Source organism: Micropterus salmoides, unplaced genomic scaffold (assembly GCF_014851395.1).
Source record: "Micropterus salmoides isolate LMB-PRFRI ecotype aquatic unplaced genomic scaffold, ASM1485139v1 Ms_hic_scaffold_22, whole genome shotgun sequence".
NCBI classification, from domain to species: Eukaryota; Metazoa; Chordata; class Actinopteri; order Centrarchiformes; family Centrarchidae; genus Micropterus; species Micropterus salmoides.
The window spans coordinates 19,297,935-19,442,113 of record NW_024041373.1 but is presented as its reverse complement, the minus strand read 5'-3'; the positions used below and the strand labels follow the sequence as shown (position 1 = coordinate 19,442,113).

Sequence of the window (144,179 nt, the reverse complement as noted above, 5' to 3'; positions counted from 1 at the left end):
TAATAGAGGCAAATGTGTCTGTTCCTCTAGATGTTGTGTCAATACACCAATGTACTGTACAAGTGATTTAACAAGATACTGGTAAGTGAACATGTGAAGTCAGTCATTAAGTTGCAATAAATATCAGGTTTCACAATGAATTTCCCATGTCAGAGCAATGCTCATCAAAATAAATCCAAATAAGCAACTGTAAGATCAATGCGACTTTCTCTATTTTTAGCAGTATCCTCAAAGCAAGGTGGCATATAAATACTCAGTACTATCAGTTTCTCAATGCTATCAATTACGTTGCCCGCCAGACGGGTGGGTTGTCCACTGTAGGAATAGTCAAGCATACAGAACTTTACATGAAACAAGTTTTTAACAAGTTTGCCTCCAAGATCAATGTAGGCAAATTCCTCTCAGCCAAACTTCAGTTTTCTTTTTCTACTTCTCTCTGTGACCAGATCTACTTCCTGGACATGTTTCCTATGAAAATATACACATGTAGGGTGAGAGTGGAAGCCTACCAACTAACTAAGCCTACCAACTGGAATGAAGCCCAAGTTTTCCAGTAGTAACCTCTGGACTAGTAACAGTAACAGCTAGGGCGTTTGATCACATGCAGGCTTCATTTTCACTCACTGGAAAGAAGAGGCCGAATGTCGGCCAAAGAGGCACTAGCCTTCCAGACAGCAAGTGTGTGCGACCGGCTCTTGGTAATGGAAATGTAGCACTACTACGCTTAGCTCATTGCATTTCACGTATTAGCGTTGCCAAAAGGTCAAAAGGCTATCTGATATGTTATCTGGAAATTAAAGAACATGGAAAGATTACAGATAGAAGTTTGTTGAAATTTTAATTGGATGCAAATCAGCTAATTGCATTTGCACAGTTAAAGCTGAGCAGCAAACACTGTAAACTACATGTGCAAGCATACATACTGTACATACAAACAAAATCTGGGTCACACGCATCCAATAACCTCATCTTTCTCACACCTTAGCAATGGTCACCATGCAAAAACGTACGCACACACTCACTGGATGGTTTAAATCCTAGGCACAGTGTAGGGCAAGATAGAGGTGGTTTAAATGTCAAGTCCTCTCACTAACCACACTACAGATTTAAAGACTGTTCCATCCCATGCCTTCTACCATGCACACATGTAAAAAAGAGATTTCTATCTATCAAAATGTATGAGGTCAAGTAGAAATAAGTAAATAATAATTTATACTGAGTTTTTAAAATATTACATTGCTTGAAATGTTCAGAAAGATTCAAACAATAAACAATATATTCTGAATTGCTGGTACAACCACTTGGAGTACATGAACACAAACAAACTCTTCTGACTATGTTCTATGCACTGATGTGGTTTCATAAATGTGGAACTGAAAGCATCATTTATCTCATCTTAGGTTGCTCAGAAAACAAAACCAAAGTCATTCTGCGAGATAAGTCTTATGCTGCCAATGTCACAGAGAGGCTATCATTCACTCTATCGCCGAAAGCAATAAGGCACAGAGACAGAGACAGAAAGGAATAGAGAGAACTTATCAGTGTTCTCCCCCATAAGCCATAAAGCTGCAAGATCTTGCCAAGTCTGATAAGCAACGTCCAACTCTCACTCTCTCTCTCTCTCTCTCTCCCCCCTACTCATTTCACCTCACCCAAACCCTCCCTGCTGCTCTGTCTTGACAGCTGGGGCCCCAGTCCCACATCAGTGGAAATTTCCTGAAATGTCACTCCAGTAGACGGCCAGAGTGATTGGATAGCGTGGGGAGTATTGCTGAAAAGGCCATATACAGACATACATACAACTCTCCCTCAGCTCATTGTCCCCACACGATGACTGTCAGTCCAGCTGCAGCACTCGGAGGCAAAATTTCTCTGCCCATGCGTGTATCTTTCTATCTCAAACCCCACTGTGACTCACCTCTCTCAACCCCCTCATATGGTGTCCTCACCTTCTCATCCTTAGAGTTCAACCTGTCATCGTAGCTTAGCCAGGGGCTAGAATGAAAAGGTGATGGGTTAAAGGTGAAGCAGGACGTCCTCTGGGCCAGGGGGATCCTTTATCAATCTACGCTTTAAAGGTTAATATAACCTAACATTAAGAAATTGGCTTACAAAATTGCAATTCAATCAGACTAACCACTTATAAATACTGATTAGGAAGGAGGGTTACGTACATATTTGAAGACTTTAACTACACTGTCAGTATGTTGCTTAATGATTTTAGCAGGCATAATGTTCACTGTCAAAAATGTTATCATGTTTGCATGCTAATATTTGCTAATTAACACTAAGCACAAAGTAGAGCTGAGGCCGATGGGAATGTAATTTTTTTAATGTAAATTTTTTTATTTTAGTTGTAAACCAAAGTACTGGACAAATTAAAATTTGGACCTGATGACGGTTCTAGAAAGGTCAGATGATCAATACATTGATTACAATTCATACTCAGGGGGACATGAAAGTCTATACCAAATTTTGTGGCAATCCATCCAACAGTTGATGAGACATTTCAACAACAAATGTGAATTTCATCATCAAAGTCAATAGCATTTATCCTGAGGAGAGCATGAATATATATTTACACAATATTTCATGGCAATACATCCAGTAGCTGTTGAGATATTTCAGTCTCAACCAAAGCATTGGACAGAATAGGCCAACAGACCAACACTGCCATCTCAGAGACATGCTGCTAAAATTGCTAAAAATCAAAGCGCAACAATGTGACTGTCTGTGACAACACACACAGATTGAGGGCTATCTTAAACAAATACACATTGTGGTAAACTAGATCACGTATTGCGGTAGCGTTTCCCCTCATTAGCTATCGAGACAATCACATGGATCTTGCCTAAGTAGACCTCCCCTTTACTTAAATCCACACTGACTTATTAGCAGATAAATAGGTTACCAGTATGTTCTAATTAGCAAAACCACAGCCCTGATAGCCTAGCATTAGCAACTCTGTGGGAAGTTGCACTGTTAAGTAGGTCTTCATATAGAAAATCACTAACATGTAAAAAATAAAATAAAAAAAAACATTCAAGTTCATGTGACTGTGCTTTGAGGTGAAACTCACCCTTTCAACTCTTCGCATCTTCAGTTAATCCTGACCGTCTCTGACATTGTCCGCAAGTGCACCAGGTGCAAAAAAGGGAAAGTGTATCGAAGGCCGTGAACCAACTAAAGCTAGGGCAGCGAGAGTGTGCATAAACCCTGCTCAACCCAGTTGAGTGACATGTAGCAACAGGGGTTACAGGCAGTTAATCAGACAAGCAGTAATCTAGTTAGGAGATCAACAAATGAGCCTGTCAGTGCTGAAAAGGAGGACACAACCCCACGGACAATAGAGCGGGCCAATGCCATTGTGTAAGTGAACAACAGGAGGGATGGAAAGGGAGCATTACTGTCATTAATTAGATCAAAATTAGGTAAGAGTGCAGAGCAGGAGCATTAAAGTGTGCCTGCTGGTAGGAATTTCTACTGGAATAATTTGTATTGGACTAATTATTGAAGTCTGTCTCAAAGCAACACATTTGAAGTTCTCTGAAAGTGAAAAATTGTGACTGTGTTCATTTGTATGGGTTAAAGCATAGTATTTGCTATTTTAGATGTGGTCTAGTACAACCACCTGTTCTTTCCAAAAATTGTGCCTTTGCAATGCGCCCGACTGTGAAGGGCTATTAAAGGTAAGTGCTTGCGGCTGGCAGCACGTAAGACAAAGCCGGTGACCACAGAAGGGCTTCTGGATTCTCCACACCTCTTTTGGTCTCCATGGAAACAAGGACAGGAACATTCAGGCACACGGGAGCCATGAATAGACCATCACAAGGGAAAAACATGCGCCCTGCTACTGGCTTTTCACAGACTCCAGTCCAGATGTTTTAAAACCCCCTGGAATCAAAGTGTTGTTTATACGCTACAAATTCAGAATAGGCCATCTCAGTGCACACCTGATGCCTCCTGCCTTTGTCTTCTATACAAGCCTACAGCCAGATAAAAAATATGTCAGACACAACTGCGTCTGGCATATTTAAATACTTTAGGGCTGTGCTGCCAATCATTGTAATACATTTTTAAGCCAACACAGATTCCTCTTAAAAGGACAGTTCTTATTATTGCATGTTTAAGCACATTTTGGCCTCAGCTGGGAAAATAAAATAAGACTGTTTGATTTTTTTTCAAAATCAGGATATATAGACACAGTCTGGTGATGATTCTGTGCTTATAACTGTTATCGTACCCATAAAGAAAACTGTTAAGCCTCCACAAACAGCATCTGTAAACTGTTATAAACACACAAAGACAGTGTTTGTTAAACTTTGCGGTCACAAAAGTGGGAAATGGCTATTGCTGTCAAGCACATGCAAACAGTGGCTGGTATGCAAAAAAACAAGCGAACCAAGTGGTTTATGCAAAAAATCAAGCGCCTGACCCTGGATTAAAGGACAATGCATTAGATTAAATGTGCAGTTTTAAATCTCTTTTAAGGAAACAGCTGGCCATGCTGATAAAGTATTTTTTATACCACATCTTGTGCAAACAGCTAATTTGTTCAGTTTTAAGCTTTGTTTCCTGTGCTGTTGCAGACACATACTGTCAAAGTTTGCCTCTCTGTCCTTTCCTCTAGTCTCATTCCAACTTCTCAACACATTTATTGTCATTCTCCACTAATCCACCAGATGCCCTCAGACTTTTCCTCCTTTCCCCATCACCTAACTGCCACACCCAACTACACTCGTCTTCCCTCATCTGCTCTGTAGTTACCTTGCCTGACCAGATCTGTTTGGACTCATTTCTCTGGTTTTGCCTGCCTCACTGACAAGCTTTTTACCTTTTTTTTGTATAATAAATCACTGAACTGCACCAGATCTGCCTCAACTGTCTGCATGTGGGCCCTGCCCCTGTATTCCTGCTACCCTGCTTGCACCAACCGTATCACACACTAATGAGGGAAGGGAAGGGAACAGATGATAAAGTATCACTGGCTGACCCAGACAGAGGAGGTGAGTGCCTGAGACAGGGCACAGACGGAGAGAGAGCGATTTAGAGAGGTCTTTCCTCGTCAACAGCAGGAAACACCATCCTCTCCATCTGACCTGTATCTTTGCTAATGCTATCCACTGCACTTTACAACCAACATACAGCAATGCAACTGTAGCTTTAGAAATGCACATTTGCAGCCCAGATGGACACACATTTTCTCATCTTATCATACACAGTGACAAACACGTGTACACACACACATACACGCACACACTCTTCAGGCCTTGTAAGAGTGTGCTTGCAGGCAGGTTCCAGATGCCACATGCTGGGCTGAGTGGCTGCTGGCTGTGCCAAGACAGGAAATAGACATAGGACTCGGTCTAACGCACACACACACACACATACACTACAGCTTTGGGAAGCACAGGCAATCGCATACTCAATGATGCCCAGATACACAAAGAACATTGATCTGTCTGTTTTACATTCAGTCTCCAACCTCTTCTCTCTCACACCTCGTCTTCTTCTTCTCTCTCTATCCTCGGTTGCCCAGTGATCTAGCTTGTCGGCAGGCAGAGAATGACAGGAGCTTTGATGTCGAGACTGTGTGTGTGTGTGTGTGTGTGTGAGACTAGGCTTCTTAGTCGAAAATTCTACCATTTTCACAGTTCCTTCCACTCTGAGGCAGCTGCGAGAAAACAAGCAGGCTGACAAGAGAGGGACGAAACTGAAGAGAAAAGAAAGAAGACAGGGAGAGAAAAGTTAAGTGACTGTGAGGAGAAAAGAAGGTCAGATAGTGGATATTGTTTTATTGCGCTAAGCCAGAGTGTGAACGCCGGAAGGTTTTAGTTTGAGAGGCAGATGAATATGGATGGACAGATGGATGAATGGATGGATACACTGACTGAAGGAAGTTGGTGTCACAAAGTCACGTGTGTTGAAGATGCTTGCTCAAAATAGATCATTTCAAACTACTTCTACTTAAAGACATTAACAACATCACGAGAATATTGCTATTGTTTGGGCTCTGGAGCCACAGGCGGTCATCAAGTCCTGACGTTTTTCTTTATGCAGAAAAATTGAAGCCATCAAAAGTGTTCAAAGACAGAAAGAAAAAGCAGAGGAGAATTCTTGAATATCCAATCTACTTCATTACATTTTCTGTCAGACAAACGACTGTTGGGTTCAGCCTTTTTTACTCAGCTGCATGATTTAAAAAAAAAAATCTTTCAGCCTCACACACACACACACATACTCTAATCATCTCTCTTAGAAATGTTGAGGTTGTGCTGTGCCATTTCGAATGGCACACTCTCATACAGATTATCAGCAGTTTGACAGCTCCAATTAGCTAGTATTATAGATAATACAATAAGGTAAAGCCCTACTGTAAGGCGAAGATCATTCCTCCTCTCCAATCTCATCCACGGTGACACTGTAGAAAATCCCTTCAGAGTTTCATATGATACACTCACTACAAAATTATATGGGTATTTCATCCAAGAGAGCCAATGAAAATGGCAACTCTCTGTCTTGGCCTCAAATGCTTCAGGGTTTCTTTTCCCTCATTTGCTGTGATTTATCAAACCAAACAGTTAAACTGCTCTTGAGTGTAAACCAAGTTAGGTCCTGATTTCAAAAGTGGAGCAGAAGTCACGTTAACTTCATTTGCCATTGTCAGCCGCATCTCTTCAGCTCTCAGCACATTACTCAGGCACAGGCCTGTGTAGGGTCAATACTAATGCTGTCTTTCCAATTGTGACTGTGACTGTGCTGGTAAAGCAGACAATTAGAAGCCAGTTTCAGTTGGGAAATAATATTTTCTCTGAAATGTATTGGAAGTTTTAGCACACGCAGAGGGCCGGGTGCCGGGCCATTATTACAGTGACGCTAATCAGAAAACAATCTGGCCTGAAATTACTGAATTAAATACCAGATTAAGAATTAAATAAAGAATTTGATTCAATTAAATTCCAGCAGTGCAGTCTTGTAGCCGATAGTAATATGGAGGGCGGCACTTCTCTGAGATCACAGATGAGATGTGGATTATTAAAATGTGCAGCTTGAAATGCCTTTCTGGCCATGCTTGTTTTGGTAAGTAATACATTTTTTTTTTAATTTTTTGCCATCTGGACGACTGAACTAGGGCATAAGGGGAACCCTGGAGATGCTTCAGTAGTCAGTTGCTCAAGAGGATCCCTTAAACTTCATATCGTACATACAGGGATGTAATGGAGTACGGTGAGTCAAGTCAAAGACAAGTTCATGACTGAGCACAGTTGAGTAATGGCACCAATTGATGATGTGTTTTAACGATCGTACAAGTTCACTATCCAAAGAAGGTTAAAGTCGGAGGGCAACTGGATAACTATGACCTGGATGACTGAGAATCTTCACAGACTACAAGTTCACCATGTATCGCACTGTGCGAAATGGGTCTAAGAAGTCCTCCATTTCTTGTGCTTTGAAAATGTAGCAAAGTGATAAACAAACTTTGACCACAGCGCTGACACTTGCACCAAAAAGTTCAAGAGAGGAAAACAAAATGTATCATATCACAAGGAAACAGGAGTCCTGCTCAATGATACTGACCAGTATTAAATGCTTTTTAGCGCAGTATCCTAAAAAAGTAAGATGGCTGGTTGAGACACACTTTGGAAAATTGCCACTAGAACAGAAGAAATATTAAAAAGATTTGTATCTTTGACTTGACAAATTGTACTCATGATAACTTTACGGCAGAACGACAGAAGAAATCTCATGGCGCTCGTTGAGCTGTGGTCACTGATTCAGTAGACAATCAAATGTAACAGAGGACTCAAGAGGTTTGATACGTATGTGAGTGCTTCTGAATTACATGTTTATATTACATTCTGACTCGTGAAAGTCCAGGATGTTGTTAATTACTATTGATGGATGCTTTTTTCTGGCTCTCAATTGTCCTTTGTACTATTGTACTTTCTGTCTCCCTTCTTTGTTTCTGTGCCTTTTTCCATGCCTCTGCAATAAAGAAAGATACAGAAGCACACACAGACACATGCAAGCCATGACGAATAACATTATCAATCACCGCCATAGAGAAACGCAGGTCTTTCCAGAACCACTCAATCCCCCTCTGTCCAGGCCACCGAGGAGGATGTCTCCATTGTTTAGCGACACTGAGGGAGGAAATGGTTTCTCTTTGTTCCCTTGCATTACACTTCATTACTGTCTGTATGGGTGTGGAATACTGTACCGAGCTGACAAGAGCACATCATTTAGTAATTTTTGACTCAACATTTTTTTTGGAGCTGATCTTGTCTTCCCACTTGCTTTTATATAACACCCTCCTCTGCAACTGTATTTAAGAGGGCAGTGATTTTTTAGATAACTTGGCTTCCCTCTGCCTTTTTAATATTGTTTTTCTGTTGTTCATGCAGGTAATATTCAATTCCGGGGGTGTCCACGTTGTTAAATTTCTCCTGCTTACTTTAGAAGTGTTTGAATTCGGGTTGAGCTGGGTAATTGATGATGGATATAGCGATCATACAGAGTTCCCAGCTGGTAAATTATGGCTTGGCTTATTCTCTGAGGGTAAACTAGGCCATCTGGGATGAGCTAGAACTATGAGAGCATCCTGGTCCATGCTGGGATAGACAGCAAGGAGATCTCAGCAGTGATTTATTTATGACACAAGTGGGAGACTCAGCCGTCCTCTCTCCTCCCTGCTTCCTCAGTTCCCTCTTTCCCCAGCTGCCTCCTGGACGCCATCACATCATCCTCACATCCTCTGTATCCCAGCATACTGCCCACATGCCCCCCTCCCTCCCTTAATTTTCTACCTACTCATATTAATCACATCAAATCACCTAGAGCCAGGAGCAATTCATTTTCACTTCCCCTGCATGTACCAAATATGTATGTAGAGACCATTTTAACTGCATGATCACATAAACTGTTTTTGGCATCATTATGAAAATTGTTATAACAGCTGATGACAGAATGAACTTTATACAACCTCTTTTAAGATGTCCAGGTTGTTTCATGACAAACGAATGCACACGCATACAGGTCCAGAGGGAATCTCATTAACAGACTCATATCCTCATAGCAGGAGGTTGTCACATTGTGCGTGTACTGTCACTGAGCACAGGGCAGGAGAAACCCTGTAACTGTGAGAAGAAACCAACCCACACCCCCGCCCTCTGCAGAACCACTGGGACATTCCACAACATGCAAACACACCGTGCATGCAATATATAAAACAGTGAAAATCACCATGCCATCCTTCCTCCCACATGCCAATGCTACTTTCACTCCTTAGCTTATTCATAACCCAGTAAACACAGCGTGAAGTAAGTGGCTAGAAAGCACTCTGCACTGGGGCCATGATCAATTTCAATAATAATTCTCACTGTTTCAGGTTACCATCCATACTGAACTGATACTCCGACGCAGAAAATTGAGCTTTTAAAAAATACTCTCCAGAGTTCTACAGAAAATGCCAGTGTCATGTAGTGTTGATGGAGAAAGCAGAGCTTGTCAAAAACGCTGATATGATTGTCAGCCTTCACAGACAAAATTGAGCACTCCCACGTAGCAGCTACGATTTGAAGCCAACTTTCTGTCAAGGTTCTCAACACAGCTTCTCAGGAAGCATGTGTCAGCATTTATCAGCTTCAGTCAAATCACTATGTAATGCTCATGCCCACAACAATAACAAAGACGCCAACATCCCCTTTATTCTGCGTTTAGCCTTACTGAGACACAAAATAAGTGATAGCTTGGGAAAAGATAGTTGCATCCCAAACTATCCTCTGGAATCTGAAACAGAATAGTAAAAGCTGTCCCAGTGGCATGCAGCTTTTTCATTTAATGGGCCATTACATCACTGTTGTTTGTACAATGGACATCATCAGTGAAGTATTTGGTTGAACAGAAATAATATCTTGGGATGTGTGTTGCTGAGCGAAGCAGGTGTTTTGGAAAATGACTGAGCACATATAACCACTGCCGGCTCCTCATTAAAGTAAATGATGTGGGGAATAGATGGTGTGCTGGGGAGAGGAGAGGAAGCACTAAGAGGTACACTGAAGGTTTTCAATAATGACCGAGACTGTCTGATCAAAGTTAGCTTGTAGCAGCATTAGACAAAGAAACCGTCTCAAAAGGTTTAGGGTTAAAAATGTTTCTGGGCAAATGGAGAGCCAGATTAATAGCAAGAAGACAGGCAACTTTTACTCCATACCCGAGCAGCACGGAATATCATCAAATCAAAACCACATTGGCCTGCCTGCAACAGAAATTGAGGTATCAATATCAATATCAAGCAAATCCCATCCGTCTGGCTCCTCTACTCTTTGGCTGTGAGAGGAAAGGAGAGAGGAAGGCAGAGAGTGTTAAAGAAAAGATGAGGTGAACATTTTTGTTCATACACTGAAACCTGACAAATGTCACAGTTTCTCTACAGCAGCAAGGAGATGATTTCTTGAGTTATCTAATGGTGTGGTAGAAAAAACTGCACTGTACTGAATGGCACCATCATTGTCACTGAAGCCCCTGGGACTAGGGATCTCATGCATGCCTGTAGGGGTTTATTTTAGGTGTACATGTGAGCGTTCACTTGCAGACATTCATATACTCACCCACTTCTCCACTCTACTCCAAGTCTTTGATTTGCTTAACATCTCACAATCCCCCGTGGTTTCACCTGTCACGAATCCCTACGCTTTTCGCTCTCTTTTAAAGACATGGTTCTTCCAGTCTTCTCCTGTCTCTCATCCATCATTTTCCTCTGACTTGCTTCCTACTTACTGATTCCTTCCAATCCTCTCCCACGATGCTACTGTACCATCTGGCTCAGGTGATGTTGCCTTGGGGCTCACATTACGCTACTGTCATCCCTGAACTGAAATCTAAAAAGGGGAACATTGAACATGGTCCTCCCAGTCGGCATATTTCCTTCCACCCCCGCACCTCTTCCCTGTGCTGTTTTGAGAGCCCCACTGATAGGGTTGCCCTTGCCACCAGACAGCCTGGGAAAATCCATAAAACATGAATTAGGTGTGCGGAATTTACATATTTTGCAAGTCACAATATACTACGTATCAGTGAAATGATCAGTGACACCAGATTTAATTTGTTTCCCTACAATTTCCACTCTTGCAATACAATATCTGCTCATAGCATACTTTTACTTTTTGTAGTTATGTTTAGGTACTCAAAGCATCTGGTTAAGGTTAGGGAAAGATCATGATCTTGGTTTAATATTGAAAAAGTCAACAGTGATTTTACTGACACAAAACACACTTTATAAACATGTAGCTAAAACCGTGATCTTTCCTTAGCCTCTCCAAAGTGTTTTTTTTTACCTAAACCTGACCAAACACGGGACTCAGAACCTGTGCCCCGTTCTTGTAAGGGAAAGTGATGCACCTTCTATGCCCATCATCCATCCAACTACTGACACTTTTACTGTCAGTAAAAACGCAACTGGCAAAAGAAACAAGTAGTATTAAAAAAAAAATATTTTTTTTACACTATATCAACCATCGATGAATTACCCTGAAAAAATTTTGTATAGCACAGCATGTCTTCAGGATGTCTCCGTCACCTGGTTTTCCGGCCACCTTTTAGCATGAATAGTGCTAAATTGGCAATCGGATCTACATTTCAAAACACAGCCTCAGTTCTGTGGCTATCTGTGAGACGATCTGAATGTCAGAGGAAGCCAGGTCCTGCTGTTAAGTGCATCTTCCAGCTGAGAGCCAGCAGAAGGGTCTTAACACATGGACTTTTTGAGAGAGACTGCAGCTATCTCCTCTGCCTGGGATTACACAGTTCATCTTTCATGTAATTTACCGATTTTATTCACTAGCAAGCTTTCATTCTTCATCCCACAGAGGAAGCAGGGGTGAGCCATCTGGTTTTCCTCTACCGTGGATGTATTCCTGATCTCACGGCACATCATCTGACATAAATAAACAACACCTGTGAATCAAAGGAACAGTGAGGGATGTAGACAAATGTTCCTCCTTTAATAAGCTATTCTAATTACAAAAAACATTGGGCTTTGACATTTTCTGTCACTGGCATCATTCAGGTTCTGGTGGTGCCACTGCTCTGAAATCTGAAACTAAAATCTAGACTATTTTCACCCACCACAGCTTGCTATGTGCATTTCTTGTGAATAAACACAATAAGGCTGCACATCAAACACAATAAAAAGGAATTTACATCACGTGACAAGATGTCTTTTCCTTGCTGGTTTACTGTGGGAATAGTGTGATCTTTGTCAGTTCTCACACATGGCTGGAATATTTTGTGCATTGTGACCTGAGCCTTATTAAATAACTAACTACATCAAAACTTTATTGTTTTTTTACAATTTATAGCCAGTGCATCTGTGACTCAATTCATTTAAGTATGGACTATGAATAAACCAGTTTTCATACATTCACACAAGCCATAGTAAAATAGAGAAATAGGGTGAGACAATGCTGCGGTCAAAACAAGGTCGGCAGACAACACAGTGAGCATATACCACCGTTATTGCTTTTGGTACAGAACAAAAGCTTTTGTTATCCTGCTCTGTTGCATTTAACAGTTGCCATGACGACACTGCGCCAGGAGAGGCTTAAGGAGGATCCCAAACTTGATAAAAGGGGTTTCTAAATCTGACAGTGTAAGTCTCTGTATGTCTTTTTCTCTCTTGTTTTCCATTACTGACTCTCACTGTGGAGTCTTTTGAAGAAGAGAGGAAAAGAGGAGAAGAGAAATAGAAAGAGCACAACAGAGAGAGATGTAAAGAGCCTTCCGGACAGAGCTGTGGGAAACGGAAGAGGCTGCGGGGTTCAGGCAGCAGCGACTGCCAGCAGAGAGAAATACCAGTAGAGTGGATATGAAGGCACACATTATTACATTTTAGACGCCTCAAAGCAACTCCAGTCTGGGTCATCAAGCAGCCCAGGTTGAAAATGTTGGGTCTTTGTGCATTCAAATTTGGTAGCGATTCAGCAATTTTCTTCATATTAAATGGCTTTTTTTATTAATATCACATGCCCAAAATATTTTTCAGCACTCCGGAAGTTTAATTTTCAGACTGAGGCATGACCTTTTTTTAATTACATGTGAATACTAGACCGAAGCATTCTGATACCAGATAACAGCCCAACGCTGGCTTTAGCCTTTTCTTACAGGGAGAAGAACTCATTTTAAGTTGAGCTGAGCTCTTACAGGTATTGATTCATCTTCCTGTGAGAAAAAAAAAAAACTTACCAAGGCATTTCTTCAAATTGCTTGCTTTTGTTGATGGGGTGTTGGGGGTGGATGGATAGAGCGAAGAGTACAGAGCCCTTGTTAGGTTTTTTAGTTGATTAGTTCTGGTTTAACAGCCTTGTTAGTTAGCCAAGCCTGCTCTCTTTCTATCCCTGGTCTCTGTGTGCATGTGGGTTTCTGTCTGCGAGTACTGTATACTTGTATTCATACTAAAGACTGCTTAAACGTATGTGTCTTTGTCTGACAACAACAGGTGCCTCAGGCTAAATAACAGCAGTCAGTCAGCAAGAGAAAATGGAGGACTCATAGGCTGGTTTATGCTTACAAAGTTCATAACACAGAAGGCAAAAATGTTCATTGCTGTTCCAAAAGGCTACACTCGATGGTGTAGTGAAAAGCAGGTCATCAGAGAGAGGGGCGAAACACGGAAAATCATTTAAATATGGGGCACACATTTTCGGTTTGCTCCTCAAACACATTCACAGTGTTGTAGTCGTTTGTATACACAAAAGTGGAATTGCTGTGTAAAAAATGTAAAAAGCAAGCTTAAGGGAGATGTTCCAGTCCTTTTAACTTTCGCAATCCTCCACACATGGCCAACGGCTATGTATAGGGGACGGGACCGTCAGCTTGTTGGTTCTGGAAAGGTAATGCTGGAGTGCAGGACTTTTCCATATAGATTAACATCCGTTACATTCAAACTATTGCCAAAAAAGATCACACAATGCTGATAATGCCTATTACCGGCAGGTAAATCTCTCTGTACTCACAGTATAGCATAGTTTTAAAATCTTTTGTCTGTGGCAACATTCTTGTGATGTGTTTTATGCCAACCAGTAATGATTGGTTTGCCAGAGCAGAAAGGGGGGAGGAACCCTATTGGCAGCAGCAGCTCTATATATCATAAACACGTGTCAACAGTGTTGTGTATTTACTCTCACTGTCAGAAGGGGGAGACAAAAGTTCCACATTGCAGGTTTTAAGACACACAGACACAGCCCTTTCAATTGAGACAACGGAAGAATGTGAGGGGATGGGGTTTCTGAAGCTGTTTCACCATCGACAAGCTGATGAAGCCTAGCGGCCCCTTAAACCTCCCCTACAGCAGATTGAAGATCAAGGGAGAGCTACAGAGTGACCGAGAAAGAAACACTCCTCCTTCACACTTCCTCCTCCCCTTCCTTTCCATCCACTCCTCTGTCACTCCCCGGCTCACACCTCACTCGCACTTGTCTATCTTCCATCAGCCTTTTCAGCCCTCTCTATTTCACCTCCTTCATCCCCCTCTCCCCTGGCTCCTCATCTTCTTTTTTCACCTCATTCCCTTCTCCCTCCCTTCTTCAGTGAAACGAGAGATACAGTTAGTTAATCGGAGAGTGATGGAGCCCTGACAGGCTGACCCCTCTGCCCTCTCCCCAGGGCGTGCAGCTGTGCCCGGATGCCTACCTCCCCAAACACACACCCACACAGAGACGGCAGGAATACAGCCACCTACACACATGCATGCATACATTTATAGAGCTACTGAGGGAGCACACATGTGCACTTACTCCCACCTCCACACTGAAGTGATACAGCACATGTGCATGCATACACGTGTGTAAAGCTTTATATAAGTAACCACATTTCTAAGCGGCACCAAGGATATGCTGCAGATACAAGTAATGTCAAGGAGGTGATGTGATGGGGAATCACAGGTTACAGCATTTGTTTGGCCTGATACCAATATCAATATTCAGGTTCAATTGATTTTTATGGTCTTTTGTGTTTGTGTGTGTAGTACTGCAAAAGGTTGCAGAACACGCTTGAGATCTACCAAAAACAAGTTTTGTAGAGTAAAATATAATTCTACGTTCAATCCTATCCAGGTTTGACATTTGAAGAGCTTTCTGTTTTTTGCTTTTTGTGAACCATGTTTCTGTTCCGTCTTATAATATCATCACACTTAAATGCATTAGTGACAAGTATTAAACATATTAGCCCCCCACTGTCGGTGGGGGGGTGTTTTGGGGTGTGGTGTTGCCAGAACTTTAGCTTGAAGAGGACTTAAAAGAGTGATTCTCAAAATATTTGCTGATCAACTAAATCGATTTGTTTCAGCTGTATTTATTTTACGGTATTGACTGTATTTTCCCCTAAAGCAGACACACTTTCTCCACATGCTCTCTCCCAAATCCCTTAAAGCATAACTTACCCCTCCTAAGGATTTGATCTGTGCCAAGTCCATTAGCCTAATCTGAAAAACAAAAGCAGCACTTAGTTTGCTCTCTCTCTTAGTCTCTCCCCGCACACATGCACACATACACGCACACGCTTCACATCTTCCATCAGCACATTCACCAGTGCCCTGCTGTTATCTGGGGGATGTGATGTGCCATTTCTCTTTGAAAGCACTGTCACAGAACGGCTTATTTCACCAGTCCTCCAGACGCGGGGCTCTCTGTCTCTGGCAGGGTTTTTCCATCCAAGACAAAGAACAGAGCTACCCAAGCCTTGATGCCTGGCTGTCTCATTAGGAACAAGACAACAGAGGTAACACAAAAGAGAGATCTATACAGTCCAGTGAAAAGTGCAAGGGTGGGGAAAATGAGCATCATCTGACCTTTTTATTTTGATCTTTGTTCATTTTTGCTGCTGATGTATCTATAGTATAAAAACATTGTCACATGAAAAGTTCAGTTGGTGAGCAGCTTTTTTGGGGGCAGGCTTATAAAAGATTGCATGTCACTTACAGCAAAAATACATCAACAAGTAAATGCACTCTGAATTGCCTTGTTGTTGTTTTGTGAGTGTCAAATATACCGTGAGGAGTCGAGGCAGAATATATTGACTGGCAAAATATGATCAGCAGCAGCAGCTTGTTTGTGACAGAATTTCTGTGTTTCAGTGAAACCACATGCCTCCATCCATCAGCATGTTGAGCAAAAACACTAAAAACAGCTCTGCTTAGGTTTTTCTGACAGAAATACTGCCGTTCCTCACACAATCCCTACACAGCCACCTGAAGAGTAAACATACAGCACATCTTGCAGTTAAGGGCAGTTTATAGAGTAGATACAAACCTGGTAAAACTATGGTGTTTCCAAAGCATCCCTAAGCACCTCTTATATAACAATATGTTTACTTTGCTGAGAACATTTATTTGGAAAAGCCAATGATGTGGGCAAACTGTACAGTTATACATAGCACTACTCCTTCTGTCCATCATCTAAGTTTCCATTTCATTTTAAATTTAATTCACAAACTCACACCCGACCCTTTAATAATCTGCAAACTCTCTGTTAACTCTGTGTCTGCTCTTCATTGGGCGTAGCCTATTGTATAGAAACTAATGGAACGGTTATGTAAGTCTAGATCTGGTTAAATAAATTGTTGTTGTTTTTTACTGTCCTGATAATATAAGCAATTCCTTTCTTCCTTCAGACAAGCAGCTGAATTTTGTTGAGCTTAGTTATAGTAATTAGGATTCTGGAAGTGAGATATGTCTATGAAAGTCCCCTGGGGTCTTTTTATCTTGCAGGCACATTTTTCTCTTATTGCTTCTTCTTTTGCGCAAGAAAACTGTTCCATGTCAAATTGAAGCAGCTAAACTAACTACACAAACACCCGTCAGAGCACAGCAAACCAGATGTCCAGTCACAAGTGGGTACACATGCAATTTTTTCACATGACCCAACAGCAGCTTCTGTGTGGTGGGAATATATGCAACTGAATTCCTGTTAATACTGTGTGTGTTTGTGTGTGTGTGTTATGTAAACCTCATTATCTCTATCACTACATCAAATTCTTATCATTAAGCCTCTCTGAGATCATGAAGCATTTGAAGAAACATCAAAGTACCACACCAACTCACAAACACACACACAGCAGCCACATAAAGGCCAACACAATATTGTGTTTGGTGTTGATTTACGACCCCCTGTCTTAATAGGGATAAGTCTGGGACCTTGACTAAAAGATGTTTGATTGTATCCTTGAGCTTCCCCCGTCACAGCAGCTGCCTCATGAAAAATATATTTCTGTTCTGGCCACCAAGTTCACCAGTCCACCCCCTCTTTCACTCCCTCTCTTTCGCTCTCTCCCGCCTGATCTCACCCTCGACATCTTTCGCTCAGAACAGAAACTAGTTGCCATGGCTACAATCATTAACACATCTGGCATAGTTATCCGGCATTCACACAGAGCAAAAAAAAAACAACACACACACACACGGACACAGATGGACACACATTTGCACATGTACACACACAACAAACAAACAAACAACGCATATATGTGAGAAACATTAATATGCATCATTTTGCTGGGCTGTTTTCAGTTTCATGGCTGCATATCTGGAGCTTGTGTGGGAGAGATAACGGGCCGTGCCTCATTGGGGAAAATGCATTAACAGAGAACTTTGGGCCTCAGCGATAATCCTATTGGTGAACTTAACCCAACCTCCTTCATTTTAATCCGTTGGGAAATGGAGTTGATGTTCAGAAGAACTGAATGTTCATAACATTTTCTAAACTGATATTTAAAACTCTTGAATTAGAGTTTTAAATATCAGTTTAGAAAATGACCAATATCTGAATGACCATCACTGCCTCTGCAACGAAGAGCCTGAGCAATACTGGATTTCTGAGGCTGATACCAATATTAAGTTTTTTGCATAAATTCATTACATAAACAAACATTTGGATTAAGATCCCTTAACTGTTAACAGAATATGTAATGAGTGGGACATTTTATCAACTTTAATTTCAACTTGTCCCTGCTCTCTGCTGAACAAACTATATAGTGGAGATTTACTGGACCATTTCTATATTATATCTTAAAACGTATGTATCATATGTCTGTACTGCAATTTTCTTGTTACTTATTGACTGACATTTATACTAATATGCTAAAATCATTGATAATATCAAATGTGCTGGTCTGGCTGCCTTTTACATATTTTGGTTCCATAATGTCAAAGAAATAAACATCATGAAATATCTCTAAGATATTTTTCACATACAGCATTTTTCAAACAATTTATTTTTTATTCATACTGTTCAACTGCTTCATCTTGAAGTAAACAAGGATCAGTTTGCTCACATTTAAAAATTTTCAACAGCCCCTACACCACTAAATGTGTGACATTCCTTTGTGTCAACATTTCATTACTGAAGTCAGTAGTTTGAACATTTTGTCTCTGGCTGTCATTGAGGAACGCGACTGACAGCTTTACCACTGGGGGTGGCACATATCACAGCAGCCATCAATTATTTAATGGGAAAAGAATGAATTTCCTTCCCAATAACAGGTTCTCTCAGCCTTGTAAAACATATAGTGGCTATCTGTTATAACTGTGCTTGCTTTGCTTTGGTCTTCCCCTGTCCAACAAAATCCCTGATCTCAAGGGCCACCTCGAAATGTATCTTCAGAATCAGAATTGCCAAGTAGTGTTTTACACATCATCACTACATCACTACACGTAGACAAACATACAGTTGACATACATAAAATCTAGAAATATATAAATATGGAATAAACAATGCAAGTTATATAAGAATAATAAAAAGAATGGAGAAAATTAATATAACTATTTTTAGAGAAAGAACAACATCGTGTGTGCATTATTCCAGGTTTGTGTTTTGTAGACATATTGCAGCGGAAGAGAATATTGTGTACATAAATATATAAATTGACAATGTAAAAATATAGAACAACAGCGATTAACATTTAACAACAAATATGTGCAAGCCCCATCCAGGCGCAAATGATCTGGAAAATACTCTTTGTGTATGTGTGAAAGTGTGTTTTTTTGTGACACTATTTGCGTATGATCAGTGGTTTTCATCACAAAAACACATTCATCATAAGAAAGCCACACTGACACGACAGCATGGGAGGCAAAGGAGGCCAGAGACCTGTTTTAATAACGCTTATACCACAGGCATGTTCAAGGTGCTTAACCACAACCTGAAATTCCATTATAAGTATACACATTAGCACAAGCACCCACACAAACCAACATTTCACTTCATAAGTTAAAACATGTTTCTGTGTCTCCAAACACCATCAATTAAAAGCCATAATAACAACTCCTGAGGAAAACAACAGGAAAGCTATGCACACATTACATACATTGCATGTGTCTCAAATACACACACACGCACACACACACAGCTATAGAGGAGTTTGACAGCACACCAGATGTCTGCGAGGTGCGTGCATTCTGCTGCCCCCACCCCAACACCTGAGGACATCCCCTTGCCTCCCATTATACACATACTCCCTCTCGACTTTACATACCACTGCTCCCCCAGTCAATCACCCAGAGCAAAACAACCAGACCGACCAGTTGGATTGTAATAACTGATGACAGACAGACAGCATTTCAATGGGCTTTAGTAGCGCTTCAGGTGAGGCTAAACAAATATTTCTCCCGTGTGTCAGAGCTACATGCTGGCTTGTCAATGACAGACAAAAATGTTTAAACATTTGACAGTAAGATTCACAGACAAACAACCAGGTATACAGGCTGCACTTTAAATAAGTGAGTGCTAAAAAATCAAAACTTCAGAATCAGAATAAATGACTAAATAAATAAATTAAAAAACAATAAAAAACATGGTCAAACACACCTTCAGTCACTTTCCAAAGGATTCATCAACCTCACCCATTAATCTCACCTCATCCAGGAACCTCTCACTTCCCATACAAACACATAAAACATCTTTCGCTGAGCCTAAGCAGCAACTGAGCGAAACGAAACACACCAAGACAAAGAAAGTGCTTCCTGTCTCATACCTTTTTGCCTTTCTTCTTGCGATGGGCTGCTTTCCCGCTGCCTGCTTTCTCCTTAGCTTCCTCACTCATGTTCAGAGATCTCCCCCTGTTCCACTCCTCTCCTCACTTTGTTCTTTATAAATCCAGCATGTATGAGCTTGCAGAGTGGAGCGGCAGCAGCTGCTGTCTTTACTGGTGAAACGCTGCCACAGAAATGTCCATTTAGAAGCAGTGAAGGAAGGATTGTTCCATGCAGAGTGGGAGTGCGCGTGAAGAGAGGAGAGACTGGGAGGACTGTGCTGATGCTCTCTCCCTCCTCCTCCTCCTTCTTTTCTCCTCTTCCTCTCCACGTTCACAAATGCACACACTTGAAAGCACGCTTGCCGAGGTCCACTCCCACTTGCTGCCTTTGCCGTGCGCAATTGGCGACTCTCTCCGGCGCACTCAGAGTCAGGGTGTGGAGGCAGGAGCAGAGTTAAGAGACAGAGGCGGAGGAGGAAGATGAGGAGGTGGAGGAGGAGGATGTGTATAATGAAGGAAAGGAAGAATAAACAGAGAGAAGTAGACTGAAGGAGTGTACTTCTGGCTGGATGTGGTGCTGCCTACCTGAGGCTGGAGACTGGAGACACAGAGAAAGGAGGACAGAAGTCAGAAAAGACAGAACATTTTTGGGTCAGACACAAGGAAAGAGAAAGAGAGAAGAAAGAAGGGAAAGCATGTTAAATGGTGTTGGTGAAAGAGAGAAAGAGTGTAAGGCTGAAACAGATGAGGGGGGCGTGATCCACACAGTCTCTTCACTCTGCCGGCTGGGTGATTTCTGCTGTTGCTCCCTGCACAGACGTTGTGATATGAAATGAGACTCTTGACTCCTCTGACAGGCCAGTAGAGAGGCAGAGAAAGGGAGAGAGAGAGAGAGAGAGGGGATCATTAACACGATGCATCAGGTCCTTCCAGAAAAGGAAGTCTCCCCACAAGCCTTTGCCAGCAGGATCAGCTTACTGGAAACTGGAACAGAACTGCACCCGGCACTGACTGACTGTCTGGCGGACTGGGTTGATCGAGGTCTGTAAAAAGTGTGTGTGTGAGACAGAGAGACAGGCAGGGGTAGGGTGAGAAGGAGACATGCACAAAAAGATTGATAATATTCAAGCAATATCCAACCAATAACCATTAAAATGCATGTGTGATGACTCAACAGACAGAGAGAGACTTCGAAAAAGACAGGAAGACCACGCCTTCCCAGCTTCAACAAGCTATAGCTCTCCTCCAATGAAGCATCTAGCTAATGAGGCAGGAGGAGAGCAAGTGAATCAGGGAGAGGGGGAGAAAATGGGAACAAAAAGCCCTGGGTGACACAGAGGGAGAGATCAGAAGGAGGGGAGGGGTGAGTGGAGAGTGAGAAACAGACAGGAGAGAGAAAATGACAGAGGGTGATGGGGAGGGGTGAGGAAGGCAGGGCGAAAAAAAACCCAACAATGTGATATCAGTGAAACAGACAAACCAAGGAGGCATGGCGAGGATGAAAGAACAAATGAAAAAACAAATGAGGCAGAGGCACAGAGAGGCAGGGTTTGTTGTGATTACCCTCGAAACAACAGGTCCTTTATTCTGGGGATATACTGCTGTTAACCATCTCTCCCTCCCTCCTGCTCCTGACGAGCTGTATGCCATCTCCACCATGCTGTTTGGTGTCAATTAGGCTTTGACCTCCCAACAGAGAGATTTAGACCAGTAGCTGCAGAATTTTCTATTTTTCCAATGGAAAGACACAATGGACACACGCTGCATCCGCTCAATTTTTAAGTGGCCTCATCTGAAGCTGTAATATTTGAATTCCGACAACAACAATGAAACAAATATATTCCTGGTATGTGCTGAGCTGTATCAAACACAGCTACAGAAACACTCCACACACAGACACCCAAACACACATATACAAAATATGTGCCGTTAGCTAGTTAGAGAAAACATCTGCATCTCGTCCATTTGCTGGTTATGGCCAATAAAAACTGACAAACAAAAAAACAAAAAAAACTCCAGCAGTCAAACTGATAACGTACAGGCCAGAGCTGATGTCAGATTAAGGTGTTTTGATGTGAAGCAGATATGATTCACAATAAAAAGTAAAAGGTAGTTTCAGTGATGTCAATCTGAGTAAATGTAGTTTAGCTGGAAATCAGTTTAACTTGGTACTTTAATGGGAACAGTCGTCACTGGCAGGTCAGTTTCAAAATGAAATCAAATTAGAGACAATACAGTATGTTACCACACACCCTGGCCAAAAGACACAACCAGACTTATTCCATGAGATAACTGGGTAAATGTTTGTAGGCTTTCTGGTAGCAAACAGGAAACATCTCATTAGTGAAGGAAAATGGAGGGAGAGTGTGATGAATTTACTTCAATTTAGTTTACTTTCCCATCACCACTGGCTTTGCTGCTGTTTATGTACAGAAGCACTGCTCTGCGTCAGTTGCTCTGCAGTCATTCTAGTACATAATTTCAAACCATTGAATGAAATCACACTGAACGATTACATAATAAATGAATCAAACTAATACATAAATCAAACTAGTTAAACTGCTGTGATTGGGGCTTATTTATGATAATTATAAGCATAATGCACTTAAGACAATTAGAATACAGCATCACCTTACAGGGGTATTGCCTGAATTTGATTATAATCGAGTTATTACAGTGCATGTGATTACACTTAAATACAAGTCACCATATCAGAGAATCAAATGAGGGAGAGAGGAGGGAGGAGCTGTGCCACAGACCTGTTGATGCTGTAAACTGTACTTGTCTGCAACAAAAGCTGATATTGAATAAAATGCCATAGTAAAGAAGATTAGGGTGATTCAAAGATTCCTCCAAGTGTAGTATATGCACACATTAAATCAAAATATTGTATCAAAGTTGTCAAAGCTACCAATCTACTTGACCCTTCATAACAGGAGTAGGGCTGGGCAATAAAAAAATAACGCTAATTATCGTAATATAACTTTCCTCAATAACAATATAGCAAATATTTTTTCTATTAAGATGTTTATTTTGTTGAGGAAAGGGACAAAAGAGTTACTAATCATATTTTTTGAAAAAAGATGCTATCGTAATTGTTTTGAATGACACCTATACACACCACACACATATATATTATATATATATATATATACACACACACATATACATATATAGACATACATACATACCTATATATATATATATAGGTAGCATAAATGAGAAATCAGAGCTTGCAAAAGGTACCCTAGGTACATACTGAATATACACAGGCATTGAGAGAATTCATCCATCCATCCATCCATCGTCAACTGCTTGTCCTGCATACAGGGTCGCAGGGAGGCTGGAGCCAATCTCAGCTGACATCGGGCGAAAAGCAGGGTACACCCTGGACAGGTCACCAGTCGCAGGGCCACACATAGACAAATAACCACTCACGCTCATACTCACACCTAAGGACAATTTAGGGTCACCAATTAACCTAGTCCGCATGTCTTTGGACGGTGGAATAAAGCCAGAGCACCCGGAGAGAACCCACGCAGACACGGGGAGAACATGGAAACTCCACACAGAAAGGCCGGGGCAACCGCGACCTTCTTGCTGTGAGGTGACAATGCTAACCACTGCACCACCGTGCTGCCCTGGGGCAATTCACACAAATTCTAATTCAAATTAGCTTTATTGGTATGAATGTATAGCAACAATATTGCCAAAGCTACATAGTACATAAGGATAAGGAATTCATTTCGTACATTTCAATAGATAAGGAAATAAAACAGCAAAAGTTGTGTTTGTGTGTGTTAATACAAAATAAAATAATAAAAAATATATTAAATATAAAAATTCTAACGTAAAACAATAAGCATGTGTGTGTTAGAAAATGAAAATAATATATTAAATTAAAATAAATAAATAAAACAGTAAGCGTGTATGTGTGTTATAAATAATATAAAAATACATTTGGTACCAGTGACATATCATGTCCTCCAGTCAAGACCATCATCCTCCTCTCTGTCATCTCTTCACGCCACCTTCCCCAAACTACAACACCAAGTTCTCATAGTGAGGAGAGAAAGATTACACACTGCTTCACACATTAATCTGCAGCTGGAAATGTTCTCTTCACTCCCATTTTTTGTGACAGCTAGTGTGTATGTACAGTAAAGGTGATGGGGATGTGGTTGCTAACAGCTGATGTTCACTGTGCATACTATCAGTCACTGTAGTCCACCATGATTTACAATTCATAATAAAGGGTTTACGGTTACCATGTCATTTTTAATTACTTGGAGAAGGTCTAATGAGTTGATAGTAATTACAGTCATGAAAATTGCCATAATAGTACAGATAGTATGGATAATGATAACAATACTATTTAGCATAGTGAGGAATACAGTATTAATAATTTGATAATATAAAAAGAATGATAATATGGGCTTATTATTGTTTCCAGTCTGCATAAACATTTCCCAGGTAATTATTTGAAAATATGGGTTTGTTCATAAATTATATAGTACATAGCAACTTTACAGACTCCAGATCTATCATTATTTGAGTGTTGTCCTTGTAGCAATGACCAGACAATGTCATGGCATCAGACTGTGATCTTTTGGCTGCAGTAACATTTGCCATTAGTGTGACTTTGATCATCCAAATAAAGTCAGACACATAAAAGGATGCTCAGAAATCTAATTTTGCTCACATTGCTTTCAGACCTCCAAAACCAGAGATGGAAGTGGTCACAGATGAACAAAGTTGAGGACATTCACAGTTTATAAGCAATGAAAAGAGATGGCGACAAGTACAAAAAAGTAAGTAAAGCTGGGGCAGGCAGTGTGCTAATATAATTACAATGTCAATGCTAACATGCTGATGCTAAGCAGATAAAATGTTTACCATGTTCACCAGTTTAGCAACATCGTCTAATCTGTGCTTAATAGAAAGTACTACTGAGGCTAATGGCAATGCCAATAGTTTTGAAGGTATTTGGTCATACACCAAATTATTTGATAAACTGAAATGACGTGCATCACCAAAGTAAATGCAATTCATCTTGAAGGTTGCATTAATATGTGAACCAAATTTCACGGCAATATATCCAATAGTTGTTAAGACATTTCAGCAAAAACCCCAAATCAAACATGAATGTCTGTACAAACTTTCCCGACAAGATATCATTTAGCTGTTGATATATTTCAGTCTGGTAGTGGGGGAGTCACTGACAGACAGACATGGAGCCAAACCACTAGCATGGCAAAAAATATTGACATGTACATTGATTGTGCAGATTACATGTGTCCTTTCAGTAATACAGTGCAAGTTTCACATGAATCCAAGAAGCAACACTACAGAAAACCTCTACTAAAATGACTTTGGCAATGTGCATGTAAACCTGTAAATCTGGAAAGGAATCTCTGCCACAACTGTAACTCAGACATGTCAGCTACCCAGAAGAAAGCCACCCTATAAGCCTCCGCAGTGAAGTGTCTTCTCACATCCATCAAGCTGGGGATTGAAAGTCTCTGATCAATGTGCTGTATGCAGAGGCCAGATAGGGCCTGACGGACAACTCTACAGGGGGTTCCCATCTCTGGCTCACGATGGGAGGGGCTCCATCCAAATCAAGCGCCCCCTTCACTAGAAATCAATCATCACCCAAGATGAATGCTGCTCCCTTCATGAAAACAACCCTCCAATGAATCATACCAAGGTAAGCATCAATTTAATGGCCGCCGTAGTGAACAAAATAACAGTAGATAAAGCTTCTATCTTATTTCAATTCAACTTTTCAAATTGACTGGTATGTTTATCTGCAATCAATAAATGCAAGTGAGGTCATTATTACCCATTATTGCCTATGACAGCAGCTCTTGTTTTATGGCAGTAATCTAAAGATAATATGCTAGTAAAGTTCTCCACCCTGAAAATGTATTAACAATTTGTAAAATTGCATTTTCAAACAAAGTCAATCAATATGTTTGGTCATAGCGGCATCCTAGTGGCACGCAGATTGTTATTATAGCCACCATTCAATTGGCAGTAGCTGCCTGGCCTCATAAAATGGATGACACTTTGGTATTATCTGCGCTGATGTGGTATGGAGTACCACCCCAAAAATCGAATACAGACTCCTGGAGATGAAAAGAAATTGGTTTTGTCCATATAATTGCACATAATCACACCTCGATGTATGCCAGTGTGTCCTTATCAACCCTATCTAACCTTGAAACATGAAATCCCGGCTGCCACATATTGGACCATGGATAGATAGATGATTCCACAAAGGTCAATTAGAGAGCTTGGAAAACGCTAGACACACCTATATGCTCATGTAACTTCTATCCTTATGAGGACCCTACTTTAAAGCCATAACTTGCCCTGGAAAGAACTAAGCCCGGATCAAAATGGCCACTCAAATTCGCAAAACTGTCCACATCCTGAATCTCTAAAAGACAGAAATACAGGACCACATATGCCAACAGTTCTTTTTTAACTGTACCCAGCCTGTACAGAGAAGAGTAAGGGGCTCAATTTATCTGTGTCCTTTCAGGTAGCGTGACAACAAAGAGGGTTAAATTCAGACCTACTTTCCTCTGTAATCAGGTCAGGTCCAGACAGGTGCTCCGTGACTGATAAAGAGCTGTGAGGATGGAGGGCTGCATTATTACTGACGATTTTAGTCTAATGTTTGGGGATGCGTTTGTGTTACCAACCAATATTAACACAAATGAGCACAGCAAGCAACCTGATTCTCTTCAGCAGGACACGTTGAGTCTGTTTTAGCTTTGATCAATTAGATTTGGGGAGAAAAAACTTTAAACTTTTTTTATTTATTTTCAAATTTAGTCAATTGCTTCATTATTGGCCTTCTTATCATTTTCATTTAAGGACATACAATACATTACAACTATCCTTTTTAAAAGATCCAGAAAGCCAAAACCTTACAGCCTCCTCCTCCTTTAAATTCTTATGTCTTATGTATGTATGTCCTTCATCCATCAATCTTGAAATACAAATCTGTTTTATGATCTGCCAACGTTATTGTGAAGGTCTGGTCAGGTTTATGGCACAAAAACTTGGTTAGGTTTAGGGATAGAGAATGGTTTGGTTAAAATTACTTCATTAAGGTTAGGGGACCATTGTCGTAATGGTTAAAAGAAACAAACGCTGACTGTAGATGGAAACACAAAACAAACACCGGCCTTCTGTGTTTAAGTACCACGTTTTGTTGAGCCATAAATCCACCTCGATGTGGACTTTATGGCTCTATAACAACACCACCCCACTTCCTCCTTTGCTTCCAGCAGACAACAATCCTAATTCCTACTGCCCTTAGAGTTATTTGTCACATAAACGTATAAACAATTGTTGTTTTGGGCGATTTGCTGAAACTACCGATGCTGCCGTTCTTCTTGGGTGGACAGTCACAAAATCAAACTTCAGGAAAGTCATCTCTGGTTTTTAACATATTCATCATGTTAAAATGTTATTATCCCTTTAAAAATGTTTTCTTTGCTAGTTTTCCCATCTGTGGAACTGCATCACATTGATTCGCTTCCTCACAGTCAGTTAATCCACTCCACAAATATTGTAAACCCCGTACAAACACATCACCCTAGAGCCAATAAACATGACATCTTTTAATTGGCAGAGGCACATTCTGCTTTCCAGAGTACAGCGTTCTTAAAAATCAATACTGTTGTATTGTATTATTTAGTGTATTGTTCCTGGTGCCTTGCACTCCCATCACAACTGGCTGCTTGTTGTGAAAATTAATGCAACATGCAATGCAAACATGACAAAGAGCCGACTCGATTTTTGCATGTTGACTTTCCTCTTGAGGCGTCTTGCAGGTCGGGGTGCTGATACAGAGGCTTTTCACATATACATGTACACTATATGCACTGGCAAATATCTGTATTAATCTTTCTCGGTGTATGGGAGAGGGCCTTTAAGAAAAAGATGTGCATTCGTCTTAATATTGGCCTGCATCTAGTGAGCACTGTGTGAATGGTAGATAGGTCTTGCACTTGCCTTGCTGTTGCTGACACTGCAATGTCCAGAGGCTGCCTGATCTCTCCAGTCAATCCAGGCTCACTGTGCTGAAGCTGCCAGGGGAAGCAGAGGAAGGGAGTTACTTAAAGTACAAGAACAGGCAGACAGCAGACTACCTCAGTCATGATGATGTAGAAACTGCCCTTTCTAATTACTCCTATATCATGAAATAACTACTTTTACACTAAAGTCACCACTCCCAAAGGTAATAACAGTACAGCGATGATGAGATGGGACACAGAACCCCACGTTCAACTGTGAAATTTAAAGTAAACAGAAAGTGTAAGCAGGTGAAGTAATGAAAGAATCTTCCAGAAAGGATAGGCAGCATGTTCCTCTTCGAGGGAACTCGAACTGCGTCGGTGACGACACTATGGGAACGCCTCTGGGCGTGGCAGGGCTGAAACATGAATGAAACTACTCCAATCCTATTGGTGTTGCTAGAACGGTAGCGTGTGACGGCGTAACTGGAGGCGTATATAAGCACGCCAGCACACAGGACACATTAGCTCTTTTCCATTCAGCAGGCACTCTGGCATGTTTAGAAGTAATAAGTATCCAACTCTTACCTGGAAGGATGGCAGACAGAGAGATGGCTGGTGAGCAATTCAGGCGATGTGTTTTCCCGTGCCCACGTTACATCACAGCGGGCGACACTCATGCCCTGTGTGTTTCCTGTTTGGGGATGCCGCATGCCCAGGCAGCTCTCGAGGGGGCTGCTTGCGGCCATTGCGAGGCCCTGCCCCTGAGGGTGCTGAGGTCCCGTGCGGCTCTCTTCTCCCAAGACGACAGGATGCGCTCTCCCTGTGGATCGGGCCTGCTGAGGTGGCGCGGCGGCTTCGGTCATGGGGCTCCCAGCGCGACATCTCTGACGGCATCGGGATTGCCGAGGCTTCCCATGTCTCGTCTGCTGACTCCGACTCCCCTCGGTCTCGTTCGGGAGCCCGCTTCGCAGATTCTCCCGCTCGAGGTATGAGCCAGGAGAGGCTGCAGCTATCCGGCTCTGAGGAGCTGGATGTGCTTAGCATCATGGAGGAGGAAGACTTCCATGAGAGAAAAGCGGAGTGTCATCAGTCGGCGCCCAGCTATGACAAACTCCTAGAGGTGAGCAAGCTCCAGCTCGATTGGCCAGTACCAGAGACACATGCTACGAGCAAACTGGATGAGCGCTTTCTGCAGCACCGTGCGCCGCCTCCGCGCTGTTCTCTGCCGTTTTTTCCAGACTTGCATGATGAGTTGTGCAAGTCCTGGGATAAGCCCTTCTCAGCTCGTCTGACTACTCCCCCGCTCCGGGTCTATAGCGACGTAGCGGGAGTCAAGGGGTTTGGCTATGGGATGATGCCCCGGGTTGAGGATGCTTTGGCTAGCTATCTTTCGCCCGGTCATGCATCATCCCTCAAAGAGCCGGCGCTACCTACCAAGCCATGTCGTATGACATCTGCTTTGGTGGTCAAAGCTTACATGGAGGCGGGCCGGGCTGGTGCAAGCCTGCACACAATGGCGGTTTTGCAGACATACCAGGCCTATCTACTGAAGGACATAGACTCAGGAGCAGGCCCCTCTGAGGAGGATATTGCTGAGCTCCACCGAGCTACAGACTTGTCACAAAGGAGACGGCCCACGCTATTGGTTGCTCCATGTCAGCACTGGTAGCCACGGAACAGCACCTATGGCTCCAGGAGAAAGAGAAGACCTTTCTCCTCGACACACTGATCGCGACTTCTGGCCTATTTGGCGAGGCGGTTGACGCCGTCGTCAACAGGTTCCAGCGTGCCAGGACGCAAGGAGAGGCGTTCCGGCAATATCTCCTTCGTCGTTTGGGGGCCAGGACGGCGACGGCTGTGGAGAGACGTGAGAGGGCCCAGCCGTCATCCAGCTCCTACCGCCAGACCCAGAGGCAAAGTGTCACCTCTCGTGCTCCCGCTCAGCATACTCGGGTTTCGAGGCGGCGCTCTCACCCACAACCCCCCGAGATGAGGGATCTGAGGACCGTTCTTCAGTCTCGCTGGGGCCGGGGGAAGAGGTCCTGAGGGTTCTACCGGTTCTACCATAGTAGATGGCTACAAAAAAAAATTGATCCAAAAAAAATATATGTTCCACAGACACAATAAAGTGTGTGTTGGGATTGATTTCTGCACTATTTCATCCCAGAAGGTTGTCTTTAATTAATTTACAGCATAAAGCTTTATATAAAGTTCCCTAAATTCCCATGTAAAGAAACACAGGAATGAAAAGAAGAACCTTGGAAAACGGAGGGATAGTTTTATCTAAATATCTCAACAAAATTCCAGTTATTATCTTTATTATTATTAACTAGAATTCAATTCAATTCAATTTTATTTATATAACGCCAAATCACAACAACAGTTACCTCACAGCGCTTTTCATAAAAGAGCAGGTCTAGACCATAGCCTATGATGTTATTTACAGAAGCCCAACAATTCCCACCAAGACAACCAAGACAAGTGCTCTATAGTTTCCAGTCCTGCAGCTCTACTGTCTTATAAATACCTCAACATGCTGGTTGTAAACAATGTTGACAATCAATGTTGTTTTGGGATTCGTCTGGATTGTACAATTCTGTCCTGGGGATTAGATGATAACTTATTCCAGTGACTCAGCACACAGCAGCACCATTACCTACCATTACAGCTTGACATAACATTGTTTGAAACAGCATGAAATTACATTTACCTGCTTAAATGGGCCATTACTGTCAGGATGGCATTCCCCAAAGATGGAGAGCTGGCGTGAGAGAGCTCTTTTTTCTAGGGAGGGCAGAGACAGTGAAAAGGGTAGCACTCCTGAGTGAGGTGATGAGAGGGAAAAGGTGAGATAGGCCTTGTCATGTGGGACAAAAATTGGCACAATACAAAGTAATTTAACTAACAGGTCAAAGTAAAAATTCAATATGTATCATCTGCATCTTGTTTTTAATGAAATACATTATTAACCCATATCCCTTTGAATAACTCCTGTTTTTTATTGTAAATATTAGATGCGCCTTATTATAGAATGTAATTTGTTTTCCCCTGAGGCCCTGCTACTACATCACTATGTCTTCATGTTGAAGTGATGTGTTGAGAAATCTGATTATGCTATAAGTCTGTTGCCCTTCCAGCTCTAAACATCAGTCATTATTGTCTTGGTTAATGTCATCATAATGTATTCTGCTATGTTATCTCCCTTAGCAGCCCTTCGGCAAAAGGAGTTTTTTTCCGCTGTGCTAAGCCCTCTACACATGCTTACTCTGGCAAACACGGAGTTGAAAGCACAACAGAATCAAAGTCATTGCTTTTGCAAGAACAAATTGCTTTAGGTATCTGCTAAACATCTTTAAAGATCATGCTCAACATGATTTTAGTTTTAAAGGAAAACACCAGTGTAACTGGAGGTTCTTCGCATCGCAACGATGCCCATAAACCCTCCAATGTATTGTCACAGTCAGAAGGAGTAATAATCAATGCATGGTGCAAAGTCTATTGATGCTCTCTGTCTCACAGGGGTGGAAAACTGTTCTCGCTGTGGACAACCTACAGATAAAGTGACACAAACATTTGCCTATTTGACAAACAATCAGAGGCACCAATTTAAGCTGCTATTGTTTATTTTTCAACTCCTTTGAGAGTTTTGGAAATTACAGGCATTTCCCAGCAGAAACAACAAAACAGGAGATAACTGTCTTTAAAGGCCCTGCACAGCCCAACAGTTGTTTTCAGTTATTGTATGTGAATGGTCCTCTGCTCAGGTTAAAATTGAACAGAGCTATGCTGAGAGTTATGTGAGGTCACCAATGACCAATAAAAAATATAAATGTGTAAGTGTCCACCTTGAGATCTTGAGTAATAAGTAAAACTTCATAAAGACATTACAACCTTTGTATGACTTACTTTGTTTTTGATCAGTTTTCCAAGATCATCCTTTGATAATTTTAATGTTTTACAGCTGCCAGTAGCTCCTATAATTTCTTTTTAAAATAATAGACCTTTTTCACAGCAAATATTTAGGTTTGTTGTTGAAAAAGGTAAAGATCCTTCAACAAAAACGTTTTCCCTTGGTGGCAGCAATGTCTCGGGTTACGTATGTAACCCTTGTTCTCCGAGAAGGGGAACGAGACACTGCATCGGTGACGACACTATGGGAACGCCTCTGGGCGTGGCAGGGCTGAACTATGAATGAAACTACTCCAATCCTATTGGTGTTACTAGAACGGTAGTGTGTGACGGCGTAACCGGAGGGGTTAAATAAGCACGCTGGCACATAGGACACATTTGCCCTTTCTATGAAGCAAGGCACTCCAGGTGGAGTGAGGTGTGGCGAACCAACGCAGTGTCTCGTTCGGAGGAGAGCGCACGGGTGCCGGGTGCAGAAGGAAGGTCCAGACTGTAAAACCGGATAAAAGTGTGAGGGGTGGCCCAGCCAGCCGCGTCACACAAATCCTGGAGTGACGCCCCTGTGAGGAGGGCCCTAGAAGCCGCCATGCCTTGAGTAGAGTGCGCCCTTACGGCCATAGGTGAAGGCAAACCGCGCACCTGATAGGCCAGGGAAATAGTCTGAACGATCCAGTTGCTGATGGTGTGTTTAGAAGCGGAGAGCCCAGCCTTGGGGGACCCAAAACACACCAGCAACTGGTCTGCTTTCCTCCACCGGGAAGACCTCAGAGTGTAAATACTCAGCGCTCTGACAGGGCAGAGCAGATGAAGTCTCCCATCCTCCGCCGTCACATGAGGTGGGGGATGAAACGCCTGCAGCACCGTGGACCCTGCCAGTCTGGCTGGAACCTTAGGGACATAACTGGACACGGGTGCAGGATGGCCCTGGCCCTCCCCGGGGCAAACTCCAGGCATCGGGGAGAAACCGAAAGTGCCTGGAGATCCCCCACCCTCCTCAGAGAGGTGATAGGAGAAAGGCCATCTTAAGGGTCAGGTGCTTGGCCTCAGCCGACTCCAGGGGTTCGAAGGGGGCCTCAGCCAGAACTTCGAGAACCACTGTTCTCCCAGGTGGGAACCCTGGAACGAGTCACGGGTCTCATCCTCCGGGCTCCACGGAGGAAGCGCACGACCAGTGGAAGCCTCCCCAGAGGCGCCATCACTCAGAGGGGCGTGGAATGCTGCAATGGCAGCCACATACACTTTGAGCGTGGACGGGGAGAGGCCAGCGGAGAAACAGTGCTGGAGGAACTCCAGTATCACAATTACCGAGCAGGTAACTGGGTCCACTGCCCATTCTCTGCACCAGGTGGTGAACACATTCCACTTTAGCCCGTACATCCTTCTCGTGGACGGGGCTCTGGAGCTGAGCAGCGTCTCATCTGTCGTCATGCCCGCCTCTAGGAACTGCGCCCCCTCAGGGGCCAGACCCATAGCTGCCACAGGGTGGGGAAAGGGTGAAAGATCCGGCCCAGTCTCTCCTCAGAGGGACCTGCCAGGGCGGGCCCTCGAGGAGCGATATTAAATCCGAGAACCACACTCGTGCCGGCCAAAATGGGGCTACTAGTAGTAGACTGACGCCGTCCTGGCGGACCCGCTCCAGGACCCCCGGGAGCAGAGCGACTGGGGGAAACGCATACAGACGCAGCCTCGGCCATGTCTGCACCATGGCATCCAGCCCTAGCGGGGCTGGGGGCGAGAGGGAGAACCACAGAGGACAGTGCGCCGTCTCTCGGGACGCAAACAAGTCCACGTCTATGGGGCCGAACTCTTCGCATAATAACTCCACCACCTCGGGGTGGAGTCTCCATTCCCCGGGCCTCAGCCCCTGTCTCGACAGCAGGTCTGCTCCTTGATTCTGGGTCCCAGGGATGTACATCGCTCTGAGGGACAGCAGTCTCTGCTGGGACCACAGGAGGATCCGATGTGCCAGTTTGCATAATGGGCGCGAGCGCAGACCCCCTTGGTGATTCAAATAGGCCACCACTGCCGTATTGTCGGTTCTGACAAGGATGTGGCGACCGCAGAGGGCGGGCAGAAAACTCCTCAGAACTCTGAAAACCGCCAACATTTCCAGGCAATTTATGTGCCAAGAGAAATGATGCTCCTCCCAGGAGCCTCTCGCGAAGCGGCCGTCCATGACCGCGCCCCATCCCGTGAGTGAGGCGTCTGTCGAAATAATTGTTCGGTGACAGATCGCTCCCAACACGGGCCCTTGGAACAGGAACCAAGATTTCCTCCATACAGACAGGGAACGAAGGCACCCGCTCGTAACCCGTATCAGATGAAGCGGATTTCCCCTCGGGGAGAATCCCTTGGATTTTAGCCACCACTGCAGGGCTCATATGTGCAGTAGTCCGGAAGGTATTATACTGGACGCTGCTGCCAGGAGACCCAACTCCCTCTGAAAGTATTTTACAGTGATGGTGCGGCCTAACTGCACTCCGGTCACTGTGGACAAAATGTTCCCATAGTGTCATCACCGACGCAGTTCGAGTTCCCTCGAAGGGGAACTCAACAGGCTTCACCTGAACCTGAACCCTTTTGAGATTTTGGGTCTGAATAACACTATCACAAACTCATGCCTGCAACAGGCCTACCCTCTTTGTACTCTCTACTAGCTAGGTCAAGTAGGCTTTAGTCATCTTGAACTTGCTTAAAGTTACACTCCAGACACGTTTTAACAATAAATATAAATATAAAGTATAAAAATACTCTGCTATGTTTAGTGTTTTGTTTAACACAGTTTCCCCACATACAGGTGCTGGTCATATAATTAGAATATCATCAAAAAGTTGATTTATTTCAGTAATTCCATTAAAAAAGTGAAACTTGGATATTATATTCATTCATTACACACAGACATGACATATTTCAAATGTTTATTTCATTTAATTGTGATGATTAAAACTGACAACTAATGGAAATCCCAAATTCAGTATCTCCGAAAATTAGAATATTACTTAAGACAAATACAAAAAAAGGATTTTTAGAAATGTTGGCCAACTGAAAAGTATGAACATGAAAAGTATGAGCTTGTACAGCACTCAATACTTAGTTGGGGCTCCTTTTGCCTGAATTACTGCAGCAATGCAGCATGGCATGGAGTCGATCAGTCTGTGGCACTGCTCAGGTGTTATGAGAGCCCAGGTTGCTCTGATAGTGGCCTTCAGCTCTTCTGCATTGTTGGCTCTGGCGTATCTCATCTTCCTCTTCACAAAACCCCATAGATTTTCTATAGGGTTAAGGTCAGGCGAGTTTGCTGGACAATTAAGAACAGGGATACCATGGTCCTTAAACCAGGTACTGGTAGCTTTGGCACTATGTGTCTCCATAAAGTTGGTCAGCAGCAGGAAGCATGAAGTGCTCTAAAACTTCCTGGTAGACGGCTGCGTTGACCTTGGACCTCAGAAAACACAGTGGACCAACACCAGCAGATGACATGGCACCCCAAACCATCACTGACTGTGGAAACTTTACACTTGACTTCAAGCAACGTGGATTCTGTGCCTCTCCTCTCTTCCTCCAGACTCTGGGACCTTGATTTCCAAAGGAAATGCAAAATTTACTTTCATCAGAGAACATAACTTTGGACCACTCAGCAGCAGTCCAGTCCTTTTTGTCTTTAGCCCAGGCGAGACGCTTCTGACGCTGTGTCTTGTTCAAGAGTGGCTTGAGACAAGGAATGCGACAGCTGAAACCCATGTCTTGCATACGTCTGTGCGTGGTGGTTCTTGAAGCACTGACTCCAGCTGCAGTCCACTCTTTGTGAATCTCCCCCACATTTTTGAATGGGTTTTGTTTCACAATCCTCTCCAGGGTGCAGTTATCCCTATTGCTTGTACACTTTTTTCTACCACATCTTTTCCTTCCGGGTGACACGGTGGTGCGGTGGTTAGCACTGTCGCCTCACAGCAGGAGTTTGTGTGTGGAGTTTGCATGTTGTCCCCGTGTCTGCGTGGGTTCTCTCCGGGGGCTCCGGCTTCCTCCCACTGTCCAAAAACATGCAGGCTTAGTTGATTGGTTGCCCTAAATTAGGTGTGATTGTGAGCGTGAGTGGTTGTTCGTCTATGTGTGGCCCTGCGATGGACTGGCGACCTGTCCAGGGTGTACCCCACCTTGCGCCCGATGTCAGCTGGGATTGGCTCCAGCCCCCCTGCAACCCTGTACGCAGGATAAGCGGTTGACGATGGATGGATGGATGGATGGATCTTTTCCTTCCCTTCGCCTCTCTATTAATGTGCTTGGACACAGAGCTCTGTGAACAGAAAGCCTCTTTAGCAATGAGCTTTTGTGTCTTGCCCTCCTTGTGCAAGGTGTCAATGGTCGTCTTTTGGACAGCTTTCAAGTCAGCAGTCTTCCCCATGATTGTGTAGCCTACAGAACTAGACTGAGAGACCATTTAAAGGCCTTTGCAGGTGTTTTGAGTTAATTAGCTGATTAGAGTGTGTCCTCAATATTGAACCTTTTCACAATATTCTAATTTTCTGAGATACAGATTTTGGGTTTTTCATTAGTTGTCAGTTATAATCATCAAAATTAAAAGGAATGAACGCTTGAAATATATCAGTCTTTGTGGAATGAATGTATATATTATACAAGTTTCACTTTTTGAATGGAATTACTGAAATAAATCAACTTTTTGATGATATTCTAATTATATGACCAGCACCTGTAAATAGCTACAGGTGGAAAAAAGATTGCATCTGATTGATGACTGTCCATCTTTCCCTACCTGCAAGCCACCTCATTATTATAGTTGCCTGTTATTCTCAACGTTTCACAAATCTGAAAACTGTGATTTTAAACAGTCTCGAGTCTACATTTTGTAACTTATGCTACATCAGAAATGTCTTCTCTGGGCTGAAGTTAGACCTGATACACAAGAACTACAGACTCTGTAGAGGGAAGCCTTGGTTCTGCCTTATCTATTATACACTTTGTCGTGGAGAGCACATTGTTTTGTGTTTCAACATGGTATGCACAATAACGTTACATCTAGTTATCAACCATCTTCATCAATCTTCATCTTCAAATGAGTGTCATTAACTCATGTCTCAAAAACAAGCGCACGTCATCCGAAACGGCTAACCGATCCTCCCCTCCCTTTCCAACTCCAACCCCTCTAAAACTGCCATTAACACCTCTCCATCACCATGGCATCCAACGCTTTGAGCTTAATTTTAGTAAGGTGGGTCACAGAAGGTCAACAAAACAAAGATGTTTTCAGTGGCAGATGCAAAAACTGTCCTTTTTGACCTGACCTGCATTGTACCACATTGTCATCATCATTGTTGTCGTCACTACAACTGGCATTTTAATATTCTGAAGTTCAGTGGTTTGTAGTGGTTTAAATACAAAAATACCCTATTTATTAAACTTGTGAATCGAATCCTATGCGCCACACAGTCTACATCTTAACAGTTTCCTGAAATTTCAGGTTTGTGGACATGTAATAATTGTCTTTCTCAAACAGTATTTATGTAGCAGAGACTCTACAATTGTCTACTACTAACTGACAAACCAGATTTCCCCTGATGTCAATTGTGCCAAATGGTTTTGTTCCTCTGAATGGAAGAATTTATAAATGATACCCCTCAGACTCCTCACCTACCAATATATGCCTTTTAAACTGAACATTCAAAGGAGATGAAAGATGGGGCCAAGCCTTATATTGACATTTCAGCTTGAGCTAGTTGTTGAATGTTGCTTAGATTTTCTGTGTTGCTGTGAGAATATGCGTGTCACAAGAAATTGGTTGCACTCTCTGCTTGTCACAGCCTGTACCATCAATCAGTGTTGAGCATGGCGTTTCTTGTCATTGCATGCTGTTTGTTTTTCGTCAGATTTGACAGGTCATGTAGCTACCCTCTGACTGGATAAAAGCATGCAGTACTAGACAACCAAATTGCCCTTATTTTTAGAGAGAAATAATCATCTCTCTCCGTGTTTGTCTCCTGTATACCCACACAAACACACACTGAAACACATGGCTGATTCGGGACTGCTGTTCTGCCAGCAACATCATAACTCTCCTTCCCACCCTTGTCTCCATGGAGACAAGCTACCAGAGCTGGCTGGTTGCAGACCGTTGTGAATCAGCACAGACTAAAAGGGGAAAAGGGGGGCGGGGGGATCTCTTTGTGTTTAAACATGACTAAAAGAACACCGTGAGCTTTCTGCTATCTTAGTCTCAACACTGAGGTGATCAAAGTGTTCGCCCATTCATGGATGCAGATGTGAAAACGAACCAGGAATATTCTAGTTAAGATGTCACATATTGTGCTGTCGTCAGTGTAGTCAACCGTATTCACATAGAACAGGTAACTGACATCTTTCAGCGCATATAGTGTTTTGTCCTCCATTCTTCAGCTGACACTACATCGTTCATTCATCTATAATTAAAGAATACAATTTTAATCTGGTAGTGGTTTTGCGCATTGTTCATTTTCAGGCACATTAAATGTAATTCCCCCTTTATCTCATTTACACAGGCAGATGAGACAACTTCATAAAATTCAGTGAGTGTTTTATTGGTTTTATTGGCATGATTGACCTCTAGTACAGCACACTGCATGGCTTTATTAACAGGATGAACGATATGTTTTTATGATGTCAGTCAAATGCTTGCTTGCTTCTGCAATTTTTTCTTAACCAAGGGACCAAGGACAGGAAAGACTTTGGACATCCCATTGAAGTCAACAGAACATACAGTATATTTTCATCGTTTTTTGGTCTAGCTAGGCTAGCAGCATGACTCAAGGAATGGCAAGGTCAGGCTGTGAGTTGGTCATCCACTTTGGCCCATACTGAAATTGGATTGAACTGGAAAGTATTGGATGTATTGCCTTGGAATTTGGCCCACACAGTCATGTTCACTCCGGATGAATTAAATTCACTTCTGTGATCCCTTAAATTTTCATCTAGCGTCATCATCAGTTCAAAAATGAAGTGCAGGCAATACTTTGGTTTATGACCAAATATCTGCAAAACTTTTGTAAGCTACGTCAGACAGTCAACTCGAATCCGCATGATATATTCTTCTCACTGCAACATATACTGTATGTGTAGCTCAAGCACTAAATATAGAAGCAAGCGGTGAAGCTGATTGCAGTTCAGGTACATGCTTGAAATATTTGGTAGTAGTACAAATGTTTGTTTACAAAAAATGTTTTGTTGTCTGGCTGAATGTTATTAGTTTTTCATCTATGTTTTGATTTTGTTATGTATGTGACAATTTTGTCACCATTCTTACAGCATTTCACACCTCCATTCCTGGATCCACCTGTTGAGTCACTCATCATCATCACTCCTGTTCTACATTCAAATAATAATGTATTCGATGTGAGTTAGTTCACTGATATGTTCACTGATATTAGTCTGACTGGCTGATTTTAGACCCTAATCTGTCGTTTACCTGCAGCATGTAGTTATCATGCAGTCCATGCAGTCATTGCACTGAGCATTTCTAAGAAGAACAGTAGGCATTATGACCCCTTCATTTGTAAGATCCATTTCTCCGAACAAAACCCATGTGTAGACTTGCTGACTACTGAAGTAGCTGATGTGCTAAGAGGCTAATGACCAGGAACAGGATGGTGAGTCCATGAATTTTAGAAACAGGATGCCCAATTAACACTACTTAGAAAGACTGATGGAGCATGGAGCAGGCATTGTAAGGCTATGAGTTGGCAGAGAGCAAAGGAGAGTGTTGAAAGAAGATGGGTCTGCAAAAAAAGTCTCTCTTCTGGTTGTTGAGTCAAGAAAACGTCTTCCTGCTGTGTGTCAGTGGCGCAGAAAGACAACCAGAATCAGCTATAAGCCTCCATGATAAATGCACTAACAGCTGGATGCTTCCACAGTCAGGACAATGTCGGAAGTGTTTAGTGAAGTTGGTTTTAGGTCGGACGTAATGGATCTGCTGGAGCTTGTATGTGTATGTGTGTAAAGTTCACATAGAGGAGCAACGGAAGAGAAAGCTTTCATCAGCTTAACACCTTAACTAGAAGTCTGAATGGGTACTCTGTGTTCATCACATTTATAGACCTACAAGCATGCATACACAGATGCATAAAAATAAACGCACCCGCGCACGAAGCATGCGTACATGCCATACCGTGTGTGTGTACAATTACAGAGGAAGTGAACCTTATTAAAGGTCAGTGGACACTGAGATTCCTGGGAGTGTACTCAGTCCAATTCAGGGGCATGGAAAGAGCAAAGGAGGCTGTCTCCACTCCTGTCAACATTCTGGACCTTTTAAGTTTTATTGTGAGTGTCTGTGGTGCATCAGAGTTTCACTCATGTGTGTGTGTGTGTCTGTGTGTGTGTGTGTGAGAGAGAGAGAGAGCAAGCAGAAAACGTAGTGAAAAGCTCCTAATATTTTAGATGAACGCTTTTCAGAAAACCAACAACCAATTATTCTGTTTTGCTGCGGTCTTTAAATCTCACATAACGGTGGCATCTGTACTTATCTGGAGTTACCTCCAAATAAATCTCCTTCCAGCCACTGCGGAAGTGGCAATCACATCTTTGTCATAACATCACAATGTTGTTTATATGGTCCCGATGAAGGAAGGAGAACTACTCCCAAGGCTTTTCTAATTTGTAGACACAAGGACGGACATATGCTTGGGTTCAGTGACGGTTGATGGTCAAGAGTGATGGCTGATTACCTCACAGTAATGCTGATTAGAGAGTTGTGAGAGTTGAAGCGCAGAATGTTGTTTTTTTGGAGATGCTGGGGTTGCAAATGACTGTTTTCCCAGATGAGCATCTTGTGAGATTATGGGTTTCTTCATGGGATTCAGGCAGGTCTAGGCGCAGATCTAGTGAGAGAACAAACAAAAAGCAAAGACAAGTTGTCCATCCACAAGCTGTCATCATTGCTGAAAGAAAAAAACAGGTTGGACCAAACCACAAATCCTAAAGTGAACCTAGCCAAGCCCTAATGATTAAAGAAGACTGCTCTTTTTTTGATGTAACCGAAGCAAGCACAGACTAAACAGACCACAAGTGGCATACAGGAGCCAGCACACAATAGAAGTGAAATGCCAGATTCTTTAATGGCCTGAAGGCAGGTACATTTTTGTGCCCCATTAACTATGAAGTTCCTCTCAAAACATCCAGACGAAAACATCTGTGATATTTGCTGCCTGCTTTCTGCCCTGAGAATGGGATGCAAAGGCAGACACCTGCATGCAGACACACATTACATACAATACAAAGTACTTAAGACACAGTAACCTGTGAGTGTGAAATGCCTGGACAGACTGTAATTGTTAGAAGGAACCAAGCAAACAAATGGTGTCATTATCTCAATGCACACTAGCTTGAATATTATTACCATATCAGTGGGAGGCATCTGGCATTCTTGCCTTTGAGAGCTATGGGCTCACAAGTGAGAAAGAAAAAGATGGCATTGTTCTGACTTGTTCTCATACATCTGACATTTTCACTGTCAAACATGCAATGTCACAGTGAGAAAGTCATTCAGCTGTTTGGGTATTTTTGCCATGCACTGACATTCCTGAAACGTCAGAAATACCTCAGCATGTTTCTACAGAAGGCAATCCCTGCATGGGGGCACTCCCTTGTGCTGCTAATATTTTTTTTAAGCATTAGTGTACAGGAGGCATACAAATGATCATGCAGAAACACACTGAGAGCAGGAGGAAGGCTGTAATACAGGGTCCCCATGGCAACCACACAAAACGGCATGCACTCACCATGGCAACAGAGCGGGCGAGGGAATATATAGCGGAGATGGTGTTGGAGCTGGTGCTGGCCTCTGGCTGTTTGAAGTGATGCATGCATACCAGCAGCACAGCATCAGAAAGTGATTCACTCGCACTGAAACATAAACACATACCGTATTACGTCTGTGAATAAATACTAGTACTGAAATAAGTGTACATTTGGAACATGGAAAATTATTCCATGGTGGACCTTAAACTTAGTCACAGAGACAAATGCACAGTTCAGCAGTTGTCCCAAACTCTATGGAGCATTTTATCATCTTTCATCTCTTTGTTTTGGTTTTTCTTTAGTCTTTTGGTAAAGAAAACCCTCTGAAAACCATTATACCGTACCTGCCCAGCACCAAACGGTAGATGGCCAAAAGTAGCTACTAGCTGGCAAACATAATGGAGCATTTAGCAGCTAAAGAGACATATGTTTTTTCTCAGGAGAAGGTGGAACAGAGCTAAAAGGAGAGTGAATTATTGGACTTGCATTTGCCAGGCTGCCATGATTCCAAATGAATGATAATGTTGCTCCATGTAAGCTGGATGTGTAATGGATGTGTAAGCTGGTCAAAATTTTTCACCATAACTTATAAATATATCAGTGTTGTGTTAAGATCTCGATCCAAGTCAATAAATGCTGTCTTAAAAGAATAGCTCGACATTTTGTGAAACAAGCTTAATCGCTTTCTGGCATAGAGTTAGATGAGAAGATCGACACCACTTTCTTGTCTGTCCATTGAATATGTAGTGACTACCAGCATACTAAAAATAGCTAACTGCAGTTTGTATTTAAATTAAACAAATAACAAAATGTGTTAATTAGTGAGCTCAGAGGATTTTGTTACCTTCCAACAGAGCCAGGCTAGCTGTTTCCCCCTGTTTTCAGTCTTTGGGTAGCTGGCTTAGCTTCACATTTAACAGACATATGAAAGAGTGGTATTTTCTCATCTAACTCTTAAGTGTATTTTTGAAAATGTTAAACCATTCCTTCATGAATTTCCTCTACATTATTCTCATAAACTCATCTAAACCTAAACCTTAATTTTAAACTTAGCCCAGTAGCTAATTAACCCTACATAAAATAAAAGACTAAAACTCAAACTTTTCACAATAGGACAGAAGTACAGGAGCAGAAACACACACAGGCATGACTCTCTTCCTATAAAGTAGAGGAATGTCATGATGTACAGTACAGTAGGCCTTAGTTAATAGAGCCACAGACGGCTTAACTGAAATGACAAATAGCCAAACACAGCTGCTGATGCTTCAAGGCTACAGTTGGCTGTACCGTGAACGATAATGGTTTCACTGCCATACAAGGAAAAACACCCAGAACATACATCATTTGCTGTCACTGAGGCTTGTGATTTAACACAGGCATATGCGACTACATGTTCACACAGTGGTTTAAATGTAAAGACATGCTTGCTCACACAAAGTCAAAGCAAGTTTCATCACCTATGGACACCCATCAAGATACATAATGTACCCCAATTTTGAAATAAAAATGACTAAAACATCCTCCCAAAGCTCCAAAAATCGAAATCATTATCCCCAAATGAGGAGTGATTAATGCTGCAGATTAAGTGGGCATTTCACAAAAGAATCCCCCTAATGAGGTTGGTTTGTCAGTAAAGTTTTTTTCTTTAATTGGTGTCTTTAATTAAACACTGAAACACAAAGACAGATATTAATCACTCTGGTTTAAGCTGCTTTTCAATTCAGCAGCCATTAAAAGTTGCGCCGCTTGACTGGGTTTGACGTCAGCTGAGGTTGGATGGAACTGTGTCCTGTGTTGTGAACCTTTCCGTTCCAGAAAGAAAACATGTTTCTTGAGTGTGTGTGGGAGTTAAGGTGAGATTTCAAGTGTGACACGTGTGAGATGAAAAATATAGGCTGCTCAAAGTATCATTTTGTTCCTTTGTTGGAAAACGATATGCTTTTGAAATTCTTTGACTTGAAGATGTGAATAATTTCTCTGCATTGATATTCAGCCACCCTGGAGCGAGACTGTCTGCTGGAGCTGTCTGCTGAGCGGAATAATGGGAGAAGGTGGGTGTGGCAGAGGAATAACCAGCAACAACATCACCACCACAGACCTGACTCAATGTTTCCATCTAGTGACCAAACGAAAATTAACATTAACAGGTGGAAATTTTCAAAACAACAATGGTCACGTTGCATCTTCTGATGGTTTTCTATAGGCTTGGAAATGTACATTTCCCACTGGAATAATGCAACCCTTTAAATTCTGCTACACAGAACTATAAAATGCCAACACAATCTCCATGTATGTGTAAGCCGACTTTTATCACTTTAACAATAACTGGTGCACGTTTCCTTTAACCCCTGAAGGAATCACAGATATTGTTCCATTTTTATCTTTCCTAATGAGCATCTAGCTGGCTGAGAGATATTTGTCTTGGTTATCAACCAGAGTTTGAAATTAAATAGGCAAATTTTTCCCCCTTACCATACAATGTTCAAGAAAGAAATGTACAGTTACAGTGAGTCTATATTGTAAAAACACACAAAGCAATATTTCAAGAGCATCTCTACTTTGGATTCCATTAAAAAGCCTAAAAACCAGATACAATAATTTCTAAAACGCCCTTAGACAGGTTGTGAGAAAAGGCAGACTAAAGACTAAAGCATAAGCAAAATAATCCTGTTTATACACTGGTTTCCGCCTGACAGATCTCAGGTAGTGTTGGAGACAGACCACTCAGGAGGAAGTGAAATAGAAGTGTTTCTTAACTTTTTTGGCCTGTGATCACTTAAAATGAAGCTGTGTCTATTTGTGACCCCCTCATCACAGGGTTCAAATGTCTCTCAGTTGTGAGCAGTTCAACCAGAACCTCTCAGATTGTTTCACTGGTTAGTGACATAAAAAGGCAGAGCTGTCCAACATTTCTCTAGAAAAAGAAAAACTAAAACGACCCTCGACTGCCATCAAATATACTGTAACAGTTATGACTAACTGTGACTTATTATCAAAATGTATCCGATTATGAAGACATACATAGTACAGTTTTCCAGTTTTCCAATAAATGCAAGGAGTTTCAACAAGCCATTACTTTCATTTTAATGTTTACAACCTGTCTAAATTATACAGTCACTTTTTATTTTCTGTACATTGCTCATCCAGTATGTATTGTGATATTACCTTTTCTTTTGACACAAATTAACCCATCTTATTTTAGCACGAGAGCGCCATCATGTTTTGAAAATTAGTACTACAACAGTGCAGTGATTCCCTGTAAATGTTTAATAGGATATAATTTATACTGTATGGTGATTGCATCAAATATATTACATTTTTAAAGCTATTCAGATGTTACTCAAATTGTAAATTTCTATTTTTCAAAACCTTCCACATAATAGGATCATCTCTGTGAATTATATTTGGCATTGGCTGCATGGGATTTTGGAGATGATGGTGGTAAACAGCATTAAAGAAATACTTCAAAGTCAACATCAGCAAGAATGGTATTAGAGAGCAATAATCAATGATCAATTTATCCAGACAAAACAATAGAGGATCTCTCCTTAAGCCTTTTCTGGATTGCTAGAACATCCTCCATAAATTACACTCTGTTTAAAAACCTCCGCTTTTTTATTCACATGTAGTCCTTTAGCAGGCTGAATTTCCTGTAGTTAAATACAGTGGCTGCATGAGAATATTGGCGGATATACTTAGGAAGATCAGGCCACCGCAAAACATTTTAAAACTTTCAGTTTCACTTCATGACTCATGCTTTGTCAATTAAGGATTCATGTAAACTAAGGTAATACAGAAAACACAGCAGACTGTCATAATGAATACCTCCTATATGATGCAAATAATTGAGTCAGCGAGTTGATTTATTCCACAGATCAAATATGAATCATTACAGTTCACCAGAAAGTCGTCCATGCAACAACTCCCTCATCACACCAATATACTATTAGATCACTCTACATAAACACAAAAGACAGACTCATCTCAGTGGTCATATATTATCAATATTATGCACAAAATATAAAACTAGCATCTGTCTTTGACATCAATACACACTGGCTGCAATATTACTTTTCTTGCACATTTACATACAAAGTAATTACTATGCAGTGCATAGTCTCCATAAATTTCTCCTCATGATTTTGCATAATAAATATCAACAGTCTTTTAAGACTTGCTATGATTCAGACACATGTGCTGGCAGAGAACACACTCAGTCTGTTAAGGTAGAATAAATAAAACCTTGAGGAGTGAGTGCATATGCATTTGAGGACATGAAACTTCACATATGACCTCCTCGAATGTCTACTGTGCAGTGCACCAGTGTGCGTCACGTCTGTAAATGTGTTTGTCATTAACAGAAGTCGCCTCACAGACCCAGAGATAGCCCATCTGACCTGTTTCCTGTCAAAGAGCCCCGTCTGTCACCAACAATGTAGTTGTAGAGTTTAAAATGGGTCAAATTATTCAGCTCCGAAAGAAATTTGGCTCCAACAGTACCTGTCAGTCAGGCTAACTGCTTTGTTAAAACATCTCAAGCAGGAAAGGGCTGAGCCCTGCAGTTTCCATTAAACAGTGCCAACATAAAGAAATAACAACTGTGTAATAGAATCATGGTAAACAAGGTTAGGTTGTTCGTGGATTCTTTAATCAGGAATTCTGAATGTGTAATTATGACCTCTGCACCTCCTCGTGGAGTTAAATATAACCATCTAGCAGGTGCAGCATTCCTGTTGTCACTCCTATTGTAACTTTTTTTTGATGATCTGATCCATTGTCTCAAACAACTTGTGTGCCCTTTTCTTTATCTGTTAACCATGTCCATAACCATATTTATCATCTTTCACCAGTTATCGGGGTCGAAGATGCTGTGTAGCAATTTTGAAAGTAGAGTGGCAGTAGATGACAGTGGGTAATTAAGACTACTTCACATAGCTATAAAATGGTATCCATGTGGAGGGTGCTGGGATCTCAACTGATTTGTGTCCTTCAGCATCAGTTCTGTTTTGAAGAAATACTCCACTTTGCGTTTCCTCCACTGTACCGAAGACTCAGATTTACTGTGAGGAAATCTCTGACCTGTTTGGTTTCTGTATATTTTTCAAAGAGAACCCCATGGAGTTAGATGTCTAACTCATGTGCCTTGAGCAATGACGCCCGTTTCACACGAAGACGACCATCAGAAAGCTATGACGCAAATGTCTTTCACTTTGTGCTTCACACTTCTTCATTAATCAGCCTGATATTGGGCTCAGTTGAGGTTAAGTCAGCCCAACACTGCCCTAGGGAGCAGTGACACAGCCTCCAGATTATCTGTACAATATCGTTTGTCTCCACCATTCACTGTCACATTCATTCTTTCCAAAATGTTCTCTTTGCTCCTCTGCTTTGGTTGCTTTCCTTCCTGTTTTCTCTCTGTCCTCATTCACCTCTGTTTTTCTCTCTGAAATCTCTCAGTGTTGCAAGAGGAAGTTGGTTGCCATGTTGATATCGTTATTTGAAGCTCTGAGGGCCTCGAGGGCATCAATCCTAGAAAAGCCCATTTCCACCAACATTGCGACCTGTGTGACAAAAAAACCCATCAGTTGAAAGACATTACCTAAGTAAGCAGTGGCAGAAAATTCATCACCTGGGAATATTTCATAATTCCGTCCTGCACAAAGAAGAGCGTAAGTGGGCAGAAAATCTAGTTTTGGTGCACTAGAGTTACCAGTCTGTCTATGAAGGTTTTGAGGCATCCAGGTCATAAAATATGTGAAAGAATATCTAGAAGTTACAAAGTAAACTAAAACACTAGGAAAAAACATTGCAAAGGACACAGTACAAAAGGCACACACGTGTAAAACACACACAGACAAACACCCACCTGCTCCTCTGCGACAGGAGAGTTGTTCAATAGGGGTGGCTGTGTGGATGGGTGTGTCTGAGCCTGTGGTTGGGGCTGCATTTGGGGTCGGTTCTGTCCTCTGTGTCTCAGGGAGGGGAACAACCTGGTCCACTGTAACAACCCAGACTACACAGACATATAGGCAGAATCAAGTACTTTGTACATATGTAGAGATTGTACAGAATAGTCAAGGAGCGCAATTACTGGCATCTGATGCTTGAAGTGAATGAAGCTCTGATATTCTGTGTGTGCCGTGGTCAGTCAGTGCAGCAATAAGTCTGCATGTGTCCATCTACCTGTGGCTGTTGTCTGGTGTTCCGCCTGGCCTCGTTGTACTGGGCCAGCAGCAGCTGTTGGTCGAGCAGGTCCATCCTTTGCTGCCTCTGGATGTCCAGAGTGGCACCCATTCCCAGGGGCGTCTCGTTGCTTGGTTGGGAGCCTTGATGAACACAGATGTTAATAACACATTAATAAGCAGGCAAAAAAAAAAAAAAAAAAAAAAAAAAACGAAACCAACAACAACATGTAAACAGCGTGAAAAAGATCTGTACAGCAGACCAACGTTCACTTAATGGAGCGTCTCGTTTGCAACCGACACATCACTAGTGACAGGAGTTGGCGACAGGTTTCAAGATATACATCTGTTGCTTGTGAATAGTGTAACTATTTTAGATATCTCTGGTTGAATGTTGTACGCCTGTTTCACCTCTGACCAGAAGCGCGCTCTGTTGGATCTGTAACCACACTCAACAGTGATGTGAAAAGTTAAACCACAGTAGGTCGGCAAAGACTCTTCATGGGGTTACTCTTACATTACTCTTTAAATGATGGAGACTGGAGAGGAAGATCTTAGACATTTAAAAAGGTTTCGGTATTTTTTAAACATAGGTTGTGACTAATTGGGGAATCTTTTTTTAATATTTTTTAAAAATCAGTCCCGTTTTGAGCAGGCGTTGCAGTCAGCAGCAGCAAAACGGGGCGGCAACGTAATCCTTGCCGGTAATTGTGTTCCATCACAGTATATCCATTGAAGTGCTTGTTTTTACCACAGACAGGCTAAGATTACTACAACAACAGTCTGACAACGTTGTGGAAAGGATCCCACAGATGTTTAAGCAGAAATGGTCGCTTTATCGCTCAAAGCCACCATTGATAAAAACAGTAATTTTACCTGGAATAACACGGGAGTTGCTGGTCTACAACTGCCTTGGGTGGTGAGTTTGTTTGTGTTATTGTATTGGTGTTTTAAGGGTTAAAAACACCAAAGTCACACAAACTAACAGATCGAGGCAGAGGTAGACCAGAGAGCTAAAATTACTATTGTTGTCAAGGGAGTCTGGTGGCTTTGACTACAGCGAGGGACTTTTTCTGGTTAAACAAAGAGGATATTTTTTAATGCCATCTCTGTAGGGATACCATCCATTATGTTGTCAGACACTTATAACAATCTGAGCCTGTCCATAGCAAAAACAAGCACTTTAGTGGACATTCTTTTGAGAAAATAGGGTCCAGGTTATGAGAAAGCACGTCTTCACTCAGTTAGAAACTACTTTCATTAATGTATCCCGTATGCTTTCATACTACTATTTAATGATTACATCGTTGACCCATTACCTATAAAAATATACAATCTGCTAATGAATCGCATCTATAATCTATAATCTACTTTAGCCTAACTGTGTAGTAGAAGTATAGCAAATGGCCACAATATCCAGAAAATAAGACTAGCTTTGACCAGCAGAGAATCTTTTTAAGACAGCTGATAATTCAAACCTTAGTCTTAATTTTCGTAGAGGAGAACAGCAAAAATGTGACAGATAATTTAGCACAGGCTAATGTTGTATGTCATTCTGCATCATAGCAATGTTCAAATGACTAAAATGTACAAATATTACTATTCCTCAATTATACAAAGAGAGACAACACCATGTCAGGCCCTTCAACACTGCAGTGACCAGTGCAAAGGATCTGCACAGGATTTCTGTTTGTGATTACAAACGGTTGAACTCACTTGAGAAGACTGGCTCCAGAATATACCGTCCAATACAAGACACCCAGGAGGGTACAAAGAGGAGCTTCTGGAACCAGAGAACATTGGAGTGGTACAGCCCGCCTGAGATCTAAAAGACACATGGATTTAAAAAAACATGTATGAATAAAAAAAGTCTGTATGTCTGTTGTATTAATCAACATTACAATGAATAAAAAGACATATGAAAAAAGTTAGCCCACAGTCCCAACCTACAGATAATTAACACCAAACTCTGAATCTTTGTTTTAAATACCGCTCCACTTCCAAGATACACGGTAAATGACGAATGAAGAATTTAGATACTCACGATTCCACTGAGTGCTAGGAGCCACATGAAGGGTCCGGAAGTCAACAGCTGTGCCACAGAAGGAGAAGAGAGGAACACAGAAACAATGAAGATCAGACTAGTTGGAAAGCAAGTATTCGCAAGACTTTATGAACAATAAAAGAGAAAGCAAAATAGATACATGCATCTCTACGCAAGCTGAACATGGGCTTACCTGCAAGCCTACTATGTAGACAAGAGACTTGTTGGTGATCTGGACGTGGCCCAGGACCTGGGTGACCGGCATCCTGGGGATCAACAGGTAGAAAGGCACAAAAACAGAGAAGACTGGAGCGAGCCTGTGAGAGGAGAAAGGGAAAAATCCTGAGCATGGAGATGACAGGAAGAGAGACATGGCCAGAACTGAAACAAAAACAAACTTCAATTTCAAGCCTGTCAGTGTAATGTTTAGATTTTGTTGATGCAGCATCTAATCTAATAGCTATTCACAAGACATTCTCATAAAAATAAATTGATATTTAGCAGTACTAGTAAAAAAAAAAGCTAATCCAGGAAAGACCATGTTGGGTTTGGGGTGTTGTTAACTAGATACTTCACTACTCTACATAATAACTTTTGTCATAAATAATACTAATTGTAATAAAGATTGTCAAGTGAATTTATTTCCCACCTTCTGTGGAGGTGGAATTTATGCTGCTGTCACAGTCCACAACCATCTAAATACCGTGTACCCAAATATAATGGAGGGAGGGGATTAAGAAATTTAAAAATGGTTACTGCCCAAGGCTTACATGGTGATATGTGGAGGTGAAAAATAAAGAGTTTCCACTAAGGAGACAGACACACGGTTTGCACTTTGCTTTAAACACATCATGAGCCTAACTAAATACCAGACTATTTGAACTGCAGGATCCTCAGTGGCCATAAAAGTGACAAAACAAGCCACTCTCTTCACATAGACGCAGCACAAGCATTAGTGAAGTTTAGCATGCACTGTGGCTAAGTGACCAAGCTACTCACAATCCTGCAGGCAGTTCCTCCACCTCATAGTCAAATAGAAACTCAAATGCTTGGGCCAGCAAGAAGTCCATCAGAGCAGAGAGACACCAAGTGCCCAACAGGAAGGACTGGAATTAAGAAGAGCACCACATAGGATGGTTAGAACACCTAGAAAACGAATGTCTTAACATTTCACTACATTTTCACAAACACAAAGGGAGTGTCAAATGCTGGTTGAACAGCCGGTTAGTGAAAATTGCTGTGTGTCAGATGAGGAAGTTTGTGTGTCCTCTTCCCTAAAAGATGCAGTTGCTACACAGGTGAACTTCATGCAGATTGTTAACATTTTGCTTTTGTTTATGAAAGTAACTGCAGAGCAACTAACCCAAGCAAACCCCGTGTCACAGAACATGTCAACAATGTGTGACGCAATTCTAGCTCAGCTAAGAATATCAGAAAGTTTACTGATCTATTAATATTACGTTTTGGTACTTACAGCAAATTTCCTGGTGCCAAACCTCCTCTCAAATATTCGGAAGTTATAAATGAGCAGGCTGCTACAGAATGCATCCTTCACATCCAGACAGACCAGCCTGCCGCACAAAAACCTCCACACCTACAGCATGAGGGAGAGCAAAGTTATTACATATGCATTAAAAGAATTAGCCTCTTCCGGAGAATTGATAAGCACCCCCCGGAACCTCTGCTGTCACATGACCTTTGCAGAACTCAAGGTCACAAAAAAATTTCTGTTTACGACAGGCATGTACAGATGGTGGAGTTAGATCCATTTATTTAATGTGATTTCTTCTGATAGCCGGAAGTGAGTGTGACCCTGTTCCTCTCTCTTACCAAATTAAAAAGGTCACTCACTTTGACCAGTCTTTTCTGAATGACCCCTGTCTCACATATCAGACCCACCAGGAAGCACTACATTTAAACACAAACAATTTTTAAAAACAGACTAAATAATATCAAGTCACGGTCCACTTAGTGGAGCTTTAAACTGCATCTCATGGTCTTCATCAGTGAAGTGAACTGTTCAACACGTGCTGACATGTTAACAGGTGGTCATATATGGGGGGTGAGATCTGAATCCCTGTCTCCATTCATAGATGGTCTTTGGGCTTCATCTTTCTCCAGCTGTGCTCTCTCTTCTGGTCAATGACCTCTGACTCCTTTCCAAGTCAACGCTGTGAACGGTTTTGGTGTATTTGTCCTCCAGGGTTCTTGCAGTGTCACAGATGTAGTTAACATTACGTTGCACTGATTCGTCCTGCTATCATGTGATCAAAGTTCCTTAGGGTCCATAGGTCAAGTAAGGACAAACATGACAACTGTGCAAACTCCATTTTGCTGGTGAATACCATGAGATGTAGCTAGCTAGTGGATCCTTGACTTAAAATGATGGTGCCAAACTCCCATAGTGAAGAATGAACCTTCACGCTCATTTTTTAAAAACAATATGCCAGTCATCAAACACAGTGGGGATGGTCTTTCTGTTTTCCAAAACTCTTGTCCTAATGATGGTTAATGTACTATTTTATTGAAGAAAGACAGTGTGTGTGTGTGTGTGTGTGTGTGTGTGTGTGTGTGTGTGTGTGCGCGCTGGTGTTTAAAACAAGGAAGTTTCGCACAATGTAGAAACATGTGGCACTCAGAGACACATATACACAATCTTTAGTCTCTTTCCTCCATGTGTCACTCACTAACACACATACACTGGAGACCTACCTGGCGCTCTTGTGTGACAGCATGTAGGTTGTATGTGAACATCTCTTGGTACTGTGGCAGCAGGGCGAGCATCACAGTCATCCCATTGAGAACCAGCAGGAGGCCTTTAGACAGAGGAGCCTTGTCTGTGCAGAACAAACACACACAAACAACATAGGTAACGACGAGACAGTAACACTGCCGTCTTCTTCAGTGAGCAGCTTTGCATATGTTGAGGTAATATTAGTCAGCAGTTTTTGAAGAGAGATAAACGGTTAATTTGTATGTGGAGAGGCAGACACACATACTCCCTACTAGTAATACAAGTTCAGCTTCCCTTTATACAAATTTTGATTATTTTTAACAATGATACATTAGCTGAATCAACCGACTAAAGGGAAAAGCAAAACGTAGTTTAATTACCTAAACCCAGCTGTAACTGAACTTAACATTGCCTCGAGTAAATGAATGACAGCGACAAGCTAACTCCAGTTAGCTGAGCTAGCTATTTCCGTTGAAACTAACAGGGGAAGCGGTGAGAGGACTGCCACAGCCCGGCTGTCGTTGTGAACGGTGGATCTGGAATACTTACAGAGGCCCCGAGAGCCGGTGGTGGTAAACATGGTGTCTAGAAGAGTTACGGGAATTCAGACGAAGGCCGTTAATCCCAATGCGACACAAAACTAGCACAAAAACACCGAAGTAAAGTTGGAGAAAGGATCCATGCTGTGAGTCTGGGGAGAAAGAGAGAGTGGAAAGGCAATCTCCTACAGAAGCCCGAGAAGGCCAAGGAGAATTTATTCGCGGACAGCTGATATTATAATAAAATAGACCAGGAGAGGGCGCTGTTGCTCCGTGTTGAGGATCCCTGCTCACGTTTACTGATTAATCTTTCCTACACAACGCAAGTCTTTGAGAACTGTTGATTATCGATGAGTTATTTCTGTGCCCCATTGCTTAAGGCATGTGTCTAAATAATAACAGCATTTCCATTTTCTGTTTTAAGGAGTTTAATTCATGTAATTTATTTTATAAATGAAAGTATTTATGAGTTCTTAAAAACTAATGAATAAGATTCCAAATAACAAAACGGATTTTGTCAGCAGTGATAAATTGCTATTACTATTACTACTACTGATAATAATAATGATATTAACAATAACATCCATAACAACAACAACCATAATTATAATAATAATATATTTTCAACAGCAAACAAAACAAGAAAGCAAACTACAAATGACAAGTAAAGTCCCAGTACAATAATAAAACATACATAGAAGACAAAGATTATTAAAAAAATCCGTTAGTAATGTAAAATTGAAACAATGAGTCAGCTGAGAACAGCAAATTATTTTAAGCAAGCCTGTAAAAATGTGTTATAACGGATCTTGGTCCCTGTACATCACACCACAGTGCATCCACACAGCAGAGAGAACGGGTCATCTCTATCTCTAGACCTTGTCTGCCTAGTGACCACTGAGAGGTCCGTACCCTCAGGTTGACAACCATTGATGTGACGACTGCAGCACCCCTGCAGCTGGGAAATAGTGTCTTACTCACGTGCATTTCAGCAGGGATGCTGAAGCAAGATGATCCTCCTGATGAAAGGCAGTCTCCTTACACATGATGCCTCCCTGCTGTTTTCTTATGAACCTCAGACAGGGCATTCCCAGGCCCTGAACCCCTGGTCTAACAATGTCTGATCTTCAGACTTGTCATCTATGACCATTTGCTCAGTATGTAATCATGTCAAATTAAGTCAAGTCAATTATATATATATATATATATATATATATTCACCCCAATCACAAATCACAACTTTTCCTTAAGGAGCTTTACAATCTGTACCACATATGACACCCTCTATCTTTAAACCCTCGATTCGAGTAAGGACAACTGGGCAAAAAGAGAAACCTCAGGAGGAGCAACAGCGGAGGGATCCCTCTCCTAGGACTAACAGACTTGCAAAAGATGTCATGTGTATAGAATAGACCAACATAGTAAAATTGCAGTATGGACACTCTGGATGACAAAATAATAGATAAAATTAATAGTAATATGTGTTTATGGTTTGGATATCTACCAACCCACCGGGACCTGCACGCCTCAAGGACTCCAGGAGGCGAGCAGGAGAGATTGCAGCTGATCCCTCCCATCCTGGACATATACAGTTTCCTGCACGAGGCTGTGGTCCATCAGGAAAGAATCACGCCACAACAACAGTTTCTTTCCGTCTACAGCTGGCCACATCAACAAGGCCCATGACCCCTACTTACACTGACCCCTTACAGTACAGTATACGCATACTGTAAACTTGTGCACATACTGTAACCACGTGAACACTTGTGCACATACTGTAACCACTGTTTGTCATATTGTACACATTATTTATTTTAAAATATGTTTTTCATATCTTATTGTCAATTTTATATTTATGATTCTTGACCTGCAGTACTTGCTTTAGCTTTCTTTATATTTTCTACTTACTATGTTTATCGTTATGTACCAAAATACCAAAGCAAATTCTTTCTATGTGTAAACATACGTGGCAATAAAGCTGATTCTGATATGCATAGAAGCAGCTAATAGGGAGTGTTTCATGTCTTAAAGCCATGTGGTCAGTTTTCTGACAGAGTGGTAATAGTGTTAATTATCCTTGAGGCCTTAAGCAGGATGTGGCTGCACAAAGTCCAGATAAAAACATTTTCTTATGGTCCTTTGGCCTTATGCACACCTTGTCATATCTTGTCAAGGTCCAAACTTCCTTTGCAGAGGCCCTGCTTTGTCTTCCACTACAGGCTGCCAGTTTTACTCACATCAAATCTTGTGTATACCTTCATGGCCGGCTGTGATAACTCCTGAGCCAATTGATCCAATGCTTATGTTATGTCCAAGTACATTTGAAAAGATACGGCGAACAGCTGTCTAATAGTGTTGCTTTTCCCCATCATCCATAGATGCAGTAGCGTGTTAGTTCCCATTGGTTAGTTCCCACCCATTAGGTCTATTTGGCTGCCTGTGGTCAGATGTGACTGCAAAGCAGAGCTCAGGAACAGCTTGCTAATTGTGTTTCAGACCTTCTCTGTCACTGATGTAGGAGTGAGGTCTAAAAAGGTTGCTTTGCCCCTGTTCTCAATCAAAGATAATCAGATTAAACAGTGCAGAGACGTGTGTATGTGTGTGTGCAAGTGTTTGTGTGTGCTTACCAATAAAGAGACTCCAGATTTGGAGACAGCCTTGACTCCTGCTGTTTGCTTTGTTCATTAAGAGGAGATGAGCAGATGGTTTGCTGGTCTGTTGTGCAGTACACACATGCGGGTGCACACACACACACACACACACACATGCAAATACACGTACACACACGCATGCTCGGTCCTGTCACCTTAGCTTTATCCTCCATTTATCTTTTCCATTACACATCTCTCGGCAGGACAATGCTACTGGATGAATTGTGAGGGATGTGTGTGTGTGTGAGAGAGAGATACAAGGGAGCGTGAAAGAGTAGAGTGGTGCTGAATGAAGTCACAAACCTTTTTTAGTCAAGACAGCCTCCGAGGTGGTCATCTGAAAAGCTGATGACTCATTCGCACATTCATTTATGTGAATCATCGCTATTCACTTGTCAGCCACTCTGTATTCAGGAAGAATTGCTTGTAACAGATGTATTGTTTTAGTCCTGCATCACAGCTTATCTGCCTGTGTCCAGGAAATGGCACACTGCACCATTTAGACAAGGTTGTATGAGCAAAATGTTAAATTACTTAGGTCTTTTGAAAACTATATATTGCTGTCTCTACATCCAGTACATCCTAGAAGGAATTATCAACATTTTTCTAAACAATCAATGTTCAACAGCATTTGTGACCCTTGACCCCCTTACATCATTTATTATTAATATTCATAGCCCTCTGCGTCCATTGAGAAACACTTGGTGTGGTTTTGCAGGTACACGCTCTTTGCTTCCAATGGTCTAGAATAATACGTTTAGCTACAGTTGATTTATATAGCTGGACATTTGCAGGGCTTCAATCCAAAATAAGTCAGAAAAATATTATTCATTAGTTTAATTAGATATGGTTCCATCTCCTGCAAAATAGCTGCAAATTTTCATACAGAAAAAATGTCAGTTATTTTTTTCCATAATTCATCTCTTTTCTTATCTTTCTACAAATTGATCCAACATGTGCTCTTAACCATTTACTGACCTATGTTTAGCCTTTAAAGTCCCTGGAAACATGATAAAAAAAAAAAAAATTGTGCAGCAACAGAGAGAGAGAGAGAGCGCATCGTCATCATGTTTCACTAAAGGACAGCTTACATGTGACCCTGCTCACCACCTTCCTGCCTGTCTGTCAATACTTATGTGAATGTTTTTGGGGATGGAGCAAGAATCAATGTCACATCATTCTTCACATATGTATAGGCATGCAAGCACATGGATCTTCCCCTCACACACACACACACACACACACACACACACACACACACACACACACACACACACACACAGGTATACTGGATGTAGAACTGCTTTGTTTGTTACGAAAAAACCCCAACTAAACTATAATATAAATCCACATTTCAAACAGGTGCAATGTATTTCAGAAAAATGAATAAAACTATCTATTCACATAAAAAGTGAACGTGAGACTGCGCTTGTGAAACAAAGCAAAGAAGCACGGACACATATTAATAAAAAGGATTTGTATTGTTTGTATTGTCAAACTGCACTACTGCATAACATACACAATACAAGTCATTTACTGACTGTACAACATGCCATTATGTTTTTTTGATAGTAATAACAAAAATGATGACTATATTTATGTACACAACTCTGTTACAAGTTATATTCATCACTTGTGTCCAGATAAACAGCACGGACAAAAAAAACAACTATGGTCATCTTCAACTAGGATCTAAAAACCTTGATTGAAAGAAACACAGTCAAACACATCATCAGAATAAAGTACTGTTCCCACTACAGCCAAGATTTGGTGATAAATGCAATAAATTAAACAAGAGAACAATGGGAAAGTTCAAATGTCACCCTTGAAATGTAGGGGAGTCCTCTTGAGGAGATCTCAGATGCCGCTGCACGACTGAGCATGCCCGCCGATTGTATTTCTCATAAAAGGAGGAATCGTCATCACTCTATTCTTCCATTCATCCGTCCAGCCTTTCACTTTGTCTTCAGTACATCCCAGTGGTCTGCAGGAACACTCTGCCCTCTGAAATCCACAAAGAAATCCAGATGACTAAAACACAATGAAAATTGTAAACTGTTAAACTCTCTATTTCAATCTGTTGTAATAAATTTAGACAGAATCTTTAGGGTAGACCACAGTGGCTATAACAGTCAGATGAAAAATGCTGTGTGCTATTAATTCATTCATACAAATATTGAACAAGGTCCTCTACAACCTTGACCAAAGATCACAATTAAGTAAGGCTCAATTGAAAGTGTTTTCGGCCCCTGATCCCTGTTTTTGGCGATAAAACTTCCTGGCACAAAGGAACCACATCCTGCCCTGCTGTCTGACAGACAATTCCCCTTTAAATGATTTATTACTGGGTGTTAATTATGCAAATGATGTCCAAACAAACTTGTCACGAGGACAATTAAGACAGCCGTTAATTACTGGCCAGTTCTCTTCTTGCTTCACTGACATTCAATTAAAAATTGCCTTTGAACAAGCACGCTGTCTGGTGCGGCAGTCCTGGCACGGCGCAGAGCAGAGGTGGGCTGGAACCATGCACTCTTTTGATGAGGCCGGGTGAGAGATCACGGCCATTTCTTTTTCTGTCTGTTTAAGATGTTACATGTGGGATTTTCTCATTAATCTATCCCTGTGAAGACAATAATGTTGGCAAAATAAATATATTAACCGCCGGTCTCCATTAAAATGGTAGCCCCAGTGAACTGCCTCACGCTTCATTTAATTTTGTTAAATTTCTCAGGAGCGCTCTCCCTGTGAAATCTTTGAAAACCCCATCCAGTAGACCGGTCAGTTAAGCATCAAAAGCAGCAAGTAGGTGAAATAATGAAATCTATTGTCATCGCTCAGTTGATAGAAGTAAAATCCCCACCAGGAGGTATTTAACTCTTTTTCTCACAATTCTTACACCTAAATGACATTTTTTAGTAAGGATGACAGTTAGTTTACCACTGTTAATAAGTAAATTATTTCTACAATCTAGCAAAGGTTGCTCAGGGACACATTGGTGGATGGCTCACAGTGGGAATTGAACCCTGGTGTCCCACATCATAGGCAAGCATCTTATCTATACACCATCACCACCCCCTTATATATGAAGCTGTTTTCACAGGTACATCCTGAGGAAGCAGTATTTGTTACCCGGACACCTGTACCTTGTATTGTTGCCTTGGTGTCCAGCCTGTTGTCATCATGGTTGCTCCCATCCACGTCCTGGGTCACAGACTCTGAGTGGGGAGGGGCTGCTGATGATTGATGGCCTGTAGTTTGGTCATTAATTAATGAAGACACTTAATTAGTGGCAAATGAACAGTCAAGGGTGTGTTGCACCGAAGGCTTGGTGACATTTAATATGAAAATGAAAATTACGCTGTGATGACTTTAAGCTAAATTCTGAGTCAAAGCAGAAATGACAAATTTATGATATTTAAAAAAAGGTTTCTGTGTCTGTACCGGTGTGTGTGCTGGCAGTGTGCAGCAGGCTGAGCTCTGCCTGATCACGGAGTTTAACCTCCTCCTCCAAAGCCTCCTGTAGTCTCCTCTTATTCCTCTTTTCTTTCTTCAGGCGCTTCTGGATCAGAACTGAATAGAGAAAAACAAGAAGAGGAAGAAGAAGCGGAAGGACAGATGACAAAGGAAGTCAGAAATGTTTTCAAGTAAATATTTGGTTTGAATGAGACATTCATATAAAGTAATAGTAAGTGAGGCCAATAAGCTCCTGGCTGCTAATTTACTACTACTGAAAGTACTCTATAGTCTGCATGAGTTCAACTGAACTAAATTCATTTTATATAGCACATTCACGGAAGAAGTTTGACAGTTGTGACAGTACAGAGGCATTGCTGCTAGTCTAAAAAGGTCTAAAGACTATTTAACTGCTCCCCATTCACCGTCACCAGCAACGGGTCAGCAGTGTCATGTGACTGGCTGTTCTGGGTCAAAGTTCTACAGACGCTTTCCACCACAAGTTACAAACTTCTCCATCTGGTGTGACCCCATCAAACAAACAGCCCTGGATTGCCGTTTGCTCTAACTGCGCTGTATATAAGACAGCTTTAGTGAACATGCCAAACTTGATTTAGTTTGTAGTATACTGCCAAAATCAACAGACTCATCAGTGGTTAGATGTAAAAAGTGTTTATAAATTCATAATGGGAAATTTAACTCTTAGTTTTGTATGGCAGCTCTATAAGGGAGCAAAACAACATTCCAATTAACACTTGCCGCCTAAAATAATATCCAGGGAAAAATAGACAGCTGAGGGTTTACCCTGCTGTTTCTGCAATGTCGATCTGAGCATTTTCTCCCTAAAATAAAAATGCTTGATATAGTGCAACCTACCTCTATTTTTCTGTTCCATGCTGAGCTGTCTCTCCAAAGTCTCTCTGAGCTCCCTCTCTCGGACAAGCTCCATCTTCAGCTCCGTCCTCTCCAGCTGGTCCTGCTTCTCCTGCGCTCGGGCGTTCTCTATGGCAACCCTCAGCAGACCCTGCTTGGAGACACACAGGCACACATCAACAGGTTACACACTGAGCAAAAGCCAGGAGAGTCTTCTTTAAAAATGTAAAAATTCACCTAACATGGGTATATGTTTGTTTTTTGGCACAAAGGCAGTGTGTTTAAATAATACAAACTGAGCCATGGTAACAATACAAAAAAAGAGCACCTCATGGTAAGAGTAAAAAGATCACAAAGAATTTGGCTCTTCCAGAGGGAATGATTTAGTGTAATGTTTTACTCAGGTGTCCTGGATTTACTCAGGCAGGGAAAGAAAAACTAATCTTACTTTTAACCTCATGAAAGTCAACACCAATCTTTGAACTATATGCTAAAATTTTAACTGCCACCACATCAGGGCCAGATTAGGTTAAAAACATATTTTTTTCCCCAGTGAAAACCCAGCCAGCGAGTGCTTTCATTGTGACTCCGCTATAACAAAGACATGTAAACTCCGAGAAGCAGGTCAGCACACGCCCATCCCAATTACTGCACATCCTAAATGTCTGCCTCGTCTGCTCTTTACCATTTCAGGAAATCTCAAAGAGTGGCTCATCTCCCTTCCTATTCATCTCAGAGTATAATAATAATAAAGCCCCGGCAGAGCCTCACCTGGATGTTCGTGAGCAGGGTCTCTATGGAGGACAAGCCTTCCGGGAAGATGAAGGGAGTGTGGTGAAGACCTGCTGAGAGCTTCTGTCCCGCAGGGTAAGATACCCTCTCACAGCCCTCCCTGCCTGATGGGGGTTTCTGGTAGACTTGTCTATCACAGCTCTCCCTGCTTGTGTGAGTGGCCAGGGAGCTGTTGTCTGGAGAGCAGAGAGACATTCTGAAGTCTAGTCAATAAGGTCAATAATCTCCTGGTTGAATCACTTTAACATAAAAGGCTTACAGTTAAATGTACTTTAACATTGCAGGCATATTCTAAATTTTTCTTATTGTCAACAAAACCCACGAAAAGACTACTAACTAATTTTCTGGGTAGCCGAAGTTTGATATAGCAGACTTCTCTGTGCTACAAGAGTTCCATTATTGTTCAAAACACAATTAAAAACAAATCAGTGAGCCACACTGTTGCACTGGGAAAAATAATTCTTCATTACACTGAACATGGGCCTCGAAGTTTTGTGTCGTTCCGACGTACGCCATTCTGTTGCGTACCAAATCTGCGACTGAAAATAGTCTAACAAATGCACTGTTGACTCCTGTTTCAGTGGCGTCTGCTAAAACCACAGTGTCCTACTGTTTTTAAATGAAAGTATATATTTGTGACCTGTTTTTAAAGATTTATGTCTTCTGTAGGAGCAGATGGGCTAGGGAAGGAATGTCACTGACAGGTTAGGGAAGTCAGACAGTATCGGGAGATGGATAACACATTGCTGTTTTTTTTTTTTCTTGGGTTTGCTGACAATAAGAAATATATAGAACCCCACCCCCACAACCCAGCCTTTAAGCAATGATATATAGTAAGTGGCTTTACCTTCTTTTGTGAAATGAAGAATAAATATATTTATTTATGTACATTTGTTGTGACATTAGATGCAAAGGAGTGATGCTATGCATTTGTTTTTGCTCCTGTTATTTTTGGAATAATTACACATTTCTAAAAAGCTTCTTAAAATTTTTCTTAACTTTATATTTTGTGGATTTTAAATTTATACACGGTTGACTCTTTATATCACATCACATTCATATCATCATATTACTCAACTTTAGCAAGAACAAGACAGAGATTTCTCTTTTTCTTTACTCCCTCCCGTAAAGGACTTTAAAAATCCAGATTTTTAAGGGTGATGTAAATTAAGTTTACTTATTGCCTTTTCCTCGGTCGCTGACTAATATGAGCAGTTTCCTCTAACACCACCAACACAAAAATTATTTCCTGTTTAAATATATTGTTTCCAAGCATTCAGGTGTAATGGATCATCATTCCAGTGACACTGTGTAACCAAGGTTGAATGCAAATTTCTATAATTTGCAGCTTCCTAATACATTCACTTAATTTCTTGTAAGCACATCAAGCCCAACAGTAAATAGGTGTTTACACTAATTCAGTGTGCGTGTACACATACGGAGAAGTCCTGGTTTGGGGTTTTGAAAATGTGGTTACCCTTTATTAGATGGCACTCTGCCTATTGATAATGCATCACAGCTTGACATCTCCCATAAAAACAGCTAAGAAGCTGCATTATGGATGACCATCTGTTTGTAAACCTGAGAACTGTGTGTTCCCGATTCGTGACAGTGGGGGAGATGAAGATTAGCCATTTTCTCCCCCCCCCCACATCAGGCAGTTGCTCGCTTTATGCGCTTACTGTCATCCGAGCCACTGAGGACGAAGACGTCTTGGGAGTCCGGCAGTTATTGGACCAGAGACGAGTGTGAACGTGCAATGTGATATCTGGCACTTTTCTCTGTCTGTGACAAATGACAGTGTTTTCGCCACTTAGCTGACCACAGCATCTTCTGCTCCAAATCCACCCACCTCCCCTACTCCACCTCGGCCTCACGTCTTGGCAACTGTCACATTCAAGGTGTTTCACAGATGAGAAGCAATACCCCCCCTCCCCCTCCTACTCTGTCTCCCTCTTTCTTGCTAAAAGCATTGCACTGTAGAGAAAGGTAATTAGCAGGTGCTGGCGAGCTCAGCGGAGGGCATCCAACTACACTCCCGTGGCTCACATATAGACGCAGACACACACACACACCCACACACACATTTGTAGCCGCTGAAGTGCGCAGTCAGCAGCGTGGGCTCCCCAGGCTCCTTGGATGTGACTGATCCTTTATTGAGTTACTGTTTTACGCCTACTTTACCTCACACTCACACACACATTTGGCATAAATACACACACATACACATGGCTGCTCGTTTGATCATTTACACATCTCCCTAACCAAGGTCACTGTCTGTTTTTCTCTTTTCTCCCAACTTCATCTCTTTTATTCCTCTTCCACCCGTCCCCGGGGCTAATGAACTTCACCACGTGAAGACTGCCAGTCAGCGGAAGAGAACGGGAGGGAGGGAGGGAGGAAGAGAAAGAGAGAGACAGAGAGAGAATAAAATTCTGCTGATGTTTGGTTAATGGGAGTGAGGTGTCAGGGATGGCCTCTGATCTCTGCTGCATGGATACGTTGTTCAAAGACCACTAAAACAGCACACACAGCCAAAAGTGACTCACATACACACACACACTCTTAGAGATTATCATACATTGGATTGACAGAGTGACAGCGCTGAAGTACGCTTTGAAACTCTGTTCAATCCATGATAAAACTATCCTGTGATGTTGTAGGTCAAATGCAAGTCTGCAATCCAGCAAATGTACATGTGTTTCATTTGCATGCAGCAAAATCAATTGAGAATCAATTGCATAAATGTGATGTGTGATGCATGGCATTCACGTTGCTGGTGCCATCACTGCTTTGTCAATATGTTCACAGAAACCAGACAGCATCTGAAACCTAACCTGGGAGGCCTTTGTGATTTTTAGATTCGATTACTGAATAATGCGATTCAGTATTAGAATACATTTACACAGGCGCATGCACACACATACAAACTCTCCGATTCTCTCCCTCGCTCACTCTCTTGCTGTAGATTTCTGCTGACTGTTTGTCCTTGAGCAGTCCTCATTAAGCTAATGCAAACCTCCCTGACAGAGAGAACCAAACAACTGACGTTGCAGCACCGTGGCAACGCGGGCCCTAACGACAGGGAGGCAGTCGTTATGCAGATGAGGTCCAGCTGAGAGCGCGGGAGGCCGCCTGGCTCGTTAGGCCGCGGCCCGGCAAATGGCTCGCTAATGTAACATTGCTTCCTGGTCTAATGGAGCCCTGTTTTGCAGAATTATTTGTCTTTGCTCTCCGCGGGAAGTCAGGGGGGCCACCGACAGCGAGAAGGAGAGGAGGAGCAGAGAAGTGAATCCTTATCGACCTGTTACTGAGATATTTCTTTCTTGTCAAACAGTTAAAGCCCTTCTCTTTTAAAATATAGTGTTAGGCTAAATAAGCCCTCACACAGTTGCCACAAGTGTTTAAATCCACAGAGTATAAATGATGACATAGATGGATGGATTGGATGGAAACTGAGTGCTTATTGTACTCTATTGACAGACTTTATTCAAAGGCAATTGATTTGTCTGAGAAATAATCATTAACATTACTCATTAATAATCACTGAATGATTAATGACTGTGGCAGTTTTGTCTGTCTAAATTTGTACCCACTCCCCCCCTCCCCTAAAGAGGTTACTCCCCTCTTGCCAGGCCGTCCTTGTAAATCAGAAGTTGTTCTTTAGTGTCCTGCCTGGTTAAATAAAGGTTTAATAATTTTTATTTTTTAAAAAGCAAGAAATTCTCAGAAAACAGCAAAAACTTGACCTTTGAAGTGAAGCTGACATTGTCATTTATCATTTAAACATTATTTCTAAAATAAAGACATCTAAATACAAGAGTTCTGCTGAACCATACACCCTTAATAGTGTCTCACCTCTGTCAGTGTGGCCCCTCTTGTTTTCCTTGCTGTATTCCACTGATGTCACATCTGTGTCCCTGGCCCCTTGCATCACAACAGGGGAATGTCCCAACACACTGTGACTGGACGACAGCCCGTTGTCGAGTGGGTCTGGAAAGAAAAAAAGTCAAAAAGATTCAAACTCATAAATTCCTCAAAGGTATTTTTTTAGCTAAAGCACCCTTCATTTATTTATTTTTTGAGAATACTTTCATGGTACCTTGCCGTGGGCAGGTCACACAGGGAAGTACATACGTGTGGTTTCTGCAGTGCGTTCTGTATGAGACGGTGAACTTGACACACTGCTGCTGTGATTGGATGACATCTGTGCTTCCTCCAATGAGGGAGAAGGGGAAGGGCTGTCACGCACTCGTTCCTACCAAACAACAAAAATGATTATTGCAACAAAATCGGCTATAAATTATAAAGTACATAGAAATACAGTTACCAGAAAACGTGAATCAGTCTTTACTTTGGATGCAAGACTTCCCTTACCTTTAATTTAAGCTGGCTGCCCAATAAAAAATGGTCATAGACCATACATGATACATTTAGATAGTGAGCTCTGGATTGGATAATCTTTTGTGAATGCAAGTGTGAAATGCAGCAGGCCCATGTACAATCAAGGGGTGTTCTTTCTTTTCCAGATGGTTTACAAAAATAAACTTTGGTTATTCATAGTTTATAGCTCATTAGCTTGTGTGTCTTTCTTGCCATCAATTATTAGTTTACTGTATTTATTAAAATTAATTTACAATTTAATACATTTAATGTGAGATTTAAGGGTAGAACACCAAATTGGGTGAATTGCACTAACATTAGATAGTTACCTTTTAGCTGAAACAGTTTAACTGTTGTCTTCTTCATCATGAGTGAATATAGCGACTAATGTTTCATTTAACTATGACGGATAACAAACTGAATTATCAACATTTACCATGAAAAAAAGTACATTTAGTTTAACTATGGCTAGTCTGTGGCTATCTTGCCAACTTGATATAGCTCTTTATTTGCAGGTCTCTCTCTCTCTCTTGAGCGTGATACTGCGTCTAAAACCCTGAGATTTTCACAGTAATACAATTTTTTTCTATGTAAAAAAGATGCCTAAAATGTTTTTGGATTTAACTAATTTTCACTAAACATTTAGAAGCTCTGTTTTGGCTTTGTAGGGCAGGACAGAGTGATCCGCAAATCACCTATAGTCAGAAACAGCTTGGAAATACAATATGGTATTCGTTCGTGTTTTCACAAGCCTCGTAAACCATCTTTGGGACCCAGCCCAGTGTTTGAAAAACAATGGTAGGCCTCGTTAAGATTATGACTGGACAGCGACTGACGAGAACATGATGTTACGTAATACTTTGTGGACTGATACTTACAATATGACATTTTGGCAATTTATACTCCTTCCAAACCTCCTTTAAATCGAGTGAGGGAAACCACTGAAACATGTGACTGTTTTTTAGCAAAGTGACTAACTTGGCTAAAGAGGTCGGTGTTTCTGTCTGTATACAGGATATCTCAAAAATGTATAAATAGATACGGGATTGGCCTTAAGCCAAGGAACAACTGATTACAATTTGGTAGTGATCCAGAACTTGGATATCTACCAGTAGACAATTACCGGTTTTTAGCCATAACCACTGGATGAAAGAGAGATAGAAACTATCGAAACTAACGATCAAAAGATGAATTCATCTTGAAATTTAAGTTGTTAAAAGCCAATTGGAGAGTTATTTAATTCAGTAATGTGTTTGTAACTAAAACTCAAGACTTCATGTCATGAGTTCCCGAGTGTCACACGGGTTCAGAAGATTACTGGCTAGTGGTCAGATCCACAGGGCTGATGGGCCTCTGAGTTCACCTTAATGACGGAGGTGGGAGCCCTGGCAGGGGGCTTGGCGTGGAGATGCGCCACGTTGGCCATGCTGGCCAGCGTGCTCAGTCGGTTCATCTGGCCCATCGCCATGGAAACGGAGGCCGGCGCCAGGCTGGCAGGGATCAGAGGATGTGACATCATCATGAAGGGCAACTGATCCAGAACTGGTGGGGGAGAATAGAATAAAATAGAATAGAATAGATAAGTATTGAAGGAGAGCGAGAACAATAGCGTACAGTAAGAGTATGTTGCTTCTCATGCGGCAAAGGTCAGACCAGTAGCTCTATTTAAAGGCCATCAAAGCTGCACTATACACACAGCAGATATGAAACATGTCTCGTCTCTCCCATCTTTCATTTTTCTTCAGTTGTATTTATCCATCACAACTTAAAAGCCTTCCTCTGCTCATTCCTGTGGTGTGTACTGAACTGAAAGCCCACAGCGTCTCTGGTTCTCTGATGATAGGACTGAAACTGGACACCAATATCATTCCTCTGTGATGCCAATATTACCTGGATGACTGCTCAGCTTCTAAACCACGACTCAAAAATATATGTGTGTGTTTGTGTCAAGGGTTTAGAGAGGTCGAGTGTGGGAAAAGATGAGCGCGGGAGGAGAGCAGAAGAAAAGGAACGGAAAGTAGAAGAAGACTTGACTGAGAAACATTTGTCCTGTTCATTACAACACAAAGATAAAAAGACAACGATGGCCTCAAGATGTTGTTTTGATGCTTTTTGTGAGTGTCTCTGCAAAAATACAAATTCAACCTCTCTGGAATTAAGACAAACGTGCTAACTTTGCTTTAAATGCCCCGGTGTTCTTCACGATAATCCAACACGTTTTCAGCGGTTCAAACCAAACTTTTATTATCTCGGCCAATCTGTTGTTCACACTCGTCTCTTTAAGACAAGCATCCACTATCTTTAAAGAAAATCCTTCCTCTCAACAGCACCCTAGTGGGTTGTTGCAGTCCCTCTATTCATGAAACAAACAATCCTGTTGGGGGGGAGAAAATGACATAAATATTTATCATTTAATAAAAGGAAAAACAAAAACAAAAGAAACACAGGGAGGAAGTGGAACAAAAGAAGCTGATGGCAGTCCTGGTGCTGGGCCAGCAATGCACGCTGGGTAATTATAAACACAAAGGAAAAAATCTTGGACTCTATTCCACACAATTGTCACAAATAATAGAACGAGTGCATGGAAACACAAAAAGGCTATCTAAAGAGGAGAGATGAAATAGAACACATAACGGAGGGAAAGGAATGAAAGAGAAAAAAGAAAGAAAGAAAGAGAAAAAGAAAAGGCAAACTAAGAAATAAAGAGTGAGGCGTTGACTTTATGAGTCGGGCTCGCTGGACATATGTGCAGTTCTTTGTGCATTTGGCAGATTAGTCTCTCACTTGCCCAGAGCAGAAACCAATCCAAACAAAAGATCTGTCTGAATGGAGCTAAATAACCAGATGCTCCGACAATCAACTAGCAGCCAACTCCAAATATTAAGCCTTGGTTAGAAACCAGCACTCCACTTTTGTCACCCCCCCCCCCCCCCCATAATTTCATTTTCACTCTCATTCTCTCCTTCTTCTTAACTCTGTTTTTGTCCCCCCCGCTCTCTTCACTTTCTCTGCCCTCCCATCCCTCTCTCTTATGTTTCATTAAAAAACATCAAAAGTCAAAGTGCCTCTCTTATGTTTATCCAAACAAACCATTACTGTAAACAAACAGTTACTGTAAATTTCCCAGAAGATCTTGTTAAATGCAGAAATGCCTGCTCCCCGCTCTTCCCCAGCCCATAAGGTGTCGCACTCAGCATTTGTGAGTGTGTGCGTGTGTGTAATCTGAGATTGCCTTTGTAGTGGTTAAAGCTCTGGTAGGGGCCCATCCTTCCCATAAGGCCGTGGGTGGCGGTATGGAAAAAACACATTGTGCGTGTGTATGTATCCCTGCGCTGTTTGTGTGTATGTGTGTGTGTGTGTGTGTGTGTGTTTCCACTTGACTCTATCATTAACAGTGATTAAGCTTTACAGGTTTATAATGGCTGGTGGTAACCATGCCACCTAACTGCGCACAGATGCCGGCAGTCGTAACTGAGTGTATACAATGGTAAACAATGCTTAAGACTGGGAGTGTTTACAGACACGGGTACAAAACAAAAACTGTAGTACACACACACAAAAAAAACAGTCAAAGCCAAAAACAAGTGGGCTTACTGGCTCACTAAGTGATTTTACTTTTGTAAAATACACAAGGACAAATATTTTCTAAAGCCTTGCAGTATCGCCACATAAGAGTGTGTGTATGTGTCCCAGGATGATAGCGTATTCCTCACAGGCCTCCATAAGCCCTGTCATCTGTCTAAACACACTGATGTCGCTTTAACCTGTCGATAACAGTGGGGGCAGTGTGTCTGATTTGTTTGTGTGTGTGTGTCTGTGTGTATTCATGTTTGTGTGAACGCATACGTGCGTGCGTGTGTCCGTTCCACCATCGATTGACCAGCATTTGTCGTTTTGCATTCAGGATAGTGAATTAGAGAGAAGACTATTGATTTGGCTTCAGCCTCTCATCTTATTCATCTCTCTATCATCCCGGTGCGCTTGCTCCCATCCACTGGTGCTCCACTTTTGCTGCAAAGCCGGGGATCGGTTGCAGTAAAGGGAACAGTTTTTAATAGTGATGACTAAAAATTATACCTGCACAAGGAATAAGAAGCCAAAGGGATGCTATTCCTAAATGAAGTGATTCTGGCTTTCCAGGGACAAAGCAATTTAACTGTAAATGAGAACACACAGCTTACTCTGAAATGGCCTTCTTTCAGTAAATCCTGAGCTAATGTTACTTCGTATAACAAACCAATGGCATGTTGAACATGAGTAACAGAGCTGGTTTGGGTCAACGCTCTCTTGATGTGATGACTAATATGTACTAATGATTTGCCGGCAACAATGTGAGGCTAAAGAGCGGATGACCAACTGTGTTTTTCAGGATGCGTTTCCTGAATCTCACTGAAACCCACAAGTATGCAAACAAATCCAAGCTGAAGTGAATGTTCACCCTAACAGGCATTTATCACAACCTGAAAAAGACTACAAAATATATACAGAGAAAAAACCCTGCTCCTTATTGATTTGATGGTTCGGATTACCTGACCCAGATGTCTATTTCTAATTTCATCTGATGAACTGACTCATTGCTGCTGTAGTTTGTTTTTCATTCACCATCTCTCAGAGGAAACGTACAGGCAGCAGAGGTGATGTCACATCCTGGTTTTAATCAGCTCGTTTCAGCAGCCACACATAAACACAGCTGCTCAAGTCGTATTGACTTTGCATCGCAGATGTGTACAGACAACAACTGTGCGACGTGTTATACAACCGTAATGAAAGGTTTCATGCGCATGCGTGTGTGGATGGACAAACGGCTGAGACTCACCCAGTCCGGGGTTGTGGTCACCATTCTCTCCGTTTGGCCCACCATGTTGCTGGTTGCTGTGGTAACTGGCCATCGCTTCTAGCTTGATCTTCTTGGCCAGGGCAGACAGATCTGAGAGAGAGACAAATATCGAGAGGTTGAAGAAAAAGAAGGGAAGAAAGAATCAATAAGAGCCAGATCAATGGCCCCGGTGGAGGATTAGAACAGTGGGTAGGCAGAAGGTTGTCATGGGAAGACAGAGGCCAGCCATTCATTCTGACTGCACCGCTGCACTGGCCATTTAGTCTGCCAGGGAATCAGCAGTGATAGGAACAAGCCAAGACATTCATCTCTCCCACACAGGGACATCACATCCCACAGCACACCACACAGGACGACACTCAGCGGCGGGAGCAGCTCCACCTTTTAGCCAGAAAGTACTTCTTTATCAGTATAAATTAGGAGCATTAGAAAAAAAAGTGAATATACTTTTTAATAGGGGTTGTGCACTTTTGGATAATGTGAAATGGAGAGTGACAAATTGTGGTAGGAGGGCTGAGCCACATTTTAATTTGTGTCTTGAACCTCAGAAGGTAGTTTGACCCACAGAGCAACCTTAAAAGTCTTCTTATGCCACAGAAAATTAAATATCTCTTGCCCTAATACAGACAAACACAGCGAATTATTAAAGTTGGACAAACCACGCAACTGTGCAAACACCACTGAGGAAATGCAAACAAACCATAAGTCTTAATTTCCTGATCTTGGACACATCTAAACATCTGCAACAAACTGAACTGCTGAGTGTTTTTTCGGCTGTCTGAGGTGAACAGTCTGCCTGTCCAAGACGTAGACAACCACAACAAATTGTTCCTTTTCTTCTCATCTTCTCTCCCTCTTTTTCCTGCTCTCCTCCCATCCCCTCTCCTTACTTTACCTTTTCAAATGTCAGCATCACAGCGGGACATAAGCCACCGTGTTGTGCGTGTGTATGTGTGAGTGCACAAGGGCGACAAAAAGAGACTAAGGAGGATCACATCAAAGATTTTCCCTGCCTTTTACGCTCAAATGTCCTCCCTCTCTCTGTCTCTTTCTCCCCTCTCATGTGGCCAGTTCTAATCAGTGGCGCTGACATTGCTGCCGTGCCCTCTCCTTTGGTGGAAAAAGACTCTTTTCCCACTGAGAAAGATGCTCTTGAACACTCACACGTACACAACACACACATACACACACACACTCAAGCACCTTTGAACAGTGAGAGGAAGCGGAGCTAACAGAAAATGGCTTCTTTTGAGGCGGGGAATGAAAAGATCAGGTTGCAGTGAAGAGCACAAAGCCAAGGGCAACTTTGAGAGCGGCGAGGTGCCAACAATTACTTTTCTCCCTTTCTCTGCGCTACACACACACACACACACATGGGCACGCAAACACACCACAATAGGGACTCAAACACACTGACAAGAACAAGCAGCTCTGTGGCCTTTAGCAGGCAGACTAAGACTATTCTTACAAAGTCAAAATATAAAACAAAAATATGTTAAAACATATTATGAGATTAAATTAGCAATTGTGAGTCACAAGAAGGTCGCGGGTTCAAACCCCGGTTGCCCTAGCCTTTCTGTGTGGAGTTTGCATGTTCTCCCCGTGTCTGCATGGGTTCTCTCCGGGTGCTCCGGCTTCCTCCCACCGTCCAAAGACATGCTGACTAGGTTAATTGGTGACCCTAAATTGTCGTTAGGTGTGAGCGTGAGTGGTTGTCTGTCTATGTGTAGCCCTGCGATGGACTGGCGACCTGTCCAGGGTGTACCCTGCCTATCGCCCGATGTCAGCTGGGATTGGCTCCAGCGACCCTGTACGCAGGATAAGCGGTTGACGATGGATGGATGGAGTCGCTTTGGATAAAAGCATCAGCTAAATGAATAAATGAGTAAATTATATAATTATATATAAGATTTTAAAGAGGTTTAAGAGGTCTTAAGATTATGAATCTTAAGGACTTTGTGTACTTATAATTCAAGAAAAAAGACCATCTTGCAAGTTATGAGTTGTTTCCCGTTTGTCAGCGCTATGTATGCTAATTTTATTAATCAACACACAGGTCGCCTCCCAGAGCCCCGCCTCCTCATACTATTGATGATAGGTAAAATGTGTCATCATGGGGGTCTGCAGCAAAAGTAGACAACCGCCCAAATGTATTCTGCATAAGCAACCTGTTCTTTCTTTAAACTGATTGAGTAAGTCAGCTGGTTGCCAGGTCATTGCTTTCACTTTCCGACAGCTGAAAAGAGAACACATTTTGAACTTTACAAAATAGCTCCTCTCAGGGATGAAGCAACAATCTGACACTAATCACTCTTTAAAACCACTTGTGGAGCCAAAAAAGAGGGATTTCTACGGTGGTTTCTGTACAAGTCTGAAGAACTACAAACCTCGACCTTGTGAAAAAGGTCAAGAGAGTTAAAGAGGCTTTCTCCTTTTAATAAATCTTACAGATACAGAAAACACTGGCAGGCGAATTTAACGGATTTGGCCATGTTTTAAACTTGTTGACTTTTCATTATTTGAAAATAGCACTCTTATAACAACACGTATATGAAAGTAATTTTAGCTTTGCAATAAGTAATAACAGTGGTAGTAGTTGTAGTGCAGCGGTATTAATAGCAGTAATTACTGTTAATGACAATTTATTGACAGATATTGATAAAAAGCTTCATAAAATGAACAGAAGCCAAATGACTCAAGTCTTTTACAACGTTGTCATATTTTGTCAAAATAAAATGCATATCTGAGTCAAAAGGTTTATTAAAAGAAGTCAACTATGTTTTATGTTGTTCTTTGTAGTTTTTATAATTTTTATATAATTTTTTTAATAATTTATTCTGATCAATTTATTTGAATATTCCACATTTTTAACCTTTGCACTGAAATACTCATATGTATAACTACATATGTGTATATACATATGGTAGTTTCCCAAACATGAAACATTTTTTTTTAAATATATCTACTCTCCCATTTCCTGGTTCTCCTCCAACTTTATGTTCCTAAAATGCCATCTGGTTGGACGGCAGGTTCTGATGTGTCACTGACTGATCATCATTATGGGTGGTTTTACTGTTATTTTCTATCAGACTACTGTAAATTCAGTTCAGCAGATAAACTACTCTGTGACTCAAAACATTGACGTCTGTTCTCCTGGTGTAGATCTTCTCCCTGACAATGTTTTTGTTAATATGCAGAGTGAGGGCACAAGCTACTGAATGGACTGTGGAGATCATGATCAGCACTATTTTTTGTGATTATTGTTGACCAAAACAATCACTGAGAAAACAAGTAGTACTGGAAGCAGAAAATAGGGAACGAGAATCTGCCAAAATTGAAGGTTATAGCCTTGCCCATCAAACAAAGCAAATTAGAAAATTAAATTAAAATAGAAATAAAACACAAATAAAAGGCACAAAAAAAAAAATCACTTATTTTCCCTTCTTGCATATTTTAAAACTTGAATATGATGGCAGACTGGTAAATTTAACATGCACAGTGGACATCATAATTATATGGTGTCAGAAATGATTCCTCTAAACAGTGGTAATTTAGCATGTCTGCCCGCCTGTGTGATATTGTTTCTACAGTACACGCATGCTCATGGGTACATACGTATGTACTGTATGTACGTGGTGAGGCCTGGGTGGTCACCTGCAGGAGGCATGATTCCAGCGTGCATCAGACCACTGTGGGACAGCATGTGGTGAGTCCCGCCCTCTGTCACACTCTGCAGCCTCTTGGGCGGTCGTCCAGGCCTCGAACTGCAGGCAGAAAACACAAGCTAACATTAGTCATTAGGCAGTTTTATACTTTACTCCCTCAGTCAGTCAGTTTGTCATGCTGAGACTAAGATGGGTGGCCTGGTTAGAGAAAATGTCCTTCAGTCTGTAAACCTCTGATCCTGCTGAAGTGTCAACAAGCAAAACACTGAAACCTGACCAGTTCCAGGAAGGCTGCTGTACAGCAAATCTGACCTCCCTGTGGATACAAGCAAGCAAAAAAGTTTCCCTATGGCATCAATAAAGCACCTCATTACTGTTCAGCTTACTCATACATTTGTTTGCTTATTAAATGTGTTTGCTTGCCTCCTTCCCTTTCCATCCTTTCCTCGTTCAGCCGTGTCACAAATTTCCTCAATAAAGGCTGCGACTACAAGCAGATTCACATGGTTTGATTGAGCCAGGCATGCTCAATCAATGCTGGAGGAAGTATGTGAAAAGCTGTCAGACATCACTTTGGCTCTGACTAAACGGTGTGAATGTCCTGACAGGGGAAATGACACGGGCCACATCAGGCTTAATGACAACCAGTGCAGCTCATCTCCTTTCATACCAGCCTGACATTGGATAACATGAGTCTGTGGGCAAGTGTGCATGCGTGTCTGTTAAGTGTGTGTGCGTGTGACATTAAAACACAGAGTGAGTGAAAGAGGGAAAAAGAGAGGGGAAAGATGAGGCGATGTCAAGTGACGGGAAAAGATGAGAGGAAACACATAGAGGGAGTCCGAGAGAGTGAGAAAAGGTGGGAAAGAGTAAAAAAAAAAAGAGCGAGGGAGAGATAGACTAGCAGCAGCAGCAGCTTCCTAGCGTGGGGTGTCTTTGAGCAGATTTTAATTAGAATCTAATCCAGCCGTCATTAAGGCCCCATAAACGAAGCTGTCAGTCAGGAGATTAATGGCGCCTCATTTGCATATTGCATATAATTCATCAATTACCCAGCAGAAAGGACCAATCCCCTGTTGACACACCCACTGGCTGAGAAGGGGGAGAAGATGGGGAGAGACAAAAAGACAGAGAGAAAGATTGTGCAGTCACTAACTGTGGGAGAAAAACAGGTACCTAGTGTGTGTGTGTGTGTGTGTGTGTGTGTGTGTGTGTGTGTGTGTGTGTGTGTGTATGTGTGTGTGTATGAAGTGTTCAAAGGTTAATTTGATGAGCCGATGAGCTCCACAGTTCCTGCCCTCGGTTTTAATGAGTTGTTATTATTGTCTCTTATTATGGGCCCAGACCGACTGGGATGTGACAGCTGACATCAGATATCACACACACACACACACACACACACACACACACACACACAGACACGTAGACAGAGAGAGACACACACTCAGGTAGACATACACATATTCACACACATGACAGACAGACAGGAATGTGCAAGAGGGATGAAGTTGTGAATATGTCTGTGTGTGCGCGTGTGTGTGTGTGTGTCTGCGCGGGAGTTTTGTGTTGTTTTTGGTGGAGGTGGGAGTGCATTCACATCACACAATACTTTTTTGCACAGTGCATATAGAGCAGCATACTGTGCTTAACAAAAGCAGGAAATGTATTTTTAGGTCTCAAGTTTGAAGGTAAAGCAACACAGTTCCACTGCAACTGATGTTGAAACACCTCAGATGAACACACACACACACACACACACACACACACACTCAAAAATGCAGAAGCAAACACAAGTGGGGGGAAATAAAATACACACAGACCAAAGTCTGTGGTTGGTTTTAACTACAGCCGCTTCCCTTTCCCTTGCTACTGTTTATTTGCACACACTAATTAATGGCCTTTGTGTGTGCGCGTGTGTGTGTTTGTTGTGTTTGTGTGCCTTTATGTTGCATTTTAGGAAGCATAAAGAATTGGAACCTAATTTTGTGTTTAGTCTGCAAGTGTGTTGATACATCAAAGTGACCCGTAGAGGGAGGTCTATGTGTGTGTTGTGCATGCCAGTGTGTTTTGTGTGTGTGTGTGTGTGTGTGTGAGGTTGGAGAGTACCGGTTCCCTGAGGTAGGATTAATGAAAAAGCCTTTCATGGAAAAGTCATCAAGCTGAGGGGATGGAATGAGGGAGAGGAGGGGGAAGAGAGAAAACAGCGCATTGTGTGTGTGTGTGTGTGTGTGTGTGTGTGTGTGTGGAGGGGGTGTATGGCTTATGACCTCTTTGTCTCAAACTTTAATTAAAATCTCACCCAGACGTCCTCCCTCATGCCAACGCTCTGGCCACACACACACAGACACACACACAGACTTTTTTTATAAGGTACTCTGTACATTGAGTTCTGCCCTCCAAAGCTTAGCGTGTGTGTTACCTGAAACATGAAACGCCAAACATGGCAGCTGGAGCTTAGCACAGGTGGAATAGAAACAAAACATAACAAAGATGACAGATCTCTCTCTTCCACGCTAACACACACACACACACTGGGGAAAGAGAGAAGTAATGAAAGAAGAGGAAGTGTTACAGTCAAAACAGTGGAACAGCTACTGGCTTGGAGGGACTGAGGTGCTGATAGGTAGCAGCTGTGTGTGTGTTTATATGAATATGTGTAGGAGAGGGAAAAAGAGAACTAGCTCAGACAAGATTTTGTTTGGAATATATTAGCGGCGGTTTACAGCTCCCATGCTCCCATCCTTTCAATCTGTGTTTATCACACAAGGTTTGTATTCGCCGTCATGGTCCGGTTTGATAAATCATACCGTCATCGCTGTATGCAGGAAGACTTATGCTGGTGGTTAGGGAAGGCAGGGAAAGATTGATGTTGCGATCTTCCTCTCAAATCGAGAGCTGAAAAAGCTTCATGCGCCATTGTTAATAGGAAAGCCTGTGTGATGATGTCAGGAAAGAAGCAGGCAACACACACAGGACGTTTGATCACGGCAAGAATCTGATCTCCTACACTGATACCGCCTCGCATTCCTCTCCCACATTCCAGGGTCAAGACGATGTCAAGACTGCATTTGTGTGTGTAAAGTGTGTGTGTGCGCAGATCCAAAAGTGTGTGCTTGTGTGTACTCCATTAAAACCTGTCATAGTGGAAGACATGGAGGCCCTCTCTATCTCATCATGCTCTTCTCTATAAAACATCAAAAGAGTGCGGAGGTTAAAGTTGAGCTAATCACCCCAGCCCAACACACAGACACAGACACAGACACACACACACACACACACACACACACAGACCTCCTCCCCTTCATCCTAGCACTGCTGACTTTGACAGTGAGTTATGGCGTGGCAGTGGGGCTCAGCTTTGAGGAGTCCACATTCCCACACACACACAACACCAGCTTACCGCTGCCAACTTGCGTGGCCAAGGTTTGCCACAGAGAAACACAAAGAGCAGGCTTTTGTTGTACTCCGTAGGCCGCTTGGTCTCATTTATCATTCATCGTTTGATTTAACTAACTGTTGCCTAATGTGCATTCTACACCTGCTTCATATTGACTCGGCTTTTGTAAATGTCCCTGGTTGTCACAGCTGCAAGGAAACACGTGTGAACGCAAGTCATTTTCTAAGATCTCTTAAAGGGTCAGTTAACCGAAATTACAACAAAAGGAAACATAGCCTCGCAAACTTTGAGGTGCAGAGATTTTGAGTTTTCTGCTCCAACCCCAATACAACAGAGGTGAATGGAATTTTGTTTGTGGTCTTCACACCATCAGAAAATGATATTTTCAGCACAACATCAAACCTAAGCAGTGTCCCTGTAACGCTGATAATCAACGTAACACACATGTCAACAGTTTTCACTGGGACTTTTTCTTCTCAGACCTCTGAAAAGCATTATCTGTCTTCCAAAGTAACATCGACACACTTAATTTTTTGTTAATGTCATATTTTCATTGCTTTGAAACACCACAAACAAAATTCCATTCACCTCCATTTCATTGGGCTGGAGGCAGGAATCTAAGAGATGAGGGCAAGAAAAACCTAACCTAACTATCTGCATGGTAGATATCAAGTAACCACATGAGAAAAAAAAAATTGTAATTTAGATTAACTAACTCTTTAGAGTAGAATTGCTTATGAAACACATATTTTGTTTTATTTTTCAAGCTTTTGTTTGTAAAAGAGGTTCACACGCACAAACGCAGACACCATGTGTTGTTATTAAAATACGCTTTGTTAAAAAGTAACAAGATCTTGCACCTTGCAACATTACCCTACTTTTTTGTAAGATGTGTGGGGTGGCATTTGTGTACTCCACACAAAGTATATGTAACATATATATGTACAATACACACACACACACACACACACACACACACACACGCAGTTTGACCAGAGCAAGCTATTTGATGTGTGCTTGTAACAGAGAATGAAACTGTTCCTTTGTGAGGGAGAAAGAAAAGGACAGAGGATCAGGTTGCCTCCTACACACCATGTTCTCTCTGTGGAACTAATGTCATTTAGCAGCAAAGCCAGCAAACACACAGGCGTGACCATGTGAGTTTGTGTGTGTGTGTGTGTGTGTGTGTGTGTTAGATGACAGAGAGCGTGTGAGTTTGTGTGTGTGTGTGTGTGTTAGATGACAGAGAGCGTGTGTGTTTGTGTGCCACCTATGGATGAATTATAACTAGGCTTTGACTGAGGGTGAAGCCGGCCCTTCTTCATGGTTTGATGAGTCAGTGGTGTGTCGTGTGTGTGTGTGTGTGTGTGTGTGTGTGTGTGTGCGCGTTTGTGCACAGCAGGAGTAAAAGAGTGAGACAAAGAGAAGGAAAGACATTGATAAAGAGAGGACGTTTTTGTAACCTCTACTTCATTACTTCAACATTTTGTTTTAATCTTAAAAAAAAACAATGAATGAACAAACGGCCAAAAGAATAATCAGCAGGAATCCATGTAAAGCGTTCTGTTAGTCATGTTAAACTATCAGACAAGGCTGTTGTTTCTCCTCCAGCCTGTCTGACTGTACTGGACTGGAAAATAATAAGTGATGGCTGTCTTAATCAGTAACAAAAACCTCACTGAGCCCCGACGCTGTCAGAGAGCTGTAACGTCATACTCTTGGAGATGTTCTTGGAACTTTTAGGTTCAGACGGCCAGCCTTCCTTCTTTAATGATAACCATCTTGAGTCCCACTTTCTACCTGCTACTGTATGTTTCTCCATCCACACGAGGGATTAGTTAGAAACTTTAAATGCAGCGGGATGATACTAATGGCTACCACAGCACATTTGAAGCCTTCAGACAAAGAATCACGGAAGTCGTTTGAAGATTTCAGACGAGTGATGTTTTCAGTTCTCATTATCTGAAGGGTGTTTGAGTGTTGTGTGGATAATTAGAGACAGCGGACTTTGTGTATTTTCAGCGGTTGTAGAACAACGTTCCCATTAACACCTGACACAGAAGAAATCCCAAAGCAGCCAGAAGATGCATCTGGATTTTGTCTAGGTTGGAGGGTCTCAAATGCTTAAGCGCAGGTGTTAATCAACACACATGGAGCCGGAAGCTGATTCTGATAATAGTTTGTTTCTTTTTAGAGTGTCTCTGGCTTTGCTCAACAAGTTAAAGCTTGTATCAAAAGCTAACACCTGGTATCAAAATCAAAATGCAGCTCAAGGATAAAAATAGAGCACCTGCATTGTCTGACCTACAGCCAGGAAACATAAAGAAACCGGGGCAATGTAGTTTATACATTGCAAAATCCAGTTTTTGGTGTCTATAAACATCTTGACACATCCTCCATCCGCATTTAATGGCAGGTGTAAATTGGATCATTCATGCTCCAAGGAGCAGGGATTAACTATCAAACAATATAAATTCCCCAAACTAAGGCTAATCCAGACTCCTCTGGATTCAAACCCATGCTGTTATGAGCATGTGGTTTGCACAATGACAGACTGAGGCACCAGGAAACCACAAATCCTTGCCAATTTAGCCCCTTTATCCAAACATCTCTGTGGTGCATTGGATTGATGACCCATGTAGTTGGTCACCATCTGAGTTCTGCAAAACAGCTAATTTACATAATCGCATCATAAATACCGAGAATTCATTTAATCATCTCCTCTGTTCTGATGCTCAGGGCTAAAGAGTGTTGATATGATAAGACAGCGAGTTATTAAGGAAGGAGAGAGAGGGAGGAAGAGAGAAGCAGAGAGAGCAAAGGGATCAGTGAGTGAGTGAGTGAGTGAGCTTGTCCTGATTTAAGCTGCCGCTTGGGGCCAAATGAAAATTAATTAATTTCTGTGAAGAATCAATTTCTCAGAATGACAGTGTCAGATTCAATGTGTGCGTGTCTTTGTGTGTGTGTCAGAGAGAAAGAGAGACTGTGTGCGTGTGTGTGTGTGTGTGTGTGTGTGTGTGCATGTCAGAGAGAGCGAGTGATCATAGCCTATGATAACATGACAAACTTTTAAGAGTGTTTTTCTTTACTGAGATTACTAAAATTCATTATCGTCTACACCATCAACACCATCATCACCATCACAGCTTTCATCATCCATTAAAATGGTAATTAGTGACAGGCCTAGCAACAGTAAATAAAAAGGGGTTAAATGGACCTCCAGTCAGATATCATCTAATGGTATACAACCTCCAGTACAAACAAAAACAAAACGTATTATGAGAAAATATAATGTATGGAATACTGCTTTCCTTCATATACTTTACTTGTTTAACAGTGACTTGTAGAATATTATTAACCTTTAATTTAGAATATCATGCAGATATAACAGTAAAGCTGTAGCCAAGTCCTAAAATATTATTATAGCTGAATATATATCTATATCTATCTATATAGATATCTATATCTAATCTATATATCTATATCTATATCTATATCTATATAGATAGCCTATATATATAACATAATACCATGAATCCTTTGCAAACTAATCATTAACTATCACGGACAAGTAGGCTACCTTGCAATATTGTTTAGATTTTTGTAATGCATCCGGGAAGTTTTGTCATGACCTGCAGACTGATATCAGATAGACAGTAGTTTATAAAGGAGAGTGAGTAGAAGTTTCTAAAACCAAATAACTTGATTTTAGATAATCCCACCTGCTGCACCCGCCCCCCTCAAACATAAACTGGGTAACCCTACATCAAGCACAGTCACAGTGACACCCCCGCATCCCCTCTCCTATCCCCCCACAGCCGACTCACCTTGCGTTAGTACAGTCGTTGTAGAGCGTCTCGAAGTCCTGCCTGGAGATGAGTTTGCACCGGTTCACCCCGGGCTGGATGGCCCCGAGCCCCCGCAGCACCCGGACCTGCTCCACGTTGCACACCACCGGGGCAATGTCCAGCCGTTTCAGCTTGGTGTAGACGGTGTGGAGCCCGCCGACCAGGTGCTTGAGAAACACGTCGAAAGCCTGCGGGAGGCAGATGAGCTCCGTGTCTTTCACGGTGAACGAAGCCAGCTTGGCACCTTTCACCTCCACCAGTTTGCACTCATTGTTCTGCGGCGTGCTCTCCACGGGCGACGGGGTGGCGTACACGGGCTTAGCGCTGCTGGACACCGGAGCCCCTCCGGTCTTTAACGGGGTCCCGTTCGGTAGTAAGAGCTCCGCCCTGAACTGGTGAAGCAGCGCCGGGTGCGCCACCGGAGGAGCCGGGGAAGAAGCGGCGGAGGTGGCCGCAGGTGGCGGAGAGTTGGTGGCCGGAGAGACGGAACTCGGCGCCGGGTGGTGTCCGAGAGGAGCGGCGGGGAGCAGAGCCGGGGCAGCCGGAGTTGCCATGGTAGTCATGTCCGAGAATTAAAACAAAAGTAAACTTCAAAGTCAAGAATTTTATAAAGTAACTTTGCCCGAACAAATGCAGTTGCTTTGCGAGAGGGAACTGCGTATTGAGCGTGGCGAGGAGGAGAAGGGGGGTGATAAGAAGGAGAGGAGAGGAGACAGGGTCCGTGTGTAGAAAAACAGATCACATAGTTGAGTCAGAATGAGAGGAGGCTTGTCTCCGAGCTGGAGATGCTACTGTCACATTATCATAAAGAGGAGGAGCATGGGCATATTCTTAGAGAGAGAGAGAGACATTCACAGAGAGGGAGAGAGAGGAGAGGAGCGAGAGCAAAGATTAGCCTACATAAAGTTTGGATAAGCCTATTTATGAACGCCTAACGAAAAGACACTTTAATATTAATGCTTCTGATGGGATTTAGTGTGTTTGTGGCACTCAATCTGTCTTCTTAATAACAATTTTAAATGATGGCACCACTGTAATCTTCCCACATTACTGCTTGGGACTAATAGTTGTATAATTGTATTATCCTTGAAAATGTTATGATCTGATTACTGCAGTTATTTGTCTTGAGAGCAAACATTCTCCACATCTAAATACTAGTTAATATGGATATCATCAGAGAGACCATTTTATAATTGATTATAGCAGAGTAATTTGAATAAAATACAAAAACAGGGACTTGAGAAGAGTCTTGAACCAAGCTTGTTTATTATAGTCAGTAGGAAAAACCCGATACTGCGCATTTCAGTGTTTGTTTCCGGTTCCCAAATATCCAATTATATCAGGATATACAGAATTGAAACTGAATATGTGAACTGTATGAGTTTAAATTCAGACAAGAGTTAAAATGGGGCATACATTGACATGGATATCAATTTATATCAGTATATCAGTTTGCCCTTTTTATTTCAAACATTTTTTTGAAGTCAAGAATGCAACCATGGTTAAAAATACTACATACCATCATGGTCTTAAATTAACAAAAAATCTGAATCTGAATTTGAATGAAAAGGTTTCAGAAAGAGTCAAACCAGAGAGATGAGACACTATCCAAAGCTAATAAAGGGGGGGGGGGGGGCACTAACCTTGGCTTGACAAATTGACCCCTTTACCTGTTCCTTGTGCTGCTTCCCCATCCATCCACACACACACACACACACACACACACACACACACACTCCCATCATTTACATATGGAGCTCGCAGTCCTTTCAAAGTGGCTTTCACGGAACATTGTGCTGATAATGATCTTGGTCGTGAGGGAGAGAGAGACACAGATCTCCAGAGACCATCTCACCATAAGACAAGGGGGAAGAGGATAAAACTCCGACTGTACTCCAACTCAAAGGACTTTAACACTCTTTTCCTCACAACCCCCCGCCCCCTCTCTCCAATAAGCCCTCTTGTGTTTTTTAATTGGCAGAAATTAATCTTTAGGATGTAGATGGTAGATTTACATTCATTAAAAGTCAAGAGAGGAAGCCAGGCTTGATGCTAATCAAATCTGCTTAATTATGCTTAACATGAGTATCTCCAGGGGAAGAGAGAGAGAGAGGGAGAGAGAGAGAGAGATAGCTAACTCGAACTTTTTACTTTTTGCCTTTGATAACTCCTGCTGAGTATGGCCTTTTCCTTGCCAAAAAGAAATGTCACGACTCTCTTTCTCCATCTGTAGAAAATACACTGATAAAGCCATCAGTGTTAAGCAGAGCTGATTCATGTAGTAAATTCCCACCTTAAAGTGTTTAATAAGTGGTGAAACGTTCAGTTTTAACCTCCCAGGCCAGCGCTTTGCAACTTTTTGGCTTGTGGCATCATCTGATAATAGGTTTACTGATGCACTAATGAACCCTGTTAGTCCACAAAAGGTGGCTGATAATATACCAGAATATACAAGACTTGATTATAACCTTAGATGTTTTGTTTAATTTTTAATTTTAGTTAATCCACCCATGGTCTGGTAAGCAACCACAGTGTTTAAGAAAGCCCTTTTACCAGTATGCTGCAGGATGCCCTGGTGGGAAGTGACTTTGTCTCACAACAGGAAGGTCATAGGTTTAATTCCTACAGCAGCTATTGTGCTTAAACTCCCATGAAATGAAACAATGAACCGATACTTAGTGCAAAATCTCTCCAGTTACTGAAGTATAAAAATACATTGAACCATACAGAGGAGAAGAAAGCAACAAAGTCATACTTTATCTGTGTAATATAAAAGGGGAACTCCTCCAATTTTGTGTCTATTTACATGTCTTGGGAGTAACATTATGTGGAGAAGGTTGTATAAAGCCTCTTGCAGCTCCAGAGGGAGCTGCATGGAAATCCGATGCTGGTTGGGGTTGAAGAATAAAAGTTAAAAAAAAAACAAATATCTGGCTGTGTGGAGTTCAGACCTCTAGCCCGCGCATCATCTCAGCTTGATAGAGGCTTGTGGCTACATTAGCTGCTTGCAGCGTAATACACCTGAATCTCCCACCAAACTGTTGCCAGTCAAGTTGCATTGTGGGTAACTTAGGGGCCAGGTTTTGATAAGGAAGGAGAATGCATGGAATAAAAAAGTTCTGCTGTATTGATTTTAATCATTTTTAAAATGTCCACTGTGACTCAATTGACAATGTTATAGGTGTGCAATGCTAAATCGGCAGAATTCTCTTTTAGGTGCTTTAAGTTCCTTTATCATGACTGCATTTTTTATATCTTCTTTGATAAATTGCCCCTGTACAGTTTGATTCCTAAGTTTTAACCTCCAACATTTGCCTTTATTGTTTCGTGTAGTCTTCATTAGTTTGTTTTTTTGAATGTTTTTGGAAGAAATAGGTGATGAGTGTTTGTCATGTTTTGCATGTTTCGATGTCAGGTAGACTTACTGATTAAATTAAAGGGAAACATCATTAAGATCCCAAGTTTAGTCCACTCCCCCAACCAATTAGACACCTTTTCATGAAAATTTTCACTGCTTCCTTAAAGAAATTAAATCTGGCTGCAGATTTTCTGCTTTAATAATTCATATGTATCTTTCCGTAGTGTCATCATGAGCCAAAGAGACAAAGATAATGTTCATGTTGTGTCGCTGTTTGAAAGCCAAGCTTTGGTCCTTTCCACATGTCTGTTTTGGCCAGTGAGCAGCAGAAGCATGAGGGAAATGTGTAGGTGGTTAGATCAGCCGATGAAGTGTAAATACCACTCAATCTGTTCTCATTAGAGGAGTAAAAACATACGAATCACTTCGCCTCTATTAAAAATGCCCCAGGGTCCTGGTTAAGTGTGTGTTTGTGCATTTGGTTGTATATGTGGTTGTGTGAGAGAGAAGGAGGGGGAGACAGAATGATGTTTTGGCATTTGTGTCTGCAGAGGGGATCTGAAATGCCACCACCATCAGCGCTGCTTAATTCTCAGAAACACACACTTAATCTGAACAGACAATCCGTTCCGACAGCCACTGTTATGATTCAAATCAACTTGGAGTGAAGGGTGTGTGTGTGTGCTCTTGTGAATGAGAGAGTATGTCATTGTGTTTTGGTATGTGATTAGGTGTCTGTGTGTGTGTGCTCATCTGTCTATGTTTGTGTGTGTGTGTGTATGACCAAGATATCACACATCCATTCCACATTCCCCTATGATAATGTGGATTGATTATGGATATGATAATGAGAGGCCGGCGCGGCGTCGCGACCTTCACAAGGTCTAATTGAAACAAGCGTTGGTCCTCCGAAGCACTTATCAAGTCACACAGCACATCATTAATCACGGAGAATACAAGCTGTCACTGTACACACACATGCGCACACACACACGCACGCACACACGCACACACGCACACACACAATTTTTCTGTTTTCGTAACACACATGCTCTATCTCCTGTCTCCTTTCTCTCCCTCTTTTTCTTACACACACACACACACTCACACACACACTCACACACACAATGCAAGCTGTCACTACAATATGCCTGGTATTGTCTTCTTTTAAGGAGAGTGGACAGCTAGTCCACCCTCCATCTCTATTTTTTACAAGAAAAGTTGAAGAACAAACAGGCTGTTGGAGTTAAACCTTTAAAAAAAGAAAGACATGAAAAAACACAAGAGAGGGAATGTTAAAACAATTCAACAAATATGAACAGCTGTTCACTTCACCCAAACTCGCCTGAAATTGAATTAGCTCAAGTTGTTTTACTACCTGCTTTTATTAGAAGACAATTTAACAAACAAATGTGATTCCAATGTCTGATTAAGGCAGCATATGGTGCCTACCTGTTAAACACAGCGCGTTCAATACCAGCTTAACGCCTCAGTGAGCCACTTGAATAAACTAATAAGCCCAATATCATATTAGTCATTACATAGTCCAACACACAAAATTCCAATCTGATAAAAAGGTGGTTTCATTATCATCATAGTGAAAACACAAGGGAGTTTGCACGTGCTGCGCTGATGCCATCACCAACTTTGTTAATTGTTATTCAATTAACTGCTTTTGTTAATGAAATCAATTAATACTTTAAAACAAGCAGGCACATATACAATTATTATGCATCTATGCAGAAGACAGCTAATTACAACTGTAAATCAATCAATTCTACATTAATCAGCTTGGAAAATGTCCAAAAATAACAAAGTCACTAAAAGACTTTGGAAGTTTTTTTTTGTTTTTGTTTTTTTTTTTTTTTTACATATTTTGATTGCCATGCCATTATCCTGTCTAATGATTGTTAACGATCCTTTAAAGAGTTTATGATCCAATTTCCTTGCTGTGAATTTAATTGGGATCTAAACAGTATAATCTTACGGTGTAAAAGTGTGGCCTGTATTTAATCATGGGTGGTGTATTGGAGAAAGCTGTAACAAGGTCACAGAACTCCTCTCAGGGCAAATACAGTCGGTGAAGCTTCCACGTAGTAGAAGGATGAGAGTCAGGCAGGCTGGATCAGTTACAGAACTATTAATAAAGCAGTCACTTTGATGCCAGAATACAGATCTATTGTGGTCTCTTCAGGATAAACACTGCTCTAAGGTGTCACCAAGTTTCAGGGCATTCAGAATATTCTGCTCTCTGCTTAATTAGTTATGTAATTTATTGTCAGTTATGGAACAAGTATTCAGATTCTTTACTTAAGAGAAAGTAGAAATAACACAATGTCTTGATTTAAGTAAACGTATGTTAATATTACTAGAAAAATGTCCTTAAAGCATCAAATTAAACTTAAAGGGCTTGCTTTTATTTACTGTTAGATGGTTAAATCTAGCATATAACAATGCATTGTATTTTATATGTATATTCTAGTAGTATAAAGTAGCATGCAATTAAGATACTGAAGTAAAGTACAAGTACCTCTGAAATGTAGGCCTACTTAATACTTGAGTGCCCAGCCCACATTGATTTATAAGACACCATAAATTTTGTTGAAGAGGTCAAACATTTGTCATACAAGAATATAACTTTGTCTCCTGCCCTAAGCTCCATAAATTAAATCTGCCACAAACAACTTACTAATAATCATCCAACTAATAATCAAGAGCTCATCAGAAACAGGGGGTCTTTTAACTAAAAATTCTAGCCCTGAAATAATCAATTAAACATAAAATGGACATAACAAACAAAGCCTTGTCTCTGAAGGGAGACTATTAAACCTACCTGTTTATGGCTTCTGGTAATTAGTAACCTAAACATAACTCTGCACAGAGATCTTTGACTTTTGGTTAAACTCTGCTTCCTTACACTGAGACAATATGTTTGTATTTTATGTTTGGACAAACATCAACAGACCATCTTTCCATAAGGAACTCCTAATCAGTCCGGTCTAATTATTTTTATAATATCCAGTGCACACACTTGAACCATAATTGCAAAACATAGTTCTTTCATTTTTAAATGAGACTGCCCTCATTTATCAGAAAAATAATCCTCAGCCTGGATAATTATCAGACATACAAACATAAACACCTTTAGAAGTTCTGATGTGAGGACCTGCTTGCCTCAACAGTCATGTGACCTGACCAGTGCCCTAGTTGAACACCTCTCAGATGTTTATGTATATATGGACGCTAATCTCTCAGTCAGGACTATGGGATTTGTGAATATTTTGTTTTACAGAGATCAAAGTAGCTGGCTAGGATCAGGAGAAACCCTTCAAACACATCAAACAGAGAGCAATGCATCCTGAATCCCACGCCCACAGTAGCCAATCAAGCCATGCATAACTATTTTCTTTTGTAAAAGTAAAGGATTCTCAATGTGGGTCTCCCTCCGTCGACACTTTGTGCAACTCACCCCCCAGAGAGACCAGGGGTTGTTCAGGCATATGGGTTATCAAGAAGAACCACTGCATTGTCTTTATGCCTCTCATACTTGGCTAACATGATGCTGGTATTGGGGAACAGGGAGATACTGTGTTTAGAGATCAAAGCAGCAGTACAGAGATTTACTCTCACATCCCGTCAGTCAAGATGGCGAGACAAAGCAGAGGAAGACAGAAATGCTTACACACACATACACACATGCTCTCCTTCTCACTCGCCAGCTTTCTCCGTCGAGTTCTCCATGGTGTGCCTGTGAGGGGTGAGGCGTTACTGTCAGATGGCTTAGGGGCTACTCATTTGTAGACATCTACCGCACTGCATGAACACCTAAACTCACACACACAGGAGGGACACAAATGCACACACACACACACATTCAAAAGCTAGTGATTCAAGCCCTTGCGGATGAGAGGTCGCCTCTAGCCTGTCTATTGTGTTCTGTGCTCTCAGCATTTTGCCCTCGTCTCGAAGATGAATAGAGCTATTTTACAGACAGCGGCGAAACAACATTGCTCTGTGTGGTTAGACACATGATGTAGGGGCTTTATTTTTGGTTGATCAAAGACATGTTTTTTTTCTGTAAAGTTTGCAATATATCAAATACTTTTCTGGATAGAGTACAAACATAAAGGGGGCAAGGATTTCAGTTCAACAGGACGTCCTGCTGTAAAGAATGACCCTTGTTAATGTCTTCTCTTTAATACACGTTGATGTGATCACCCATGCATGGTCTCCGTCTGTATTATTGTGAAATGTTCTACCTCAATCTATGTCTCTTTCACCTAGTGTGACAGGAAAGAGCATTTCCATTGTAAAAATCTGAAACCTTTATGATTCACTGTGGAAAAATGCTTTGCAACATTTTATAACAGGATCAAGACAACACAGAAAAAAACAGCACTGTCCTGGTAAATAAATACGGTATATCTGATTCACAGAGAACCTGATAAGATCACAGAATTTCATTTCTCTTAAACATCAGGAAAACTCACGAGATAGGAAACTTGCAGTTAAAACCTAACACTCAATGAATACCTATACCTCAGACTAGAATAAGTATGGCACAACACCACCTTGTGGCCGTCAACTGTAACATTTAAATTTAGATGTAGGTCCCTCATTGATGGTTACATGGACAATGGAAATGACAAAAGGATTAAGTTGTAAAATAAAAACAATTCATAACTAATTATATACAATTCACATAAAAAAACCATTTTCTTATGAAAAGTGCAACACAAGTTGACTGAGAGAAATGAGAGGTATGCTTTTAAATTAAGGCAGGATGTCAATGCTAACGCCACTCTCAGTTTACACTTTACAAATAGCAGGAGGGACTTGGAGCAAACCCAAATTTGAGGCAGAATGTATGAGCTCACGCTTATGTAAGGAGAAGAATATTGTTTAGGAAGAGGACTGGAGGTTCATACCTTTAAAAAAAAAAAAAAACTGAGACACAAGTAAAAGCAAAAAACAGGAGCAGTTAGTCACAAAGTGAGGGGACAGTGTGCCAACACTCAGACAAATCTGATTGGCGAGTCCATGGTAGGTACAGATCCAGCAATGGGGCATGATCCCATCAAAGTTCCCCATCTGAGTTGATCAGGGTGCAACTTCAGTTGGTGCAGTTTTCGGAAGCCTGAAAGAGAAAATAAATATTCAGCAATGATGCATCACAATGATTAATTATCAGATTATACAGTGTTTTTTCTTGTAATCAAATTACACCTGCTTTATGGACAGGTTACAACTGCACAGGAATAAATTCAAAAATGTGTTTTCAAAATTGAGAGTTAGTTACAAAAGCTACACCAAAATGAATATTAGGAACTCACATTTTGCATATATTTGTTTTCAGGCTTTCCCTTCTTGCCTGGATGACAAGATATATTTCTCCACCAGTTTTCCTCAATAGTGATTGAAATGTTGCCTTCATGATTGACACTCATATGTCAGCCCCCTTTTACAAATATTATCTTGCCATTTTGTTTGGCACAAAAACAGATATTTTGGTTCATGAGATATTATGGTCATCGAAAACATATGACAGATGGTGATGTAAAAGAGGTAACCAAATTCAACAGTCCATACAGAACAAAACTCTAGGAATATGATACTATGTTAGGAGAGGGAAATATAGATAGATGACGTTATGGTTACAAAAACTTTTCTGGAAAAATCTAACTCTTTATGAATAAAATAACCAGACAGGATTGTCTGTTCTTTGGATAATCAACCAGATACCTTACAAATTAATATACCTTATCACATTTGTGCAAAAATCATTAACAATACTGCTGTTAACAGCCATGCTCGTGAATATGCAACATTGCTCACAATGGCCTAATACGCCCAGAGATATTCAAGGGAGGTACACCTCAGCATAAATAGCATGGCAAATTCTCTGACAGCTGACATTTTTTATTGTCTCATTTTATATATTGTCATATCACCTTACCTTATACCATGTCACTAGAAACATTAACATCTAAGAGCTTTGTTAATTTGTTATGTTTTCAATTTCAGAAGATTTTAGGTTGTGATACCAAAACCACGATATAGATTGCAGCTTCAGGCATCTCAACTCTCAGTCTGACACTACACTAGTTTTCAGTGCTGGTGTAGGCTGTTGAACTAACATTAACATCTGAATATGTGCTGAAACTATCGGTTGATGTATGTAACTCATTTCTCCAATACAAATGCCAAACACTTGACAACACCCTGATTACAGCTTCCAAAATGTGAGGGTTTTCTGCTGTTCTCCCAGTTATATCAGTGCAAATGAAAGACCCTGTCTTTGGAATGGAGAGGTTAAAGACACCACACGGAGGTCTTGTAATTTCACTTTAACACTGGACTTAACTGAGCTCCGTCAATACCCACCTCAAAAAACAAGTTTCCTCGTTAATATAAAAGGTTAGCTTTTTGGGAGCCTGTTTCTGTACCTTGAGGGATTCAGAAGCTTTACGCAGTTCTTTAATGACTGCAGACAAAGCTTCTGGGTTGATGCCCTGCTCACACAGTCTCACACATATAGACAGAGACTCCATGTCCAAACCAGTGTTCAGCAACCTGGAGATCTCCAACAACACTGTTGGGAGGAAGAAGGTGCCAATTGACCAAAGTTAGATTCATTTTCTAGTGACAACGGGGCAAAACTTTACTGCTAGCAATACAATTACAAACAAGATGGAGGTTAGCAAAAAAGCCAGTTATTTGCAACTGAATTTAAAGTAATTTTACACATAAATAAACTGCTGCTGTAGATTAAACATATATTTACCATCCATTGTCTCCCGGACTGCGTTTAGGTTTGCATTTGCTGCACTTGCCATAGTTTACAAATAATATAATTAGCCAACACTTGCTAGCAGGTGGCTTACATAAGACTTAAATAGTTATCTGATGCGACGCAAGAGTTACTATAATAGTTCAGGCAGACTTTAAGCGTTTTGTATTCATTTTTAATAAGATCTCCAAAAATTAGAATTGCACAATCATTGAGGGACAATATTAGCAGCTAGCTACCTTGCCCGCTAACGTCAAAACCGGAGGAGGAAGTGACGACATGATTTCGTTCATTGATTGGTTCCCAAGAACTTCCTGCAATATTTCTATTGGCTAGCGGGCCTTGTAGGCAAAATTGAAATAAACGTTTGAACCCTCTCTGCTGATTGTTTGGGGACTCCTCAATGAAGATTGTTTTAAAGTGTGTTCAAAGTCCTGACTCATTAACCGTTGTAAGTACTAACATTAAAACGTATGCAGCTAATGTTTAAATGTACCTTTCGTTTTTTAATTAACGGGGTGTGTTAAGAAAGAGGACAGAAGGAAGTCGAAGGTTAAACGCTGTATTTCTTCTGTTCGCAACACTAAATGAAGTGCTAAGTTACCTTCTACGCTGTAGAAACAGGGTAACGTAAGTCTTGTAGCTAACGAAACGTTACCAAACCAAAAAAAAATCTATATTTATGAAATGTTATTTTCCTTTATGCTGACTTGAATATTTGTTGTTGCCAGTTAAGATGGGGGATCATGTTGAGGTACAGATCACTCCAGAGACTCCAGGCAGGCCTTCCATCAGAAACCCCTTTGAAAGTCCCAATGACTACCACCACCTCCGTGAAGCCCTGGTGCCAAGTCCATCTGTCTTCAAGTCTAAGGCTTGCAAATCTGTAAGCTTGACCACACCTCAAATCTTTTAGACCTACCTGCTATGTGACACATGCACAGACACATATCCTACATATCCTACTGCAAATATCAAAATACTGTGTTATGTCCAGTTTTGCTCAACTGAAGGATGAATGTAGTGTTTTATTCACGTCGTCATCTGTCTTTTCCCCAAGACTCCTCCCAAGTTCAACTGGTCTATTGATGAAATGGCCAGTCTTCATCCAGTACACATAGACCCAGAGGAAATCCAGCGACAATCTTTTTACCTCAGCCAGACAAGGTATGTAACTTTACTGAACCATAGTAGATATGAAAGAAGAAATGGTGCCTAACAAAGTAAAAGTGTTGTTTGACTTAATTAAGCCCATCCTAATGTATCAAATCCAGAGAGTAAATTTTATATAGCAGGAAATCTAGGTGACAAAACCTTTTTCTTTCCCAACACCTAGAATGGATTCTGACATTGAGGAGAAGCGTCAGAATGCTATTGAGCAGGTATGGGATTCTATTTCAATCTAATCATATTGTAAAATGATAAGTTAATATATTGATGATTTATAGATTCATTTTGTAATTATTTGTCTGTCTCCTATTAAAGTTTTTCACCAAAGGAGCCATCGTGCCTTCCCCCTGGGCAGCACCAGACACCCGTAAAGGCCCTCAGATCTATATGAAAAGTAAGTTATCTTATTGTTTATTACTTTTGAACTCCTCCCTATATTTGCCTATGTTGTATTTTGGTTTTGTACATTATTTCATGTTCATGTTACTGTATTGTTTCTTGGTACTTGTAGGTTGTATGTCTGCAATGATTGCAGAGGAGCCAGAAAAAATCTCAGGTTGGTGGGCTGAAATGACTTTCTACAAGCAGTGCCCCATCTATTTCTCTTTCTGTCACAATCTACTAACTTGTTTTTGATCATTCTTTAATTGTGTTTGTTTTACAGTTGCTTGTCAGACAACTCTGTCGTTACCTTTGGCTTTTGATTTGGAGAAAGTACTAGGTAAGCCTCTAATAAAATCCAGCACAATCAAATCAGAGTATTGCAACATTATGAAGTCACCATGTTTGCTTGTTTCTTCCCTCTCCTCAGGGGATTATTACCGCCATGAGGAAGTGTGTGATGCTGTGCAGGAGAGTCTCAGTTCCTCCTCCTTAAGACGAAAACTCTTCCTCGATGGCCAGGGCAGTTACAGCGGCTCTGACAGCTCCAGTCCACCAAGCCCAGAGAGAAGTCATCTTTGCAAGGAGAGGCCTTCTCTTAACATGGTACAAGGCACTGTAGGAGAGGTTGATGCTGTGTCACCTACCTTTTGCTCCCCTTTGTCCTGTGGCGTTTCAGCTCCGACTCCCTCTACGGTGAGTGGAGAAGTGTAGGGATGCAAATGAAGATAATTCTGTATGTCAATTTTAAAGCACAATATCTGTACAGATATATCTTTAGGTTTGATTTTGTGGAATTTGCATTTTTCTTTTTTTCATTTAATACCACTTTTAAATTAGCAGCAGATTTATTTATAATTGTGAAAGTGAAAAACAGCAAACAGCTCCTGATATCTGTCTATCTGAACCTCAGCAAATCCATTTCCGGTTAACTAATCTTTTCAGTACTAGACTACTGTAGATTTTGATCATTTTCAAAAACATTTTTGCTTAAACAGTGTGATCCAAATACGAAAAAGGTACCTCCTTGCTAAAAATCACTTTAAGTTAAATTAACACTTGCACTGTTAAACAATAATGTATTTGCATTGTCTTAACTATAGGGTCAGTTCTCGTCTAGTCCGATCCAGCATGGCTGCTTCCGGGACTGCAGCCTTGGCAGCATCTCCAGTCCTCTCTTCCCTGACAGGTCGTCTCCTGCTGGCCTCGTCTCCCCCACAGTTTCTCCTATTGTTGCACATGCAGCACGCACACCCATAGGCTCAGGTAGGCTATTTGTTATGTAAAGTAGGGGGAAAAAAATTATCATTTGGTTTTGCTATATAAGATTTTTCTCCTCATGTTCTTTCTTTAGCTGAGAGAAAGCAGCCGAGCAATTTGACGCCACACTGTGTTCCCCTGGATGCTGTCACTTCCTGCAATGAGAGCCCATTTGTCGAAGGCTGCTCTCCGATACGTAGCTGCTCTCCACACCAGCTCCACTGCCACAATGAGCCACAGAGTATTGCCAGACCCAAGCCACGGCCCAGAGTCCGTTGCTGGGCCTCCCCTCCCCTCATCTCCCCGATCCTCAACCCTAAGCTCCAAGACAATCAGGAGGATGAGGAAAAACTTCCCACGTTGTCGTCGTCGTCCTCCTCTTCCACTTCTCTTCCCCCTATGGAGCTAGATCCATCTTCACCTATGGCCCGTGACGCTCACCCTGTTGACACTGAGAGAGTTAGCCTGGATCCTATGGAACCTGTGAAAATGGAGGAGGAAAAGGACACGGGGATAGAAGGGGGGTTGGCGGACGAGGGGGATGAAGAGGAGGAAGGTGGAGGGCCTTCAGAGCAGCTGACCAGCTCTCGCATGGGCAATGTGTCAGCAATAGAAAGCTCACAGATGTTTCTATCTCTTCTGGCAGAGGGAAGCAGCATACCCTACGATTCCAGCATGCAGGTTGGTGTGAACAATTTTTAATTTAGGCAGACATAAAAGCTACTTTTATCTTTTTGTATTTCACTTTATATTTAACTTGCTCTTAATTCTTGTTGGTAACTTCTTGTTGATATGCCTGTCTAATGGAATATTTATAATGGACTGCCGTTTGTGTGTGTGTTCAGGTGGACAGTGGGTACAACACTACCTCAGTAGGCACCACCAGTCTTATAGATGGCCTCAGCTCAGACTGTCAAAGCAGAGAGTCCTTCACTTCAAACCAGGCAGAAGAAGCCTTCCAAGTCACTCGACACACTAAAGTAAAGGTACTGTTAACCCTTTATGTACACAGGTTTGTGGATACAGGTCAGTTTTTTAATTAATAGTATTGTGCATGCTGTAAGGCTTCATTCGCTTCTTTTATACTTTTCCTCTTCCTTTTCATCTTACTAAAAGTAGATTTCTTGTTTTCCAGGTATATTATCATCACCACTGAGCCGTCTGGTTGATGCATTTAAAGGGATGCCTCTTCCAGTGGAAACTGAAGATGATTATTTTGCAATCAAAAGGTGTACACTATGTTTGAAGCATTTATCTTGATTAATTTTGTTAGTGTGAATGGTGTCAACTGTTAAATGAACTATGAACAGAACTGAGGGGTTTCACAAGTGGTTATTGGTTCTTTTAAGGTTTAAAGTTAAAATTGCTTCAATGGAAGCAAATGCTCTTCCATAGTATGTTTTATCACAGAAGGGAGAAGACTAATCCATGGCTGATCTTAGTCCCTCTGTAACACACTGAAAAACTATAATTCTAAATAAACAGTTTTGGACTCAGTATACTGGTCCAAAAAAAACACAAAAAACACCAGTTCTGTATCAGACGTGCACGGTAACCTCCTTGAATGCTTTATTGATGCTAATGCCTTCATTTCAATTTTATGTGGTGCTGATATGATTGACCTGATCCTGACTTTCAGATGACAGCAGATTTGTACTGTATTTATGTTTTTATCATGAAGTTTTTATGAGAGCTTTTTTCTTTTATTATGTGTATGAATGTTTCAAGTTCAGGTTACCCATGAATCTTCTTTGGATTGTTGGGATACTATTTATTGCTGAATAAGGGACACTGAATGCCACCAGCAAATTAAAAGCTGACTGAGCCACGTGTTTACCATTCTTTCATGTACTTATGGGCTGGATCGTCACATTAAATTAACTTGAATTTTTTTTCCGGTTTGAGAAAACTGTTATGTGATTGGGTCTTTCTACAATGTTGCACAAAGTACTGTCTTTTGACTTAATGGCATGGTTTAGAAATAAGAATTCTCTAACATTTATTATCACGCCATGTATTTACATTATCACAATTCTCATTTTGGATTACAGATCTATTCAAATTTCATTTGGCCAAAATGTCAATGTGAGATTTGAATAGTTCAGAATATACAGTATCTAATTTTTCCAAAATTGTAGGATTTTTATGTAATAGGGCAAAATTATTTTTTTAATGTAGGGTTTTAATACAGAATGCTATGATATTAATTTTGTACATAATTCTTAATTTGGGTTGGCAAACAGGACTGTAGACAATAACGTCTAGGTCTTCAAGTTTTTCATGCTGGGTCAACACAACACAACACATGGAACCAAATAGGTAAAAAGAAAAACACTTTAATGATTGTTTAAAATGAGTACATGAGCAGAGGGGTGCATATGAGGTTGGAGCAGTGTAGCTTCACTGTGGTAGATTATTAAAGTGGGCACACTTGCTCATTTTAACATTTGGGATGAGTACAAGGTATAACAGTTAATTGTGTCAATGCATAAAAGAGTCAACACTGATTCTTTTACAGATTGTTACAATTTCTTGATGTGGAAGATCAGCGGGTAAATTGCTATGCTGCTTTCTGTGTCAGCGGTCCAGTTTTGGTTTCTTGGCCTGTGGTTCAACATCTGGGGCTGGAACACTCACACCAGGTATCTGAAATAAAGAAAATTAACTTACAAAATGCTGGTTTTCATTTTAAGTAAGTTGGATTCTTCTACATTTTCAACATCCTTAATCAAACCTAAAGGCTGCAAGTTGTTAGCTGAAATGGGAGAAGAAACTTTCTCAGGCTAAAATTAAACATGTAAAAGTAGCTAATAATAATAATTATGTACCACTGGTTGTTTGAAACCCATGTTCAGTTTAGTCAGTCCTTACCACAGGGTCAATCAGAGACATGCGGATCTTCTGGTGCTGAATATTTGAGTCGTCCAGGCTGATGGTGACCTTCACCTTGTCAAATATGCAGAAAGTGTGCTGCTCTACCTTCAGAGTGGGACCCTTAACACACAAAGAACAGATATTTTAAAGCACAGTCCTCTGATAGGTTTTAGTTTATCAGAGTTGATCTAACCTAGGAAACAAGGTTAAATCTATTCATACCTCTTCATCAAAAACAAGGTTTGGAGCAGCCTTGTCTTTGGTGTCAAAGAAGACTGTTCCCTCCAAGCCAAACTTTGGGATGAGTACAATGATTGCATTCTTCCTCACAAACAGAACAAATCCCTCTTCGTTCAGTATGCCTCGGCTCTTGAAGAACAGCTGGAAAGAGATCATTTGTATGAAAATTGAGATTCATTAAAAATTAATCTGCAGTGAAGTCAGTGAAAATTTGGTTTGGTTGGCTGGCAACATGATGGTTCAGGGCAGTATACAAGTTCATAGAAATCAGACCAGTGTGTTCATATGTGTTCACCTGTGTGTGGAAGGCCACAGATGCCCTCTGTGCGTACTGAGACATTTTATGTCTGTAGTTGAGGTTGTTGGAAAGGGCTGACTGCTTATGTTTGTCCATCAAATCTGGGTAGGTGCTGTCTGCTCCTATGGCCACTGCCAGCAGGCGGTGTACTATAATATCTGCGTACCTGTGTAAGACAGCAAATGAAAAGGGTGGAGGGTGAGGAAGAAAGGAAGCAGAGGTTTAGATAAAAAGAAATAGGGAAGAAACGAACTGTGCTGTGGTAGTTTATCAATTGTGCGATTTTATTTTGTTATAAAGGCCCGATCCCACATATTTTTGTCAAGACATGTAGAATATCTGTTTTCATACCTCCTAATAGGTGACGTGAAGTGTGTATAAATGGGTGATGCAAGGCCGTAGTGGTGGAAATCACTGTCCATGCCGGAACAAAAATAGACAGCCTGCATCATGCAGCGAGTGGCCAAGATGCGCAGCAGTGTGTTAAAGTACGGAAAGCCATCCACTTTAGCCACGTCAAGGGAGTCAGCCAGTGCTTTGGCTGAATCTGTGTGTATCTCCACATCCTAATAAAAAAAGAAAAAAATTTGACAACTTAAAATATATTTATAGAAGAAATCATGATCTTGTACCCTTGGGGGTATGTGGACAGATTGTGGAGTAGCTCAATTAGTTAGTTATTAGTTACATAGAATTTACGATTTGAGGGTGCTAGAAACCTAGTTAGAAAGCGCAGAGAAGTTGAAACAATTAGCTAAAGTACTGAATAAATGTTTAAAACAAATAGCTAAAAGTAATGAGTAAACTGTTAAAATAGTTCATTAAAAGTAAGTAAGTTAAATAAGGTGAAATTGAAATAACTGAAATAGCTAAAGGTAATGGATAAATGATTGAAAGTGTTAGTTAATATTAATGGTTAAATGGCCATGATAAATGGCCATGATGATAAAGGGGTACTTCAGTTAATCTGACGTGGGGGTATGTCTGACAAAAAAGGTTGGGGACCACTGGACTATTGTGATGTTTGCTCGTGTCTAAGTTTTGTCCAGCTATATAGCAACTAGTCTGTTGATAGCATTTTGGCCTTGGCTAGAGGAACACATGTTGTAAAGCATAAAATAAAAATCCTCCTTAATTGTAGGTTGATCAGCAGACTAAATTGCTATTTTTATTCACTTCTGTTTGAATCATTGAATAAATCTGAGATGTGGGCAGGGATTCTGAGCCTGTCAGTGACAAAAAGAAGCACTTTTTGTGGACGTAATTTTGACAGGCAAAATTTCATCGAAGGAATACATTGCGGCTGCCGGCTGAAGCCATCTACTGCACGGCTTCCAAAACTTTTTGTATATGCTATTAATTTTACCACAAATATGTAAAAAGAGGGCCCAGGTTTAAAAATACCAAAATTGTCCTTTAATAAAGTTAGCTCAAGAAACAAGCACACAACTTGAAAACCAAAGACATTTCTGCACGACCATTGGTCTCCACTCACTTTGGACTTTGCAGCTTTGAGCAAGATGTCGTAGTTAGATGGAGGCGGTGCTGGATGTTTCCTCAGCATAGCACAGTCTGGAAATTCATCGTAGATCTTCTGGGCAACTGAAATGTTGGCCAGCAACATGAACTCCTCTACCATGGAGTTTGTTTCCCTATTAACCAAGAGATGGGTTTATTGACATGTGTCCAAAAAACACAGCATGACACACATAGACTGAACACACTGAAAAACAAACGCAAAGCATGCTTTTGTGGAGAAAAAGGTTTCAAAAAGGATTCTGCAGAATGCTCCTTTATGAAGTTACCTACATGAGTTCTTTGGTCTGGAGGTCAATGGGGTCGTGGGTTTCACTATCAATGTGGAATCGGACCTCTAAGGATGACAGCGTCAACGCCCTGAGGGATATCAAATAAAATACAAAACACAATTCATGTTAAGTACAGCCAGTTCAGATATATAGCAGTAGTGGGAGTTAGGATGAAGTAAACTCTGTGTTCTGGATTCCTCGTATCTACTAATTGCTTTACTACATGCTTTTTGTTTGTATTCTTAGTTGTCAATCATCTGGAAAGCAATTGAGCAACGATTACACCAATAAAAACAAATGTTTTCCTCATAGTTTTCTAATCTCCTCGTAGATCTGCCTCTACTAGTCCTAACTCTCAGTCCTTACCCTTTAGCTATCCTATGCCTCTTGAGGATTTTGGCTAGTTTGTTGAGACCTCTTAGGCTCTTGGTGATATCATCATTCATGGTGGTGTCATCAATCCTCATTTGGGCCTCGGCATAGGTCAAGGAGGCCTGTACCAGATCGAATGTTAGAGGGGAAAACGAGGAAATGTAAATAATAAAAATCAGGCTTGAAAATAACTTGACCTAACTAACCTAAATAAATTGTAAGACACAAGTCTTACAAATAGATTATGAAATGTTTTAGTAGCATCAGTTACAGGGCATTTGAGTCACACATCACTACAAAAACATTAAGGATAATGTAAACTTTCTGTCACTGTACATCATGTGTTGCAACCATACCTTGGAGTCAATGACACTTTTTGTGAACCGCGTCTTTATAATTTCAGCCTCGTGGTTCATCTCCCAGATACATGAAAACGCCAGCCTGGTAAAAAAAAAAAAAACAAAAGGAAAGAAAGAGCGAGAATCAGAAACAAACATTTTAACTACATTCAGTTTGCATCAGCTGGAATGGCCAAAATCTATGATTGGGTAAAGAAGCAACTTTGATTATTGCGCGAGTGCAAGTGTGTGTATTTATCTCTAGTCCTCACCTCTCCACATTGGAGCGTAGAGAACAAAGATTGGAGCTGAGCAGTTCAGGAACCATATCTATCCTCTGATTGAAACAAAATTACAGAACACAGCTTTTAGGAGTCACAATATCTTTTCATGAATCAATTAAATTCTAAACTGAACTATTTATTGGTCAAGAAAAACAGTTGTCAAAATATCCAAAATTTCAATACAACCCAAATATCTCTACTGAAATAAATTGGACGGAATTCATAAATAGATTTTTAGAAACATTCAATACAGTCACCAAATGTGTTTTGCACCTTCAGATGGCATATATTCAGAGATTTAAAAAAAGATTACAATAGAGAAAAGAGAGTGTCCTGTAATTAAGCTGCAATCATAATGGTGGACTGTGCCAACATGCAAAAAACAAAAACAAATTCTGTGTCAAATTGTCTACTACATTGTAAACAGGCTAATGAAGTAAGTGTGTGTGTGTGTGTTTTTTCTTACTTTCCCACACAAGTAGACAGTGGTGCCACGGTTCGCAGCCTCTTTGTCCAAAGCGTTTCCAGGTCTGATAAAGTGACTGACATCGGCAATGTGGACGCCAACCTACAGCAAACAAATAACTTACAGTGGGCTCACATGGAAATATAGACACAAATAACTCACTACAGTTACTTTATAGTGTATGTGTACCTCAAGGTTTCCATTGTCCAACTCCCTACAGTGCAGGGCATCGTCAATGTCTGTACATCCTGGAGGATCCACACTGCACACCGTCAGGTGCCTCAGATCCTCTCTCTTCGCCATGTCCTTTACCACACACATCCACATAAATATATGCATACCAGACCTATACATATATGCTTTCAAATTATAAAGGTCATAGACCCGCTGATAAATGGTCAACAAAAGTATCACTAGAATACTGCTCAGTGTATCTCAAGAAAAGCCGATATTACCTCTGGTGTGATGGACCACGGCATCTTTGGAAGGAAACCAAGCACAGCCTGAGAGAAGTCCTGGTGGGGGACATCATGCTCCAGTAGCAGCACCTCCTGCTCTGTGTCCTTCTCCCCTGCATGTCCCAGACTGCGCACAAAGTGACCCTAACAAAAAGAAAGAAGACAAAATGGATTTATCTTGATAGACAGATTTGGTATTTTTGCGCATATTATTACGTATCATGTTAGAGAAGTGTGGCTTCATATAAGTGTAGAAAACATAAACAATTAAATTTTCTGTCAAACTGTAACCACTCACAGTGGGATATCTAAGTTCCAAAGATTTGAATGTCTGAAGAAGTCCCAACTCACATTTGGATATCTGGAGTGTTTGGGCCAGCCATCGATGGCAACCATGATCCTCTGGCCCGCCAGTGTGGATGCCTGGCGTGTTTCAATGCGGATGCGAGGGATTCGGCGGTCTGCTGGGGTGAAGAGATGGCGGGTTGACTGAACAAAAAAAGAAACAGGAAAATGGATGCTCAGTGCTGAGGTTAGACAAGGAAATGCTAGGCACATTGTACAGTATACTGAGACTTAAATTTTTGAAACCAAGCCAAATTAAACTGTGTATAATATATGGTATTTTAGAACAGTGTAGACTTACCTCTTTAATCTGGGAGACATTGAGCATGCCACAGAATGGCCTCCAGCTCCTCTTGATGATACCCACGACTCTACCTGTGGGTTTCCTGGCCACTTCAGCTGCCGATATCCTCAACTGCTCAGACACAAAGGAACATGGAAATCATTAAGATGCTGTGGTTACAAAGGCCAAATCAGGGTTGTCAACTGCAAAGTAAAAAGATTCTCTCTTTGTCTAGCACAGCACCCAGATGCTGTCGATCCACACCTATAAATTATAAGAGGGGAAATAACATAGACCTCCTCCAATTGTAAGCAAGAGATAAAATAAGTCTAATAAAAATCTAAAATCACCGCTTTCTCCTCTTCCTCTTCTTCAGCATTATCGTCCTTTGCTGCACCTTCATCCTGCAGCACGACAGAGGAGGGCGCCACCCACTGATCCCGCGGCAACAGCTGCACAGCAACCACATCCTGGTGCACTGCTCTGTTGAGATTGTGAAGACCCTGGATGAGAACCTGACAGCAAGCCAAAGAGAGAGAACAGATCTTTTAACATCTGCAGGCATTTAACTATGTCACAAATGCAAACGTGCACGCACCTCTGTGCTTTCTTCCCCCTCTCCTTGAATAAAGACTGTGGCCTCCAGGTAGTTGTCCCTGCTGGCCCTAAAGGTGCCCTGCAGGAAGGAGCCACTCTTAATTCCTGCTTGGATCCTGGACAGAGGGAGGTGCTCGGGGAATAACACCTTACTGCTACTGATCTCATTCTGAGCAAGGAAAGAAAAGAAGAAAAAAATCAATGGAAGGAGAAAGAAGAGTGAATGATGTCCTATAGTGTTTGGCACAATGTTTGGCACAAAGAAAAGGCATGCGTTTACCTTGTCATCACTGGACAAAGCCAGGCGATCCATAAGCTCAGGGTTCGCTATCAGACTCTTGATGTACTCTTCACCTAGAATGTTAGTGAATAAATGGTTGTGACAAAGTAGTACATACAGCTGATGCAATTTGAAATGATGCTTGTATCCAGCTTACTGAGAGGGGCTTAGGAGGCTTCTACTTGCTCAAAAATGGATGATGATTGAATCAGTAGCTGTGTTCTTGATATTCAGGGCTTTTTAAATTTAACTGTAAAAAATTGTTTATATGTCCCATGATATTTTCCTTCCCTGACACACCACTTACATTTGTATACCAGCAGGCCGCTCTCTTCTGCCTTCTGCTTGTTCCCTTGGTCATTGGTAAGGAGGACCACCTTTAGCCCATCTGCGTCAGACTCGAACATCTTCAGGTGCCGGCAGTACCATTTTGCAGCCACACGGATTGCACGGTCGTTACGGTCATTGGCACTCTCCCCCGGTTCACGTTCAATGAATGTCTCTCTGGAAAAATAGAAATTAAAAGGATGAACGTGTAAGGGTAAAAATTATACCATGCTTTTCACAAGCAAATGTATGTCATAAAGGAGTTTTTGTGTGATGGGGAATATGTGTAGTAAATTCATGTGCAAAGGGACAATGTATTTTGTCTGTGATTACTTTTACATGATACAGTAACACTTTTTACATATTACTGTCGTTCAATAAAAATGTTGTGATCTGACGCAGTTAAAACAACTCAATGGTATATTTGTACTTGTGGTGTTCGTTGGTAAAGGTGTAGAAGTATTTCTCTTTCTCATGTAGGATGTCTTTCAGGCGTTTATAGACCGGTGCACTGCGGTGGCGAACCTCCTGCAGTACAGTCTGCAGGATGATCACATTACGAATCACAGGATCCTCCAACACGTCAATCTGCAGGACAAAGAAATTATAAACATGAGGATAAAGAGAATCAGATGCTGGGGTGGGTGCTAATAAAAATGGGATATTATATTTGCCTAGAATTAAGGAATAACCTATATTTATGTTACACCTCCATTGCAATTAGTTAAAATGCTAATATAGTTATGAAAAGACACACAAAGCCGAATATAAAGCTGTGTGAAAAGGTAATTAAATGTAATAATCATAAGACCTGCTATACATTCATAAATAATTATCATGAAGTCAGTTAGCCCGAGTTATACATAAGATACTAAATGAGAGGCACAAACTACAAATCTGTATAGAAATCTGCATGCCAAGAAGTCTAGAAAGCATATTAGACTACTTGTTCATCCTAAAACCCTTTTCGTTTGAGTAACGTTACACGTGTAAAATTACATATCATGGGAAGTAGGAAACTACTTTATTTACCTGATGCAGCACAACATTCGTGTCAGGGATCAGATAGTGTGGATAAGAGCAGAGGTTACTCTCAATGCACGCGTCTCTCAGCAGCACCGTGGACTCCTGTTTGCATTCAGTGCAAACTTCGCTTCCGCACCAAATATCATCTCTCAGATAATGCTCGCGCACTATCTTCATCACCCCACCCGACCGGGTCTTCTTAACGAAGGTTTTAGATTTCAACATGATGACAATAAAAGCCTGAAAATGTTAAATCCCGATGTTTTGTCCTATAATTTGACGACAACCAAGCAGTCATCTGCCCATGTGTAAACTACCTCAGTGGTCCGACAAAACCTTCCCATGGTTTTGATTAACACGAAAAGTCGGATTTTCGGTGTTCGTTTTTAAATAGTGCGTTTCTCTTATTTGTTCATCTCTATTTGGAAACAATGTCGGAAAATAAAAAACAAGTTATGCATAAAGACGGAATGACAATCTACAGTTTTTGTGTAAACTAATTTTAAACTCCGTGATAAATTTTGGTTGGCCATCTAATGCTTCTTCAATGAAAACAAAGACAAAAAGGCAGAAGAGAGACTGGTGAAGGGTTAGTTAATTTTATTGCGCCCCCACGGTTAAGAGAAGGTACTGCACGTTATGTTCATTGTAACGCATTATAGACGAGCGGACTTTTATTGTACTGCACGGTCATGACCACAAAGGGCGCTGTAGTCCAGACCACCCAACACCACCGCTACTATTAGACTGTTGGCGGTTAGCAGGCAGCTCGGAGCGGGACCCTTGAAAATAAAAACAACTCACTGTGTGCTCTTGTGAGCTCCGCGATGGCACAGTAACGCTGTATTAGGATTTATATGTTATTTTGAGTGTGAGTAACGTTACATCTGTAACTGTTAGTCTGTTTTAAACGATATAACGTTAGCTAACTGGTGCTGGTCGGGATTCGCTTTAGGTTAACGTTATCATTGCTGCAAACTAACGTTAACTTCATCACATATCGCGATGAACTCTTGATTAACCATAATTAACTTTCTAATCTCACGTAATCTCTGCCGCCACGGGAACTGGCTCACTCGCCTTGGTAGTTAACGTTAGCTAGCAAAAGAAGAGGACACAAAGCCAGGACCAAAAACAATAACGTTACGTTACACAATGCCTCCCAAGAAGCAACAGCTGAAGCCGACAGCAGCCAACGTGTCCAGCTCCCTGGACCTGGAGTCGGAGGACATCAGCCTGGAGACAACCGTGCCTACCACAGAGGATGTCTCCTCGTCTGACGAGCACCGGGACGGCTCCCAGAAGGTGACCCGCCAGCTGATCGAGAGGAAGGAGCTGCTGCACAACGTGCAGCTGCTGAAAATCGAGCTCTCTCAGAAAAACCTCATCATAGACAACATGAAGGCCGACCACATGTCCAAGGTAGAAGGAAGGAATGCTGTGAGGTCTGAGCCAGAGAAAAGATGCACATCGTTTGTCTGTATGTGTGGGTGTAGCTTATCCCCAGGTTGTGCCTCACTCTATAAAGTAACAAATATGAGAGGTAATACAGTAACTTATGTCCTCCTGGGAGAGACAGAGATAGGCAGAGACTAACAAATCCTGCAACCTGTCACACACACTTTAAACCAGTATGGCTTTACAAACACCAATTAGAGTAAACCAAATCATTACTCAAAGCAAACATACTTATTTAGAACATTGAGAGGAAGAGACAAAAACGCAACACAAACTAGATTGCTATCTGGCCCTAAACACAGATTATGAAATGGCTGGATATCTCTCTACTTTCAGAGATACTAAGCAGAGGCAGCTTCTTACCAAGTACAGACTCGGTGACCACACCCTTGCAATTGAAACAGGGAGACAAACAAAAAACAAAAAGAATACAGACTATGATAGCACTATGACAGGTGAGGTTGAGACACATTTTCTCCTGAAATGTCATAAATGTTAATGCGTAAAAGAGCAATATGTTGAGAAATTCCATCTGTTAATACCAGATTTCAGAGAACTTATTAGATAAAAATAAACTAAGAGTAATTCTATGAGAAGGACATATGGCAAACCTTGCTGCCAAGTATGTGTCCAGGTGTCACAACCTGAGGGACAGCGAACTGTTCGCTGCACGCCGTGTTAAATCTTCTGTATTCCTGTTTGTAGTTTACATCTCTGTATTTGTTATTTTTGTAACTTGTTAAAATTCTTTTTGATTTTGTTGCAAACTGCTTTAACAATGTTGTTTGGCTTAAACATTCATGCCAATAAAGCATATTGAACTGAACTGACTACTACTACTTCTTTTGCATTAATAGTCCTGTGATGTTTTTTTGTATGTCAGATTGAGGAGCTGGAGGAGAGGCTGAATGACGCTCTACATCAGAAACAAGTGTTCGCCCTGAGACTGGACAGCCAGCTGAAACTAGCTCAAGAGGAGAACAGGTGAGGAGAGTGTAGGCAGTGGTGGACAGCGAAATGTATTACTGCAATAATTAGTCGATAAAGAAAATGAATTGCCAACTGTTCTGATAATCAATTAATCTTTCAGTCATTTTCTAAGCACACATATCAACCATATGGAGCTTCTTGAATCAGAATTAGAATCAGCTTTATTGCCAGGTATGTGTACACATACGAGGAATTTGATTCTGGATTGTACATTGCATCGCAATGTGCTTACTCATACAAAAATACAAAATCACAGTAATAAAATAAAATCATACACAGACTTCAGTGTAGACAACACAAATATACACACTATGAACAAAAACAATATAGACAAATTGACAAATAGTGCAGTGAGCAGAGTGCAAAGGATGCAGGAGTATGTACATGTCGGAGGTGGATGTGATATACAGGTACATGTACACAGTGCAATGAAGCATAGTGCAAAGGATGTTGGAATAAATAAGTATTTTGTGCAGGAGTAATGACTTGAGGTAGGTGGATTTGGTATACAGTATCTACAATATGACAATATAACAGTATGGACAGCACTGAAATAGAGAATGGTGAATAAATAATAAGTGTTAGCCAGTAAACAGGTGGCAGAGCATTACAGGCAGAGTTACTGGGTTATTGCACAGGAATTGTTCCTGACACTGTGAGTCAGAAATCAGCTGTTCATCAGAGTGATGGCTTGTGGGAAGAAACTGCTTCTGTGTCTGTTGGTTTTGGCGTACAGTGCTCTGTAGCGCCTACCAGAGGGGAGGAGCTGGAACAGGTTGTGTCCGGGCTGAAATGAATCTTGTAATGTCCTTCAGCTGGGCCAACACCAGTCTTTCAAAGGACTTGATGACTACAGATGTCAGGGCGACGGGCCTGTAGTCATTTAGTCCAGAGATGGAGGGTTTTTTGGGGACCAGGAGTGTCAGGACTTACTGCTTTTTTTTATCATTTACGATAGTAAATCAAAAAACTTTGGATTTTGGACTGTTGGTAAGACAGAAGAAGGTGTTTGATGTAGGGCTGGGGCGATATGGAAAAAATTTTATCATGATAAAAAATGTCCTATCATTCATTATTGATATTTATCACGATAAATGTCAAATCATTATTTCTTTCAAGTTTAAAGTCTGATTTTTGAATAGAATTTGAAGAAACCAGATGGTTTATTGTGGTTTTAAACTATTCTTTATGGTCAGAACATGACAAACAGTGGACCACTTAACAAAGTTTGTTATTGAGAAAAATTATATTGCGATAATTATTATTGTTGGATTACCCAGTCCTAATTTGAAGAAGGCATTTTGGGCTCTGGGGAATTGTGATGAGCATGTTAATGTGATTAAGTGATTAATCGTAACAATAATCGGCAGATTAATAATGAAATAATTGTTAGTTGCAGACCTAGTGAAATGTAGTGTAGGCAAAACTGCCATGAATTGTTTTTAAATATATATAAAAATTGAAAACAGAAAAGTCATCATCTACCACACACCACTGTTTGGAAGAATTTTCTCCAGCCATATAGTCATGTTTGACAGTCATCTTGCCCAGCCACAATTAACACAAATCTTACTGAATACCAAGTAAAACCTGATGAAGTACACACACACGCACACACGCGCACACACACACACACAGGAAGGCAGAGCTAGAAATGATGAAAATCGGATATGTATTGGAAGCATAAAAAAAGTTTTGACAGGGATAACGCTACCTGTGTGATCTATCCCATCATTTAGTTGGTAAGCACAAATGTGCACTGGGCTTAATAAATTGATTATCACCACCAGGAAGCAGCAGGCTCTGCGTAAACAAGAGATGGAGGCCATCCTGCTCAGGCAGCAGCAACTAGAGGAAACCAACCGCCAGCTGTGTGAGAAGGCTGGAGAGCTGCGGAGATCTCTGAGGGATCTGGACATCTCCCGGGACAGATACCAGGAGCTGCGCGACCTCCCTGACGACAAAATCTCCATACAGGAGTACGTCGCTGTAAGTATGAGGGAGTTCTCCCTGATCTCCACACCACCCTTGTTGCTGATTGGGACATAGCAACCTTTTCTTTGTGCTGTGTGTTTAGATGCGTTTCTATGAGGTGGTGACTCCTCTGCGGGCTCAACTGGCTGAGCTCAGTGTGAAGAGAGGCAATCTAACTGAAGACCTGGATGCACACAGAACCCAGATGAAGTCTTTGATGGAGGTACCCCCACGCATACACAAGCGTGTGCTACATCTCTATGTTGCATTGTCTCATGTGTCTGTAGGAGCTAAAGTGAATTAAAAATTTTGAAGTTGTAGGCTATTCCTTCAGCATTTTATCTCCTCTATGCTTTAATTCTGTTCTCCCTTTTTTCATGTTTAGTTTATTTATGTTTCATCTCTATTCAAATCGTAGACTGTACAGTGTGAAGTTCTTGGTAACTGAGTTATCCAGATTAGAATGTTGGCGATTTGACACGAGTCCGGACCTTTCGGTTCTTCGAAGCTCTTGTCAGAGCAACAAGCCCAAACCTGCATAAGTGCAAGCTTATCTTTACTTATCTACTCCTTTTAGATGGAGAGGTTTTAGGGTGAACCCCATACATTAAATCATTTTGAAATACAAATGGCTCGCTGTCTTAGATTTATTATGAAAGAGTGTTGATATAATTATGATTTTAGAAAAGAACATGCAGGTTATTGTAAAATCACTATTTGTTGGTTCAATTACACGATACAAAACAATTAAATAAAAAAAAAAAAGAACCAACCCAAATTTAATATGCAAAAAGAAACAAACTATACTAAAATATTCTGACTGTCAAAACACCAGTGAAGCCAGAAGGCGTTTCATTTGACATTAAAATGGGAATTTGTCATTTGAACAATAAAACTTTAAATGGAATGATGAACTGCATAACTCACTTTGCTGAACATTATTCATTCAGTTAAAGCTGCTTTTGAAGAGGCTTTAGTAAGGTTTTATTTTCATAGCAGACTTGTGACTATCGCTCAGAAGTCTCTTACACGTCCATTGGCAGCCCTCGTCAGTCACACAGCCAACATCACTCCTAGTAGATATTCACCGGTGATATCTGATCTTTAACAGTAATGAAAATGTGTAAACTCTGGAAAACAAATGTAGAGCACAATGCAGAACAAAATAACCCCTGTAGTACAGAAACACACATAAAAAGAGACTTCCATGTCCATGAATCTATTGCCCCGGTGCATGCTGGGAGTGTTCCGAACACAGTATCTGCAATTACATGATCAGCATACAGCCAGTGGTATAAATGGTAATCATGCTCTCTACTCATTTTGCAATCATTTCAAAATAAGAGCACGCTCTTATTCAAGATACATTCATCCAGGTTTAACAAATCAAACTGTGTTCAAAGAAACAAATAAACCTGATGAGAATAAACAGGATTATTTAAGCCTGATAATAGCACGTTAGCCTGAATTAGTCTCGTTTGAAGAACAGGTCCCTGGTTTGTGTAGCATATCAACAAGGAACTATTTTATGTAACCTTTTCATGTGTTTGTGAGCACATATAGTGTAATACATGTTCAGCTGCATTTTTTGCGTTTTTATTTTCTTTCTTAGAATTTTAAGGAACAAGCTCCCTTTAGACTAACACTAAATCTTTGAGTCACATTCTTAGAAAGCATGACACGAAGAATGCAGGAAGGGTCTAGAGGTTCAGTTACCTGCTTAGGGCAGCTTCACGCCTACATGTGTGAACGTGTCGCCATGATGTTAGACGTGTCAGTTACAGCGTCCTCGAAATGGTAGTTTTCACAGCATGGTGGTGTTCAAAATGAGTGTGTTGGGTTTTGCAAAAAACTTGAACCATACGGTTAATTGAGCAGGCATAAACCGCACAGCGATGAGATAACGGTGCAACATGCTGAGGGAGGGGTTAGAATTTGGGGAAAAAATCCATGAGCAGGCGGCCGGTGGTGTTATAGCATGGAGAATGTTTTCTTAGCAATCATGAGACACTTTAGCTACGTTCAGACTGCAGGCCAATGTGATTTCTTTTTGCCCGTATGTCACTCAGATCTGCACTTTTTATGACAGTGTGAACAGACCAACTCATCTTTTTAAATTCGACCTGAGTCTGGACACTCAGACTCACTCTCTTTCTTCTCTACCTTGCTTTCATCTGCTCACAACTTCCCTTTCTCACACCTGCAATCCACCCGACCGCGAGCTCTCTTCTGAGTTATGTGCATGCTTTTTACCCGAGCGGACACAGTGGGGAGAGCAGAGAGAGAGGGGAGGTAGTGAGTTGTGGGGCAGTTGCGTTGGACAGCGCCAGAAACCGTAATGAAAAGAACAGAAAGTTGTGAACACTTGTCATAATTCGGGAGAAATGTGACCCATGAGAGGACAATAAAAAACGTCTCCCGTGAGCTAACGGAGCTAACCTCTGTTGCTCCTTGTTAACTTCTGTAGCCTGCAACAGCGTGCTGCGTGTGACGTTCAGGCCGCGGACAGTTCACACTGGAGTCTGATATGGGACACATTTAAGCAATAATGTGAACTGTCAAAAGAAAAAAATCGAATCTGGGAATTGAGCATTAAGGCCTGCAGTCTGAACGTAGCCTTTGAGACTAGCTGAGCATTGTTTGAATGCCACACTTACACAGCATGGAGCAAGATGCTGATAGACGTTTTTTTTGACTTTTGCTAAATTCCTGTCTAGAAGAAAATGTAGGGCATTAGGGACGTAAAATCCGGTGTCTTAAATAATATTAATACTCCCCTACCATGTAATGTAAATGCTGTCTGCTTTGTGTATCCACAGAGCTACGAAGAGGAGCGGCGGCTACGTACTGAGCTGGAGTTGAGGAGCCAGAGACTGACCCTGGAACTTGCCGATACCAAGCAGCTGATCCAAGAAGGAGACTATCGCAGGGACAACTACCCAAACATCAAACGGTGTGTGTGTGTGTGTGTGTGTGACAGAACGAGAGAGGTGACTCCTCAATAGATCTGCTCATTTGATGCAGAGGGGTCATCCAACTACCTTTGACTCCTTTGAAGGCTACGGTACAGTTTCGTAGGCTGTGTGCTTTGAAGGAGGCCGGGCTTGAAATGGGACCCAGCTAACATCTCCAGAAATATAATGTTATACTGTAGAAATGAATGCAGTTGACAGACCTTACGTCTGACAAACTGCACCCTACTTTCCCTTAAACAGTCATGTTCTGAAATCTACAGCATAACCCAATGTATTTTTCTGTTTTATTAAATTCCATCTAAAAAACACATTACTGGCTAAGATAAACATGTATATTAAACTGTACTGCATTATATTGCATAGCATTATACATGACTTTTCTTTGTTTTGATATTGACATTATATATTGGCTATCAGCCGCCTTGAGTATTATTTTAATGTTTTGGGGAGCAGTGTTTTACTAAGGTATATTGTTTAGGGATTGGGATTTGCAGTTTTATTTTTTATGAAAACAACAAATGGAATGTAATTAATTCTAGTTTTCCCCTATTATAATTGAAATCAAATCTATATTAACCTTTTACGCTGTGGTTTCTAGTGAGCGTGACCACTTTGAAGCAGAACTGAAGGAGTTAACGAAGAGATTTGAGACACTAGACCTGACTCACACTGCGCTGACCAGAGAAAGGAACACACTCAGCAAAGAGGTGCTTCCCAAATACCTACGCACACACTGTATTTTGTATTTATAATACTTATTGAAGCCTCTTTTGGTATACTGTGTTCTTTAACAGTTTTCATTGTTCCGTTATTGCCCCCCAGGTGGCGACATTGCAACAGTCAGTGACTCTCCTTCAGAAGGACAAGGAGTACCTATACAGGCAGAACATGGAGCTTAGTGTCCGCTGTGCACATGAAGAAGACCGCCTGGAGAGGCTGCAGGTCCATACAGTTACTAGGAGGCTCTTTGAATACTAAAAGCATTCACTAATCACTTCTTGCTTCTGTGTTTCAGGTACAATTAGAAGACACTAAAAAGGCACGAGAGGACGCCTATGAAAAATATGTAGCATCCAGGTTAGGCTCTGCCGTTTCACACCAACCACCAGCAGCCAATATTCTAGTGTTTTTAATATAGAGGACGAACACTTTGCCAAAGAATATCAGTCTCTCACCAAACAGTGGCCAGTAAGCATTTTGACATTGAGGGTTTCATCTGCAAGCAGTATTATTATCCAGTCCACCTCACCATGAAGAAAGCCTCTATGGAAAACGATGTTTCAATAATTTATTCTGTTCATATTCTTCTTTCATCTTCTTCCCGCTACAGAGACCGCTATAAGTCAGAGTACGAGACCAAGTTGAGAGAGGAGTTGGAGAACATCAGGCTGAAAACCAGTCAGGAGATAGACAACCTGCAGAGAACCTCCAGGGAGATGTATGAGAGGGAGAACAGGTATCAGTCTTTTTCATGTAACTCTTGAGAAACTGTATGTTGGTTAAAAAACTACAGGCAAATATCAGGGGTGCTGTTCTAACCAGAGGAAGTTATACATTTTATTATCATGTCATGTATTATTTACACTGGTGTTGTTAGTCTAAAGAGCCGAAGTAATTTCATGACATTCACTCTCACTCATCAAGCACAAGTGTAGCCTGTGATGTTGTCCTGGCTTTACATGCTGTTGTGCTTCACTGTCAGTGAATCGTAAAGAGAGGAAGAGCTATCACCACAGATACTTCACAGTAGCATTAAAGTAAAAGGAAGTGTGTGTGTGTGTGTGTGTGTGTGTGTGTGTGTGTGTGTGTGTGTGTGTGTGAGAACAGGAACTTGCGTGAGGCCAGAGACAATGCGGTACTGGAGAAGGACAGAGCAGTGACTGCTGAGAGAGACACTCAGTCCAGATATGACCAACTGCTGGAACAGTGAGTTTTATCATCCATCACACACATGAAGATTTGATACAGGTGTCCATACAGTCCTTTTTTGATATAATATACATCTATAACATCGACAGATAAGTACATTGTTTTATGTTTTATTTATTTCTTTTTCTGCTTTTTCATCTATGACTACAAGACACACTTTCTCACTCACGTCTAGCGCTATATAGCCATGCAGATAGTTTGATTTGGAACTTCCCCTTAGGACAACTGTTAAACTGTCAAGTAAACTCGGGCCAGATGCTGCAGTTTATGTTATCGAGGTTAACCACATCATATTTCGAAGTAATTCCTCGTGTTTTAGGCTCGTTGTGTGTAGGTGGCCAAAGCCTAGACTAGTGTGATTTATAAAGCAGGTATCTCTGCTGTGCTTATTAGTGACTTAGACCTAAATTTGTTTATTATTACAAGATAATCTGAATTTCTCGGCATTTCCCTGAAAGCTCTGAGCTGGTTCTTGATCTGATGTGTGAGCCAGTCTGTCATTAGCACATGTTGTGGGTGCGGCAAGACTTTGGTGGCTGTGGTCTGTCTTACTAAAGATCACATGAATGCTTTGCTATAACTTGAAGGGTCAGAACGTCACATGGAAGAGTTCACTGAAGGTCAGTTTAGTACCAACTGGTGTCAAGGGTGAAATATATTCAGTGCAGGTTGCGCAAAGTGAAAGACAGGATACTATATAGTACTGAAGACAGAAAATCTCCTTAAACTGTGGCTAATGATTTTAAATAGCTTCTTTAGACTTTATTCAATGTTTTTCTTTTTTTCCTGACAAAGCTTTTGCATTTCCAAAGTGAGCTAAAGTTTTTTGTGGAATCTAATGTTTGGCCTTTTTTTCCCCTTTAGTTGTTGCTTTTTTAGTAATTTCCCATTTCCAAACGTACTCTTTGTGATTTGTGTCCAAGTTGCTAGTCCCCATCTCTGCTCCAGACAACAATGCCCATCTCAGTATAGCCTCAAAAGGTGCCTCCGGGTCATGGCTTTGGAGGAAGTTTTCAAATGCATAGAATTGCAACAGATATATTGTGAGCCCTGCTGCACGAACGCACATACTTTAAGCCTGAGTTTTTTCATTTTGTAGGAGGTTTTTCAGTCTGCCTCCTAAATAGCCAATCTTTGTTTTTGTGCTATATTTCTGCTGCATACAAACATAATTATATACATGTCTGTCTTGTATGAACTAGAGATTTTGGTCACACACACATTTTTGATTCATGTTTTTAAGTATTGAAAGGAAAGGAATTATGGAGAGAAACATGTCTTAATTTACATTCATGTAAATGTAAGATTTTGTTATTTTAAACTTAGTTTTACAATATTGTATCTGCAAAAGGCTGACCAAGACACACGCAGCAGCAGCGGCAGCGGCTGCAGCGGCGGCTGCAGCGGCGGCAGCAGCGGCAGTGTCCCTGTCCTGGGTTACTACTACATGCCAGTCATTTCTTCAGATCCAAACCACCAGCTGTTGGTCTTTCCATACACACTCACACACGCATACTTCCCTCTCCCTTGCACTCTCTCTCTCTCTCTACTGCGATCACATTCCCTCTCTGCATCGCAATGCAAGCCAGCGACGACAGATGCTAGCCACAAGCCCTTAACCCCTAACCCCACGCATGCCCCTATTTTTGGGGCAAAGAATGAAGTGGACCAACTTGAAATGGCGTCAGATGATTGTTGTATAGGGGGGCCAGCTTGGATCTCAGCACTCTATTTCATGCTGGCTAATAGGCCAGTTAACTTGTCCAAATCAAAGACAAAGTATTGAGTACAGTTTTCCATTTTCACCTCTCTAGCAGACCTAAACTTCTTATGACAAAATTTCCTGAGGGATCCCCAAAGTCAGGTGCTCTTAATGTCTCCAGCTGTAAATATTGCTATTTAAATTGGCATTTGAAAAGATAGAGAAATACCATGACTGAACGCACTCCTCTGGAAAAGTAAATTACATATTTTAAGTAACATTTTGCTTCTTCCCTTCTAGATTGCAGCCGCCATTAATTAAAGAAGGCATAAAATGTCGACCAAGTGTACATGTCTGTCACTGTGAGCACACAGCTCAGGCCTGCGCTCTATGGATGATGAAATCCTATCAGGTCAGCTGTAATCGAGAGTTATTAATATTATCCAGCCAACGTCCATGGTTTGATAGAGTCTGTGTGTGCATGCTTGAAGGCGCACTGGGCTCGGAAACCTTTTCCCTGTCCTTGTTTTATTTATACAATACAACAAATACAGCAAATGATTATTTTAATTTTCTTATATATACAATATATATCTTTCAAAACCTCTGCCTTTATGCAGAGTTGTGTCATCTGAAAACTGAAGAATTTGTGCTGTTCTTCTTTCCTAATTACTGAACACCTTTCTCTAGCTGCCAACTACTAAGATCAAACAAGACCAAACATTGCTGCGAGAGCCATTGAGAAATACTTGAATCAAATAATTAAAGACTTGGCTTTCCTGCTTGGTGACTTAGCATAATACTGTGGAGTAGTTGCCAAGCTGTTAGGTGCCACAGAACAGTTTGAACACAACAACGCAATGTACAAATTGTTCGTTGTGTAAAGCACACCAAATAGCTACTTCCTTCACAATTTTCAAAAAATGTTATCGTGCAAAGTATTGCACAATAATTAACAAATGTAATTGTGTCTATATAGAGGAAGACATTGCAACATTTGTATGAAACCTCTAGGCATGTCTGAGCTTAACACAATTTACCCTCTGTCTGTGATGCAGCTGCTTCATTATCTACACATGTCCACATAATCTGTCTCCACCAAAACACATCATATTTACGAGTCTATGATCTGCCCTGTGTGTCTCCCTCTATGCAGGTTTCGTCAGCTCCAACTTGGCACTGAGAGCCGGGTAGCAGAACTGTCCAACCAAACCAAGCTGCACTCCTTCGAAGCTGAGCGCGCTCAGATGGTCAAGGAAGAGACGGCTAAGGCCCTGGCCCAGTGCCAGGTGGAGTGCGAGAAACAGCAGAAGAAACTGGAGGTACTGTAAACATAAAGACAAAAAGTAGGCAATACAGGAATGTACCCAGTGACTAGTCTATCATAGTGCAGTGAAAGTTTCTGCTGTCGTGTTTCTGCTGTGCTGTTTCTGCAGGTTTGATTTCAGCCAATTAAAGTTACTTCTTTATTTGAAGTTTAGACAATCAAAGGTAGTTGGTTTCAGAGTTCTTAAATAATAAAAAAAACACTTGCGAACAAAAACAATTTAGGTGCATATGCCATTAACAGATTCAGATAGATTTGTTTCATTATCAACATTTTTAACAGTAAGCAATAATCAAATAACTGGAAAACCATTCAGTTTCAACATTTGCATTTAATATAGGTCTTCAGTCACGGCCCATTTATTTTGTTAGACATAGTGATGCAATATTGTGAATAGCAATTTCTTTTTACGTGTTTTGCGAAGGACATTTGTGTGAATGATTATAGTCACTTACTTATTCTTCCCAGCATTTTTTAATCGGGCTCAGTGCCTGCTGTGGAAGATTGGGGTTCATTCATCACAGAGGATAATACCCACTTGAAACTTTGAGTTTGAGTGTTTCTTAAATGAGAGTCTCAAGATTCTACACTACTTCTCATTAACACTGTGTAAGCTAGAGGAAAGACAGTAAAGTTGCTTACTTGCAAACGTCACAGGGGTTAACACCCCAAAAATACACAACTGATACTTAAATCATTGTTCTGTTAATTTAGGGAGGGGTCCATCCGCAGTACTTAATTAATGTTCCACTCTCAGGAATATGTCTATCCAGTCCGGTGGCTCCATTCTTATCTCTGTTCACTGCAGCACACCCATTTGTACAAGAAGTTAATTGAGTGCAGATTGTTCTTGATGTCTAAATGCACCACCTCTTCATCCGCTTGCTGGAGGCACATGTGTGGTGTAATCATGCATTGCATATGATCGTGGAAGGAAGATCTGTTCTCTTTTTTAAAAACACAATGAGCTAGTTGAGGTTTTGGCACTGGAGTTTGTAGTTGAGCTTTGCTTTTGTTCCAGTTCTTATAATAGTGGGGTTTAAAAACATTTTGGGATAAAAGTCCTTTCATTTGGATTTGTTTTTCTTCTTTTACTTCTCTTTCCTTGTGAATGTTTTTGTTTATGCTTGTAAATGTATTTTGGTAAATGTGAGAAAATTAGGAATGGTGAATGTTAAAGGTAAACATCTTTTAGTAACACACATTTAACTTTCACTTTCTCCATGACAGCTACTCTGAAGGACTAACAACAGGAGTTTTGTTGAGTTTTAGTGTGAAGAGCATGACATGCTGTCATACTGTACATTTTAATCATACAAATTGCAGTAAAACGTAAGAACACATTTATTTAATGTTAATAAAAACTGATAAATAGTGCAAGTTGTTTGGTTAAACAAAATAAAAAATCCCAATACAACACAATTTAAAGCTTATAACGTGCAAGAACAGTTTAAAAATAAAAGAATTGACAACAAAAAATAGTTTGTTGTCATTTGTAGAAAATATGTTACAGCCCTATTGCTGAAAAAATAAATGGTTCATGTAAAAATATATTGGATATTCTGGAAGAAATACAACTCCAGTCTGAAGCTATGAATTTGTTATGCTTTATTATTTTATTACATTGACAGAATGTAACATTTACATTGACATTATTCTTCTGGTAGATAATTTCTTTGTTTTCTCTCTGTCTCTTCTCTCCTCCTCTGCCTCAGCTCCTGACCCAGGAGTTTTACAGGCTGCAGACATCATCAGAGAAGCGGTTGGCGGAGCTGCAAGCTCAGAATGCCGAGCAGGCGTCTCGGCTGGAGACGTATGAAAAGCTTGAGCAAGAGCTGGACCAAGTCACCATGCAGGCTGCCGAAAGTAAGAACATAGCATTAGGCCTGTAGTGCCCATTACATTACTCACATTACTGTGAAGTCCGAGAGATAGAAGCACAAACAAACGGATTCCTTCACATGCCTTGGTCTGGCATCAGAGAATGTGTGTAATAAAATTGTCAGATAGCATTGTATTGGATTAAGATGCTGGGAACAATAATGGAAAAATCAGTATTGTTGAGCTGTAACAGTTGTTGAGCCTTGTGACCACGGATGGAGCAGAAGTTTAGGAAAATGTGCAAAACAACAGAATTGTACTACACGCTTATATGGTAGTTTTACATTATCCTAAGACAGGAGCAGGGTAAATTAAAAAAACAAACACACTCTGTCACTTTTTTATCTTAATGCTCCTGGAAATGTAAAGACAGTATTTGTGTTTCTGTCTGTTGCCAGTTGAGAATGATGAAGAGGCAGAGCGAGTTCTGTTCTCATATGGCTACGGAGCCAATGTCCCCACAACAGCCAAGAGAAGACTAAAACAGAGGTACAGTGCGTGATACACTTGAGACATCTATATCAAGTGGTGTGACACCCACCATCTTTATTTAAATGTCACAAAAACACAGGAGATGGTCCTTGACTTGAGGCAGTTTATTGACCATCAGCCAGTGGTCATCAAAAAAAGAAACAAAATCACCCAGGTGTCCTCTTACAAATGCCTGGGTGTCCACATAGACATATCTTCTCTGCTGGAAAACAGACTTTGACCACCTGTGCAACAGGCTGCAGCAGAGACTATACTTTGTAATACGACTGAGACTGTATGGAGTGAGCTGCCAGATCATGCTGATGTTCTACCGGGCGATCCTGGAGAGCATCATCAGATATGGAATCAGAGCAGGGTTTGGCAATTTAACAGTGCAGCTGAAAAGCAGGCTGGCCAGCACACATAAGGTAGCTAAGCGCATAATAGGAGGAAAGAATACAAGCCCTTACAGAGCCTGTATGAGCAAGCGGTTTGCAAACGGGCAGAAAAATGACTGCGGACCCTCAACATCCTCTCTTTCCTTCTGCCAACATGAAGAAGATTCCACCTGCCAAGATGTAAATCAAACAAACTTAAGTTATGGTTCATCCCAACGTCTATAAAGCTGCTGAACTAGGGCTGGGCAATGAAATGATAATAATTATTGCAATATAATTTTCCACAATATAAATATAACAAATGTTCATTAATGTTTGATAATTAATTTGAATCACAAATGAATCAGAACTTAATTTTTCTATAAAGGTATTTATTTTGTTGAGGAAAAAGGACTGAAAAAAGATTTTACTTAGTTTTACTTAAGAAAATAGGTTTAGAATGTTCTGCCTCAGATTTATGAAATGGTCCACTGTTTGGCAAGTGTTTGTCATGTTCTGACCATAAAGAATAGTTTAAAATCCCAACTAACAGTGTGGTTTCTTCCAATTTCACTCAGGAGCAAAATCCTGATAATTATCAATATTAACTGATATGAAATTTTTGGCCATATTGCCCAGCCATATCATATAATACTAAATGGGGCAAAGTGCAATAAATACACCAGCACTTTTGCATCTAGCACTTTAATTCTTTCAGTCAACTTTTAAGATGTTGTATTATCTGTACAGTCTAATACGTCTCTCATGTTTTAAGATGTATTATGTTGATCTTTAGCTGATTTTTAGATTAATTTTATAGTTGTTTTTATAATGGTTTCTTTAGTACATGTTTGCGTTAGGAAGCAACAGATTGTAGCAATGTGCCCAAGACAAAGTTCCTCTTGGGGACAGAAGTGTATTCTATTCTATGTTGGTATGCTGATTTATCAGGCAGATATAGGATGAAAAATTTCAGATCCTTCTTGACCACAGCTACATACATTATATGTCTAAAAAAATCCATTCAATGTTTCTATTTCTTTATCTATAAGGCGTAACAAACATTATGAAAGCATGTTCTACCTCATCAAACATTTGCCACACATTTATTTGAAGGTTTTGAAACCTGCATTGTTGAAGTTATAATCCTTTTATGAAATCAAACCTCAGTTTTATCTTTCTGGTGATGGCATCACTGCTTACTGTTAGATTTCTTTACACCATATCAGAGCTGCTTCATGTTATGTATTTGTCACTGAGGTTAGTGCTGACCGCGATAGTTCATCAAGGGCCTCTACAAAACACAACATCAGTCATTTTGTTTGTCAGGATTATTACACATTTTTGCAAGGGAGTAATGGAAGACTGGAAGTCTGAACAAACACAACCACAGTTAGATGAAGAGTTGCAGAGTAGCTGCTCAACAAGTGTTTACTGTAGTATTAAACTGCACTAAACATGCCAACTTTTGGCATGCATGCTTCAAATTGATCTCAACTGTTACACAAAGTGTAGGGTAAATAACGTGGAAGTACATACTTGTATAAACTTGTTGGTGTTTTCATGTTTTGGAATTTCCAAAACTGTGTTTGTGTTTGTGTGGCTGTCGTGCAGCGTTCACCTGGCCCGCAGGGTGCTGCAGCTCGAGAGGCAGAACACGTCACTGAGGAGAGAGCTGGAGAGGCACAAGTCACAGACAGGACAGATATCTGAAGAGGTACACACGCAGACGCCCACACACACACACACACACACACACACACACACACACACAGCATTCAGGTGTGTGCCTGCCTGGGGGACATCAATAATGGGGAAAAAGTTTAATTTAATGTTTTTAAAAAATAAATCCTAAAACTCGGCTGCAAGTCAGTACCTGCAACACACAACTACTCAGATTATAGTTATTCCACAGCTTCTGTCAAAGACATAAGGATTTATTTTAGCTGGCATCTACTCTCACTGATGACATAACTGAGTCATTATCACAGAGCCAAGCTTGATGGCTCCTCTGTCATCACCCACCACGTACCTTCTCACACCATCACAACACTGCTGTGAAAGTCAATAGCGAAACCTGATCGCTATCTTTAAGGTCAAACTTTGCAGTCGTGACATTAAACCACATTTCGGGTCGCTTTTCTGTCTGATAGAAAAAATGACCAACAAAACCAGGAACTAAGCAGCTTGTGAGGCTCCACCTATATTATCGAACACGCTTCAGGACTCATGGATGAGAGCCTCTCCTGTTTTTTTAACTCCTGAAACGTTTGCCCAAGTTTAACAGTTGTTGCTCCAAATCTACCTTTTAAGGCTGTGCCTGGAAAATGGCAGGTTGTTTGAGAGCAGACAGAAAATACCGCAGACCTTATATGAGAAGACCGAGAAGTTAAGAGTCTTAGTACCTGTCACAGTTGTTGACACAGTGGGAAACAGTGCCAAAAACCGTGACGGCCACGCTCTTCACTCCCAACGACTCACCACACCAATCATTAAGGCTTTTGTTGAGTTTGACACACAATGTGCATGTGTGTACAACACTGAGACTTTAATTTTGGGTGTGTGTGTTTCGTCTGTGCATGACTTTTTGTGAAGTCACATGTCTACTACTCGTGCACTGATGCTAAAAATGTTTAAAATATGAGAAAGACTTTTCTGGAGAGGAGAGATTGCGTGAGCTAGAATAGAGAGGCTGGGCAGGCTGGAGACTAAATAAGCCAGCCATTCAACTGTCAACTGTGATTGACTGGCTCTCACCTGGAATACCTCAGAAGTCATCAAGTATGAAATGACAGGGTGAAATATTCTTACTTTTATTCACTTGAAAGGGCCAGGGTGTTAACCACTTAACCACCCACACAGATGCCCTGACTAACCAACTATTGTCTCTACTCTCCCACACAGATTTACTCACTACTGGCTGGCTGTAAAAGTGGTTTAATGTGTAACACCCTAACTTTATCTTATGTTCTGAGGATTTAAACATGATACTGGCTGAGCGATACTGCATTAGGTACAGCCCATGCAGACTCCTATATGAGGGATCATCAAGACACTAAAAAGGTGCTTTTTTTGACAGTAATTGCAAGATTTTAGGATTGTGAATTTTCGTTGGATTCCCACTTTATTTCTTCATCTTTAAATCTGGTGTACTGCTACTATAAATAAAATGGATCAAACGTCACCCTTCATACAACTGACATCTATGGGCACAGAAAATCTTGTCTGTGGTTCATTCACAAATATAGACAGAATTGCACTATTTTATGACACTATTTACCGAATGTAAAGTTAAGGAGAAATATTCCATAACTGCTAACATAAGCTTCTACAAGTGAATGTTATGTCCAGTACAATAAACAGATGTTAAGCTCTTGTTGTTGCATCATACATGACTCTCCAAAGTTCGTGGAGTTGTGCACATGTGAAAAAATGTTGACCCAAGTCTCAGGTGAACTTATCAATTGGAGGGAAAAAAATAGCCCAAGTTGACCCTGACATTGTTCAAGTTCAAACTTTATTATGATCCCAGAGAGCAACACAGCCATAGACCGCACACAGGACAATACAAAGGTTAAAAAGACCTAGTCAAACAGATATTGCAGTGGGTTGTAGTCTTTGCGGTAAAATAAAGTGCATTTGCGGTAAAGCATTACTACGGCAAAGTGCGAGTCTCTCAATTTAACAAACCAAATGCAGTCAGTTCGTGAATGAGTGTTTGTTTCTATTTCATTTACTCCTCTGTACCTTAAAACTGGTACCTGAGGGTAGAGACTGGAACTCTGTCTTTAGTAGGTGATCGACATCAAGAAGGAGGTAATGGGCTTTCTGCAGGGCTTGTCTCTTGAATAATTCGGGCAGACCTGACTGTCTGATTCCTATAACCTTGCTGCAGTGCTTCACAATCCGGCTAAAAGCGTCTTTACATTTCACACTTTCACAAATTTGTGTAGATACAGTAATTATTTCAACACATGTTAATCCCAGGGCATCAAATACTGACACTTTGAGAAAGCCTGACAAAGTGTCTGTATTTGACACACAAAAGGTACACTTCAGCGTCCATATGGAACGCCGTTAGGTTTAGGGAAAGATCGTGGTTTGGTTAGATTAAGGCACCAAACTACTTGGTTAGGGCGTGCGTCAAATACCGACGCTTTATCAGGCTTTCTCAAAGCATTGGTATTTGAGACTCTGAGATTATGACTGCTTGCTGATTTTTCCTATAATTGCTCAACTATGCACATCTATGTGTTGTTCCTCAGCTGTTGGCAGCCAACCAGCTGTTACAGCAGACACAGCAGCCCTATAGCTACCTGATTGAGACAGTGAGACAAAGGGATGCACAGATCAGCACGCTGAAGGAGCGTCTCACCTCACTTGAGGACGATGTCAGGTATGTCCACAAAGAAGGAACTGAACTTAAACAGAAAATCGACATACATGACCATATTTCTTCATTGAAGGCAGTTAGGACTTCTGTATCACTTGCCAAACTTTCTGTGTTGATTTCATTTGGTACATTTTGTACCTTGTAATTTACATCATGGCAGCAGACCATACCTCCCCGCCCTTGGGTGTCTTTGCTTTATTTCCTTTTGTCTTCCTCTGTCCCTCTCACACCTAGCTCATTCTGTCTTTGTGCAAACCTGCATGTGTGCATGAGTTTGTCTATGCCCAATGACTGAGTGTGTACCATCAGCACACCTAAAGCTACCTGGCGCTGACCTACATCCCCCTTGTCCCCCTTGTAAAATATGCAAATTGACAGACTGCAGGTTTTCTCTTGCTGCTCACGCACATTGAGCGCTCACCTGGGGCTTTTCAAACCTCCCCATCTGACAGACATATTGAATTTTTCCTGTGGCTATACAGTGCTACCTGTTTAAAAGCAGAGGCTCACAGAAGATTTATGTACTCAAATTGGCTAATAACAGTATCTAAGCAGGGGCAGACCAAAGACTATAAGACCCACAAGTTTAAATTTCTATTCCATAGTTCTCAGTGAACACATAAAGGTACCAAGCTGTTGTTTCAAGATTTGCAAGATGATTTGCCTTTAAAGCACCCCCATTACAAGCTCCTGCATGTATGTTTCACAGCCCCAGGAAACAACACTTGGACAGTACTGTAGAGAGCAGGAGCTTTTCTCACAAGATATAAGCCTAACTTGTAAAAAAGCAAATGATTATTTATTTTGGTTTTTTTTTTAGAAATTCATGACTCATGTGTTTAATTTATTGTTTGGCTGTTTCACATGACCCCATAAGCAATTAGAATATTGAATATTGAGTTCATAACTATATTACTAAAAATAGTAATGCTTATCTCAAGCTCTGATCTCTCTGCCTGTTTTTGGGCGTAACCCCAGTTCTCTGAGGAAAGAGCGGACTGCTCTGCAACAGGTGAAAAACAACATGGCCGCCGATCTGGAGAGACTTCTCAACCATCGAGAGGTACACACGATGATTATGTTCACTGTTGGATGTCAGTAGTTAGATATTTGATGTTTTCCCTGTGATGTTATGAAGTCTCCCATTCCATCCCAGTGTATTGGGCTGTTTCAAAATGGTGAGAAACAGGAAATGTCTTGTTTTGGCTAATAACTGAAGATTTATTAGTAAAACCACCATGTTGCTGCACATGGCCATTGTCTGTGTTTGACATGGAGTGCTGCCATTCATGCTGCATCTGCCAACCTGGGTGTTAACCTGTGTTCTGTAGAAACAGACAAATTCAGAAATTATGCCTCTTCTGAAAACTGTAGCAAACATGAACTTTTCATGAAGAATTTTTTTTATCATCATTAATGAATTTTTCAATACACTGTTTTGTATATAAAACATCACAATTTCCTTGAGCTCACAGTGATGTCATCAAATCAACAAAACTTAAAATATTTAATTACAGACAATGAAAAGCTACTTATCCTCACATTTGAGAACTTGGAACCATTAAATGTTTTTTTTCTTGAAAAATGACACTATTGATTGATTATTAAAATAGTTGTTGATTCATTTTCTGTTGATCAACTAATCGATAAATCGACTAACAGTTGTAGCTCTACTTCTTATACAGGCTTTTGATAGTCACACCAGAAAAGTTATTGCATGGTGTTGCAACGCTTCCTTCAAGATGCTCGTATGTGCGTGTGTGCATGAGTGTGTCCACCCAAGCCATCCGTTTGCTGTATGAAGTATGTGCCCTGTCATAGACAGCTGTTCCTCAACTTGGCTGTTTGGGATGCCACCAGGGTGTGCGTGTGTTTGTGTGTATATGTGTGTGCTTGTGCGTGTGTGTGTGTATATGTGTGTGCTTGTGCGTGTGTGTGACATGCCAGGGCTCATGTCCTCAGGGGTGATAAATAGAACCGTGAAATGGCCCAGAGTCCTCCCCGCTGCCTTGCTGCCACCCCCGCAGACCCTTGAGCTTGTTGAGCTTATTGCAAGTAGTCCCATAGTTGGACTTGAGGACTTCAGCTGTGTTGGCCTGTGTTTCAGGAAAAACATGTCATCAGAAAGCGGGAATAAAAATTCTTGAAAACATACATTTTAAAGCAAATGTGTCACAGAATGTTATTGAAGTATTATAAGATATTGTACATTTATACATCCCCGAATTTCTGTCAAAAATAACCTGGTGATTTAGTTGACATTTCTGATTTTTTTGGACACTACACTCCCTGTTTATTATTTTACCCTTTTCTCCCCCACATCCCTATTTTTATGAACAATTCTCCAGGAGTTAGCAGTGATGAAGCAGGTCCTCATCAGCATGCAGTCCAGACAGGGAGACACTCTAAACCTGTTGGAAGCTGATAAAACTGGAATCACGACCTCTGGTGCAGGAAAACACCAGTCCAAACGAATCAACAGGACCACAGAAGAAGAGTCGCCAAACAAACCCAAACCAACTGTGTTTGTAAGTTTCTTCGCAACACCCTTGTGTGAGTCACCAGCATTAACCTGCCTGGACTGAAGTTCAGACAAAGGAGAATTACAGGTTGACTGGAAATGATGAATTGCTTTTTGTAATTTAGTTTCATCTGAGCTTTTCACTGCAGTCGGCTAAGCGTATGCTGTAGTCTGTATCCTTGATTCATGAGAAAGTCTTAGAGGTGAGAATATCTTAAGAATCCAAACAGGGGGTCCTCCTGTCAGGCTCTTCATACTTCTTCTAATCATTTTTCTCTCTGTCTCTTTTCTTTGCAGACCAATAAAGAAGTTCCTGATTGGCACCAAAAGTTGAAGCAGAAACCTAAATGAACAGTCGTGTTGATGAGTAGTTTGTGTTACTACTGATGCTATTAATATTGTCACTCAGGGTTTTAACACTTAGTGTTTAGACTTGTAAATTACACTTCTTTTGAAATTTCAATGACTTTTGAAATACAAAAGCAGAAACTGAAACTGGTGTGCGAGTGGTTTGTTGTTCTCATACTTGGTTACATATTGTTCAGAGAGGATAAATTCCCTTATACTGGTCCAGAACCAGAGGAATTACCTTCCACTGGGTACACATTCTTAGCTAACTGACTGCCCAAAAATTCCTCATTCTTGGCAGTGGTCTCTTTTATTAGGTCTGTCTATCATTATTTCCTCATCTTTTCCAGGTTTGCAGATACTGGTGGCTACAGACAAACAGCATTGCAGGAACTGTAGCCTCTTATTTGCACGAGCCCAGTCCTTTGGCTTTAAATATAGACATAGTAGGCATACCTTTATCATTTCAGACCATGTTCTTATCGGTGTCATATTAAACTCTGCCAAAGGACTGCTTAAAGCTGGTTTGGCCCTTTCATCCGTTTTTTTCCCTCTCTAATGCGTTTTCTAAGTGAACTTACAGTACCTCACAACACACCACCTTCTTTACCTGTTAAATGAAATAGCTACAGCTTTCAGTGTTGTCAGATATTTTCAGGCCCCTAATATTTCTCATTTGCCACAGCACAAAGTATTTTCCATAATACTGTATGATACAATGTGATTTTGTGTGCAGTGTAATACAATAAATAATATTGACTTGACAAGACTTCATAGTGCCATGTCATAATGTTAACTTAAATGATTTTAAATCCCTTACTATCACATATTAAAGTGGCACACCACCAATTTTGCATATGAAGTTCAGTTTACTTGTCACTAAAGGTATTACCTAACCTTTGTTGAATAATACTAATCATCTTCATGAATATACACACAATAATATAATCATTCTTGCTTGCATTATGGGAACTGTAGGAGTAAGTGTTTTTGGATCTTGAGCCACATTAGCAATTTAAAAAATCAGGATATCTTGCTTCTGGTGCTTTGATTTTGCAAATTCTTGTTTTAATGTGGCTCGTTTGTCACCCCCAATTTAATGAAAGTGAGGAAATCTCTGGAATATGCCTTTAAGGGTTTACAGTAGACAAGGAGGTATTTACATATGCAAGGGCATTGTGGCAAATATAAAATTTTTTAGAATTTAATTTTAATTTTATTTGTTATTGAATATGTTTTAATATATTTTGATGTAAGCTTAAACACTGGAGCAAATGAATAAAAAGGCTGGTTAAAAAAGAAAAAAGGGGAAAGAAAGGTGAGTCTAACCTTCACTACCTTTATGGATGTCGATGTGGTCTGGCTGGTTCTGTGTACACTTTACGACACTGTTAATGTATTTAGATGGAGCGTAGGGCGGTGGCCAGTGAATGAATGATCAAAGCCTTTTTAAAGGTTTGGTGGGCGGTGCATGTGCTGTATTTACACTGGGCCGCTCCGCCCTACGACAGGAGATAGAAAACTGTCTGTGGGCCGGTGGAGGGATGAAACAAGTGGAAGGAGATGTAGCAGACTGGCACGCATTTATAACTCCACCACGCGCACTACACCTCGTCGGCTCTGCTCCTTTTCCCAGTCCGCCGTAGCATCCTCCTTTTAGCGTAACAGGGCGAACGTCCTTTGCGGTGCTGCATCGGGAGCTTCATGGCCGCGGCACTCACGATGAGCGGCGGCGGGCAGGAGGATCCCTTCTATCCGCTGCAGAAGGCGACCCTGCCCGCTGGATTCTCTCTGGAGGAGTCGGCGTTGTTCGGCTTGGATTGCAAGATCACAGATGCAGACAAGACTGGGCAAAACGACTACACTCAGGTAAACCGGACAGAAATCAAGGCGACTTTACACATTAGTGATGTATTTCATTGAATGGGCGTGGCAGATTGGCTGTAGACCCAGGTTGTTGTTTTTTGTGTCTGTGTTGTTGTTTTTTTGCTGGACTCCAAATTTAAATAATCGGCATTGCTCCGATCATCAGTTTGTTGTGCACTATTAGCGGTAATAAGCGAGCAGGCTACGACCAGCTGGACGTGAAGCCAAGCCGCTCCGCCCGCAAACGCATTCACCGCATGTTTTCTATGCCAGCCAGTTGGTCACCAGTTGTTGGTCTCTTCTTGGCGTCCCCATCATACCGCGCTGACAACAACTGACTCCAGCTTCGGACAGAAAGGTCCCGGCAACTCTGTCCCTCAGTTAGAAGGAAACTTGTGCAGCAGAGGAAAGAGTTGTATAACAGCTGGTGGGGATCAGGAGCCTAGAAATAGCAGCCCATCCCCAGACTACTGCTTCTGCTGCTGCTGCTGCTGCAGCGGACAGGGAGGCATGGGTGTTTCCCCATTCCCTTTCATGTTGCTGTTTCATCCTCTGCTGCAGAGCTCCTCTAACTTTTCCTTCAGATTCACAGGAATTAGACCACAAAGCACAATATGCATGAGGCATTGTTTGGCATAAAGTTGGTCACTTGTGGTGCCAGTTTGATCAGTGATAGACTGCTCCTTTAGACAATTATAGTAACTGAAAGTCTGAAAATATCCTAATGTTTTATATGAAGGGTATAAGATCTGATTCTGTATTTCCACCTGAGCATGGCCTGATCCTCAACTGTTGGTCTCACAGCTGGTGGGTTTTTGAGTTCAGCCTTGCAGGCAGAGAGGGAATGTGGCAACTGCCTATTGATGACTACTTGATAAATGTTTTAGCGGTGACTGTCCTATCGAACCTTTTGTCTTCTGAAAATAGCACCTCAAAATAGTTTCATGGTGACTCATGAGAAGCACTTGCTGAAGTCAGAGCTGGGCACATTTTCATTTGACCAGAGTTTACTTAATAAGAAAGGAGATGTTTCTGAACCAGATTTGTGTTTGTCTTTTTTTGTCAACAGGCAAAGTTTGAGATGGACAGGTATCTCTCCCCTCAGTCTCTTCCCCTTCCACCTCCTGCAGACAGCCAGCAGAAGTCACAGAGAGACAGTGCATCTGCAGCGGATCACTTCTTCACTGACGATCACGCCGGGGCTCCCTACACCCTCAACATGAATCTTTACCTCCATGACGCCGCCTACCTGAGGATGGGCTTGTGTCAGCAGGCGCGGCCCCCTCAGCACCAGAACCACACAGGTCTCACCCAAATCAAAACAGAATCTGCCCCCGCGTGTTTCTCCCCCAACCTACAGCTGCACTGCCCCAACTCCACGTCTGCTGGTAGCTGCAGCACATCTGGGCATGGCCCCGGCAGTATTGCCATGGAAGCCTCAGCCATAAACATGACGTTAACGGGGTTACCAGACTTCACCAGTGTGTTCAACCAGTCGGGAGGCGGCAGCGGTGGCGATTCAGTACCAGGAGTGTTTGTGAAACAGGAAATGTCATCTCAGTTCGAGCAACATGCTCTCCACCACCATGACAACAGTGGCTCGCTGTTTCAACTACTAAACTCCGGCTTGGACCATCTCCATGGCAATGGTATGGAGGCTCAGCAGCAGCAGCATCATCATCATCATCAGCAGCAGCAGCAGCAGCAGCAGCAGCAGATACAACACACTTCCACAATCCACACGCCTTTCCATGATTTGCCGGTAGCTTCTTCTGCATCTCAACAAGAGCAGACTGCCAAGCCTGCCTACTGCGGCCTGGGCGGCGGGGCATATACACATCCTCATGCTCAGGCGCACACCCATTTCCTCCAGCAGCAGGTGCCCTACCTGCCACCCTCTCCTCCGAGCTCAGAGCCCGGAAGCCCTGACAGGCAGAAGGAGCTGCTCCACACCATGTCCCCTCCTCCCTCATATGCAGCCACCATCGCCTCCAAGTTGGCAGGTAGCACCCCTGGACTTGCGCCCGGCCCAGGATCAGGCAGCTTAGCCCTCCCCCTCACTACAGGCCCTTCGCCCGTCCCAGGCCAAAATACAGGCCTTCCACAAGCCCCCGCAACAACCCCAGCCCCAGCCCCAACCCCAGCTCAGACCACCGTGCCTGCCCGCTACAACCGGAGGAACAACCCGGACTTGGAGAAACGACGGATCCACCACTGTGATTACCCAGGTTAGAACAACAACACAGGTCCACCAATGTGGATGCATGCTGATTCTTGTCACTGTGTGTGTGTGTGTGTGAGTGTTTATTTTTACATCATGGTCAGGTGAACATCTGGTCACTCACAGAAGGTCAGCTTTAGGAAAACCAGCTTCATTTTAAGACACCCTTGCATTTTTAACAAATTATATGTTGTGTTTTGAATGACTCTCCCAGGCCTATGAGTCACGTTATATACTACAGCCACAGCAGAGCTCATGCTGCACTGGAATTAAAATATTTTGGCAAAGGAGACCATCAGTCACTGCCTTTTAATTAACTGTCTGGTTTAAAAACGACTTAGCATTTATTATCGCACCTCAAACGGCTTGGGCACTCTCAGCCGTGAGCTCTCACACATTGTTGTGGCTTAAAAGTCATCACTGGTATGATTGTGGAATGAAGTGTGTGTGAGTGAGTGTGTTACTTACATAGATGTTCTCCTTAAGTCTTTAGCTCTTTTTTCCCCACAAACATTTGCATATAGTCACTTTTGATTGCTTACGCAGATTAACATGAAAAAAAAAAAAAACTGGCTCTCGTGTGCACGCACACAAACACACACTGTAGCTGTACAATGTGCAGCTACTCGTAGGACATGTAATATCAACTACCCTTTGGCAGCGTGTAAAATAGGCTTAAGCGGAGCCTCCTGCAGCATGTTAGCACATGTCTAAGTTCTTTAAAGTCAGATGAAGCAGATCCATCATATCCACACAAGGACAGATCCACGCTTTACCCAAGTGTATATTAGTCACACTGCTGCAGCTGCTCACTGTTTAATCTTTGCAATACATGAAATGTTATCATTTCCTCATTTAAAGAGAGGAAGAGTAAGGAATATCTTAATAAATCATTCACTATCATAATGACCTTTTAGACATTGTAATCCGCATACTGCATGTAACATCATGTGCACAAGGTTTTGTAACCCTGAACTTAAAATATCTCAACTTTGACGTCAAACAAACAGGTGTAATGAGGAGAAGTTTTCAACAAAGCAGAATTCTGTGCGATTAGTGGCATGCAGTTCAATAAATTTCTTTGTTAATACCAAATAAGGCTGCTATTTAACACAGTCGCATGTGCTTTTTGAAAAACAGAATAACAAAATCAAATGTTCACTGTATCTCATTCCAAATAGCTCCTGTTCTTCATTAGTACAAATATCTAGCATACCACAGCTCGGTTTATTGGGTAAATGCATTCTGACACATGAAATTATTTGGATTTGGATGAAGCCTTCTGTTTGTGTTTATCTCCCTGTCTGTCGTCAGGCTGCAAGAAGGTCTACACCAAGTCGTCCCATCTGAAAGCTCACCTCAGGACTCACACGGGTAAGACATTCCTCTCATTAATGCAACTTTTTTAAACGGGGCCCGTCAAAAAGTGACGCTGCCCGCCAGAATCGTATTTCGGTATCTGCCCTGGCACTATGTTGCTAGGCAGAGTGTTGTGTTCCTGGCATGTGTGTGTAAATGTATCCTACCCCATTCCCATCCTCTGCCCAATATACTATTCCATCAAAACAGGTGGAAGTGACACACTTCTGCCAGAGCGATGACTCTCAGACTATGTGGTCAGTGCTAGACGCATGGTGCCATCTCTCTTAGGATCCCAGAGCCTGTTCAGACATCAACGTTTAAAGGCTTTAATACGCTTTTCTGGAACTTTTTGCACTTATTCACCACTATAAATATATACAAGATCTGTGTGTGCAGATACAAAAATATCTGAGATAATCTTGATGCTGAGATCTCTGCTTCACTTTCCCTTTTTAATTTATCTTCATCCTTTCAATCTGTCTCCTTTCACATGTAGATTTGAACTATTAGTTTTACATGAGCAAAGTCAACAAACAAGCACTTAGGTGTTGGGCACCACCTCGCTCCAGCTAACAAAACAAAGCTTCTGTTGATATCCAAGCATTCCTCACTCATCTGGATTCACACACACACACACACACACACACAACACACACAAACAAAACTCACGGTTAACACTTTTGCAATCCAGAATCTATTTGACTTAGCGTCGTTGTGGGTGTGCGTGCCTTGCATTTCATTATTGGGAACATGACGCCACAATTAAATCTGGCGTCATTCTTGCTGCAGGCAAGTGTGGTTATTGCAGTTATTACAGACTACGAGATGAGAGCATGACACGAAAAGAGGGATGTAGCAGCAACTTCCATATCCTCTCTGTCTTTGTCAGTCTTACTTTGTTATTTTAACCCCTGTTTTCTACCGCTTTCATTCATCTAATCATCCTCTTCTCTGCTTTGTGCCATCCTCCCACCTTCAACCCCCGCCCCCACTTCTATCTTTGTCGTTACTCGTTCTACTTCTCTTATTCAGCTGCTTGAATGCACACTTACACGCACACGTCTACACACACCTGTCAGTAATCTGTATGAGATGATTCCTAATGCGTTTGTGTCCCTGTGGGAGTTCCCACTCTAATCTCCATCACCATCCATTACCCTGATTGTGTGTGTGTGTGTGTGTGTGTGTGTGTGCGCGTGTGCGCGTGGATGAGTGCATGAGCTTGCGTGTATATTGAAAATATTCTTCTCAGTTTTCCTTGTCTCTCCTCATTGTGTTCAGGTTCAGGCGTGTGTTTCTAAGTTTGGTGACGCTCTGGTTAATTGCATTTTTAACTGTTTGTTTTAGCAATGCTGCAGAGCTTGATGTGCTTGTTTTTAAAGGGTTGGTTCACACAAAAAAACAACATTCTTACTTACCACAAGTGGTATCCAGCATGCATATTTCTGCTTCCACCCCTATTTAATAGAGGTGGATGGACTTATGTTAAAGGTGTATAGAGCTTTGAAAACAGTGTTTTCCAGACCCATTTCCTTATTGGGCTAAACAAGGCACAGAACACACTGTCAACAATTTGTTCGATAGAAGTAATTCTAATGGAAACTGTTCATAGTGATCTGTGGTCTTTCCAGAGTAATGGGGACATTGTTTCTGGAAATACACACTGCTGTTGAATTATTAGAGATTTGCAGAGAAATTTACAAATAGTCTACACATTTCTAGCCCTGTCTTTGATCAATATTTAATACGGAAATAGATGTTAAAAACAACGAGGAGGAGATTCCATTATAATTTGCTCTTACAGTGCTGTGGCTCCTATTTAAGGCAATAGTTAATCAGTTACATGGAAAAGCAAAAAATATGTGTCAACTTGAAGGACAGTTCCAGTATTTTTAAACCTGTGCCCTGTTTGTTTTTGTTGTTGTTTTTTGTTTTGTATTTTAACATATTTTTGGGTCTTAATGACTCATAGGTAGAAAAACTTTTTAGAATTGGCCCAGTAGACTCAAATAGTTATTCTAAGTGTTTGACAGCATTATGGAAATGATCCCTACAGAAATAGACCTTTTTATACAATGACTTACTGACTCCACCGTCATCTTCCTGCAACAATCACCTCTCGTGAGAGCGAGACTTCTATTTCTGTTTTTTCCATCCGCCACCTTTGTATTTTGGTGCTAGCAAACATGTCAGAGGCAGACCTCTCAAAACCAGAACCAATAAAACCAAACAATCTGCACGGATAGATACCACTAGAGAAACTAGAGACCATTTTGCAATGGGATCACACCAGCCGCGATGCCCATAAACATGTCAGCCTTCAATTTGATCTCTGCACACCTGCAAAGTTTTGTGACTGCATCTTGCATGATTGAGGTGCTGTTGTGTTGACAAATACTGTCTACAGACAGACATATTAAAGCCCTGGCAAAGAACTCAAAACCTCCTCTGTGGAAGTTCTATATAGCAGGTGTCTCCAGGACAACATTTTGCTATGATGATGCACACACTCAGACTCATAAGGTGGAAACAATACCAGCCATGTGCTGTTTCAGCTTCTAAATTTGTTATTTTGTAATATAGGTGAACAAACCATTTAAGCCCACCTTTGGGCCCGTGGATCACAGGGCGGAGGGTTGAGTTGTAGACCTATAATGGTGCTGGAGCTGTAGACAGGTCACACTAGTTTTTCAAGTGCCTGAGGCTGCATCCGAAGATTATTGGAATGGCAGAGTGACAGAGAAACAACCTACACCTATCTAAAAGAAACGCACAAACAGGCAAAACAGACCAGTCACCCGTGGGAAACTTGTGCAGCTTGGGTGCTTGATGAATGACGACGTTATGACTGTAGTGTTAGACAACTTTTTAGTAAAGCCTGTTTTCCCAGTTCCTCCACCCAACTGAGTCATGTAACTCAGGGAATTAGCGTCTGTTTTTATGTTAATCAATGTATAATGAGTACTTATTATCACATTTTGACACATCTCTTGATAGAGTCATAGAGTGCTGGAGAGCATGTTATTGAGCAAGAAATGCAGCTCAGTTCTGCCATTAGCTCGGTTTCTTTAGTGGAAAGCTGCACTCATTCAGACTATCTCTTTTTTTTTCTCCCGTCCCGCAGGTGAGAAACCGTACAGGTGTACGTGGGACAGCTGCGACTGGCGCTTTGCTCGTTCGGATGAGCTGACACGTCATTTCCGGAAGCACACGGGCGCCAAACCCTTCCAGTGCGCCGTCTGCTCACGCTCCTTTTCCCGATCCGACCACCTCGCCCTGCACATGAAGAGACACCAGAACTAACAGCATTTGTACACACACACACACACACACACACACACACACACACGCTAAAAACACACAAGCACTATCTTTGACACACATGAAACGCTCACTCCATCACACACAAGTACAATGTTACAAGCTGCCTGATGCAGAGTGACTTTCACAGACACCGCAGCTCCTCCTTTTGCTGCTACCGTGTCCTAAAAGAAACAGTACGGTAGCCTAACAGATGTGTTGCTCTTAAACCCAGAGAGGGAAAGGTTTGGAGGTTGTAAATTAGAAAGATAATGACCAGATGAAGTTCCTGGTCCCTTAACCTTCAGATATACTTGGTATAGATTTCTGTGGACAAATACAAAGAAGAAAAATATTAACAAAAAAAAAGAAAATGGTAGCTCAGAAATGTGACTCCAGCCCATTTGCACTCTTTCGTGTGACTGGAATGAAAGCACTTACCACTCAGAACTTGTACATCTTTTGTCTAACATAAAAAATGGCTTCACAATTGTTTTTATAAAGGAGAAGCTTTTGTTTGCAAAACAAGTCAAGCCAAATATTTGTTTACTCCTTGGTTTGGTAGTTTGTTTATAAAACTGGAATTTCCAGATTAGATTTTGTTTGTTACCAAATCCTTCAGTTTGCACTAGAATTGGTAATCTAAGTCTAAGCCTTTTTGTCCCATGCATCTCATTCACCACTGGACTGATCATTATCACTACTGGACTGAATCTCTGTGTGAACGCCACACAAATCATTGCTGTTGAGATATTAAAAATTGAAGGCATTTATACTCTGGAGAGAGGGAAGATAGTGCAGAGGAAAAAAATGGGGGAGGGATGGAGATGGAGGGGTAGAGAGATTTTAGAGAGAGGAGATCTGGGGACGACTGAGAAGCAGAGGGAGGTGGATGGTTGCTAAAGAGCAGCAATTAGGTGATGAATTATTCATGTTGTCATTCAGTGGATTTCCAGCCAGAGGAAAGTATCAGAACCCTAGAACCATAAACTAGAATTCGTTCAGTTTATACAGAAGTGACTGTATTTTAATGCACAAGCTTGTATTAAGCGTCTTCTTACATCTATCTTATCCAGCATTTTACTTCTTTAAAATGTTTTAACCAAAGTATCATCTTCATTTGTCAACACCTTCTTAAGTGCCTCCTCCTCTGGCTTATGTGTGTTTGTTCTGTGGTAGCAGAGCTGTGATCAATGTAGACAGTCCTTTTAAACACACATGGTGCTGTTTTTATTTCGTAATCTGTTGAATCTCTAGACTTGGCTTGGACGAAAGGTACATTTCTTTTAAATTACAAGGTTACCCATCACTCATTGTAATTTAACAGCTGGGCTCAGGCCACTTCACGGACATCCTGACATAATGTGGAACTTTTTTTGTTTTGTTTGTTACAGTCCTTCCTCTGAGGTGTCTCACTCTCTGACTCTGTACACAACTAACTTACAATTGGGCTCTATCAGTCAGTCGAACATGAACACCCATTTTGTTAAAGGATAGGTCCCTATTTGTTTTTAAGTCTTGTAAAACAATACTCACATGCCTACATGTGCATTGCATTGAGTTATTGGTCGCTGCAAGTGTTTCTCTTGTCCATATAATGTGATATGGGCATCTTCTAAAGTTAGTCTTATCAGTGTAGAATTCCCTCTTTGTGCTTAAGCAGACAGTGTTGTTGGTCCTTGTTGAGCGGTAATGCGGAATTTCACTAAGAAGTATTGGCTGCAATGCAACCCAGATATATGACATTATCTATATAGATATTAGATGCATAGGCTAACATTTAACGTAACTGCGTGCAGTGCCGTGTGCATGCGCGCACACACACACACACACAGTGTTGTTGTTTTGAAAAGAGGACAGCTATTAGATTAATTTGATTTTTTTTAATCCAGTACCTTCAGTGTTTGCTTATAGAGTATATGGAGTGGTTGTGTTGCTTGCCTGAGACCAAGTTGTGACACAATATGAGAGATAGGATAATGTCCTAGATTTGTTTGACAGTCCCTGAATCACAGTCAGTATAGACAAGAGGAACATGTGCATCAACCAAAAAATCTCTTTTAATGTACATATACACATGAGAGCACTAAAAATTGTGATCCTATCCTTTAATATACACTTGAATGTCCATTTTGATGGTGTGATTTAGCCCGCGCCTATAAGTGTATTTGTTCATTCACTGCTGGTAGCATAAAGATAATATAGCACTGTAATGTATCATGGTAAATCAGACTATTTATTTGATTGTGTAGAAGTGGGGGTTTGTATCACATCAACAGTCTCCCCATCAAAAATGCCTTAATGTAAATATATGCACTGTAAATAACTATTGTTTTTTTTCTCCTCTTGTTATTATTTTGTAAACAAAAGGGCAAAAAGAAGAAAATGCCCTGCATCTAAAAACATTTGAGCCTTTTTTTTTCTTTTGGTTTTGTTTTCTTGTCAAAGATATTTTGATGCCATTGTTTTATATATTGTCCTTCCAGCAAATTATTTTGTAGATTTGTTTTCTTTCTAGGTAAACGTTCCAAAGACAAAAGTTGTTTTTCTTCAACTCAGTGAAGCCGATCCTAATAAAGTCAACTGACACTTTTACAGATGTGCTTTTGTGCTGAAATTTATGGGGACATTTTTTCTTTTACCTGCTAACAATGACTAATTTTCAGGTACAGAAGTGTTCAAAGTTTGTGGTATATTTTGTTTTTATTTTATATAGAAGTATAAGCTGTGCTGTGCAGATAGTGAGGTGTCTGTGGGACATTAAACATGCCTCTTCAGACTCTAAATGATGCATAACCACACCTAATCTTTTAAAACATAAACATGGTTTCTGTGGATGTGCTGATCCTGTGTGTGGCATTTTCTGTGACGATCCCACATGCTTAAAAGTTCAGTTCTAGAGAAAGGATATAAGAAGGGTAGATGTGGAGGAGAAGCGAAGCGCACTCGTCCAGGACCTGCAAGTAACCTGTAGCACCCTTGCTGATCAACAAACAATAGCCCTTTGATGTCCCAGCGAGAGACAATGGACAAGAAAATAAATTTGACCACCACTCGGGGACCAGAGGGGAATCCCACTGCATTGAAATGGACGTACAAACACGCACACACACCATATGTTCTTGATTTAAGTCATAAATGTGACCCAGGGTCTCTGTTGTAATCTACCTCAGATGTCAGAAAAGAGGGAGGTGGAGGGGAGAGAGTGAAAGAAGTGAAATGTAGAACAATCTAAACAAAAGAATCTCTGGGGAGACCCAATCAACCACTTCCGTCCTCCTACATCTCCTCTCGTTCTCCTCCTCCGCTCTTCTTATTTAATTTCATTTCTCTCTCTTTCTTTGTCTTTCCATGCACCATATCCCCCTCTCCTCCCCAGTGGAAAGTATTGTATGAAAGTCCAGGGGCGCTGCTCCATGGGTCAGAGTGGAGACCGTTCTCATAACCTGCTCCGCTCCTCATCTTTTTTAATAAAGCACCTCGTCTCCCTTCAGTCCTCCCTGCTCGGTCTTTTTCCTCCACCTTAAACTCAAGAGAACTTTTATTTCAGGCGCTCTCTTCGTTCTTTTCTTATCTTGATTCCTTCTCTTCCAAATGTAATGAAATGTAGGCTTGCAGGTGTATTTCTGAGTGTGTGAATATTAAAACGTTGGGATGAATGTTTCACACACACTGTGGTGATGAGTGAGTGGGAGCTACCGGTTCATGTTTTGGATCAACTAAATTAATGTCACACATCTGGAAGAAGGCTCCTGCCTGCTCCACCCTCTGCTGTGCTGCGTTGGTGTGATTCCCAGTTTCCCTTTGTGTGTGTATGTGTGTTTCAGTGTGTATGTTTGTGTGCACGTGTATGTAGGTATAATGTTTCCAGTGCTCCTCTCTTGGAACAGACCACCCACTCAGAAGACCAATAGAAGGACCACAGGGAGCACAGATAGACACAGACGCACACACACATGCAACTCCCTCCAAAGTCAACCCTTCCCAATATTCTCAGAATAGAACATGTTGTTATCAGAGATCGCAGAGATAGCAGAACAGCTGACATGCTATCACAAAGTTAAAGATATTATCAGAAAGGAGGTTTTCATTCTTAGACATTACCTTCAGTTTTTAGAATGTTGCCTCAGGTGGATAAAATGCAGGATCACTTAGTTGGTTGTTTGATTAATTGCAAATTTGCTTGGCAGTGTGCACCACTACACCAAATACATAGTAAAATGACAAAGGCCTTAAGGTGGCTCCTGAGTTTTTACTCAATCACAATCCTTTGTCCTTGACCCCTGTGTCAAAATCTAGTTTCACTGTAACCCCTTTACAAGTAGCGGCCAGCTACAGTCACTGGACGGGTCACTACAAACTGATGATGTGTGTGATTTCAAACCCACAGAATTTCTAGTGGACATCCCAAACTTTTCATAGATACCAAACATGTCAGGATGAATTTTCTGATGAATCTTGGCCTTAAATATTTTACTCAGTGTAATATATATGATATAGTCACACAGGGTGGAATAAGGTGATATTTTCTACATTATAGTAAGGGGGAAACAAAAGGGGAAAGCTCTCGGCTTTTGGGAAAGCATACTTTGTTTTGTTATGGCTGTAGTGATTTAATAATTTTTCATTTTGAAATTAAATACTTGAAAAATTACACGGACAGCAAAAAATAACCCTAAGCAGTCTTAGCTGCTGCTCTAAAGGGTGACGTCTTGTGTTATTCACAATCACACGTTGTTTTATTAATTTAGTTTCTCAAGTTCAAATTCTTTGTCACTGCCTCAATATGTGTAACATAACAACACACTATCAGTTGTCAAGGACGTTTAACATCACACTGCAATGACCAATAAAAAGATGACAAACCCTACAAACCATAAACCAATCTAAGTCTCAGATAAAGCACTTTTCAGAGAAACATTCTGGTAACAATTGAACTATTTTGTCCAACTCCTGCATAAATCTTTTTTGATAGCCTTGAGCCACCCTGAGCTACAGCATAGCTATTTGCTGGGTAGGTTCCTCTACATGTGAAATGAGTTCAAAGGACAAACCCATTAGGCTTTCCCCGATATCAGGCAAATATCTTTGCACCTGCTAAACACTCAGAGTGACACCCTAAGTGGTCCTTCAGAGGATACAACAAAACCCTTTTGCTTTCACACTTGAAGTGTAGAAGTAGAGACCTTTCTGTGAGTTATCGGGATTTGTGAAAATAGTAAAGGGTCTCCAGGCTATATACCGTCTGTATACATACATGCACTTAATCAAAGCTGTTTGCTCACTGTTAACTCCTAGACTATCGCACTGTACTGAGGGCCTCCCTGACCAAACAGCTAATAGTTTCCTCTTGACTACTCACATGTTTTATTGTTTCATAGATAAGAGGCAATGAAGCACATGCGGTCACCATTTGGTCAGTCTTTTAGCTGGAAGCTTACGAGTTCAGTGTAACATGAGTTGTATATATGAGGCCTTCACTCAATCACTCAAATCACCTGTTACTGAAATGTATTGTTTGTTTAGAGGGTATGGGAATATTTCACCCTGTTTTTTTGGAAGATTTCATGTCTTCTGATAATGAAAACAAGCAACATATGCATGGGAAAAGTTGTATTAGAACATATGGTATTGGTAATTTAGTATTGTATGAACCACCTCTTTATTTATTTCTGGCTTCGGATTGTGTGTTGAGCCTCAGTAAATAGTTGCATTTGGTCATGAAACAGAGATGGGTATCACATTTTCTTCCTTCGCTTCACAAAGGAATGTGTATGGTTGGTATGGTTAAATGATATTCTCTCCTATTCCTTACTTCCACCTTAGTCCACCCTAAATTACATCAGTGAGTTCCAGTAGAGATTAAAGAAGACCTGGATAGTCATCTTACATGTCCATCTTTGAGCATGGCATCGTCCCATCAAGCATACTAACTGAAAAACACTGCAGTCAACCAAAAAAGCCGAAATTCACAGTTGAGGAATATATATAACAAGTACAAGCTGTTTTGATTTAAAAGTGTTAAATAGTCAAATTTTCAGACACAGTGCCTGTGGCTCTGCTTAATTCCCACCCCATAATGCAACATTACACCCACTTCAGCTCCTTATTTCATTAATCAGAAACAGGTCATCAGACATTGCAATGTGTTAAGCATCAAATATTTATGAATGGGAGGGTGTGAGGGTCAAAAAGATTTTCTGTTGACTGAAGGAAATGATTTGCAGTAGAAGGTGACTGACTTGTCATTCAGTATGATACTGATGATTTAAACCTGGGGCTTAAGCACCTGATTGTGCTGTCTAGTGTTATTGTTTCAAGGTATTAATTTGTTCTGTTCCGGTGTAAATCTTCATGGGTAAAACATTTACTTCATGTCATAACAAAAGCCCTTAGAACAGACACTTTTACAACACAATAGTGTTACGACAAAACTCCAATATCTAATAAAGTCCCAAGGACACAGCACTGTTGAGACTATCTGACATTCATAATTTGATGTATTTCTGTTGAAACATTATGTTCAGGCAGGATATAAACCAGACATTTGTTCACAATTATGCATCAAAGAGATGTCAGTGGGAAAATTGAGGTAGTTACATGTTGTGGGAGAGATGGAGAGTAACTGATGGTTTTATTGCGGGGAGTTTTTAATTCTCACCAGAAATGGTCTATTGTTTCCCAGGAAGTAGAAAGTAATGATTTTAAATGAACAAAAACACAAAGAAATGTGGAGGCATTTATCAACAAATACACATGTGTTTCTTATTATATGTAAGGTGAGCTAAAAATTCTTCTCATTGTATTGTGATTTTAACTAATCAATTTCCGTTTAATGTGAAATCTACATGAAGGAGTTTAGAAGTCATTACCACCTCAAACTGGTCACTCGGGTTTATGAACACATCATTTCAGCAAGAGTCATGACAGGTTTTTGCATTTCCACCCAGTTTCTGTTTCCTCCAGGTTTGTCCCACAAGACATGCAGGTTGCATGGATTAGAGACTAAACTACTTGTTAAAATTTTATGTGTTTATCTGTGTGTTAGCCCCATGATAAGCATTATGAAAGGGTTTGTGCTGTTGAATCCAGGCTTCTTGGCGCGTACTGTCAGGTGTGTATAGCCAAGGCAAACAAGCATATAACACAAGGAAAAATGCCAAGAAAAGTAAGTGTTTCAGTCAGTGATGTGTTGATGATGGTCCTACATCTGAAGCATTTACTTTTCTCTCACATTTATCACACTTGTTGTGTTTAAGATTCTGAGCATGTAATGGCAACGTCTCGGGCTGGAGTCTGGCCAAGAACCTTTGATGCCTTCTTTTCCTGTCTATGTTCTAGAGAAATCCAACTGCATCACTATCCCATGATGTAGAGCGAACAATGACACATCATGTAGCTAATGTAACTAACGTTAGCTAAGTTGTGGGTTAGCATTTTTGACTAAAAGATGTGTATTGGATTAGAATTGCTATTCCATAAGATAAGATAAGTCTTTATTATCCATTTCTGGAAATATGTTTTTGGCTTCACCAGGTTCATTGAAAACATTAGAAACATCAAATACACATAACATAGGACACATACCACCATACACCAATACATTTAAACACAGAAACCAATAGGAGCTTCAAGTAGACTGCTTATCTCTTATGAATTTATCAAAGCAATTGCGGGAGGGATAAAAGAATTTTTAAAAAGGTTTTTTGTTTCCCTGGGTACCCTATAACGCCTTCCTGAGGGGAGCTTGTCAATTTCAGCAAACACGGGATGTGAAGGATCCCCCACAATTTGTTTTGTTTTCTGCCTGCAGTGGAGCGCATATATAGAGCGAACAGTGACACATCAAGTAGCTGATCTAACTGACGTTAGCTAAGTTGTGGGTTAGCATTTTTGACAAAAAGACGTGTACTGGATTAGAATTGCTTACCTCACCTTTATAAAGGAATAATATTTTTCACTGAACCGCTACCTATCTTTCCTGTGACATCTCATATCATTACAGTGAACATTCAGAATATGAAGCTCTCTTGTTTGTTCACTGCAGGTTTATTTTTTTTTTTTTACAGGTTTTTTATTAACACTACAGCTGCTGTAGCCACTCTTCTTGTGGACAATAACTGTTTTACTTGTGTTTATTCTGCTATTGAATACAAGTAGTTCTTCTGCTACGTGCCTATAGAGTTAACTGTATTGATTTTGAGCTGGGATGATGTATGATGAGTATTTCATTTATCTGTGAACTTCATATATATCTTTACCCCTACCCATACAGACACTTAATAAGTAAACTAGTGTAAAAATGCTGTTTGAGATACTCATCTTTACTACAATATGTCCAGTAGTTGTGATAGCAATAAAGCTGTGGCCTGGTGGAGTATTTGCAGTGGAGATTCACATATTCACACATTGTTATCCAAGGCCTGTCCAGTATACTATATTATCACAGCATTGCTACTTTGTCCAGTGAGACACTGTACTGGAACAAATGGGTGGCCAATGTTCAATTCAACGTTTCATGAAGGCAGTTAAATGCTAAAATTATACTAACTTGCATTAAAAACACTATGACAAAAACTATCTAACAGCAGCATGCACACACACATACATTACACACACTGACATGACATGCCTTCTCTTGTAAGGAAAAGCACATAATTCTCTTTGTGAATAGATGTTACATATTGAAAAGAAGTTCCTACTGCTTGTCTTAACATGTCTGACCAGATACTGCGCTGTGTACATAATATGTGAGAGTGTCAAACAGGCTGGACAGTTTTGTGGGTGGACAACCATGCAAGATCTGCTTTATGAAAATAATCAGACCTTCACTTCGCCTTCTCAACACCCCCCCCTCCCCCTTCTTCCGATGAGATAAAACATTATCCTATTATATGACGAAGGCCTCTCTCATGCCTGAATCCCCCTGCTGCAGCCAAAATATCCCCTAACACCTACACACAGGCACTCAACAC

General features: G+C 41.2%; 8 protein-coding genes across 28 annotated transcripts in view; 3 read left to right on the top strand and 5 right to left on the bottom strand.

The window, feature by feature from the left end:
• LOC119916979 (ankyrin-3-like) overlaps positions 1-21,205 on the bottom strand; it is a 128,600-nt gene extending 107,395 nt beyond the window's left edge. For 3 of the 18 annotated variants that reach the window (XM_038736990.1, XM_038736992.1, XM_038736995.1), the window contains exon 1: positions 20,023-21,066. In XM_038736990.1, the coding sequence (XP_038592918.1) occupies positions 20,023-20,091 (69 nt within the window). In that variant the 5' untranslated portion in view covers positions 20,092-21,066. Of the gene's footprint in view, positions 1-20,022 lie in introns of all 18 variants that reach the window. The other 15 variants (XM_038736986.1, XM_038736987.1, XM_038736988.1 and 12 more) reach the window with 13 other exon arrangements.
• A 24,392-nt stretch (positions 21,206-45,597) lies between these two features.
• ubac2 (UBA domain containing 2) lies at positions 45,598-53,439 on the bottom strand. Its single transcript, XM_038737744.1, has 10 exons — positions 53,263-53,439; positions 52,692-52,816; positions 51,454-51,573; positions 50,979-51,085; positions 50,173-50,296; positions 49,980-50,027; positions 49,652-49,760; positions 47,937-48,079; positions 47,620-47,766; positions 45,598-47,314 (listed from the first exon to the last, which is right to left on the bottom strand). The coding sequence occupies exons 1-10, from the start codon at positions 53,291-53,293 to the stop codon at positions 47,207-47,209; spliced, it is 1,062 nt and encodes a 353-aa protein (XP_038593672.1). The 5' UTR covers positions 53,294-53,439; the 3' UTR covers positions 45,598-47,206.
• Positions 53,440-57,365: 3,926 nt separating this feature from the next.
• dachc (dachshund c) lies at positions 57,366-81,925 on the bottom strand. 4 transcript variants are annotated; one of them, XM_038737884.1, is made up of 11 exons: positions 81,134-81,925; positions 73,860-74,008; positions 70,224-70,334; positions 66,771-66,949; positions 65,162-65,282; positions 64,883-65,017; positions 61,004-61,200; positions 60,236-60,386; positions 59,348-59,476; positions 59,050-59,154; positions 57,366-57,907 (listed from the first exon to the last, which is right to left on the bottom strand). In XM_038737884.1, the coding sequence occupies exons 1-11, from the start codon at positions 81,715-81,717 to the stop codon at positions 57,870-57,872; spliced, it is 1,899 nt and encodes a 632-aa protein (XP_038593812.1). In that variant the 5' UTR covers positions 81,718-81,925; the 3' UTR covers positions 57,366-57,869. The 4 variants fall into 4 exon arrangements, with proteins under 4 accessions (XP_038593812.1, XP_038593813.1, XP_038593814.1 ...); XM_038737885.1 differs by having other exon boundaries at positions 60,236-60,383; XM_038737886.1 differs by having other exon boundaries at positions 73,899-74,008; positions 81,134-81,924.
• A 6,598-nt stretch (positions 81,926-88,523) lies between these two features.
• Positions 88,524-91,570, bottom strand: mzt1 (mitotic spindle organizing protein 1). The gene is made up of 3 exons (XM_038736984.1): positions 91,297-91,570; positions 90,959-91,104; positions 88,524-89,649 (listed from the first exon to the last, which is right to left on the bottom strand). Exons 1-3 carry the CDS (start codon positions 91,346-91,348, stop codon positions 89,626-89,628), a joined length of 222 nt encoding a protein of 73 aa, XP_038592912.1. The 5' UTR covers positions 91,349-91,570; the 3' UTR covers positions 88,524-89,625.
• A 72-nt stretch (positions 91,571-91,642) lies between these two features.
• On the top strand, positions 91,643-95,945 carry bora (bora aurora kinase A activator). Its single transcript, XM_038736983.1, has 12 exons — positions 91,643-91,753; positions 92,034-92,188; positions 92,363-92,469; positions 92,639-92,684; positions 92,788-92,866; positions 92,984-93,028; positions 93,137-93,193; positions 93,284-93,549; positions 93,957-94,119; positions 94,208-94,794; positions 94,959-95,099; positions 95,249-95,945. Exons 2-12 carry the CDS (start codon positions 92,039-92,041, stop codon positions 95,267-95,269), a joined length of 1,662 nt encoding a protein of 553 aa, XP_038592911.1. The 5' UTR covers positions 91,643-91,753; positions 92,034-92,038; the 3' UTR covers positions 95,270-95,945.
• Positions 95,946-96,429: 484 nt separating this feature from the next.
• On the bottom strand, positions 96,430-104,811 carry dis3 (DIS3 exosome endoribonuclease and 3'-5' exoribonuclease). The gene is made up of 21 exons (XM_038736981.1): positions 104,116-104,811; positions 103,514-103,671; positions 103,064-103,260; positions 102,757-102,830; positions 102,478-102,645; positions 102,230-102,394; positions 101,898-102,011; positions 101,603-101,740; positions 101,249-101,395; positions 100,983-101,099; positions 100,794-100,895; positions 100,316-100,380; positions 100,062-100,146; positions 99,700-99,827; positions 99,335-99,421; positions 99,021-99,177; positions 97,877-98,091; positions 97,523-97,691; positions 97,210-97,368; positions 96,985-97,107; positions 96,430-96,759 (listed from the first exon to the last, which is right to left on the bottom strand). Exons 1-21 carry the CDS (start codon positions 104,332-104,334, stop codon positions 96,691-96,693), a joined length of 2,856 nt encoding a protein of 951 aa, XP_038592909.1. The 5' UTR covers positions 104,335-104,811; the 3' UTR covers positions 96,430-96,690.
• Positions 104,812-104,976: 165 nt separating this feature from the next.
• On the top strand, positions 104,977-126,602 carry pibf1 (progesterone immunomodulatory binding factor 1). The gene is made up of 18 exons (XM_038736982.1): positions 104,977-105,531; positions 106,451-106,551; positions 108,348-108,546; positions 108,635-108,754; positions 111,351-111,484; positions 112,105-112,213; positions 112,329-112,448; positions 112,522-112,583; positions 112,837-112,962; positions 113,334-113,432; positions 116,294-116,459; positions 118,180-118,330; positions 118,744-118,834; positions 120,808-120,910; positions 123,459-123,589; positions 124,565-124,649; positions 125,935-126,114; positions 126,405-126,602. The coding sequence occupies exons 1-18, from the start codon at positions 105,265-105,267 to the stop codon at positions 126,456-126,458; spliced, it is 2,298 nt and encodes a 765-aa protein (XP_038592910.1). The 5' UTR covers positions 104,977-105,264; the 3' UTR covers positions 126,459-126,602.
• A 1,354-nt stretch (positions 126,603-127,956) lies between these two features.
• klf5a (Kruppel-like factor 5a) lies at positions 127,957-137,803 on the top strand. The gene is made up of 4 exons (XM_038737942.1): positions 127,957-128,324; positions 129,391-130,549; positions 131,857-131,916; positions 135,029-137,803. The coding sequence occupies exons 1-4, from the start codon at positions 128,160-128,162 to the stop codon at positions 135,205-135,207; spliced, it is 1,563 nt and encodes a 520-aa protein (XP_038593870.1). The 5' UTR covers positions 127,957-128,159; the 3' UTR covers positions 135,208-137,803.
• The last annotated feature ends 6,376 nt before the right edge of the window (positions 137,804-144,179 follow it).

Bases quoted from the DNA above. Each gene is read 5' to 3' on its own strand.
- dachc (XM_038737884.1), bottom strand. From the start codon at position 81,717: ATGACTACCATGGCAACTCCGGCTGCCCCGGCTCTGCTCCCCGCCGCT. The intron at 59,477-60,235 runs GTAGGTTGCACT...TTCTCTATTCAG, and splicing joins CATGGAACAGAAAAATAGAG to TTCTGATCCAGAAGCGCCTG. The intron at 57,908-59,049 runs GTACAGGTGTCC...TGTGGATTTCAG, and splicing joins CACCAAGGCAACAATACAAG to AGGGCAGAGTGTTCCTGCAG.
- bora (XM_038736983.1), top strand. From the start codon at position 92,039: ATGGGGGATCATGTTGAGGTACAGATCACTCCAGAGACTCCAGGCAGG. The intron at 93,194-93,283 runs GTAAGCCTCTAA...CCCTCTCCTCAG, and splicing joins TGATTTGGAGAAAGTACTAG to GGGATTATTACCGCCATGAG. The intron at 95,100-95,248 runs GTACTGTTAACC...CTTGTTTTCCAG, and splicing joins CTCGACACACTAAAGTAAAG to GTATATTATCATCACCACTG.
- mzt1 (XM_038736984.1), bottom strand. From the start codon at position 91,348: ATGGCAAGTGCAGCAAATGCAAACCTAAACGCAGTCCGGGAGACAATG. The intron at 91,105-91,296 runs GTAAATATATGT...TCCTCCCAACAG, and splicing joins AGTCCGGGAGACAATGGATG to TGTTGTTGGAGATCTCCAGG. The intron at 89,650-90,958 runs GTACAGAAACAG...TTTCTCTTTCAG, and splicing joins AAGCTTCTGAATCCCTCAAG to GCTTCCGAAAACTGCACCAA.
- pibf1 (XM_038736982.1), top strand. From the start codon at position 105,265: ATGCCTCCCAAGAAGCAACAGCTGAAGCCGACAGCAGCCAACGTGTCC. The intron at 113,433-116,293 runs GTGAGTTTTATC...CCCTCTATGCAG, and splicing joins TATGACCAACTGCTGGAACA to GTTTCGTCAGCTCCAACTTG. The intron at 118,835-120,807 runs GTACAGTGCGTG...GCTGTCGTGCAG, and splicing joins AAGAGAAGACTAAAACAGAG to CGTTCACCTGGCCCGCAGGG.
- dis3 (XM_038736981.1), bottom strand. From the start codon at position 104,334: ATGTTGAAATCTAAAACCTTCGTTAAGAAGACCCGGTCGGGTGGGGTG. The intron at 99,422-99,699 runs GTAAGGACTGAG...GATATCCCTCAG, and splicing joins AGGCATAGGATAGCTAAAGG to GGCGTTGACGCTGTCATCCT. The intron at 97,692-97,876 runs GTATGAAAACAG...TGTCTTACACAG, and splicing joins TTCACGTCACCTATTAGGAG to GTACGCAGATATTATAGTAC.
- ubac2 (XM_038737744.1), bottom strand. From the start codon at position 53,293: ATGTTTACCACCACCGGCTCTCGGGGCCTCT. The intron at 52,817-53,262 runs GTAAGTATTCCA...TGTTCTGCACAG, and splicing joins CACCGGCTCTCGGGGCCTCT to ACAAGGCTCCTCTGTCTAAA. The intron at 50,028-50,172 runs GTAAGCCCATGT...TCTGTGGCACAG, and splicing joins TCTACATAGTAGGCTTGCAG to CTGTTGACTTCCGGACCCTT.
- klf5a (XM_038737942.1), top strand. From the start codon at position 128,160: ATGGCCGCGGCACTCACGATGAGCGGCGGCGGGCAGGAGGATCCCTTC. The intron at 130,550-131,856 runs GTTAGAACAACA...GTCTGTCGTCAG, and splicing joins CCACCACTGTGATTACCCAG to GCTGCAAGAAGGTCTACACC. The intron at 131,917-135,028 runs GTAAGACATTCC...CCCGTCCCGCAG, and splicing joins TCACCTCAGGACTCACACGG to GTGAGAAACCGTACAGGTGT.